The sequence below is a fragment of the Dendrobates tinctorius genome, unplaced genomic scaffold (genome assembly GCF_039654945.1).
Source record: "Dendrobates tinctorius isolate UK_male_01 unplaced genomic scaffold, ASM3965494v1 ptg000039l, whole genome shotgun sequence".
NCBI classification, from domain to species: domain Eukaryota; kingdom Metazoa; phylum Chordata; class Amphibia; order Anura; family Dendrobatidae; genus Dendrobates; species Dendrobates tinctorius.
The window spans coordinates 7,662,302-7,805,058 of NW_027361707.1; the positions used below are offsets into that span (position 1 = coordinate 7,662,302).

Sequence of the window (142,757 nt, forward strand, 5' to 3'; positions counted from 1 at the left end):
CTAACCCTAACCCTGACCCTAACCCTAACCCTGACCCTAACCCTTAACCAAACCATACTTAACCCTAACCCTAACCCTTAACCAAACCATACTTAACCCTAACCCAAACCCTAACTAACCTTAACCCTAACCCTAACCCTGACCCTAACCCTAACCCTGACCCTAACCCTAACCCTTAACCAAACTATACTTAACCCTAACCCTGACCCTGACCCTAACCCTAACCCTAACCCTTAACCAAACCATACTTAACCCTAACCCTGACCCTAACCCTTAACCAAACCATACTTAACCCTAACCCTAACCCTGACCCTAACCCTAACCCTAACCCTGACCCTAACCCTTAACCAAACCATACTTAACCCTAACCCTGACCCTAACCCTGACCCTAACCCTAACCCTAACCCTGACCCTAACCCTTAACCAAACCATACTTAACCCTAACCCTGACCCTAACCCTAACCCTAACCCTGACCCTAACCCTTAACCAAACCATACTTAACCCTAACCCTGACCCTAACCCTGACCCTAACCCTAACCCTAAACCCCCTTAACTAACCCTAACTTTACCCAAACCCCTAAATTCCATTGTCTAAACTAATGGTAAAAAAAAAAACGCATGTGCAAAAAAACGCATACATAAGCATGCCAATGCGCACATATGCTCACCATAGACTTATAATGGGTGTCTTGCTGTAAAAAAACGCATTGCGAGCGCATGCGTTTTTTTGAGGCAAATCGGACGCACAAAAAATGCAACAAGTTGCATTTTGTGCGCCCGAGCGCATACCGCAAAAAAACGCATGCGCGGTAAAACGCGTACAAACGCATGTGTATGCGCACATAAGCGCATCCCATGCAAAGTATAGGGAAAAAAAACGCATGCGCTATTTAGCGCTAAATTACCGCGAAAAAAAAACGCAAATGTGAAACCAACCTTATGCTGGTAAAGTAGAAAAATAGTGAATGGCAAGTTAGAAAGCATGAGAATTGGCACAGTTGCTAAAAGCAGTTTTTTCTCTCGCTGAGCAGGAGATGTGGGCAGCACCATGCTTTTTACAAAGTTGGTGATATCTGTGAAAAACAAACAGAATGTGGAGTTTTCTCCAGGAGAAAAGCTAATGAAAATGTGAAATTCACAAATGAAGTGTGGCTGTATACCAGATCTGACCCCATTGAAATTAAAAATGTTATTTAGATCTTGATACTTTAGAAATATGGCTTGTATACTTATCCCATTCACAACGCAATGCCTATCCCTTATAATGGCACTTGCCAATTTTTATGTAAAATACTACATATGCAATGGTTTACTTACATGAAAATATAAAAACAAATATTTTGTGCCCTATTCATTAAGAATGATGTTTTGCACGAAGGGAGTGCTGAAGAGCAATTGATCGAATTCAATAAGAGGCGTGAGTCTCAGTAATGAATTTGGCGGATCGTTCGACTGCTGTTCACCACCCCTAGAAGTATCCGCCAGCCAGGGGCTGCCATATATTTCTGTAATAATTTTACACTTTGTGTCATAAATAATGAAGATATGTTGTCTTGCCTGTACTCCCTGTACTTCCTGTGCTCTATCCATTTTCTAAAAGTTGGTGAAGCTGGCCAGAATTAGTGTGAAGAATGCCAAAAGTTGCAAAATAAAATTTTTGTACAACTTGAGGTGGCATTTTATGCCAGAATCCTGGCAAAAGCTGCATGATCAATCGAGCCCTTTGCTTTTAATGTTATTTTAAGCAAAATCCGTTCTTTCACCTTGTAAGTGTTGCTTCTTCTCAAACTGAAGTGAAAACTTTGAAACACCTTGGATGTTCTAAAACACAAAGATATAAATTACACATAAAATATCCCCAGCAGCATTTTATCTAGTGGATATGTGATGACATAAATACTGTATATGATATGGTAATAGAGATAGAGAAGAGAAGATAGGGGCAGTGTCACGACTCTGTTTTCAGGTTTCCCAAGACCAGGGTCTCTAAAGCTAGGGACGCCCTAGCTAACCCTATTCCCCGGATTACTTCTAATGGTGAAGTGCCTTAGCAGTGCACAGTTGAGAACCTTAAGAGTATGTGCACACGTTGCGGATTCTACTGCGGATTTTTCCACGCGGATTTGGTTAAATCCACAGGTCAAATGACCTGCGTTTTACCCGTGGATTTAGTGCGGATTAGCCTGCGGATTTCCCCTGCGTTTTGACACCTGTGGATTTCTATAATGGAGCAGGTGTCAAACCACTGCAGATTCCGCACAAAGAAGTGACATGCTGCGGATTTCAATCCGTAGCTAATCCGCGTGGAAAAATCCGCAGCATGTGCACTGTATTTTCCATTGACTTTAAAAGGTACTGTACAATGCAGCAGAATCTGTTGCGGATCCGCAGGGCCAAATCCGCTGTGGATCCGCAGCAGAATCTGCAGCGTGTGCACATACCCTAATACAGGAAAATTTCCAAGAGCTCTCAACTGAGCAGATTAACTCCTGCACTGCGAAAAGATACCTGCTCCATTTAATATGGAGGTGAAGTGCCTCTAAACAGTGCAGGAGTAGGAGAAATCAGACACTGTGGTCTCCTGTCTCCTCTCTGTCACAGTAAACCCATGACAGTGAGGGGAAGAAATTCAGTGGTTTTGGTCAGTTGGAGGTCAGCCATTACTCAGTCCTGGTTTTGCCATACAAACACTGATGCCAAATACCAAATAAGCCTTAGAAGTGTATGTTGTGAAAACTGGATACATGTGGCTAAAAACAAAACAGACATAATACCGGGTAACATATAGATGTGTATGTTGTGAAAACTGCATAGATGTGGCTAAAAACAGCGCTCCTAGGGATAATAAACATAAGAGGCCTGGGGGGGGTTGACAGGTTTCCTTTAAAACAGCGAGGTTGAATTCTTTGCTTTTTATTAACCCATTTATGATGGACACGCTCTACAGAGTATAAGGTAGCTATGCTACAACCAGGATCATCCCTGACAAAGGAAACCGTGTATTTCACGAAACGAGTAAGAATTGGTGCTTGCAGCGCTTCTTACTCCGGGAAGTCACATGCACCTCATGTGCCCACCTACGTCATAGAATCATAGAATCGTAGAGTTGGAAGGGACCTCCTGGGCCATCTGGTCCAAACCCCTGCTCAAAACAGGATTCACTAAATCATCCCAGTCAGATGTCTGTCCAGCCTGTTTGAAGACTTCCATTGAAGGAGAACTCACCACTTCTCGTGGCAGCCTGTTCCACTCATTGATCACTCTAACTGTCGAAAAGTTTTTTCTAATATCTAATCTGTGTCTCCTCCCATTCAGTTTCATCCCATTGCTTCTAGTCTTTCCTTGTGCAAATGAGAATAAAGATGATCCTTCTACAATGTGACAGCCCTTTAGATATTTGTAGACAGCTAATAAGTCTCCTCTCAGTCTTCTCTTTTGCAAACTAAACATTCCCAAATCCTGCAACCTTTCCTCATAAGACAGGGTTTGCAGAAAGGTCTCCATTCTGGTCGCTCTTTTCTGAACTTGCTCCAGTTTGTTGATGTCTTTTCTAAAATGTGGTGCCCACAACTGGACACAATATTCCAGATTCCTGTCTGCCTCCAGACCCTGCGACCACGTAGGACTTTATTGTGGTGCTGACACGCCCGTGTATCATCGGACTAGAGCCGCATGGAGCGCTTGTCACCGACCGTGACAGCGCTCCAGTTTGACTTAAATACCTAGCTGCCGCCAGTCACCTTCACGGACTCCTAGGATATTTACAGAAGACTTCAGTTCCCCTGATTGCAGACTATTAAACTGCTACCCAGTCAACCAGGGGAAGGTATTATATCTCTAACACCACTAGTCCATAGAATCTTCTGTCATTCTTCGATCACTGTGACCCTCACGCTGCTTATCATGCAAAAGTGCTTTTAGGTATTAACTTAAATATGAATTTATCAAGACTATATCCTAGACCCCAATTGCGGATTACATATTGAGGATCACAGCAGGTCCCATTGAGAATTTATACCACTGTATTGCTATATCCAGTGCTTAACTCCTATCATACCACGTCTCCTGACCCCTTAAAAGCTTTTTTATGACACAGTCACACTAGTGCGCCACCTCACTTTGCACATTCTTTTCCAAACTGACTTCTCTCATTCCTCTATAGGAAGGCATTCATAGCACAAATTATTGATACTTTCATCATTGATCCCTTAATTTTGTCATCCCTGTGGCATTGTCCTATTTACAGCTGAATCTTTCCTCATTACACTAGGGCCTCTAACTATTTGTAAAGTATTTACAGTTGTGAAGGCTCAAAAGCAGACCTGGCATCCATTTTGCATCCAATGTTTAAAGCTACATGTACAATATCAACATAGGAAACAGTATCTGATAATGTACATTTTAGAATGATGATTTATATAAATAAGGACGTCACATGGGTTTCAGAGGGACGTAAAATAAGGACACATGGATGACAATACGGATGAAAATCGTCCAAGTTTTCAGAACGAAAAATGAACTATTTTTCATAAACTAGTCTGAATATGGCCTCAGAGAGGGAAAACAATAGTGAATTTCTGCTATATAGATTCTAATTGAGCAGAGCGATTGAAGAAAGGTACTATGATTAAAATAGTTGTCCACTACTAATATCTATATTAAAGTTGTGTCCAGGGTGGTGCAAAATAAACAATAACTCCCTTACTGCACCTACAGAACCTCTGGTGTTTCTCCGCTTTGCTGCCTAAATATCCAACCAGCCTCCTTGCTTTGTCTTTCAGAGGAGAACATGTACTGTGGACAATCAGCAACTACTTATTGGCTGCAGCGGTAATGTTCTATCTGAACCAGAAGAGACATGACAGTTGCAGCCAATGGCCAATAATTGGTAGCAGAACTCACTTGATATCTCTGGCGGAAAAAAAAAAAAACGGAGAATACCAGCAGTGTAAGGAGATGGACAAGTGAAAATAGCTTAGTTACTACTCACCGATAATGGTGTTTCTCGGAACCCATGACAGCACCACGGAGAGAGGGGGTCCGCCCATCAAGGACAGGAACCTTCGGGCTGCGTTTGACAGGGCTGCTGCTTTGGATGACAACCTTACCGAATCAGCTGATGAGTCGGCTAACAAGGCCGCCGCTCTCCTTATTACTGGAATGGATTCCAGGATCTTCTCCCTGGGTGTACCTTCCCTTAACTGCTTCTCTAGTTGGTCCACCCACACCATGAGGGCTCTGGAGGTACATGTTGCGGCTATCGCTGGCCTAAGATTTCCCCCGGCTGATTCCCAAGTGCCCTTGAGGAAAGTATCGGCCTTTTTATCTAAGGGGTCTTTTAGAGTACCCATATCCTCAAAGGGGAGTGCAAATTTTTTTGAGGCCTTGGCGACAGTTTCGGGGCTTTATCCCAAGACATGGACGTCTCCTCGTCGAATGGATATTTTCTCTTAAGGGAAGGGATCATGGAGTTCTTCCTATCCGGTCTTTCCCATTTTTTTTTTTATCATAGAATCATAGAATCATAGAGTTGGAAGGGACCTCCTGGGCCATCTGGTCCAACCCCCTGCTCAAAGCACAGGGGGTTGGACCTGTACATTCTCGTTTAGTGGAAACACTCTGCGTTTCTTTTGGCCTAGTCCCCCGAACATTATGTCCTGGACTGATCTATCAGGCCAAGGGTCTGCAACCCCCATGGTAGACCTTACTGCCCTTACTAACATGTCTACCTCATCTAGGGGAAAACAGTGACGGCCCCCTGTTTCTTCATCTGAGGATGACGAGTCGGTGTCTGAAGTCTGTGAGGTAACTTCCCCTGACGTCGAGACTTCTGAATGGGAGCCTACTACTACATCCCTTTTTTTATGTTTTAGGGATGAAAAGGCACTCTGAAACTCCGATCGGATTACTGCTCTTAGATCCAAGGCGTAATCTGGGGTTTCATCACAAAGAACTTCCTGTATGCAGGAGTCGCAGAGCTTTTTATCCCAAGAAGCTGGTAGTGGTCTTCGACAGGTGGGGCATTCCCTGTTCTTTGTTTTCTCTTTCTTCTTTCCCTAATAACAGAAAGAAGTCTATCACAATGGGGAACATTCACGTAGATACGTAGATCACTTACCCCATTATGCGCGGTTGCAGGTACCGGTTCGGGAGGTGGATTCAGATCCCTCATGGGTTGATCCACGGAAGGTGACTTGCTCCTTGCAGTCGACTTGCTCCGCTGCGTGGAGTAGCTACTGGACCAGCCCTCGCGCCTGTCCTTCTCTTTTTGCCGGTGATGGTGGTGTTGCCTGTGCTGCTGCTGCTTAGGCTGCTGCATTGGTTGCTTCTCGTGCTGGTCGCTGTCCTCCATACTTACAGGACGCTTCCAGCAAGGAGTTGCTCCAGCGTTCTCCTTTTTAAATTTCTCGGCCATGACGTCACTTCCTCTCCCAGCCTGCTCTGCTGTGAGCCCCGGGGAGCGCACAGTGCGCCGACCGCGGGGACCCGGAAGTCGTTCACTCCATTTCCACGGCAGCGCCATATTGGTACACGCGTGTACCGGCCTCCCCCAGCATCCTTTCTGGAGCGGCGGCTCGGTCCTCTCCCCCCCGCTCACCATGTGAAGCCCCTCGGCTACAGCGGTGGCGGCTTCAGGAACCGACCCCGCCGTGACAGGGGCCTCCCGGCTGCCAGAATTACGGACGGGATGGCTCTGGACTCCTCTTCAAAGGTAAACTGCTGCCGCTGCTGCTGGTTCCACGGGTCACCCGTCAAGGACGGGAACCCAACTGAGGGCGGAGGAGAGGTGCCGCCTTTTTATCTGTAGGTTCCAATCCTGTCCTTGATGGGCGGACCCCCTCTCGCCGTGGTGCTGTCATGGGTGAGAGAGAAAATTCACATATCCTTACCAAGTGTCTGCATGCGAGCACTGTCATCTGCTGATCAAAGATGATAGGAAAAGAGAAAGCAAAGAGAATTACATTGGTAGGAACTGAAGAGTGAATTGCATGTTCCCTGTGGGAAGAGACTGGAGGAGACACCAGGACAGGCGTATACAGGCTGTAGTAAATATAAAAGGCCCAGGAGGGCAGTGAAGTGGAGGAGTTGGCTCCTGGACCAGTGACAAGTCAGACATGCTGAGCAGCGGAGTTGGCTTACAGCTCCATTACACGTGAGGAACCAAGTACCCAGACTCGAGTGAGGAACCAGGTAAATAGACCCGAGAGAGGAATTGAGTAACCAGATCCAAGTGATGAACAGAGTTATAAGACCTGAGTGAGGAACTGAATGAGTAGGTCTGACTGAAGAACCAAGTAACTGGTTTCTGAGTTGAGTGACCAGAACCGGAGATGGAAGACCAGAGCTGGGAGATCTGAATCGAGGGAACAAGGTCAAGGTTGAGAAACGACCAGGCCTCAGAAAAGAGACATTCATATGAGTCGTAGCTTCCAGTGTAGACGTATGGTACATAGGGGATTGTGGACCTACTTCAGGGGACGAAGGCGGCCAGAGTTATGGGTGTTCAAAGTGACTTATCGATATAGGACTTAAGGTCTAAGGTGAGCAGTGCAGCATTCTGGGGTGTCCCTAAGTGATAGGAGACAGAACGGAAAGGGATAGCGAGATCCAGAGCTGAAGTGACTGAGAGAAAGAGTCATCTACTGGAGACAGGTCCAGGCCGAGGACGTCTAGCCACAAGGCCCCGAGTTTATAACTCTTGAAGGTAACCGGCCATACTTGCAACCTAAGGGGAAATAAGATGCGATACGGGACAAGTAAATGACTCTTGCTAAACAGGAGTGTAGTGTTAAAGCTGGGTTGTGGTGAAGTAGTGAGGAACAACGAATATGGAAGATTAATATAGAGAGTAAAGAGGAAAAATGAAGTAGAGGACAACAGAGCTCAGGCACCGGGAAAGGTCAGAGAGGCCCAGCGCCTGCTCACTGCAGTACTTTGCTCTGGTTTCAACAGGGCAGAGAAGTTGCGATAAAGCAAGCAGGAGGACGGCATCGCAAGAAGAAAGGAGGCGCTGGACCCGGACCTGCGACACCCATCGGACTGCACCCCCCCCTCGGGTGAGTATAATAAAACTTATTTTTCTTGCATCTTGCAGGTTGGACAGGGGGCTTATCGAAAGCATTGTAGAATGCTGTAGATAAGCCCTGAAAGGCAGCGGTCGCAACTTATGGCGGCCAAAACAGGTGACAGCTGCACTTTAAGTTACCACTGAGTCGTCCTTCTCTGCGTTGTTGCATCCACGTACCTCTTAACAAAGGGACACATGCAGTAATGTGAAAAAACAGCGAGGGTACAGTTGATAACCTTTTTCTTTTACATCACTGTGGACACGACTTTAATATAAAAATTAGTTATGGGCAACCTCTTTAATCCTGTTATTGCAACTCATGTAGGAGCATTTCAGTGCTGTTTACATTACTGCAGTTATAGTTATATATACTGGCCTTTCCATAGTTTGCTTTGAGACCTTATGAATGAACGTAATACAAAACGTACTGGATGTTTTGCAGAAAGTCTGCCGCTGACAGTCCCGGTCTGATTCCAGGTTGGAGACACACAGCCCTAAAATATAAAACAGGCATATAAGTACTGTACTTGCATTCACATTATTCTCATTGTCAATGTGACGTTTTTAATCCTGAGTCATTTCTGGTAGTGTCAGACTATGTAGCGCACACTCTTACAGTCAAAGGAAGAAGTAACATTTGGTTGTCAAATTATTAATATATTTTCCAGGAGAAATAACAGAGTAATAACCAAGTGCAGCATTTCTAGGTCACAAAAGCTGTCATTTACGCTTTTGCTATATATTTTAACACCAGTTCCACTCTCAGCAATTGTGTAACTTTTTAATTAAGTGTTGCCAGAACGCCAACAACAACAAATGTTTGTATAATAAACTTGTATATACCCTAGAGAATTTAATACAGGTAGAGAGTAAATAATATCATTTAGATTGCATTCATGTCCCAAATATATCTTATATCTATATCACAGTATTAAAGGGAATATGTCAGCAGGTTCTTGCTATGTAATCTGACAGCAGCATTATGTAGGGACAGAGACCCTGATTCCAGAGATGTGTCACTTTGTTTACTTGGAGCAGCAGTTATGTTAGTCATAGTTTTCTCTGCTGCAGATCTTGGAATGCTAAGCCTTGTATAACCCCGCCCACGCCACTGATTGGCAGCTTTCTATGTACATTATATAGTGATAGCAAGCTGCTAATCAATAGTGTGGGTGGGGTCGGACTAGGAGGCATGAAAGCAGTTGTCCTTTAATGATGCATGAAGGCAATTGTCCTTTAATGACAATCCTCCTCTGAAATAACACTGATTGTAGTGAAACTGCAAAATACAGCACAGTAAGTGACACATCACAAGATCATGCTGAACTCAGATCACAAAATGTATCACAGTAAGAAAATCACCTACAAAAATTAACTAATAGATCTGCATTAAAAAAGGAAATTAAAGGGTGGTGTCATGGAAAAGACAAAATGAGGTGTGTGTGTATACACATATTGGAAAAGGATATAGATATTGTAGGGATTCCAGCTTTCTAGCAGTGGTGAGGGGTACACATAGGCACTTAGTTCTGGTTCAAAACATTCTCAGGTTTATTGTCTTTCATTAACTTTGAAATTAAACAAAGTGGATTTTCTTCAGCCAAAAGAAAACATATATGAACAAAAATAAACTGTCCTTTCTCAGGGTAGGCACAGTAAGATTACACGGTCTCACTTACATGGCAAGTCTGGCACTTCTACTGCTTCAGGCACGGTCTGTCCACCATTAAGGGTACGTGCACACGCTGCGGATTGGTCTGTGTATTGATCCGTGCGGATTTTCAAAATCTGCAGATAAATCCGCAGGTCAAAAGACCTGCGGTTTATCTGCGGATTAGCCTGCGGTTTCACCATCTCCACAATGGAGGAGATAGGAAACCGCTGCGGAATCCGCAGAAAGAACTGACATGTCAATTCTTTCTGCGGTTTAGAAACAGCAGATAATCCGCACGGAAAATTCCGCAGCATCTGCACTGCGGTTTCCATTTCCCATAGGGAATAATGGTACTGTACACCACAGCAAAAACTGCTGCGGATCCGCAGGGCCAAATCCACTGCGGATCCGCAGCAGAATCTGCAGCGTGTGCACACACCCTAAAGCTCTCGCTCTAGCGCCATTACCTCAGACACACCTGAGCCAATTCTTTTGCCTTTTATTAGACCTGCAAGGCCCAAACTAAAGTGTATGAGAACAACCACTCCTACCCAGGCTCTTCAGGTCGCTCCTGAATCCCAGACCCAAAATCCAGTCCATTTACAAAAACCTCTCAGTAACCTACCATTACTAGAGCCTTCATTTCTGGGACACACATCACCGAGGCCAGCCACCTTGGTGATACATACAGTGGGGAAAAAAGTATTTTGTCAGCCACCAACTGTGCAAGTTCTCCCACTTAAAAAGATGAGAGAGGCCTGTAATTGACATCATAGGTAGACCACAACTATGAGAGTCAAAATGAGAAATCAAATCCAGAAAATCACCTTGTCTAATTTGGCAAGATTTATTTTTCAAATTATTGTGGAAAATAAGTGTTTGGTCACCTAAAAACATGCAAGATTTCTGGCTCTCACAGACCTGTAACTTCTTCTTTAAAAGGCTCCTCTATCCTCCACTCTTTACCTGTACTAATGGCACCTGTTTCAACTTGTTATCAGTATAAAAGACACCTGTCCACAACCTCAAACAGTCACACTCCAACTCCACTATGGTGAAGACCAAAGAGCTGTTGAAGGACGCCAGAAACAAAAGTGTAGCCCTGCACGAGGCTAGGAAGACTAAATCTGCAATAGGCAAGCAGCTTGGTGTGATAAAATCAACTGTGGGAGCAATAATAAGAAAATGGAAGGCATACAAGACCACTGATAATCTCCCTCGATCTGGGGCTCCATGCAAGATCTCACCCCGTGAGGTCAAAATGATTACAAGAACGGTGAGCAAAAATCCCAGAACCACACGGGGGGACCTAGTGAATGACCTGCACAGAGCTGGGTCCACCATAACAAACGCTATCATCAGTAACACACTACGCTGCCAGGGATTCCGATCCTGCAGTGCCAGACGTGTCCCCTTGCTTAAGCCAGTACATGTCCGGAACCATCTGAAGTTCGCTAGAGAGCATTTGGATTATCCAGAAGAGTATTGGGAGAATGTCATATAGTCTGATGAAATCAAAGTAGAACTGTTTGGTAGAAACAAAACTCGTCATGTTTGGAGGAGACAGAATGCCAAGTTGCATCCAAAGAACACCACACCTACTGTGAAGCATGGTGGTGGCAACAACATGCTTTGGGGCTCTTTCTCTGCAAAGGGACCAGGACGACTGATCTGTGTACATGAAAGAATGTATGGTGCCATGTATCGTGAGATTTTGAGTGCAAACCTCCTTCCATCAGCAAGGGCATTGAAGATGAACCATGGATGGGTCTTTCAGCAAGATAATGGTCCCAAGCACACCACCAGGGCAACGAAGGTGTGGCTTCACAAGAAGCATATGAAGGTCCTGGAGTGGCCTAGGCAGTCTTCAGAGCTCATCCCCATAGAAAACTTTTGGAGGGATTTGAAACAGCAACAGGCCCAAAACATCACTGCTCTAGAGGAGATCTGCATGGAGGAATGGGCCAACATACCACCAACAGTGTGTGCCAACTTTGTGAAGACTTACAGAAAAGTTTGACCAAATCGGTTCCTGTATGCATGGCTCCTTATCCCCGTCCTTGTATGCATGGCTCCCCATCCATGTCCTTGAATGCATGGTTCCTCATCCATGTCCTTGAATGCATGGTTCCCCATCCCTGTAAACATGGCTCCTTATCCCCATCCTTGTCTGCAAGGCTCCTAATCCCCTATCCCTGTATGCATTGTTCCTATAAAAAAAAACACATCCTACTTACCTTCCCTGCGTGCCCTCGCTGCATCTCTTTCCGGCTCCAGCAGCTCTTCCTGCCGAGCGACCACGTGTCTCCGCTCATTAAGGTGATGAATATTCACTCCATGCCTATGGGAGTGGAGAGACATTAATATTTTTTACTTTAATGAGGGTGGGACACGTGATCGTTCGGCCCGAAGAGCTGCTGGCGCCGGCCGGAAAAAGATGCAGCGAGGGCGTGCAGGGAAGGTAAGTAGGATGTGTGCTGAAAGCTGGCAGCTGTGGCTGTAACTGCGCACTATAAAAGAAATGAATATTCACTGCCAGCACCGTGAATATTCATTTCTCTTTAGCAGTGGGCACCTCCCCCACCGTCACTGCAGCAGCCCCTGCCCCCTCCCTGAAACTATGCCAGACAGAAAGGCCATGTTTACTTTTATTTAACCCTGCTATGGTTTATGCTGTACTCTAATAAACCAATAGGTGATTTACAAGAAGCTTTCCTATGTTTACCTCTCCAAGCAGCTGAGTGAGTCAACCCCTCACACCAGCTTAAGGGCCCCATCACACATAGCGATCTCGCTGCCAGTATCGCTGATTGCTCCTGGAAAGCCCTGGACATTTCTTTGATCGCTGGTCTCCCGCTGGCCAGCACGCATCGCTGCGGGTGACAGGCGGGAGACCAGCGATCAGCTGGTAAATAAGGTAAACGCAGGGTTTCTAAGCACCGGGCGGTGCTTAGAAACCCTCTGTGTACATTAGTTACCAGCGCGCTGATGCAGGGAGCATATGCTTAGAAACCCGATGTGTACCTTAGTTTCCAGCTCCCTGCATCAGCGCGCTGGTAACTAAAGTACACAGCGACGCTGTGCGCTCGGCGTCGCTGGTGCTAATCGCTGGTGAAGCTGTCTGTGTGACAGCTCACCAGCGATCATGTAGCGAATCACCAGCGATCCTGACACGTTGATATCGTTGTCGGGATCGCTGGTGAGTCGCTATGTGTGACGGAGCCCTAAGAGTTGGGACAAGGCTCCAGGCATTTGTGGCATATAACATTCATTTAAATGTAAATGAACCACTGACGATAAACCATTTGTCCCCCATCTATTTTCGTTTTAAATCCCATGCTTGAATTTTTTAAATTAGAAATTATGTGTCTAATTCTTAAGAAATGTATTCTTAATAAATATGTAAAAATAGCACACTTTCAAAGGAAAAATTGAAAAAGCTGAACTTATTAATTAAGCACATTAAGGAATGCTATCATTACTACCTTATTCACGTAGGTTAAGAGCCCATCAACAAATGTTGACTTTATTTTTTGTATCTGTAAAAAGTATAAATATAATAATAGTGTGACAAGTATATTAACTTCTTTCTATGTAGCATAATACAGAATATTTCACTGATGTAAAATCAGACTACGGCAGAATAACTACAAGACATTAAAACTATGAAAGACTTTTTATGGCAAAGATAGCATAGCACGTATGGTAAGTATGATGTATGGTACATGCAGAATTTTGCAGTGGATTTCACTCTATACAATATAATAATCTTTATTTACTTTTTAAATAAATAATGTATTTATTGGCGCTATGCACCTCTGAGGCTGATGTATCAGGGCTCCGTAAAACATGCAGCAATAATACAGCCAAATTTCATCACAAGGACTTAAAGCCAGCGGTGTAATCAATGTAATGCTGATTTTGGGGAAATCAGTTCCCAAAAGTAAAAAAATATAGAAATACACTTTATGATATTATTAACCAATTCAAGACCGGGATATTTTCAGGTTTTTTTTTCAAACATGATGTTTAGCTTTTTTTTTTTTGTTCTGATAGTAAAGTAATTTTTATGTCTTTTTTCAAGATACCCAGGGATTCATTTTTATGTTAGTGTCATATTCTCACTCACTTTTTTTTTTACTCATATTGAGTAATATCAGTGGAAAAATAAATGAAATAAGTGTCTATTTTAGATATCTATTTCTTTTTTTATGACCACTAAAATTCATAAAAAAGTGTTCTTTCATTTTGTAACAAATATTTTTATATATTAGACAAGTTGAGCTTTTTTTTACAAAGTCACAATGATTTGGATTGACAGTGGCATTTTTTTGTTTATTTTTTACCTATTATTTTTTATTTATTTGCCATTTACTTTCATAAAAGACCTTTGGGGGGTTATTTAAATATTGAAATATTTTTATATTCAACTTATTTCCCCTGTAACTGTGCTGGTATATTAGCCCCAGTTACAGTGGAAATGCAGCCTCCTGGCTACACAGCAATGTCTCCTATGACCCAGCAGCTCCTGCTCTGTCACTATACACACAGTGATCAATAAAAAGTCTGTGCCTGCTCTATGAGGACTCTGTCTCTGACAGCCGTATCTCTGCTTCCGCAGCAATAGGATCGCTTTACAGCATCATTGATGTAAAAAAAAAATTAACAAAATAAACAAAATGGTAAATAAAAAAATAATCTTACTTGTCTAAATTGTAAAACAATTCCAGGAAGAGGATGCAGGTCTTTCAGTTGATTTAACTAGGGTATTAATGGAAAAGTTTATGTTGAATTGTTCACAGGCATATTCAATATATATTTTATATTTACATTCATATATGTAGTGCCTTGAAAAAAGTATTCTTACCCCATGAATGTTTCCACGTTTTATCACGTTATACCCACCAATTTAAATGTATTTTATTGGTACTTTATGTGATATACCAACAAAAAGTTACAAGTATTTGTGAAGTGTAAGGGAAATGAAACCTGGTTTTCTAATGAATTTGAAAAATATAAATCTGAATATTGTGACGTGTATTTGCATTCAGCTCCCTGTAGTTTGAAATTCCTAAATAAAATCCTGAGTGACCAATTGCCTCCACAAATCACATCATTAGTAAACTGAGTCCACCTGTGTGTAATTCCTTCTCAGTATAACTACAGCTGTTCTGTAAAGGCCTTAGAGGTTTGTTTGAGAACATTAGGGATCAAACAGCATCATGAAAACCCACCAGACAGTTCAGGGATAAAGTTGTGGAGCAGAGTAAAGCAGGGTTAGGTTTAAAAAAAAAAAATCACACAAGCTCTGCACATCTCACGGAGCACTGTTCAATCCATCATCCAAAACTGGAAGGATTATCCACAACTGCAAACCTAACAAGAAATGGCCGTCCACCTAACCTGACATCCTAAGTAAAGAGAGCGCTAATTAGAGAAACAGCCAAGAGGCCCATGGTCACTGTGGAGGAGCTTCAGAGTTACACAGCTCAAGTGGGAGAATCAGGCCACAGGATGACTACTAGTTATATACTCCAGTAATCTGACCATTATGGAATACTGGCAAGAAGAAAGCCATTTTTGAATGCAAGTAATTAAAAGTTGTGTTTCCAGTTTACAAAAGGCCATATAGGTGACACAGCAAGCATGTGGAAGAATGTGCTCTGTTCAGATGAGACCAAGGTAGAACTTTTTGGGCTAAATGCAAAATTTGCAGAAAACCAAAAAACTAACACTGCTCATCACCCTGAAAACACCATCCCCATTGTAAAATATGATGATGGCAGCATCATGATGTGGGGAGGCCTTTCTTCAGCAGGGACAGGGAAACTGGTCAGATTTAATGGGAAGATAAGCTAAATACAGGGTAATCCTGTAGGCAAACCTATTAGAGGCTGAAAAAGAACTGAGACTGGGGTGTAGGTTCACCTTCAAGGAGGACAACGACCCTAAACCTCCTTCCAGAGCTAAAATGAATGGCTTAGATCAAAGCACATTCATGTGTGTGAATCGCCCAGTCACAGTGCAGACCTAAATCACTGAGCTAGAGGGAGTGTCCAAAGAAAAAGAGCAAAAATGTCACTTCTAGATGTGAAAAGCTGGTATAGACCCCAAAAGACTTGCAGCAGTAATTGCAGGGAAAAGTGGTCCTACAAAGTATTGACTCAGGGGGGCTGAATACAAATGCAACTCACAATTTTCAGATTTGTATTTTGAAAAAATTAGAAAATTGTGTATCATTTCCTGCACAAATACTTGATAGTGTTGAAATATCACATAAAATCACAATAAAATATATTTTGGTTTATGGGTGTAATGTGAAAAAATATGAAAAAGTTCACAAGGTATGAATACTTTTCAAGGCACTGTATAGATAAAAGTCTTTGCTGATACATTTCATTACAACAATTCATAATGTGACTTAGTAGAGTGTGTGGCCCTCATGTGTCTGTGTGCACTCTCAACAAGTTCTGGCCATGCTCTTGATGAGACTATGGATGGTGTCCTGGGGGATCTCCCCCTAGACATGGATCGCGGCAACAATGAGCTCCTGAAAAGTGTGTGGTGCTTCTTGCAAGCATCATTTGCATGGATACATTTGTATTCAGGTCTGGGGAACGTCATGGCTTGTCAATGGCATCAATGAGGCTGGAGATTGTCCAGTGCCAGGAGGAGCGCAATACAACAGCATATGGTCTGAAAATGGCTGTGAAAATTTCATTCTGGTACTTAACAGCAGTGTGAACTGTCATCTATGACATTGAGGTTTGTGTGTGACCCTCCAAGAATACCCGTATATATTCGAGTATAAGCCGACCCGAGTAAAAGCCGAGGCACCTAATTTTGCCACGGAAAACTGGGTAAGCTTTTTGACTAGAGTATAAGCCGGGTAAGCATTGTCCCCTCATCCCTGTCCTGGTATGTGTGGCTCCCCCTGCTGTATGCATGGCTCCTCCATCCTTCCCGCTGTTGTATGCGTGGCTCCCCGGTCCTCCCCCTGCTGTATGCACGGCTCCCCCCTGCTGTATGCATGGCTCCCCCATCCTCCCCCTGTTGTATGCATGGCTCCTGTGTGTGACGGGGCCTTTATACTCGAGTACATACGGCATATCTCCCCAGCCCATCACTGATCCACCACCAAACCGGTCCTTCCTGGATGATGTTGCAGTCATCATATAGTTTACTACTGTGTCTCTGGATTCTTTGCAATCTTTTAAATGCCCTCTCGTCTGTGAAGTGAATAGGACACCAATGGCAGACCTGCCAAATCTGGTATTTTCTGTTGAATGCCAGGCAAACTGCTCAGTGCTAGGCTGTGGGCACAGAATCCACTGTAGGACAATGGACTTTGACACCACCCTCATGGAGACTGTATCTCACAGTTTCAAGGGTGGACATATCATTGGTGCAACCTGTGTGGTCGAACAGGGGCCCAAGAGGCAATGGGGGCCATTTCTAACTCTAAAACAGGTGCAATTTTGCATTTTTAGGAGCTCTTGGGCTGCAAAGGGCCCATATATTGTTAGTGTCCATTGGCCCTTTTCTGCCTGTGTCCACCAGTAGACAGATTGGTCAGAAACATACACAATAGTAGCTTAAATAGTCTATTTTTTAAGGTTCTAGCAGTGATCCTCCTCGCACTGAAACGAGCAGATACCTCTCTTCTGCAAAACATAGCAAAACTGTACAGTTGTGTCATACTGGAGGAGCTGGGCTAGCTGAATGGGCTGCAGACCCAAGCAAAATCTGAAACTAGAGAATAAGGATAAGTAGAGATGAAGGAATAAAGAAGAGAGGTATTATTGGTGGCCACCTCCTGCAAAACCATTCCCATTTAATGGCGTTCGTTTTGCAGTTCCCCTCCAGTGACTCTGTTGTCACTTTAATTTGTACAAATCAGATGAAAGTAGTTCACAATTTATTAGGGCATGTGCACACATTGCGGATTCGTGTGCAGATTTTTCCGTGCGGAATCAGCAGAATCCGCAGGTCTAAATACCCGCGTTTTTACTGCGGATTTTCTGAGGATTTTGTGGGTATTTCGCCCGCGTTTTTACACCTGTGGATTCCTATAATGGAATTGGTGTAAAAACGCTGCGCAATCCGCACAAAAATAATTGACATGCTGCGGAAAATATACCGCTGCGTTTCCGCATGCATTTTTCCGCAGCATGTGCACAGCGTTTTTTTTTTCCATAGGATAACATAGTACTGTACATCACTAGCGAATCTACAGCGGATCCGCAGGGCCAAATCTGCTGAGGATCCGCACACGAATCCGCAACGTGTGCACATAAAAGCAAACAAAAGGAGAAACTGGGGGATAAGGACGGCAATCAAACAGAGAAGTCCCTTAGACCAAATGGTATATATTCTTCCGAAATCCCCACAGACTATGTAATACTACTTAGGACAGTCAAAAAACTGAACAGAGCATACCACACTAGAACCATTGACCATAAGTCCTGATATAAAATGGTATATTTTATTAATTATATAATAAAAACAAAGTTTTTTACAATAGTAGCAAAACATCAATGTACACATATAATTACATCATCATTACAAAAATAGGGGGGTCTTACTATCCAATTGGATGGGACCATACTAGTAATAAACACTTTGCTGGAAAAATAAGGTGCAACACAAATACTGAATATTGTTAAAAACGTGTGAAATAATTATTACCACCAAAAATGTTATATCACAAAATAAAATGCAATACAAGTGAATACTAAGGCTGTGGGCCCACGTAGCGTTTTAAAACGCTCACTAAAAACCGGACTCCTTCCCAGAAATCGCGCGGTTTTTTCCGCGCGATTTTACCGCGATTATGATCGCGATTTTGCCGCGATTTTCGCGTGCGATATTCAAGCACTTTCCAAGCGATTTGAAGCATCGCTTGGAAAGTGATTGACAGGTTGGTCACACTCGTCAAACATAGTGTTTGACAAGTGTGACCAGGTTTTTACTATTGAGGCCGCCTATGCGGCGTCAATAGTAAAAGATAGGATGTTAAAATGCTAAAAAAAAATAAAAAATCGGGGTATATTTACCTTCCGGTGTCCCGCGCTGCCATCCCGGGCCTCAGCGTTCCCAGTAATGCCTTGCGAGACCTGTGATGACGTAGTCTCGCGTTGCTATAGCGATCTCGTGAGACCGCTAGAGTCACGCGAGACTACGTCATTACAGGACCTTGCCGCAAGGCATTACTGGGAACGCTGAGGCCCGGGATGGCAGCGCGGGACATCGGAAGGTAAATATACCCCGATTTTTTATTTTTTATTCTTTTTTTTTTACAGGGGGATGGTACCCAGGGCCTGGAGGACAGTCTCCTCTCCTCCACACCGTGGGTACCAACCGCACATGAGACGCTTAACTTCCCGCATGGTGGGCATAGCCACATGCGGGAAGTAAGCGATTCTCATGCATTCCTATGGGTGCGGAATCGCGGCAATTCTTTACGATTCCGCACAAAAGAATGAGCATGCTGCGATTTTTTCCGCGATGCGATTCCGCCGCGGAAAAAAGCGCAGCATTAGCACAGCATGTGCGGAATGCCATAGGAATGCATGGGGGGTGTTCTGTACATGATTTTTAAGCGTTTTCGCGCCGAAAATCGCGGCAAAAACGCTTAAAAATCGCTACGTGGGCACATAGCCTAAATGTTATTTGAAAATGTGTGAAGTAATTCATTCCACCAAAATATTATTCACATATACGTGCAAATCCAACCAATGTATAATAATATAATTGTATAGTGAAAAAAGGTATAAAAACTAATAAAGTGCAAATATAAGTGCAGTATAATAAAAGACCAGCAGGTGTCTCAGTACCGATTGTATAATGATTCATGAACGATTACCAATCGTAGTGTCCACATCCATCCATATATGTAGGCAAGGCGTATCCTAGCTCAGGACAATCCAAGCCGCAGCATAAAATTCAAAGTATCATTTGTATATAAAATTACAACTTACAGGTTATGAGATTTCTGATCGCCTAGGGCGACTATCCCTAGGCGATCAGAAATCGCCTTGCCTACATATATGGATGGATGTGGACACTACGATCGGTAATCGTTCATTATACAATCGGTACTGAGACACCTGCTGGTCTTTTATTATACTGCACTTATATTTGCACTTTATTAGTTTTTATACCTTTTTTCACTATACAATTATATTATTATACATTGGTTGGATTTGCACGTATATGTGAATAATATTTTGGTGGAATTAATTACTTCACACATTTTCAAATAACATTTAGTATTTACTTGTATTGCATTTTATTTTGTGATATAACATTTTTGGCGGTAATAATTATTTCACACGTTTTTAACAATATTCAGTATTTATTTGTGTTGCACCTTATTTTTCCAGCAAGGTGTTTATTACTAGTATGGTCCCATCCAATTGGATAGTAACACCCCCCTATTTTTGTAATGATGATGTAATTATATGTGTACATTGATGTTTTGCTTCTATTGTAAAAAACTTTGTTTTTATTATATAACTAGCTGAAGAGCTCGGCGCTGCCCGGGCATTGTAATTAACTGTGGTTAGTAATAGCAAATTATAATTATCCTCCATCCCATAGTCCCGTGCCCATATACCCATCATACATATCCACCATCCCATAGGCCTGTGCCCATATACCCATCATACATATCCTCCATCCCATAGTCGAGTGTCCATATACCCATCATACATCCTTTATCTCATAGTCCCATGCCCATACAACCATCATACATAGCCTCCATCCCATAGTCCCCTGCCTATATACCCATCATACATATCCTCCATCCCATAGTCCCGTGCCCATATACCCGTCATACATATCCGCCATTCCATAGTCCCGTGCCCATAAACCCGTCATACATATCCTCCATCCCATAGTCCCGTGCCCATATACCCATCATACATATCCTCCATCCCATAGTCCCGTGCCCATATACCCGTCACACATCCTCCATCCCATAGTCCCGTGCCCATATACCCGTCATACATATCCTCCATCCCATAGTCCACTGCCCATATACCCATCACACATCCTCCATTCCATAGTCAACGAATATGAATCATAATGAGCGGCGGGGCTTGCAACCTATGATGACATCAGTGTCGCCATGGCAACCATTGTGACATCACAATGAGGGGCGGGGCTTTATACGCACACACTGTTTCCCCAGTATGTAGATAGGGGCATTATGACATCATAATGAGGGGCGGGGCTTGACGCGCACACACTTTTTCCCCAGTATGTAGATAGGGGCAAAATTGTTTGGTGAATTGGAACGCGCGGGGTTAAAATTTCGCCTCACAACATAGCTTAGGACGCTCTCAGGGTCCAGACGTGCGACTGTGCCAAATTTTGTGGCTGTAGCTGCAACGGTGCGGATGCACACATACATACATACATACATACATACACACTTTGAGCTTTATATATTAGATTAATAAAATATACCATTTTATATCAGGACTTATGGTCAATGGTTCTAGTGTGGTATGCAACGAGTGCACATAGCCTTATGCTTCTTAACTCCCCAGACTGATATCCCTACAGTTTAATTGACTTTCGTATTATACTGTGATGTTTAAGGCCATGTTCATATGATGCATTTTTTGCAGTTTCCAATATCTCAAAAAAGATTCTGTGATTTTACAGTTAATATGTAAAACTATGGCAAAAAGACATCAAGACATCGTGTGAACATGGACTAAGAATTCCTTTCATTTTTTTGAGCAGTGTCTATAAATCAAACATGAGCATGAGCAGTATCTATAATCAAACATGAGCAGTGTCTATAAATCAAAATGATGACCATGATTAGTCATATATCTACAATTATATAGCAACCATCTAGTTTGAACACACATTTATTAATGACGCATATGTGGCGCCCCTGAGGGTTCAGTCGCCACAGAGGTACTGCACCTCCTCCAGAGGTGTGGTGCCCCACTATCCAGGTAAGGTGGAGACACCTGACCACACTCCAACACCTGCATCCCACACAACACAGTAGTGTAGCAAAGCACCCTTTGGTGGCTCCCTGCTTGGAACACGAAGCGTGCTGGGAGGCGGGTGGAGTTTAGCTTGCACCAAAAGAGCGGGAAGAGATTAGGATTTGGTCAGTCAGTCAGAGAGTCTGACAGAGGCAGCCTGTGAGAGAAGATCCCCTGAGTGGGTTGGATGAAGGAAGTGCTGCAGCTGACCTCAGTGATCTGGGTCCGCTGGCACAAGAAAGGGACATTGATAGAAAGCCTGACTCTCCATAAGAAGGAAGGATTAGTACGGAACGTGAGGAGAAGAAGGGAACTAAAGACTAGGGTTAGAGCAGAACCCTTCCCAAGTTCTAAGCGCAAGGCCGAGGTCCGGTCCCCGAGGTTGTATGGATGCTAATGGTCCTGTAGCAGACACCGGAGGAATAGAAGTTGTCACCACTTTATTCCCACACCAGACTTAGGGGCACAACAGCATTGTGAGTGAGCCGGGACTAGGTAGTAAGGAGTCCCCGAAGCAGGCTACAGCTGTCTGCCGTACAAGTAGAGTTCATAGGAACATCTGACAGGAGGAACTCCAGTGTAACTCAGTACTGTGAGTACTTCACTCTAGGCGCTAAGAGGGAGTCGTTCAGAAAGGGCACATGTTGGCGTAGTGTAGGAAAGGAAGACTTCATCTTGCCTGGAAGTTGGCTGAGCTCCTGACCCGGAGGACAAGGCACAGATGCGGGCCCTTGTACCACAACAGACTGTGAGTAAAGCTTTGGAACTACATGCCCTGGTGTCCTTCACTTATTCCTGCGTCAACCTGCTCAGCACTGCTACGTCCCCCGCGTCTGACACTACACCATCTAAGTGTCACTTCACCTACACTGCCCTGGGACTACAGCCCTGCCTGTGGAGGGCTATAACATCCTTGCTGCACCACACCATCTGTCCCAGAGGATCTGTCTGCAGCGTCGGCTTAACATCTTCATTGCCGAACACCACAGGTGGCGTCACGAATCATTCATAAACTTTAATCAACATAAGCACACTGAACTTTCCCCCTTTTACAATGGGCGCCCAGGGCCACGGGCCAGGTCCCAGCTACCGTGACATCTCCCATTGAAGCTCTTCGGGCCCGGTACCGAGTACCCCCCGCCAGCCCTGGGAGGGCGACCCACATACATGCATCCTTCTCTCTTTTGGTGATGATGCCAAGAAGAGGGGAAGAGACCCTTCCAGTAACGTAAATGTACATGACCATGTGCGATGGGGTATAGCTGACAGGTTGGCTATATTACCAGACATTTAGCTTATAGATGTAAACCAACCAACCATTTGTCTGTCAAGTCATAGGGGTATACAAATATGCACACTAATAAAATGTATTTTACAAGAGAATCAATCAGATCATAGGTCTGCAAATCTGTGGTGAATAAGCCTGTGTCCTGGACTGTTCAGAAAAGAGGTTGCAATGTGCTTTAAAGGTAATGGGGGACATTTATCCAGACAAAAATCAAAACATTTATCAGACTTTGCCCTTATTCATCAACATACAGGATAGAAGTGCAAGGCCCTGGATTTCCAGATGAAATGTACTGCTTATGAAGTTCACTTGTAAGATGCCCAAGCGAGGTAATCGTGGGCGAGCTTCAAGTCTCCAGTCACTTTGGCACCCTACAGGCATCTTGTGTCCCAGTCTCTGTCTGCTGCTATGTGTGAGGGGCATCACACTTACTTTGGGGCTGCAGGCCTCTTCTTCTTCCGAGTCCAGAACATAGGCCAGGGTCACACTTACAACTGCAGTGCGAGAAACTAGTGCGAGTCTCTCACCTCAATACCCGGCACTGCCGCCGGCACTCGGGACCAGAGTGTGCAGCTGCATGTATTTCTATGCAGCTAAACGCTCCGGTCCGAACTGCCGGCGGCAGTGCCGGGTATTGAGGCGAAAGACTCACGCCAGTTTCTCGCATTGCAGTTGCAAGTGTGACCCTGGCCTTAGGGAAACTGTCAGAAGGTTTTTGCTATGCACACTCTGAGGAAGCATTTGTGAAATACACGTTGGAGGGTGAGTTGGAGGCTACACTGCACGCTCTAGTGATATCAAGACCTCGGGTTTTACACAGCTCAACACATGATCTCTGCTAGATCTGTAGCAAAGAAAACTGGGATTCTATCGCAACTGCTGCACCCAGTAAACTAAGTGACTGACCCTACCTCATGCTGTTGTCAGATTACATAGGAAAAATCTGCCAACAGATTCCCTTTAATTTTATGCTTTATGGTGGTCCAGCCTATGATTATATAAGTCTATGCGTCCCTATGTTAAATGTCCTCAGAATACAGGGCACCACATAAATTGACATTACCGCTGGCTCAGCCGTAGATAAGAGATGACCCAAGTTTGTCTGGGGAAGCTTATTTTTACACTTCAGGTGCAGGTGGAACTTTTCGAAAAGGATCTAAAAAACAGAAACGGAATTATAACTTCATAAGGCGGGTGTCTGGTCCAGCCTCAAAGCCAATATTCCATGACTGATGAACGGGAGCCCTACAGACCTCCTCCTACTTGTTGGCATCCCGATTCTCCTCTTTTGATTAGCTGTGCAATGTCATGTGTGCGTCATGCTGCAATAATGATGTGGCGCCAGCCCCGTTATTCCGGCCATGGAATAGTGATCTACTCATGGTCCCAAGGTCAGGCAAAACCATTAGCTTATAACTAGTGTGTAGCAATAGTGCAATTCATGCACTGTATAAAATGTTTGCTGAGCTATGTTGCATAGACTAGTGTTTGTATTTATTGTGTTAGCTTAGAAACAACTATATTTAACCCCTTAGTGACAGAGCCATTTTGCAGCTTAATGTCTAGGCCAATTTTTACAATTCTGACCACTGTCACTTTATGAGGTTATAACTCTGGAACGTTTTAAAGGATCCTGCTGATTCTGAGACTGTTTTTCGTGACATATTGTACTTCATGTTAGTGGTAAAATTTCTTGTGTTTATTTATGAAAAAAACGGAAACATGGCGAAAATTTTGAAAATTTTGCAATTATAAAACTTTAAATTTGTATGACCTTAAATCAGAGAGATGTGTCACACAAATTTCTTAATAAATAACATTTCCCACATGTCTACTTTACATCATCACAATTTTGGAAGCAAAATTTTTTTTTGTTATGAAGTTATAAGGGTTAAAAGTTGACCAGCGATTCCTCATTTTTACAACAAAATTTACAAAACCATTTTTTTAGGGACCACATCACATTTAAAGTAGTCATTTTGAGGGGTGTACATGACAGAAAATACCCAAAAGTGGCGCCATTCTAAAAATTAGACGCCTCAAGGTGCTCAAAACCACATTCAAGAAGTTTATTAACCCTTTATGTGCTTCACAGGAACTAAAGCAATGTGGAAGGAAAAAAACAGGATTTTTTGGGTTGCTTACCGTAAAATCTGTTTCTCGGAGCCTTCATTGGGGGACACAGAGACCATGGGTGTATGCTGCTGCCACTAGGAGGCTGACACTATGCACAAAAAAAGGTTAGCCCCTCCTCCGCCGTATACACCCCACCGACCGGCAGGAAGTTCCTCAGTTAGTGAGAAAGCAGTAGGAGAAGTAACAGAATAGATTGAGAACAGAACAAACAACTCAACTGTAACAAACCGACAAACATAAGAACAGGAGTTGTAGAACATGGGAGGGTGCTGTGTCCCCCAATGAAGGCTCCGAGAAACAGATTTTACGGTAAGCAACCCAAAAAATCCTGTTTTCTCGTTCGCCTTATTGGGGGACACAGAGACCATGGGACGTCCCAAAGCAGTCCCTGGGGTGGGAAACAAACTTCCATCAGGCCAGTGGACTCGCCACCGCAGCCTGCAGAATCCTTCTACCTAGGCTGGCGTCCGCCGAAGCGTAGGTGTGGACCCTGTAGAATTTCACAAAGGTGTGAACCGATGACCACGTTGCAGCCTTGCAAAGCTGCAGCGCAGAAGCTCTGTGGCGCACCGCCCAGGAGGCACCCACCGCCCGGGTAGAGTGCGCTCTGACCCCTGGAGGGGCCACTCGATGCTTGACCCGGTATGCCTCCAAAATTGCCGATCTGATCCAGCGCGCAATAGTGGCCTTTGAGGCTGGGTGACCTTTCCTCGCTCCGTCAGGAATGATGAACAGAGAGTCTGACTTCCGCAAGGAAGTCGTCCGGGCTAGATAGACTCTCAATGCCCTGACTAGGTCCAGCTTGTTCAAGGACCGCTCCCGAGGGTGAGCTGGGCTCGGGCAGAAGGATGGCAGAACAATGTCTTCATTGAGGTGAAACGAAGATACCACCTTCGGAAGAAAAGAGGGCGGAGGCCGCAGAACTACCTTGTCCTGATGAAGGACCAAAAAAGGAGAGCGGCAAGAAAGTGCTGCTAATTCTGACACGCGCCGGATGGAGGTAATGGCCACCAGAAAGGCCACTTTCCAAGAAAGGAGGGAAAGGGAAACGTCCCTGAGAGGTTCAAAAGGAGGACCCTGCAGCACCTGAAGAACCAAATTAAGATCCCAAGGATCCACGGGCGCTCGGTACGGAGGAACCGTGTGAGCCACACCCTGGAGGAAGGTTTTGACCTGGGGCCGGGAGGCCAGCGTTTTCTGAAATAAAATGGACAGTGCCGAAACTTGACCCTTCAAGGAACTGAGAGCAAGCCCCGCATCCAGCCCTGTCTGCAGAAACGCCAGAATAGAAGGGAGCGAAAAAACCAAGGGCACGATGTCATTGGTCTCACACCAGGAGAAATAGGCTCTCCAAGTACGGTAATAGATCTTCGAAGAAGAAGGCTTTCTGGCGCGGATCATGGTATGAATTACCCGATCAGAGAATCCTGCCCGTCTCAAAACCTCGGTCTCAACAGCCACGCCGTTAAATTGAGCGACTGAGAATTGGGGTGGCAAATCGGGCCTTGAGACAGCAGATCTGCCCTGTCGGGAAGCTTCCAGGGGGCGTCCGCGAGAAGGTTGACAATGTCCGCGAACCAAGACCTTCTGGGCCAATTCGGGGCGATGAGGATGACTGGAATCCCCTCTGCTTTGATTTTCTTCAACAACTTGGGAAGAGGCAGAGGAGGGAACAGGTAGGGGAGCTCGAACTGTGACCAAGGGACGGCCAGAGCGTCGGCGCCCACTGCCAGAGGGTCCCGAGACCTGGACACGAATTGTGGGACTTTCCTGTTGAGGCAAGATGCCATGAGGTCTACATCCGGAGTTCCCCACCGACGGCAGAGCAGATGAAACACCTCCGGATGTAGGGACCATTCCCCTGCCGCGAGACCCTCGCGGCTGAGGAAATCGGCGGCCCAGTTGTCCACGCCGGGAATGTGAACCGCGGAAATCGTTGGAACAAAGGTCTCTGCCCATTGAAGAATTTTGGACACTTCCGCCAGAGCTGAGACACTCCGTGTCCCCCCTTGGCGGTTGATATACGCCACCGCTGTGGCCTTGTCTGTCTGAATCCTGACAGGCAGGCCCTTGAGGCGCCTTTCCCAGTGGACGAGGGCTAGATGGATCACTCTTATCTCTAGGACATTGATCTGCAGAGCTGATTCCTGAGTCGACCATCGACCCTGAACAGTGTGATTGCGGAACACTGCACCCCAGCCGATGAGGCTGGCGTCCGTAGTGACAATCTGCCAGTGAACGGGAAGAAAAGACCGCCCCAAGAGAATGAGGGGAGACGTCAACCACCAGTTGAGAGACCGCTTGATCCGGCATGAAAGGCGAACCGGACGATCCAGAGACAGAGCCGACCTGTTCCACCTGAAAAAATGGCCTGCTGGAGTGGCCTGGCGTGAAATTGGGCAAAGGGAACTGCCTCTATCGCCGCCACCATCTTCCCCAGGACCCTCATGGCTGTCCTGAGGGATGGAAATCGTGTGATCTGTAATGATCGCACGCCCTGCTGCAGGGAAAGGATCTTGTCTTGTGGGAGAAATACCCTTGACCGACGAGTGTCGAACAGAAGGCCCAGAAACACAAGGCGTTGAGTAGGGACCAGACAGGACTTTTTCCGGTTGACAATCCACCCAAAACTGGACAGGGTGTCTAGAACGATCGCCACACTTAGGTGGGCCTGTTGAAAGGAGGGAGCCTTGATCAGGATATCGTCAAGGTATGGAAAAAGAACGAGACCTCTGATCCTCAACAAGGCCATCAACGCCGCCATAATCTTTGTGAAGACTCTGGGAGCGGTGCCGAGCCCGAAAGGAAGCGCGACGAACTGGTAATGTTCGTGGTGAATCGCAAACCGCAGGAACTTCTGATGTCCGGGAAATATGGGCACATGTAGATAGGCGTCTTGGATGTCTATGGAACCCATGAATTCCTGCTCCTCCATGGAAGCAATTACCGAGCGTACTGACTCCATCCGGAAGTGGCGAAGGCGAACTCTCTTGTTGAGTAACTTGAGATCCAAGATGGGCCGAACTGCCCCGTCCTTTTTCGGCACCACAAACAGGTTTGAATAAAACCCTGTGAAGCGTTCCAATTGGGGAACGGGCACAATCACCCCAGAACTGAGAAGAGAGGCGATGGCCGAACCGAACCCCGGGACCAAGGCCGGATCCCTCGGCGGACGGGATTGGAAGAAACGATCCCGTGGAAGAGAAATGAACTCTATTTTTTATCCTGTTGATACAACCTCTCTGACCCAAGCGTCCTCTACTGAGGCGAGCCAGACGTCGCAGAAGAAAAGAAGTCGACCTCCCAATTGGAAGGGACCCACGGGAGACCGATGGTAGTCAAGCGGATGTAGACCGTCCAGATCTAGATCTGGACGGTCTTCCCTGGGAAGAGTGGGACCGCCAGGACGGAGTGGGCCTGAAGGAAACCTTCTTTCTTTCCTGACGTGCCTGTGGCCTTTGCTGGTTGGAAGGGTTTTCCACCGTATTGAAACGGCGGAAAGTCCGAAAGGGATGAAACTGACGCCTTGGAGGAGGTCTGCGAGGCTTGGAGGGGAGAAGAGAACTCGTACCTCCGGTAGCGTCCTTAATAATCTGATCCAATTGTGATCCGAAGAGACGCACTCCCTGAAAAGGCAGATTGGTCAGAGACTTTTTAAAGGACAAGTCCGCCTGCCAGGCCTTGAGCCAAATTGTACGTCGGATTGCCACGATGTTACTTGACGCCTGAACTGCGCAAGATGCAGCATCCAAGGAGGCAGAAAGCAGATAATCCCCCGCATGGGAAATCTGATTGGCGAGATCGGCCAAATGCTCTGGTCGTGCCTTATCCAGAATGCCCTGCCGAAGGTCGTCTGCCCAAGTGGATATGGCCTTTGTTGCCCAAGAAGAAGCAAAGACTGGACATACCGCTGCTGATGCCGCTTCGAAAGCAGATTTTGCTAGAGATTCTATGATCCTATCATTAGAATCTTTTAGAGACGCCACACCTGACAGCGGAAGGACCGTATTATTAGAAAGTCTGGACACGGGAGGGTCCACCGAGGGAGAAGCGGCCCAGTTGTCCGTGAGCTCTTTAGCAAACAGGTACAGCACACCGAGACGCTTTCCTCTTTGAAAGCGTCTGGTCGGATCTTCTCTCTCCTTTGTAAAAATCTTTCCAAACTCAGAATGGAAGGGAAACACTCTGAATGGTGTTTCCGCCCGTCTGAACGAAACCTCCTGATCTGAGGATTTCGCAGGGGCGTCAGCGATGTCGAAGGTATGGTGAATCGCGGCAATGAGGTTTTGCACCGTAACCTTCATGTTCGCATCCTGGTCCGAATCCAGCTCTAAGACCCCTTCCGATTCCGAAAGTGCTTCGCCTGACTCGGGAGAGGAGGCCCGAGAGGGAGACTGCTGGGGACTATGGGGTGAGGTAGGACGAGGGGAGGACTCCGCCTGGAGGTCCTGCCTGGGCCTCTTGCGACTGCCGCTGGCTGGCTCAGATGGGACGTCCTGAGACGTGCTGGGTCCCGCCGAAGCTCCCAAGGGCAACTTGTCCAGAACGGCTACTAGGGACTGAGACACCTTGGTGAGGTCTGCCACTGACTGTGATAGAGAGGAGGCCCAGCCCGGCATGGGGGGCTCACTCACCACTGGGGCTATGGATGGCTCCTGAGCGGCGTCGGGCTGGATTGGATTGCTACAGTCCAGGCAGAGGGGAGTGGACTGACCTGAGGGAAGTTTGCGATTGCAAGAAGAGCACGCAAAGTACTTGACTAAGGTGCAAGAGGAGGCAGGGGGACGAGCGCGGTCAGACTTAGAATTAGACATACTGACGGACAGTCACTGAAGCCTTGCCGGAAGGTTGGGGGACAGGAGGCAGAGGAGGGTGTCAGTCTGCAGTATGCAGAGCTACTCACGGTCCGGTGTCCTATCGCAGCTTCCAATAAATGGAGATGCACGGTTCGTCCGGTTTGCAGGGGCACGGCTGAGGGATCAGCGTCCGGCTGACAGGCTGCGAAAATGGCGGCAGCCAGAGAGGAGCCAAGCAGGAAGCGCGCGCTTTCCTGCAGATGCAGAGGAGGTAGGCGGGGCTAGGCGCCGATGATAAAAATGGTGCCGCCCGCTAAGATGGTAGGGTGGGAGGGACCACCTTCAGCAAGATATGCACCACACTGTACCGCAAGGGTATAAAGTTTCAACTACTCTACCCTGCTCTTCTGAGAGTGACAAAACGAAATGGATCTTTTTTTGTGACAAAGGACTTGAGAGAGGCGGAGAGATGGATGGAGGAGATGGAGGACAGAAACCTGACAAGTGAATCTCCGGAGAGGAGGGGTGGTCGACACGGGGAGAGGGAAGGGGAGGTTCGGGAGGAGGGCTGGAACGAATGGACTGAAAGGAGAGAGGAAGGGAAGGAGCCTCACATGGAGAACCCTAAGGCACGAAGATCGCCGTCACACAAGTCGGGAAACCAGGGCAGGGGAGTGCCTTGAGAGAGACTCTGGGGAGTAGGTTTGAAGACTGAACTGAGGGATTTATGAGAGGAGAGATTGACGGATAGTGGGGGTTGAAGTGGCCTCTTCTTACTGGTTCCTCTCGTCTCTCCAGATGTTATTGATATTGGGGTTTTGCTTACTCTGAGGGGTAGGGGTAGGGGAGTACTAATATCTGAGGGGGATCGGGATATAGACTACTGACCAAGAAGGCCTTGTTTGGGTTAGTTGGGTAATAAATTAATGAGGGATAGACTACGTATAATTCTTAATTAAATGGCTGAGGGAGAATAGCGGAGCCAGGAGCATCACAGAAAAAATGGGAGTGCAGAGACATTTGATTGTACAGGGGGGGATAGTTGAGGGGTTGTTAATTGTTAATGGATACAGGAAGGGTGGATGGGTACAGGGAATGCAACGGCATAAGCGCACTGAACGCTTGAAGGAAGCAAAACACCACACATATGAAAGACCACATGGCGACTTGACATATTTGAGGAATTGGGATAATGGTTAAAATAGTGACATGGAATGTAAAAGGATTGAAGTCACCACATAAACGTATGATGATATTGAGGCATCTCAAAAGATTGAAAGTGGATATAGCATTATTACAGGAGACTCATCTACCCAAGGGAGATTTCTTTCGTATGCAAAAACTATGGGTGGGAAAAGTAGTTGGGTCAGGCTCCATGGGACGCAAGGCAGGGGTGATGATTTTGATCAACAAAAATTTTAACCACACGATAGTGTCTCAGACCAATGACGAGGAAGGGAGGTATATCTACATCAAGCTTTCCAGTCCACAGGGAGAATTTGGTATACATAACATATATGCCCCCAATAATGAACAAACTTCTTTTTTTAACTTCATCACTCAGGAATTGGAAAAGGATACGGAACTCAAAAGGGTGGTTGGAGGGGACTTTAATGCGGTGGTATCAAGGGGGGAAGACAAGAGATATAGTAGGGATGATGGTAGGCCGATTAGAGAGGTAAAAGGTTTAATGGCCAAGCTTTTGGAGGACACAAATTTGAAAGATAGCTGGAGATTGCATCATCCAAATGACCGGGAGTACACTCACTATTCACATCCTCATGAAGCGTGGTCCAGGATTGACTACATTTTGGTTGACCAACTTTTGATGCATAGGGTTAGGCTGGTTTCACATTCGCGCTTTTTAAGCGCACGCACGGCCGGGGGTAGCTCCGCCCCCGAGCCGGCTCTCTGCCCGGCGTGCCCGCCCCTTCCTTGTAGCGCCGCCTCCTAGCGCACAGCGGCGCCTGCGATCGGCGCACCCTATCTTTAGCATAGGGTGCGCAGATCGTGCGCAGGCCGTGCGCTAGTTCTGCTTTGACCTGCGCTGCGCACTTTTGACGGTGCGCCGTGCGCGCCAAAATCCGATTGCAGGCGCCGCTGTGCGCTAGGAGGCGGCGCTACAAGGAAGGGGCGGGCACGCCGGGCAGAGAGCCGGCTCGGGGGCGGAGCTACCCCCGGCCGTGCGTGCGCTTAAAAAGCGCGAATGTGAAACCTGCCTTAGAGATGTGGTTATTGAGGATATGGTGATATCGGATCATAGCCCAGTGCTTTTAGACATCACTGATACAATACAGAGGGGGACAGATTATCTGTGGAGGTTTCCGTCGTTTTTGCTTAGAGACAAGGAATTTGCCAAAACTCTGATCGAATGGTGGGATGATTATAGCAGTACTAATAGTGAACATGCGGCGGATGTAATGTTGTTCTGGGAAACTGCAAAAACAGTACTGAGAGGTAGATTGATGGGACATGTAGCTAAACTTAGAAAGCATACTCATAAACAATACCAAAACGCAAGCGAGGCCCTCAGAGAGAAATACGCGGGGTACTTAGCAAACAAGACACAAAGTGCGAAAGAGGAGTGGAAGGCAGCGAGACAGGAATTTCACTCTTGGGTGGGGAAAAGAGAGGACCTGATACGATCACAACAGGAAGTTGATCTACACAAATTTGGCAATAAAGCGGGGAAATTATTGGCCAATCTGGCGAAAGGACGACGACCAATGACCTTGATAACTAATATGACTAGACCGGACGGGAGCAAATCCTCAAACCCAAAGGAGATTACAGAGATTTTGGGGAAGTACTATGCGAATTTATATAGCAGGGGGGAAGAGACGGGAGACAGGGGAAGTGATCTGTTGGGAAAAATAAAACTTTCGCAAATAAATTCGGAAGAGCTGTCTAGATTGAACGCGGAAATAACAATAGAGGAAGAACAGTCGGTAATAAGGGATTTGAATATACACAAGGCACCGGGACCTGATGGGTTTAATGGGGAATTTTATAAAGAAATGGGAGAGCAGATAGCGCCGGTTTTGACTAGAATGTACAATAAAATACTGGGAGGATGTGGAATTTCGGGACATCTCAACACTGCGTACATAAAATTGATACCCAAGGGTGATAAGAATCTAGACAATCCAGCAAACTATAGGCCAATTTCATTAATAAATCAGGATCTTAAAATCTTGGCCAAATTGATGGCCAATAGGTTGGCGGAGATAATACCAAATTTAATTTCACCGGCACAATCGGGGTTTGTTAAAGGGAGGGCAGCGGTGACAAATGTGCGGAGGGCCATGTTGGTAATGGATGCTATTAGACACAGGGATCTTCGAAAGGAGGAATGTCCAGCCATGGTCACGCTTGATGCTGAAAAAGCGTTCGACAGCGTGGGGTGGACATGGTTGGAGACGGTACTCGACAATATGGGGATAGAGGGAGCCTTTCGTACGTTTATAGGAGTATTATACGCGAATCCTCAGGCGAGGGTGGCAACGCCCGGGTTCCTGTCGCAGTCTTTCCCTTTGAACAAAGGGACTAGACAGGGATGTCCATTGTCACCCCTTCTGTTTAACCTTGCCATTGAGCCATTGTCTCGACTGTTAAATGAAGGAGATTGTTTCGAAGGCATTAGTGTTGGGAAGGAACGACTGCACTCAGCGCTATTTGCGGATGATATTATATTATTCATGAACAATCCTCAGAGGGACCTACCGAAAGTGATAAAACAGATAGAGGAGTTTGGGAGCTTGTCAGTGTCACGTCGCCGTCAGACTCGGGGCCCGCTGTTTCGCCCTCAGCCACTAGGAGGCGACGGACTGTCACGCCGCCCTCGGGCTCGGGGCCTGCTATCCAGGCCTCGGCCACCAGGAGACGCCAGACTGACATGTCGTCGTCGATCTCGGGACCTGCTGTTCCGCCCTCAACCACTAGGAGGCGCCGTGGCTCGCGCCCGAGTGAGGGCGGCAACAATGAAAGGGCTTCTGCGCAGGCGTCTACTGGACGCAGACTCCGCTCCTCTGTCAGTCATGAAGGGGCTGGTGCATCATCATCAGGTCTGGTCCTGGGGGCGGTCCTGATGACATCACCAGCCCGGGAGCCTGTGAGGGACGACCTGATCCCTCAAATACCTTGGGACTGGGCTTGCAAGCCGCCGGATATATTCTTGGTTCCCCTACGTGTTACTTGTGATTGCCTATCGTTAACTCCGACCTCAGCCTGAACTTCTGACTACTCTGTTGCCTGCCGTTTTTGTACCTTGCATTTCTCCTGATTACTGACGCTGACCTTGGCCTGGATTCCTGACCCCTCTACTACCTGACGATTTTGTACCTCCGCTACTCTCCCGGTTTTTGACCTCTGCCTGGACTCTCGACTCTGCCTCTGCCTGCCGTTTCTGTACCTCCGCTGCTCGCCTGGTTTCCGTCTCCATTTTTGGCTCCCTTCCTGCTGTTCTATTGCGACCGTTCTGCTCTGGCACTCTGCTCCTGTTCAGACAGCGCTTCCTGGGCTCTGCAGTAAATCCAGATCCCTGTATAGGGGTAAAGGGTGTCGGTGCTACTCGGGGCGCTGTCTGTCTGCAGCCCAGACCGCAGACGGACGCGACATTATATCCGGCCCAAATAAAACTGTCTCTTGTGTGTATATATATATCACACCTATATAAAGACAGTTTCTCTGAATTTTTTTTTCCTTTCCTCTCTTGCCTGAGCTGATTGTTGGACTAAAACACCTGTTACTAAGCCTCAGTATACAGCCTGGAGGATCAGTCTCACCTTCCTGCTCGAGCATGCTGCAGTTAGGAGACTCCAGGGACAAAGCTGAACGTCAGAGATCCGTACCCCGGGAACATCAGCCTCTGAGCAGCTCTGGCTATGGTTGCGCAGAGGCTCAGGTATTGCCCGCAGATGCGGCCAAAGTTTTACTACCTATTTTATTGTATGTTGGTCAGGATTCTCTGTGTTTAAAAGCCTATGTCGATAGTGGGTCTGAAGGGAATTTTATGGACTCTTTTGCTGCTAAAAAACTTGGTGTCCCACTACTGAAACTTAATATTCCAATTAAAACCACGGCTATTAATGGCACATCCATTATTCAGGAGGGGGTTAAATTTGTTACTGCTAAGATAACTATGTCAGTAGGAGCACTACATACTGAGCTTATTTCCTTTTTTGTGTTGGACAATCTATCTTCTGCAGTCATTTTGGGAATGCCGTGGCTACGTCAACATAACCCTGTCATTGACTGGCACCTGGGTGATGTGGTGCGCTGGAGTTCGCAATGCCAGGATAACTGCATGTCTGTAGCAGTAAATCAAACCAAGCTAAAAAAACACCCCTTCATACCGTTTGCTCTCAGGGATTATGGAGATGTCTTTTCCGTTATAGAGTCTGAGAAACTACCGCCCCACAGAGAGTATGATTGTCCTATAAACCTAATTCCAGATGCCCGTCTTCCAAAAGGGAGAATATTTAATCTCTCTGGTCCAGAGCGTCAGGCCATGAATGAGTACATAGCGGATAGCTTAAGAAAGGGGTTCATTAGACCATCTATTTCACCAGTTGGAGCTGGGTTCTTCTTTGTAGAGAAGAAAGATGGTGGTCTCAGACCCTGCATTGACTACCGGGAATTAAACGCAATCACTATAAAGAACCAGTACACGCTTCCACTCATCCCTGATCTTTTTAATCAGCTAATTGGAGCCCGTTGGTTTACTAAACTTGACCTCCGGGGGGCATACAATCTAATCCGCATAAGAGACGGCGATGAGTGGAAGACAGCGTTTAATACACCTCTTGGTCACTTTGAGTACCTAGTAATGCCTTTCGGACTCAGCAATGCTCCTGCAGTGTTTCAGCACTTTGTTAACGATATTTTCAGGGACATCTGTGGTGTGTATGTCGTTGTGTACTTGGATGATATTTTGATTTACTCCACTGACCCTGTGACACATGCTCAACACGTCCGTTCAGTACTGCAGAGACTACGGGAGAACTCCTTGTTTGCTAAGTTGGAGAAATGTGTCTTTTTCGCTGAGGAGGTACAATTTTTGGGGTACATGGTCTCAGGCAGGGGGTTCCGCATGGATCCTGCCAAGATCCAACCTATTAAGGCGTGGGTGCAACCCAAATCGCTGAAAGCATTGCAGCGATTTTTGGGATTTGCCAATTACTACCGTAAGTTTATCAGGAGTTTTTCTGAGATTGCCAAGCCACTCACGGATCTAACCCGAAAGGGGGCGGACGTGACCAACTGGAATCCCGAGGCCATTCAAGCATTTTCTACGTTAAAAGAATGCTTTGTGGCCAACCCGGTTTTAGTACAACCTGACTTAGACCGCCCATTTATTGTGGAGGTGGATGCCTCCGAAGTCGGAGTGGGAGCAGTGCTATCGCAAGGCACTGCAGCCCTCACTCATCTGCGCCCATGTGCTTTTTTTTCCCGAAAGTTCTCTGCCACAGAGAAGAACTATGATATTGGGAATCGGGAATTACTAGCAATCAAATGGGCCTTCGAGGAATGGCGTCACTTTCTCGAAGGCGCCAAACACAAGGTCACCGTCATTACAGACCACAAAAACCTGACCTACCTGGAGTCAGCTAAAAGACTGAATTCCAGGCAGGCCAGGTGGGCCTTGTTCTTTTCAAGGTTCGATTTTTTAATCACCTTTCGCCCTGGCACGAAAAATGTGAGGGCCGATGCCCTCTCTCGCAGTTTTTGCCCCACACAAGCCGAAGACTGTGAACCCGTTCCGATATTAGCCAATGGGATCGTCGTGTCGGCAGTTTCCTTGGACCTTCTGGAGGAGATCCGTAGGTCTCCAGAACGAGCTCCTGACACTACACCCCCCCAAAAATTGTTTGTTCCGAATTCCTTTCGCCTTCAAGTTCTTAAAGAGTCACATGACTCTGTTCTGGCAGGTCATCCTGGGCTCAACAATACCACCAGGTTGGTAACTAGGAACTTTTGGTGGCCGACGGTGGTCAAGGACTGTAAGAACTATGTTTCAGCATGTGAAGTCTGTGCCCGCGCCAAATCCACCCATAATCGCCCTGCTGGCTGGCTTCAGTCCTTGCCCACCCCTGAGAGTCCATGGACCCACATCTCCATGGACTTCATCACAGACCTGCCGACCTCAGATGGGAAAACATGTATCTGGGTGGTGGTAGACAGGTTCAGCAAACAGTGCCATTTTATTCCCCTGTCTGGCTTACCTAACTCCGAAACCTTGAGCAAATTGTTCCTTGTGCACATTGTACGTCTTTATGGTGTTCCGTCAAATATTGTGTCCGACAGAGGTACCCAGTTCGTCTCAAAATTCTGGAGGGCGTTCTGTAAACGCATCGGTGTTGAGTTATCCTTCTCCTCGGCCTACCACCCCGAAACCAATGGGCAAACCGAACGTGCTAATCAAGCTCTGGAGCAATACCTCCGTTGTTACGTGTCAGGACACCAGTCCGACTGGGTAGAACATCTGCCATTGGCTGAGTTTGCCTTAAATAATCGCTACCAGGACTCCATTAAAACTACCCCTTTTTTTTGTAACCTTGGATTGCATCCACGCTTTGGGTCGTTCTCGGCTAGGATGTCGGAGCTCCCTGGGGTAGAGAAAAACATACATCGCTTGAAAACAATATGGTCTGAAGTAAATACAAATTTGAAAGGGGCTCAAGTTAGAAAGGCTTCAGCTGCAAACAAACGACGGTCCAAGGGGCCACACTTGGGGGTTGGGGACAAGGTTTGGCTTTTGACTAAAAACATCAAACTGAAAGTACCGTCTGCCAAACTGGGTCCCAGATTTATCGGCCCATATGAAATTATAGAAGTGGTTAATCCGGTAGCCTTCCGTTTGAAACTTCCGCAGTCATTTAAATTACCTAACGTGTTCCACAAGTCTCTCCTCAAACTGTATCGCTCCCCAATTCACCCTGTCCAGTCCGCTCCTCCTCCTGTTTCGGTCGGAGGGTCCTTGGAGTATGAAGTCCAGGGTATCCTTGACTCCCGCCTTGTGAGAGACTCCATACAGTATCTTATACACTGGAAGGGCTACGGCCCGGAGGAGAGGTCCTGGATCCCCGCAAGGAACATCCATGCCAAGGCATTAATTAGGAGATTTCATCTCCTGCACCCTGACAAACCGGGTTTTGAGGGTCCGGAGGCCCCTCCTGGAGAGGGGGGTACTGTCACGTCGCCGTCAGACTCGGGGCCCGCTGTTCCGCCCTCAGCCACTAGGAGGCGACGGACTGTCACGCCGCCCTCGGGCTCGGGGCCTGCTGTCCAGGCCTCGGCCACCAGGAGACGCCGGACTGACATGTCGTCGTCGATCTCGGGGCCTGCTGTTCCGCCCTCAACCACTAGGAGGCGCCATGGCTCGCGCCCGAGTGAGGGCGGCAACAATGAAAGGGCTTCTGCGCAGGCGTCTACTGGACGCAGACTCCGCTCCTCTGTCAGTCATGAAGGGGCTGGTGCATCATCATCAGGTCTGGTCCTGGGGGCGGTCCTGATGACATCACCAGCCCGGGAGCCTGTGAGGGACGACCTGATCCCTCAAATACCTTGGGACTGGGCTTGCAAGCCGCCGGATATATTCTTGGTTCCCCTACGTGTTACTTGTGATTGCCTATCGTTAACTCCGACCTCAGCCTGAACTTCTGACTACTCTGTTGCCTGCCGTTTTTGTACCTTGCATTTCTCCTGATTACTAACGCTGACCTTGGCCTGGATTCCTGACCCCTCTACTACCTGACGATTTTGTACCTCCGCTACTCTCCCGGTTTTTGACCTCTGCCTGGACTCTCGACTCTGCCTCTGCCTGCTGTTTCTGTACCTCCGCTGCTCGCCTGGTTTCCGTCTCCATTTTTGGCTCCCTTCCTGCTGTTCTATTGCGACCGTTCTGCTCTGGCACTCTGCTCCTGTTCAGACAGCGCTTCCTGGGCTCTGCAGTAAATCCAGATCCCTGTATAGGGGTAAAGGGTGTCGGTGCTACTCGGGGCGCTGTCTGTCTGCAGCCCAGACCGCAGACGGACGCGACAGTCAGGTTTTAAATTGAACAGAACAAAGTGTGAAATACTATTTCTCTGTGGGCAAAGGATGCCACTAATGGTAGCAGATGGAACAAGGGGGGAAATCTGTGGGATACCAATAGCAAAGTCACATCTTAAATATCTAGGAATACAGATGGGATGTACGTCAGCATCGATATATGACTTAAACTACAAACCTTTGATACAGAAAATAGAACGGGAATTGAAGTTGTGGGAAGGGCTACCGTTATCTCTGCTAGGTAGAAATCATCTCTTGAAAATGATGTGCTTTCCAAAGTTACTCTACCCAATGCAGACCATCCCCATGTTGTTGAAACATACAGACATAAATAGATTGAATAAAGCATTTTCGACATTCCTATGGAGGGGGAAAAGACCGAGAATTAAAACGGAAAAATTGATGCAATCTTTGGAACAAGGAGGCATTAAACTGCCAAATATTAGAGGGTATAATTTGGCATGCCTGATGAGACATGCCATAGACTGGTTGAGGAAGACAAATGGGCATTCTGACATACGTTTGGAGAGTGAGTTTTGTAAACCCTGGGATTTAGGGGCACTATTACACACGTCATTGGCCAACATACCAAGGAACATTAAACACTCACTGGTATGTAGAGATACGGTGATGGCCTGGAAGGCAGTGAGGAAAAAATTCAAGTTGTCTTGGAGAATATCCAAGCATCTTGATATATGGAGGTTCCCAGATTTCCCAGCGGGAAGAGACAACAAATTATTTTCAGAATGGAAGAACAAGGGGATAAAAAGGGTGACAGATCTAATACATGAGGTGGAGAATAGATGGCTGACATACCAGGAAATCGTGACAAAATATGGGCTATCCACATTTCAAATCCTCCAATACAAACAGATAGAAAAGGGGCTAATGTCACAACTGAGGGATGTTAGAATGGAACAGGTGACGAATGACTTGGACAGAATTATTATGAAAGACCGACATGAGAATTCTATCTCCGCATTATATAAAGCTTTGAGGGAGGTTTTGATTCCAATCTGCCCAGAACAAGTCTGGAGAGCATGGGCAAGACAACTGGGTGACTCTGAAGCAGGGGAGAAGATATTACCGGGGTGGATGAAGATGAGGAAGGAGGTGATTAATGAAGGTTGGAGGGACACTCAATATAGACTGATGCATAGAGCAATTTATGGTTTTAACATCCCAAATACACAACAGATAAACAGTGACTCAGTGCCCCAAATGTAAATTGCCAAAAACAGACCTGTTCCATGGGATCTGGCAATGCCCAGAGAGCCAGAAATTCTGGAAAGGATTGCAATTATTAATGCAAAAAGTGGGGAGTGTGGAAATTGAAATGGATCCATTGCTGTGGATCTTTCATTATAGGAACAAGGGACAGGTAGTAAGAGGAGGAGAGGAACAGAGGCCCAAATTACCAAAATTGTTTCATGGGGTGGCTATGATAGGTAAGAGGGCTCTACTGTCCAAATGGCTTGAGGGAAGTGTGCCGTTGATGGAAGAGGTGATGGGACAGATTAAATCTTTACTCAGAATCGAACAGCTGGAGGCGGAAAGGAACAAGGAGGGTCTGACGGGTAAATTCTTTAAAAAATGGAGGCTTTTCATAGTAAGACAATGTGATGAAGAGGAAATAAGGAGAATAGTAAGGCCCTTTAAATATACTGAATGGTACCTACTGGAAGACATCCAAAACAATTTGGGGAATCTGAAGTTGGCTAATGAAGGCGAGGTGTAAGGTCCTGGTAGGGACAGGAGTTAAAAAGGATAAATGTGTGGTGATATTTTACAGAGGTGATGCTTGCAATGTGTGTTTTACAAGTGGTCTAGACATAACATGTGTGTGAAGTTGCTAGGGGAGACCATTGAAAATGTAAGAGGAAGAGGGTTTGTTTAAGGGAGGGTAGGAAGGGAGGATGATAGGCTGAGTTATTGTCTGTTTATTGGAAAAATGACTTGTCATGTGAAATGAAGCAATGTCTATGAAAATTTGAAATAAAATTTGTGTTTAAAAAAAAAAAAGATGGTAGGGTGGGAGGGACGGCGCCGCCTCCGGGACGCTCAACCTGAGGGGAGAAGGCCGTGGGTGGGCTTAGAGCGGGCGGGATGGAAGCCCGCCCGAGAATGGAGGCGGGGGGTGTGGCCGCGACGCCGGACAAGGCCCCAGATGAAGCCGGGGCCTGGATTAGAAGAGGCGGCCGCCTGTCAGCACAGGGCGGCGCGGAGGCGTCGCAGAACCGCCGCGGTGGCCACTACTAAGGACAGCTAGGACCCGGCAGAGGGGGGGGAAGAGCTGTCCGATAACCAGCCAGGGCCTAAGCCTGGCATGGAACCCGCAGGGGAGAATGGGACTCAGGTCTCATACTTACCCTCCTGATCCGTTTCATCCAGCGTACTGTTTCAAGGAGAGTATCCTGCGCCTCAACCGACCGACCGGCTCTGGTAGGCGAGTGGGTGGGAGACGGGGAGCGAGGACCATCTGGAACGCCACATCCATGTTAGGGGTCTTGGTCCTGCTGTAGACTTATGAGGATACGGGGTGGCAGTACACGCCGTACTCATAGTCTCTTTGTGGGACTACAGATGTGACTATTCACACTGTATCCCTCCGGAAAAACCTGAAAAGAAACGACGCACATCGAGGTAGATATGGGTCTAATCAAAGACCCGTGTCCACCTCCTACTGTCACTAAGCTAAACTGTGGAACTTCCTGCCGGTCGGTGGGGTGTATACGGCGGAGGAGGGGCTAACCTTTTTTTGTGCATAGTGTCAGCCTCCTAGTGGCAGCAGCATACACCCATGGTCTCTGTGTCCCCCAATAAGGCGAACGAGAAATTAACATTTAACTTTTTTTTGCAAAAAATTTACTTCAGAACCAATTTTTTTTTATTTTCACAGGTGTTAAAAGAGAAAATCAACCACAAAATTTGTTGTACAATTTCTCCTGAATAAGCTGATACCCCATATGTGGGGAAAAGCCACTTTTTCAGCACACGGCAGAGCTTGCAAGGGATGGAGCACCGTTTGACTATTTCAACGCAGAATTGGCTGGAATTGAGATTGGACGCCATGTTGCGTTTGCAGAGCCTCTGATGTGCCTAAAAAGTGGAAACCTCCAGCAAGTGACCCCATTTTGGAAACTAGACCCCTTAAGGAACTTATCTAGATGTGTGGTGAGTACTTTGAACCTTCAAGTGCTTCACAGAAGTTTATAACGTAGAGCTGTGAAAATAAAAAATATTTTTTTCCACAAAAATGATCTTTTCGCCCCCAAATTTTTATTTTTACAAGGGTAACAGGAGAAATCATACCCCCACAGTTGTTGTACGATTTGTCCTGAGTACGCTGATACCCCATATGTGGGGGGGCAACCACTGTTTTGGGCGCATGGGAGAGCTTGGAAGGGAAGGAGTGCCATTTTGGAATGCAGACTTTGATGGAATGGTCTGCGGGCGTCATGTTGCGTTTGCAGAGCCCCTGATGGGCCAAGCAGTGGAAACCCCCCCACAAGTGACCCCATTTTGGAAATTAGACCCCCCAAGGAGCTTATCTAGATGTGTGGTGAGCACTTTGAACCTCCAAGCGCTTCACAGAAGTTTATAAACGCAGAGCCGTGAAAATAAAAAGTCTTTTTTATTTCCGCAAAAGTGATTTTTTTAGACCCCAATTTTTAGACCCCCAAAGTTGGTAAATAGTGGAAACCCTAATCCCAACCCTAATCCCTAATCATAATTCTAACCCTAATCCTAGTTCGCCCTAACCCTAATTCTAACCCTAGCCCTAACCCTAACCCTAGCCCAACCCTAACCCTAATGGAAAACTGAAAAAAGAAATATTTTCTTTATTTCGTTATGTTGGCCTAACTAAGGGGGTGATAAACGGGGCGGTTATGTACTATTTTTTTTATTTTGATCACTATGATAGTTTATTATAGTGATCAAAATGAATGAATGGAATCTGCCAGCCGGAGCCGTCAGATTCCCGGCGGGCGCACTGCGCATGGGCCCGCCATTTTCTTCCGGATCCAAAATGGCGGCGCCCACCGGAGGACGCCGGCGGGACCACCGGGAGGGGACCACGGAGAGGTACCGGGGGGGATCGGGGACCCTAGTTCATTCTCCTCCGATGTGTGATCACATCAGAGGAAAGAGAAATTTAATGCAAAATCGCAGCTTTTTTTTTGCGGTCGCCGTTATAGGGTTAATAACGGCGATCGCAAAAGCGGGGTCGGTAAAAACCGACTGATTCATGTTCTCTGGGGTCTTGGCTACCCCCGGCTGCCGAGACCCCGTAGAAAATCCGACACTGGGGGGCGCTATTCACTTTCTCCACAGCGCCGTGAATTAGCGGCGCTGTGGTTTTAATACACTTAGTTACCGCCGTTAAAAGGCGTATCGGCAGTCGCTAAGGGGTTAAACTAATTATCGCCCTTTAAAGAATAATTTTCCCTGATGCAGCCAAACATTAGAGACTGGAGAAACACAGAGCTGGCCCCGTGGAGAGTTAGTAAGTACAGTTGTGGGGGTTTTTTTTACAAGTAATTGAGTACATGGGAAAAAATTGTCTGAAACTGGACAACCTCTTTAAGGTGTGTGAAGCTGATAGGCTTCAAATGGCAGGATGCTGCTGAGGCCATCTATTCATCAGGTAGAAATAACTCAGTTGAAAGTAAAGAGTCACTGAGATCCCGATCAAGGAAGGAGAAAAGGATCTCACAAAAAAAGTCAGCCCTACTTCATACAAGTACAGTTCAAATGTCTGCTTTACATCTACTGAAAGTCTGTAATTGTTTACCCTGGTCAATAATCTAACGTTAATATAGTCACATCGCTCATAGTTTTACCCCTTCACGACATCCGCCATACATGTGTGGCGCAAGCCTGAAGCAGGTGTATGAAGTGGGCTCATGCAGCGAGCCTGCCCCATACCTGGCAGGTGATGGCTGTGTATTACAGCCAGGACCTGCAGCTAACAATCGATGGTAAAGCAGAGCTCTGCTTGCAATTGTTAACCTGTTAAATACGGTGTTAGGATATGTGCACATGTTGCGGATTTGTGTGCAGATCCGCAGCGGATTTGGCCCTGTGAATCCACAGCAGTCTTCCAAGTGATGTACAGTACTATGTTATCCTATGGAAAACGAAAACCGCTATGCACATGCTGTGGAAAAATCAGTGCGGAAACGCAGCGGTTTATTTCCCGTAGCATGTCAATTCTTTGTGCAGATTCCACAGCGTTTTTACACCTATTCCATTATAGGAATCGGCAGGTGTAAAAACGCAGGAGAAATCTGAACTAAATCCGCTAGAAATCCGCAGGCATTTTGACCTGCGGATTCTGCAGATTCCGCGCTGAAAAATCCGCACTTGTATCCGCATCGTTTGCACATACCCTAAATCTCTGACAGCATCATTTAATACACGCTGAAATGCGTGTGCGTCATTCTCTCCACGCATCAGCGCGCCTGTGATCGCGGGTCGCTGATGGTCAGCTGATGACCCCCATGCCTGCCATTATGGAGTTCCCTTGAAATCCTGCCTGTGGCCGGGCTTAAAAGGAGACCGTAATTTTTGCTATATGCAGCGATGCATACAGTGGGTATGGAAAGTATTCAGACCCCGTTAAATTTTTCATTCTTTGTTGCAGCCATTTGGTAAATTCAAAAAAGTTCAATTTTTTCATTAATGTACACTCTGCACCCCATCTTGACTGAAAAAAAACAGAAATCTAGAAATTTTTGCAAATTTATTAAAAAAAAGATAACCTGAAATATCAAAGGGTCATAAGTATTCAGACCCCTTGCTCAGTATTGAGTAGAAGCACCTTTTGAGCTAGTACAGCCATGAATCATCTTGGGAATGATGCAACAAGTTTTTCACACCTGGATTTGGGGATCCTCTGCCGTACTTCCTTAAAAAATAAAGATAGCACACACCAACATGACTAATATATTGGGGTAAAGAATGTAATATATAATACCAACAAAGGAGGTAATAGTAACCCCATAGTATACATGATGTTTATGGACTAGGTAGAGACCATTTGTTAATTACATATGAGCAAGGGGGAGGAAGAAGAAAAGACTTCCTAACAACAAATAGGTCAAATTAACATTGCTTTATTTAAGATACAGGGTAAGGAGCTATACTATTAAAAGTATTTAGTGTATAAGTTGGAGACTTGTCATGAACAAAGATACCAAGGAATCCTCACATATCAATTATGCATATCCCAAATGGGGAGGACTAAATGAGTAGCCACAGAGATATAATCCTCACTGAATGATGTGTGGGATAGAGACATGTAGCATTCAATGTGGCAACATTACCGTCATGAAATCTGGCACAAAATTATAACGTATAAGAGACATGTGGAGCTAAGACCCAAAAAAACAGTAGTACCGTTAAAATAGACTGCACAGAGTCATGACCCAAAAATGTATAACTGTCCTACATTACCAAGTAAGGTGTCCGTGCCAATGACAGGTGAAGAGACCAGGTATCCGCCCCGACGAAGGCTCCCGAAACGCGCGTCGGGGCGGATACCCGGTCTCTTCACCTGTCATTGGCACGGACACCATACTTGGTAATGTAGGACAGTTATACATTTTTGGGTCATGACTCTGTGCAGTCTATTTTGACGGTACTACTGTTTTTTTGGGTCTTAGCTCCACATGTCTCTTATACGTTATAATTTTGTGCCAGATTTCATGACGGTAATGTTGCCACATTGAATGCTACATGTCTCTATCCCACACATCATTCAGTGAGGATTATATCTCTGTGGCTACTCATTTAGTCCTCCCCATTTGGGCTATGCATAATTGATATGTGAGGATTCCTTGGTATCTTTGTTCATGACAAGTCTCCAACTTATACACTAAATACTTTTAATGGTATAGCTCCTTACCCTGTATCTTAAATAAAGCAATGTTAATTTGACCTATTTGTTGTTAGGAAGTCTTTTCTTCTTCCTCCCCCTTGCCGTTCTTCCTTGTAGATCCTCTCCAGTTCCATCAGGTTGGATGGTGAACGCTGGTGGACAGCCATTTTCAGGTCTCTCCAGAGATGCTCAATTGGGTTTAGGTCAGGGATCTGGCTGGGCCAGTCAAGAATGGTCACAGACTTGTTCTGAAGCCACTCCTTTGTTATTTTAGCTGTGTGCTTAGGGTCATTGTCTTGTTGGAAGGTGAATCTTCGGCCAAGTCTGAGGTCCAGAGCACTCTGGAAGAGGTTTTCATCCAGGATATCTCTGTACTTGGCCGCATTCATGTTTCCTTCAATTGCAACCAGTCGTCCTGTCCCTGCAGCTGAAAAACACCCCCAGAGCATGATGATGCCACCACCATGTTTCACTGTTGGGATTGTATTGGGCAGGTGATGAGCAGCGCCTGGTTTTCTCCACACATATCGCTTAGAATTATCACCAAAAAGTTCTATCTTAATCTCCTCAGATCAGAGAATCATATTTCTCATAGTCTGTGAGTCCTTCATGTGTTTTTTAGCAGACTCTATGAGAGCTTTCATATGTCTGAGACGAGACATATGAGGAGAGACTTCTGTCCGGCCACTCTGCCATAAAGGCCCGACTGATGGAGGGCTGCAGTAATAGTTGACTTTGTGGATCTTTCTCCCATCTCCCTACTTCATCTCTGGAGCTCAGTCACAGTGATCTTGGGGTTCTTCTTTACCTCTCTCACCAAGGCTCTTCTCCCACGATAGCTCAGTTTGGCTGGACGGCCAGGTCTAGGAAGACTTCTGGTGGTCCCAAAATTCTTCCATTTAAGGATTATGGAGGCCACAGTGCTCTTAGGAATCTTGAGTACGGCAGAAATTCTTTTGTAACCTTGGCCAGATGTGTGTATTGCCACAATTCTGTCTCTGAGCTCCTTGGCCAGTTCCCTTGATCTCATGATTCTCATTTGGTCTGACATGCAGTGTGAGCTGTGAGGTCTTATACAGACAGGTGTGAGCCTTTACAAATCAAGTCCTATAGGTTTAAATAAACACAGCTGGACTCCATTGAAGGAGTAGAACCATCTCAAGGATGATCACAAGGAAATGGACAGCATGTGACTTAAATATGAGTGTCTGAGCAGAGGGTCTGAATACTTATGACCATGTGATATTTCACTTTTTTTTTAATAAATTTGCAAAAATTTCTATATTTCTGTTTTTTCAGTCAAGATAGGGTGCAGAGTGTACATTTACGCGAAAAAATAAACTTTTTTGAATTTACCAAATGACTGCAATGAAACAAAGAGTGAAAACTTTAAAGGGGTCTGAATACTTTCCATACCCTCTGTAAGCGATCAGACGATTGCATCTTCAAGTCCCTTAAAAAGAGAAAAAACCTGTGAAAAGTAAAAAAAAACGTTTTTAAAAAATATGAAAAAGATTAAAAAAAACATAAAAATTCAACTCACCCCCTTTTTCCACATTTAAAATAAAGATATTTAAAAAATAGGAAAAATACACGTGGTATATCCGCATTGAGAAAAGTGCGATCTCTCAAAATATAAAAGCAATTAACCCGATAGGTAAACACCGTAAATTAACAAAATTCAAGAACGACAAAATTACATTTTTCTTGGTAGCTGCAATTGCACAAAAACTACTGTAACAAACGATCAAGAAGTTACACATATCCCCAAAATGGTATTAATAAAAACGTAGTCTTGCCTCGCAAAAAATAAGCAGTTACACAGCACCACTGACCAAAAAATGAAAATGTTATGGGTCTCAGAAAATGGCGACACAACCCCAACATTTTTTTTGCAAACTTCAGAATTTTTTTTTATTACTAAAATTATAATGCTGGGCATCACCATAATCGTATTGATGAGTAGAATCATATTGCCAAAATACAATGTCAAAATTGCATTTTTTTCACAATTTCTTCCCACTTTTTTCCCCATTTTCCAGTACGCTATGTGGTAAAATGAATGGTAATTCATTTGTCATTCAAAAATATAACTCGCCCACAAAAAACAAGCCCTCATATATCTATGTGGACAGAAAAATAAAAGCGATATGGCTTTGTGAAGAAAGGGAGGAATAAAACGGAAACACAAAAATGAAAATTGGCTGCAGCGTGAAGGAGTTAAGCGATTATTTGCTTGTGGAAATGAACCTTAACGCAGCGTGTCCCTAGCTTTTCTTTTTTTCTTTCCTGGTTTTGTATCTTATTAACATTTTATTATTTATGTGTAAAATTAAACACACTTACTGTCCGAAGTTCATTATTGCTAGTTAACCTGAACTTTTGTCCTGCAGCATGTTGTGCCTCTTTTTCTAATTCTTTAAGATGAATCTGTAATTTCAAGGATAATACCCACGTTATTCTTCCTAGAATTATAGCATCTTAACATCAGACAAATGATATACTTAACCCCTTAAGCGATATTCCATCTGGAATTTACTGCTTATTAAAATCTTCAGCTGTTCTTGAGATTTTAACATGTTTTCTTTGTTAACATCTCATTGCCTTGGAGAATGACCACCTCTCCTAGACAGCAGAACATGCGTAGTTGCTTACAAGCTGTTTTCTATTGAGTTTGCAAGCGCTGCTCTGAAGCTGGCCAGGATCGTTGGTGGGCGCTGTTACCTCGTAGTCCCAGTCAGCTTCAGCACAGTGCTTAGGCCTGTTTCACACATACTTTTTTTTTTAGCTCAGTCAAAATCCGCCAAAATGGTGGAAAACGGATCCGTTGGCGGATTGAAACAAACGGGTGTCACCGGACCGTTATTTTGACGGATCCGGATAAGGCAGAAATTTAAAGGAAACTGTGCTTGGAAGAGAAGAGAGAGATAAGAGAGAAGAAAAAGAGAGAGAAGAGAGAGAGAGAGACAGAGAAAAAAAAGAGAAAAAAAAAAAAGTTTCATTGTCCGTCCGGGCAAGTCGGCGGACGCCAAAATTTTGGCGGATCCGTATAAAAACGGATCCAACGGATGACCATCCGTCAAGATCCGCCAGTAATGCAACTCAATGGGAAAAAAAACGGATCCGCCAACAAAAATGGCGGATCCGTTTTTTTAGCAAAACGGCGGATTTTGACTGATGGAGAAATTAGGAATTTGTGAAAGAGGCCTTAAAAGCTAGACGACAGTGGTGGTCGCCTCCTAGGCAACGAGCTGTAAAGAAAAAAATTGTTTATATCTCAAATCGAAAATTGCAACAGAGCTTGTTTTTACAAGCATTATCTGACAACATCCATCTATGAAGATGAGAATAATCCTTTAAGACAGACAACTGTTTTTATTTTCAGCGTACATTTATACTGACCGAATAATTTTCCCATAGTGCTAAATAATATGTAATAGCTGTATAATACACCTAGAAAGAGCCCCCTTAATGATGCCAAAAAAGGTAATAATTCTTGGCGCTTTTAGTTTGTTCCTCGGGTTTAAGTCACAGGTTTGCCACCCCTCAAAAAGCAATATTTCTTGCAGCTTTATCCAAACATAATAGTTCATATCTTTTTAAAGCAGCCAGAATGACAATGAGAAGCACATTATATTTACCCCTAACAGCACTGATGTCCTCTTTAGCTCTTCCTGATTTATTTCTATGGAGCAATTTTCCATTGCTAGAAACCAAATAAACACATAATTTTAAATAAAATTACAACAACAGCTAAATATCATAAGATGAAATGAACAACTTTGTAACGTATCCAGGACTTCACATAGCTTAGCTTCCTTCATCTTAATATGGTTGTCATTTAGAACAGACGATCTCTGTGTGTGGTTGATAAGCTAGAAGCAGATTCACTACTAGTTTCCGAATCATTTGACTAAAGCAGGAGTGCACAATATTTTTTGGTCCAAGGGCCTCAATGTCATACTGATCTAATGCCAAGAGCTGCACATGAATACATCACCAGAACCACCATCAGTACATCAATACATAAACTTTCGACTAACCTCTGCACTAATCCGTACCTCCCACTCCCGACTCCAAGACTTCACCCGCGCTGCGCCAATCCTCTGGAATGCTCTACCCCAAGAAATTAGGACTATCCACAATTTGCACAGTTTTAGGCGCTCTCTCAAAATACATCTATTCAGAGCAGCCTATCACGTTCACTAATCAAAGTCATTTTATGTGCAAGTGTGAGTATGTAGCCCATTCACTATCTCTGTCCCCCACCTTCTCAAGATGGCTGGACCATCATTGTAAATACATCATTGTAAATACACACCAGTACTTTGTATCTCCCCCCACCTCATTGTAGATTGTAAGCTCTCATGAGCAGGGTCGTCTTATTTTACTTTAATTACTGTATTGTTAACGTTGTTACTTATGACTTGTGTTTTGAAACTGTTAAACTGTAAAGCCATGCGGAATATGTTGGCGCTATATAAATAAAGATTATTATTATTATAGTATGGAGCGAGGCGTCGCCCATTAGATGACTTCTGACCTGAGAATATGTATATCGCATACATAATTGCCGTTCCTGGGTCAGAAACCAGCAAAGCCTCTCAGTGCATAGTATGTACACTGGGGGGGATTCACTTTAGAACGGACAACCCCTTTAAGTGAAAGACACTAACCTGTCATACTAAGCACTGCCACTACTAAATAAATATGGGACTATAGCTGGTTAACAATTAAGGGAACCCCGCAATTATAGTCAGATCACGTCAAATCTGATTTTGATGGCCTATTCAAATTTTGCTGGGACTAGAAAACCTGCTGTAATGCATGCATCATCCTGCCAACCAGGACAAATGCACAGTACCTGCCAATTGTGCATGCATCTGGGCAGGTATGTGTGATGCACAAATGAGCATGGCCAGATAACCCCTTTAAAAATATTATTAGTTATAAGGAACAGATTAAGAAGCATATTAAATGATCTTTTGATCACACAAATAAAAGCAATTAAGCACCATTAAAAATAATATCCGTTCCTACCAGCCAAAATAGTAATAAGTGGAAGCTCAATGTTGTAAAACAAATCCCACAATCCTTCTGCCTGCAAAATAATTAGAATAATAATAATGTTTAACATGTGACTTATAGTAATGATAAATACTAAGTGCATCCTCTTTGAATTATATGAGCTTATGTATCAAGACATAATAAAATATATCTGGTCCTTATAAGATCTGAAATTAGGCAAATACAACCCCTGATTGAGAAACAACACATGACAGCTTACACCGTGTGATTATTTAATTATCTATTTAACAAAAACTAGGCCAAATTGCAGAAGTACTGAGTGAAAAATGAAGTACAGCCCATCAATCACTATCAGTTGTGGAACCAGCATTAGCAGCAATGTCTTGAAGTAATCTCTTTCTATATGACTTTACCAGTCTCTCACATTGTTTCGGGGGAATTATGAACTCTTCTGTGATGGTGTGATAGGCTATGTGAATATCATTTTGTGTATTTTCACTTATTTTCATAGTGTTTTTCTTGTATGTCTATAGCCTGACTGTACAGTCATATGTAAAAGTTTGGGCACCCCTATTAATGTTAACATTTTTTCTTTATAACAATTTTGGTTTTTGCAACAGCTATTTCAGTTTCATATATCTAATAACTGATGGACTCAGTTATATTTCTGGATTCAAATGAGGTTTATTGTACTAACAGAAAATGTGCAATCTGCATTTAAACAAAATTTGACCGGTGCAAAAGTATGGGCACCCTTATCATTTTCTTGATTTGAACACTCCTAACTACTTTTTACTGACTTCCTGAAGCACTAAATTGGTTTTGTAACCTTATTGAGCTTTGAACTTCATAGCCAGGTGTATCAAATCATGAGAAAAGGTATTTAAGGGGGCCACTTGCAAGTAGTTCTCCTATTTGATTCTCCTATGAAGAGTGGCATCATGGGCTCCTCAAAACAACTCTCAAATGATCTGGAAACAAAGATTATTCAACATAGCTTTTCAGGGGAAGGATACAAAAAGTTGTCTCAGAGATTTATCCTGTCAGTTTCCACTGTGAGGAACATAGTAAGGAAACACAGGTACAGTTCTTGTTAAGCCCAGAAGTGGCAGGCCAAGAAAAATATCAGAAAGGCAGAGAAGAAGAATGGTGAGAACAGTCAAGGACAATCCACAGACCACCTCCAAAGACCTGCAGCATCATCTTGCTGCAGATGGTGTCACTGTGCATCGGTCAACAATACAGCGCATGCATAACGCCTTTTTGTATGACCAAACAACTCAATCTTTGTTTCATCAGTCCACAGGACCTTCTTCCAAAATGTAACTGGCTTGTCCCAATGTGCTTTTCAATACCTCAGGCGACTCTGTTTGTGGCGTGCTTGCAGAAACGGCTTCTTTCGCATCACTCTCCCATACAGCTTCTCCTTGTGCAAAGCGCGCTGTATTGTTGACCGATGCACAGTGACACCATCTGCAGCAAGATGATGCTGCCGGTCTTTGGAGGTGGTCTGTGGATTGTCCTTGACTGTTCTCACCATTCTTCTTCTCTGCCTTTCTGATATTTTTCTTGGCCTGCCACTTCTGGGCTTAACAAGAACTGTACCTGTGTTCTTCCATTTCCTTACTATGTTCCTCACAGTGGAAACTGACAGGTTAAATCTCTGAGACAACTTTTTGTATCCTTCCCCTGAAAAGCTATGTTGAATAATCTTTGTTTCCAGATCATTTGAGAGTTGTTTTGAGGAGCCCATGATGCCACTCTTCATAGGAGAATCAAATAGGAGAACTACTTGCAAGTGGCCACCTTAAATACCTTTTCTCATGATTTGATACACCTGGCTATGAAGTTCAAAGCTCAATGAGGTTACAAAACCAATTTAGTGCTTCAGGAAGTCAGTAAAAAGTAGTTAGGAGTGTTCAAATCAAGAAAATGATAAGGGTGCCCATACTTTTGCACCGGTCAAATTTTGTTTAAATGCAGATTGAACATTTTCTGTTAGTACAATAAACCTCATTTGAATCCAGAAATATAACTGAGTCCATCAGTTATTAGATATATGAAACTGAAATAGCTGTTGCAAAAACCAAAATTGTTATAAAGAAAAAGGTTAACATTAATAGGGGTGCCCAAACTTTTACATATGACTGTATCTGTCTCTTGATGACCCCATGTAGTTCTTTAATCCCCAAGGCTCCTTTGTTCTCCTCTGGGAGGCCTGGAAATGGCCCCAACCTGTTTGACTACCCCTGGACACAAGGAAGGGGGTGGGGACAACAGGAGCTGGTCAAGTCAGTTCCTGTGTGGGGAAGATCGTGTAAAGACTGCACTTCAGAGAGAAGGACCCATTTTATCCTCTGGTGCTAGAGTTTTGGAATCTCGTCTCCCTGGACATTTTATCCTGTTACTGGACTACATTCTTGTTCTGGACTATTGTATCCTCAGTGTGGTGGATTGTTTATGGACCTTCTAATTTTGCCTGTAATAAAGGTCTTGGGATTGTTCACCCTTCCCTCGCTTTGTTGATTGTGTGGTATCGGAGAAGGACCCCGTGACAACTGGTGGCAGTGGTGGGATCAACAGAGCGTAACCCAATGGAGAACCACCCACAGAGTGAGTACAGAAATTAGACTGTATCCAGTTTACAGGAGAGAGCCAGAGACCTGGGCCTGAACTACCAGGGACTTACTAAAGAGGCCTTAATCCATCTACTGGTGGGCGCTATCCTGGCCACCTCCTCCCAGATGTCTGAAGGACGAGCACTGGAGACAGGGATCCCCATCCAGAAAAGTGGTTGGTGTGATACGAAGAAGAGATGGCAGTTCTGGGCCCTGGCGTCTGAGGAGTACAAGGAGGAGGCTGCCCGCTGGGCACAGCGGAGACAGGAAGCAATGGAGCTTGAAAGAGGGAGTAACGCAATGTGGAGTGTAACCCCAACGATCCGGGAGCCTGTACGGATCACCCGGACAGAGTTTAAGCCATTTGATGAGGCTTCCGGAGATGTGGAGGGGTTCTTCAAAGACTTTGAGCAGCAGTGTGCTGTGATGGAGGTGCCCCACTCTACCTGGATGCGTTTGTTAGTGGGGCTCCTGAACGGGAGTATGGCAGAGGCTTACCGAACCATTGAAGCACCTCGGAATCGGGATTATAACATTGTAAAACGGACTATGTGAACGCTTTAATAGAACCCTAAAAAATATGCTGAGGGCTTTTGTTGACATTGAAAAAGACTGGGAAAAGTACCTGCCACATCTCCTCTTCGCCTATCGGGAGGTTCCCCAAGAGTCCACAGGGTTCTCTCCCTTCGAACTACTGTTTAGCCAGAAGGTCCATGGGCCTCTCACTCTTCTGAAAGAACATTTGGAGGGAGACATCTCAGATACCGGAATGCCCATCGTTCCCTATGTTCTAGAGCTCAGAGACCGTCTCGCCCAGCTAGCTACCTTCACTAAAGAACATCAGCGAATGGCCCAGTCCAGACAAAAAACCTGGTATGACCGTAATGCCAGGACGCGGGAATTTATGGAAGGACAGCAAGTGCTCATGATTACTGCTTCCCCTGCCAACAAACTTCAAGCAGTGTGGGAAAGCCCTTATCAGGTTGTCAAGAAAATTAATGACACTATGTTATTGCCCTGGACTCTAGTGGTCGACGACAGAAAATCGTCCACATTAACATGCTGAAAGACTACCACGACCGATCTCTGCCTGTTCTAGCTGTCTGCCACCCCCCTAGTGATACCGCCGCCGACGAGTATCTCCCCGATCTCCTCCAGGTTGCCCAAGCGGGAGGATCACTGGAACAAGTGCACCTGGGCTCCCATTTATCGGATATACAAAAGGACGATATCGTCGCAGTACTAAGGCCGAGGGCTTCTGCTTTCTCCTCAAAGCCAGGGAAGGCTACTCTCACCAGCCACCATGTGGAAACCCCCGGACAACGCCCCATCCAGCAGGCTGACTACCGGGTTCCAGAGGCTGTTCAAGGCATGATAAAGAACGAACTGGAGGAGATGAAACGACTGGGAGTTATTCAGCCATCTCACAGTTCTTGGGCCTCTCCTGTCATCCAGGTCCCCAAGAAGGATGGTACAACACGATTCTGCGTTGATTACAGATGATTAAATGCTGCCACCAAGAGTGATTCTTATCCCATGCCCAGGACTGATGATCTATTGGATCGTCTGGCCAGTGCCCAATTTGTGACCACGTTAGACTTAAGCAAGGGGTACTGGCAGATACCCCTAACGGAGGACGCTCGGGAGCGCTCGGCCTTCATTACTCCATTTCGGCTTTTGGAGTTCCTGGGAATGCCCTTTGGGATGAAAACTGCCCCCGCTACTTTCCAGAGACTGGTAGATCGACTGTTACAACAATGTCAGGACTTTGCCTGTGCTTACATAGACGACATTGCCATTTTTAGCACAACCTGGGAGGAACATCTTAAACACTTGGGCATAGTGCTAGACTGTATCCTTACTGCAGGACTGACCATTTGCCCTGATAAGTGCCAAATAGGGATGGCTGAGGTGCAGTACCTCAGGCATACAGTAAGGGGTGGGACCCTAAGGCCTGAGCCTGTCAAGGTGGAAGCCATTAGCAACTGGTGTAGACCCCAGACTAAAAAGCAGGTACTTGCAATTTTAGGAACTGCTGATTACTATCGCAAATTTGTTTCTAACTTCAGCACCTTGGCCAAGCCCCTAACCGACCTGACCCGCAAGAACATGCCTAGGAATGTGACGTGGACGACTGCAAGCGAGGATGCCTTTTCAGCGTTAAAGACCGCCCTCCTCACTGCTCCTGTCTTGACTGCCCCGGATTATAAGCGCAGGTTCCTCGTGCAGACAGATGCATCCACCTTTGGGATTGGGGCAGTACTTAGCCAAGTGAACGCCGCCGGAGAAAAACATCCTGTTGCTTTTGCCAGTCGGAAACTACTGGATCGGGAAATTGCCTATGCCACTATTGAAAAGGAGTGCCTTGCCATCGTATGGGCGCTAAAAAAATTGCAGCCATACTTGTATGGCAGAGACTTTACAATTTTTACAGACCACAACCCCCTCACATGGCTGAAAACTAAGCGGATTCAGACCCCTGATCCTGTCCACACATCTAGCAGTAGCCGTGGAGAGCACCTACGATGGTCCTAGATGCCCCGGCACAGCCGGAGAGCTAACTAAGCCTAATACAAGAAAGGGGAAATCTAAACTGCCCCGGAGCAGACCCCAAAGGAATAGATAGCCCCCAAACATATATTGTCAGTGAGACAAGATGAAAACACAAACGCAGGCAGAAAAATAGACTGAGCAAACTCTGGGGCCCACACTGACTAGACAGGACAGGAAAGGAAAGACACTGTCTGCAATCACGCAAAAAAACCTGCAAAAAAGTCCAACACGTCTGATGCACAAAAACACTGAAGTCGCACGACTTCGCCCCCACTAATCAGTACTCTGGTATATTATGAAAGCAAAGCAAAAAGAGACCAATATAAAAGGGGACAAAACAAACTGGCACATGCAGTAACATATGGGCGGTGATTCAGCACAGCCCCAGCCGGAGCTAGGTGACCTGCACAAGGCAGAGATAAACAAAACCAGATCAAATGCAAACAGAATAGCAAATGAACCACTTAGCTGAACATGCAGGGAAAGAGCAGGAGACATCAGACCTCAGGAGGCACAAGAAGAAAATCACCAGCAGGGATAGAGGGAGTCAGCTGTCTTAAATCCCAATCAGAAACCTCAGATCTCCAATCGTCTTCCACATTATCAGGTGGCAAGCCTCTGTCAATCAGATCAGCTCCACTACCTCCAGTAACCACCAGAGGGAAGCCAGAGAAAGAATTCACAACAGTACCCCCCTTGAGGAGGGGTCACGAACCCTCATCCACGCCACCAGGCCGGTCAGGATGGGCCCGGTGAAAAGCACGAACCAATCTTTGGGCATGAATGTCAGAAGCCGAGTCCCAAGAATTATCCTCCTGGCCATAACTCTTCCATTTGACCAAGTACTGGAGTCTCCGTCTAGCCAAACGAGAATCCAATATTTATTCGGTCGTCCATGACAGCACCACCTGAGAGAGGGGATCCGCCCTTCAGGAACAGGAAACCTACAGATACAAAAGGGCGGCACCTCTCCCACGCATCAGTTGGTTTCCTGTTCCTATAGGACGGGACTTCCTACAGATGGTCCATCATGGAGTCGTCGAGGGATTCCCAGGCCAGCTGACCGACCCAGGTAGCGGGGGGGTCTCCTACCTCGGTCAAGCTCGGGTCCCTGGATGCGCCACGGTGGGGCCGGGTAGGTCACCACGACAGTGGTTGGAGCAGGCGGAGCAGAGGGTCCGGTGGACAGCCGTCTCCATAGGGCCGGCACAAGGTATGTATGACCCCTGGAACCCCTCCTGTTGCATCCACCCGGTCTCCGCGTGCTCCTCTCTCTCTCTCTCTCTCCGGGGGCTGGCGGTCGCGCCTGTGCGGCTGGCGCAGGTCGGCGCATGTGGGGGCGGCAGGCATTCCGGAGCCGGGGGCGCCCTGCCGGCTCCTTTCTGCGTGCTCCCGCGGTCTTGATCGCGCGGCGGAAGTGACGCAGCGGAAGGGGCGGGGCCGGGAACGCCGAAACCGGAAGTCGGGTGCCGGCCGGCTTTCCGGGATGCGCCGCCGGTGCTCGGCGGTCTGGGGCGGCGCGCGGTACCCGGGGGGGTGGACGGAGCATGTGGGGGGGGAGTCGCGGGGGGGGAGGACCCGGGGGAGGTGCCGCGCCAGAGCCCTGCTGACCCGGACACTGTGGGAGGCATTAAAAGACAGGAGGTGACACTGCTGGGGTGCTTCTGAAGGCCCAGCAATGGATTCGACAGAAGCCCCCACAGAGCAGCAGGACGAGGCGCAGGAGCGCCCAGAGAAACAGGACACAGTGAATTCACAGGCGAGTGGCCAGCAGAAGAAGAAACGGACGGGCGAACAAAGCCACAGAAGTTCCTCCAGGCTAAAGGACCCTCCTGCCTCCCTCCGTGACCCGGCAAGGAAAGCTACGGGGAAGCAGAAGCACAGGGAATGTGCCCTCTGTAATTGCCCTTTGCCAGACGGCCACCCTAAAAAGTTGTGTCAGCCATGCGTGCGACAAACGGTAGGGGTTGGATAGGGGTACCCTAGGGGTAGATTGACAGGCCCATACACTCTTCCCCGTCCATACAGGTGGCGGAAGAAACACCGGACTTCACCACAAGCCTGAGGGAGATAATCAGGACAGAAATGAAGGCCCTATCTAAAAAAGACTCCTCTAAGGGAAGAGATGTTAACCTCTCTGGTTCAGAGTCCTCGGCCGCACCTGGAATCGATATCTCCTCAGATTCCCCGGCCTCCACTTCATCATCTTCAGAGGAAGACTCGAGCCGTTTCTGCTTTCCCTTAGACCAGATGGATAAGTTAGTTAAAGCAGTAAGGTCCACTATGGGGGTAGCAGACACAAAACCGGAACTTTCGGCACAGGACGTGATGTTCGGAGGCCTAGATCCCAGAAAGCGCAGATCCTTCCCGTTGAATGATAAAGTCCAGAACCTAATAAATAGAGAATGGAAAAAGCCTGAAAAGAGGTTCTTTGCCACCTGCCTTCAAACGAAGGTACCCGTTTGATGACCCAGTGGTAACCAAATGGGACAAGGCCCCTAAGCTGGACGCGGCAGTGGCCAAAGCCTCCAAAAAGTCCTCCATACCGTTCGATGACATGGCCTCCTTAAAAGACCCGCTAGATAAAAAAGCGGATTCTTTTCTGAAAGGAACATGGGAGATGTCAGCGGGTGCATTGAGACCAGCGGTAGCGGCCACATGTACGGCCAGATCCTTGATGGTCTGGCTGGATCAGCTGGATTCCCAATTGAAGGATGGAACCTCAAGAGCATACATTCGAAAAGCCTTACCAGTTATCCAAAGTGCTGCTGCTTTTCTGGCTGATGCGTCAGCAGATTCTGCGAGGATGGCGGCTAGGACCGCAGGTTTATCCAACGCAGCTCGAAGGGCTCTCTGGTTAAAATGCTGGCCAGGAGACATCCAGGCCAGATCTCGACTCTGTTCCATTCCTTGTGAGGGCGAATACCTGTTTGGGCCCGTCCTGGATGAACTTTTAGAAAAGGCCGGGGACGATAAAAAGAAGTTCCCCAGTCTGCCGAACCCCTCTTTTAGACGCCCCTTTACCAGGAAAGGATATTTCCGTAGGAGGCCGTCCAGGGATCAGGGCAGATGGGACGACAAAAGAAGGAGAGGTACTGGATTCATGTTCGGAGGAGGGGGGCGCCAGGAAGGTCCAGCACGGGACACTAAAAAGCCGCCCCAATGACTAGTTGCTCCGGTAGGGGGGAGACTAGCTGCCTTCTACCCGGCCTGGGCATTAATCTCTAATAGCAACTGGATACTGGGGGTGGTAACTGCGGGCCTACGACTAGAATTCTCCCGGGTTCCCCAAGATCGTTTTAAGGTCACTCCTCTTAGGTCATCCTCATCAGAACAGTCTGCCCTGGAAGCTGAAGTTCGGGATCTTTGCCATAAAAAGGTCCTAACTAAAGTTCCAGAGGAAGAAAGGGGGAAAGGTTTCTACTCCCCTTTGTTCCTGGTCCGCAAGCCAGACAGTTCCTTTAGGACCATAATAAATCTTAAATCCCTCAATGAATTCCTGGTCACACGTCCATTTAAGATGGAAACAATTAATTCAACAATAAAATTACTGTTTCAAAACTGCTTCATGGTGGTGTTAGATTTGAAAGATGCCTACTACCATATACCCATTCATGCAGATCATCAGAGTTTTCTCAGAGTGGCAGTGCAGTTAGATGGGTCAGTTCAACATTTCCAGTATGCGGCCCTCCCCTTTGGGGTAGCAGTCGCTCCCCGTGTGTTTACTAAAGTAGTAGCGGAAGTTATGGCCCATCTACATGAATCAGACATTTTAGTAGTTCCCTACTTAGATGACTTCTTGATTGTAGGGAAAACGGCTATCCATTGTTTGCAACAGCTACAAAGGGCAAGGTCTGCCCTAGAACGGTTAGGATGGCTGCTTAACATTAAAAAATCTCGGTTACAGCCGATGAGAATCCAACAATTCTTGGGCCTCATCCTAGATTCCGTAAAACAGGAATGCCGTCTGCCCCCGGAGAAGCTGGTTCGCCTACACTATCAGGTCCTGAACGCTTCCAATAACCCGACCATGTCCCTCAGGAAAGCCATGTCCCTTCTAAGTTCACTTTCCTCCTGTATCCCGGCGGTCCAGTGGGCCCAGTTTCATTCAAGAACTCTACAGGGCGAGGTCTTAAGGCATCAAAAAATGCTTGGGGGTTACTTAGAGGGCCAGCTAACCTTGTCCCGAAACACAAGGGAGTCCCTAGAATGGTGGCTAGATGAGAATAACACAGGTCAACGAAAAAAATTTTTTTTTCTGGTGTCCAAAATATTTTAATGAATTTGGGGTATTTTTGGGGTGCTGATTCTGAATATGTCATCAGTTTTGCCAGATTGGCTCAAGTTTTTGAGATTTTTGGTATCTTATTTATAGCACTTGTTGGTAAATGCGACGCATCATCTCATTAATTTCTTTGGATTAGTACTTGAACTGAGCAGTTCTCAATATAGTTTTGTGTTAATTAGTGTTCTAAAAGTTTGTTCATAGCTTGATTTTTGCACTAACTTTATGTTGTTGTCTGTTTTCCAGTGAAAAGCATGAACTCATCATGAAGAAGTTGTCTTAACGATCCAGACTCATTCTGTTACATTTGTGGTGAATATACACTGCCAAAACATAGAAGAAACATAACACACTTCGTAAAAAAAGTGTATTTTGCCTATTTTGGGGTTATGCTTGGGGACCAAGACAAGTTTTGGGCACCACACATAGTGTGCAAAGCATGTATCGAATTATTACGAAAATGGAGCAAAGGACAAAGAAAAAGCTTCAAATTTGGTGTTCCAATGGTGTGGAGAGAGCCAAAAAATCATCATGATGACTGTTATTTCTGTGCAGTGCAAGTGCAAGGATTCAATAAGCATAAGAAACGAAAATGGGAGTAACATGGAATCTGCAAGAAGGCCTGTCCCTCATTGTGAAGATGTGCCTGTACCTGTGTTTACCATAAATAACAGTCATCATGATGATTTTTTGGCTCTCTCCACACCATTGGAACACCAAATTTGAAGCTTTTTCTTTGTCCTTTGCTCCATTTTCGTAATAATTCGATACATGCTTTGCACACTATGTGTGGTGCCCAAAACTTGTCTTGGTCCCCAAGCATAACCCCAAAATAGGCAAAATACACTTTTTTTACGAAGTCTGTTATGTTTCTTCTATGTTTTGGCAGTGTGTATTCACCACAAATGTAACAGAATGAGTCTGGATCGTTAAGACAACTTCTTCTTGATGAGTTCATGCTTTTCACTGGAAAACAGACAACAACATAAAGTTAGTGCAAAAATCAAGCTATGAACAAACTTTTAGAACACTAATTAACACAAAACTATATTGAGAACTGCTCAGTTCAAGTACTAATCCAAAGAAATTAATGAGATGATGCGTCGCATTTACCAACAAGTGCTATAAATAAGATACCAAAAATCTCAAAAACTTGAGCCAATCTGGCAAAACTGATGACATATTCAGAATCAGCACCCCAAAAATACCCTAAATTCGATGAAATATCTTTGGCACCAAAAATGCTGTTGACCAGTGTAATTTATCCAGAGGGGTTCCCTGGGAATATGACATATCCCGCATAATCACCACGGATGCTAGCCCTTCCGGTTGGGGGGCTCATATGGGGGAAATTCTGGTCCAGGGCCTATGGGAGCATCATCAGATAGAGATGTCATCCAACTTGAAAGAATTGACAGCAGTAGAGCTGGTGGCTAAAGAACTGCTTGTGTATCTACAGGGCCATCATGTGCGAGTGTTCTCCGACAATCTGGTCACCGTAGCGTATATCAACCACCAAGGCGGGACCCGTTCCAAATCCCTGATGAATGTAGCAGAACGGCTGTTCCAGCTAGCAGAGCAGCATTTCCTATCATTAACAGCTCTACATATAAAGGGGAAAGAAAACACCATGGCAGATTTCCTGAGCCGCAATCTCTTAAGGCAAGGAGAATGGTCCCTAAAAAAACTCTATCTTCGACCTGATTGTACAGAAGTGGGGACTGCCAGAGATAGATCTCTTCGCCACCAAAGAAAACAGGAAAGTAAAGCAGTTTTGCTCACTAAATCCCAGAGAAGACCCCCTGGCGGTAGACTCCTTGCTGATAAAGTGGGATTTCGGGCTATCCTATGCCTTCCCTCCCCTATCGCTATTACCTCTAGTGGTGAGGAAAATCAGGAGAGACAGAGCGAAAGTTATAGTGATCGCTCCGTTTTGGCCCAGGAGGGCTTGGTTCTCATGCCTCAGGACCATGTCAGTGTCCGATCCTTGGGTCCTGCCGGAGATCCCGGATCTCCTATCCCAGGGCCCAGTCTTTCATCCTCAGGTGGCTGGCCTACATCTGACGGCGTGGAGTTTGAACGGACACTGCTGAAAGATAAAGGCTTCTCCCCAGACCTGGTTGACACTCTACTTAAAAGTAGAAAGATCACTACTACCAAGATCTATGTCAGAATTTGGAAGAGATTCCTAAAGAACTCTAGAGTAGTCGCTGGGGGTTCGGCTCCTATAAATCAAATCTTAGAATTTCTTCAGAAAGGTCTAGGAAATGGGGCTCTCCACTAGTACCCTCAAAGTACAAGTTTCAGCCTTGGGGGCCCTCTTTAGCTGCAACATCGCGGGTAATTACTGGATCAGTAGATTCATCAAGGCAGCAGGTAGATCCAGGCCAGTGGTGAAGGATAGATTCATGCCATGGGACTTGAACCTAGTCCTCACAGCCATGACAGAAGCTCCATTCGAACCCAGCTCATCAGCCTCTATAAAAAACCTGTCCCTCAAGGTAGCCTTCCTGGTAGCTCTAACCTCAGCTCGTAGAGTAAGCGACATCCAGGCATTATCTAGGCGTCCTCCTTATTTACAGTTTAAGGACGATAGGGTAATACTCAGACCTGACCCGGCGTACTTAGCGAAGGTAGTTTCTAGCTTTCATAGAACACAGGAAATAGTCCTTCCATCCTTCCTCCCTAATCCAGCTAATGAGAAGGAAGAGAAATTACACACCTTAGATGTTAGAGAATGCCTTAAAGAATATCTGGCGGTTACTGACCCCTGGAAAAAGGAGAATGCCCTATTTATCTCCCATCAAGGTCCCAGGAAAGGCTGTAGAGTGTCAAAAAAGACACTAGCTAGGTGGATTAGAGAGGCTATTTCAATTGCATACACCTCAAAGGGCAGACCGGCACCTGCAAAACTGAGGGCGCATTCCACCAGAGCCATGGCGTCCTCGTGGGCCGAGAGATCAGAAGTCTCCATTGACCAGATATGTAAGGCGGCTACTTGGTCCTCTCCGAGCACCTTTTATAATCATTATAGGCTAGACTTGGGTGCTTCCACAGACCTCTCTTTTGGTGTAAGGGTGCTGCAGGCTGTAGTCCCTCCCTAAAATAGTTATTACTCTCTGTAAATCTCTCAGGTGGTGCTGTCATGGACGACCGAATAAAGTCTTAGTTACTCACCGGTTAACGGTATTTTTCGGAGTCCATGACAGCACCCGTATATTCCCTCCCTTTAGTTTAAATTTGGGTGTGCACTTCTTCCTCTTGTATGTACACTGGTAAAGAATAGTTGTGTAAAGTACTGTATATAATTTTGCTATTAACCATTGTGGTCCTCTTGTGCTCTGTAATCCAACTGATGCGTGGGAGAGGTGCCGCCCTTTTGTATCTGTAGGTTTCCTGTTCCTGAAGGGCGGATCCCCTCTCTCAGGTGGTGCTGTCATGGACTCCGAAAAATACCGTTAACCGGTGAGTAACTAAGACTTTTCTCTACCTCATACTCCAAATTACCTTTAACCAATAGAGGGTCAGGAGGCGCCGCCATGGGAACTACTGGCTCTACAACAAGGATTTATGGAACACGTTATGAATCTTAAACATAACTGGAAGCGCCAAACAGAAAGAAACGGGATTAAGGATTTCCAAAATCTTATAAGGTCCAATGAATCTTGGCTTGAATTTTGGAGACGCAACCTTCATAGGAATATTCTTTGAAGACAACCAAACCATATCACCCACTTTAAACCGGGGACCAATGGTCCTATGCCGGTTGGAAAACCGTTGGGCTATTTCCTGAGCGTGGGACAACTTATCCACCACTTAGTCCCAAATCTGCTGCATTCTCTCTACCACAGAATCCACTATTGGGCAGGTCGAAGATCCCACCTGCCCCGAAGAAAATCGAGGATGAAACCCAAAGTTACAGAAACAGGGCGACATCAAAGTGGCAGAACTAGCCCTATTGTTTAGCGCAAATTCGACCAAGGGCAAAAATGAGACCCATCCTGATCAGCAGATATGAAACATCTCAAATAGGATTCCAAAGTCTGGTTTGTTCTCTTAGTCTGCCCATTGGTCTGAGGATGAAATGCAAAGGAGAAAGATAAATGAATTCCCAGTTTGGAACAAAAAGCTCTCCAAAATCTGGAAACAAACTAATGTGGCGCCCCCAGGAGTACGGTCGCCACACTGGCTTTGCCTTCCTCCAGGGGAGGGTAATGCCAGGCTTGGAGGCAATGATGGGACTCTCTCACAGTCAATCCATGCATACAACACAGTTCACTCCTGACCAGCAGGGGGAGCTCTGACCCAGGTTTGAGGGGAGGAGTGATCCCTGAGGGCCAGGAGGAAGTAGAGTTAGTTAGTCTGCGGAGGGTGAAGTGTGCAGACGGGAGAATACAAAGCTGGAGGTTGAGCTGCACCAGGTGAGCTCCCTCAGCTTGAAAGCGCACAGAACTGGAGTCGGGTCTCCACGGTGGTACGGGTACTAACGGCCCTGCCACAGACACCCGAGGAGTAGGAGGCTGTAGATGCCCTGCTCCCGTCAAAGACTTGAGGCACAACAGCGAAACGGATAGAGAGCCGGGGATTCAGAGAGTGAGAGGAGTCCCAGAGAGAGAGGCTAAAGCTGTCTGCCGTGCAAGGAGAGTTCTAGGAACATCTGACAGGAGGAACTTCAGAGTAACTAAGGACTGGAGTGCTTCAGACACACAGCGCTATTAAGGAGACTGCACAGGTCGTCTGTGAGAGAGAATCCCTGAGTTGCTTCCAGGCTAGCCTGCTCAATACCATCTGTAATCAGGACCCTGGACTGCAGTTACCCAGTAAAGGTACAGAAATTGCACCCCGCTGTGTTGTGTCTGCTTCCTAACCTGTCGGCACTGCTACATCCCTGTGCCCATCACTTATACACTGCCCTGGGGTTACAGCTTCACCTGTGGGGAGCTACACCATCTAAGCTGCAACACACCATCAGGCCCAGAGAATCTGCACGCAGCGTTGGCTAACATCTCACTTGCCAAATACCACGGGTGGCGTCACGAACTTTACATTACAACCAAACACCACCGCCATTGACATTGGGGCCCAGGGCCACGGACCGGGTCACCGCTGCTGTGACACATCATCCCCCTTACACCGGCCCGGTACAGAGTATCCCACAGCCCTGGGCGAGCCGCGGGGCGACCCAATTTTTGGCGTCACGAACAGGATACGGAGCCCGGTATCCCCGGGTCCTGTGTGCCATAGACTGTGTTAAAAGACTGTGTGAAATTTGGCGCCAGTTGCCGCCATTGCTGCGCTGCTTGGCATGCACGGGAAGGAAAGAGGCAGGCCTTCGTGGGCGGAGCTTGCCACAGAGCGCGAAGCGGTGAAGTGCCGTGCGGGAAGAGAGAAGAGCGCACGAGAAGAGGAGGAGCTGAGGCCTACAGCCCGGAGCATCGGGCCTGCGAAGCGGCCGCCGGTGAGCTCCTACAACCCCCCGGCCCTGGTTAACGTTCACTGGGGGGGGGAAGATGTCCGCACCACAAGCCGATGCAGCGGCGGACGCCGCCGCCAACCCCGCGGTCCCGCCAGGAGATGCACCCGCCGCAGTGGTGCCCATTATGCTGCTGTCTATGCCCTACATACCGGGAGCGGCCTGGCTACCGCAGTACTCGGGTGAGTCACACACCCTGAGTGAGTTCAAAGAGAGACTGTGCAGCTTGTTTAAAGTTTACCCCCTGTCTGAAAGCCAGAAAGTAAATATCCTGATTGGACAGTTAACGGGTGCCGCGCTGAGAGAAGTGAAAGCCTGGCAGGACACGGATAAAGAGACTGTTGCAAAGGTCCTGGCCAAGCTGAAGAGCAATTTTGACACCCGCACTGCTGCTGAGATTAAGATGAAGTTCTTTGGCTGCAAGCAGAAGGCACAGGACAGTATCAGAGACTACGCTCTCAACCTGCAGGAGGCGCTGCAAGCAGTTAAACAAGTGGATACTGACAGCGTAAAGGAAGAAGATAACCTATTGAAGGAGCAGTTTATGGCAGGACTCCTGTCCAGTACCCACAGAGGACAGTTGCGCATCATAACCCTGCAAGACCCTGATCTGGACTTTGCTGAATTTAAGGACAGGGCTATCCGGGTACAGCAGGAGTCAACTGACAGCCGTCCAGCGCCCCCTAGACGCCGAGCGATCACCTATCATCAGGAAGCAACATCTTTTCCTTCCATCCCTGTAGAGGCCGATGCACACACTTTGGACAAGGACCCCACCGAGGAGCTGCGTCTACAGGTCCAGGAGTTGACCAAGGGAATGGCTGCACTCACCAAAACCGTTCAGTCCCTGCAGATGTCCTCCAAAGACAAGATCCAGCTTGCTTCCTGTCCAGAGGATGTCCCGTGGCTCCGGAGAAGGAGAGCCCCGCCACTTCAAGGAAGGACCAACGATCGCTATGACCAGGACGGACGTCCCATCTGTCGTCGCTGTCAGAAGGCAGGTCATCTTGCCAGGTACTGTCCTTTAAACGAGCAACCCCTGGGGCAGAGGGCCAACCCCCAGGAGTAGGATCCCCAGGCCCAAGGAACTCGAGAGCCAAGTATGTGGAAGGGAGACCAATCCTTCCTGTGGTGATTGATGGTATCCCAATGAACGCTTTGCTGGACACAGGCTCCCAGGTGACCACTATGCCGTATATTTTGTACAAGAGGTACTGGGCTGATTCTGAACTCACCCGTAGCCCAACTGATGAACTAACAGTAGTTGCTAGTAATGGTCATACCTTGCCACAGATTGGATGCAAGGAAATTACTGTTAAAGTGGGGCAGGTGGAGTTAAAATCACAAGGACTGATAATTGTTGATATTGATCGACGTGAATGTAATCCCATGATGACTCTTGGTACAAATGTAATTGAAAACTGTCTGTCCGAGGTTATTGTCTTGTTGCAACAGGTGGCTGAGACTGCTGGTTCCGGAGAGCAAAGAGTCCTGCAGAAGGAGATCCAGGCCCTGATGCAAAGGCAACAAGTGGAACTCGCCGGTGTTGAGATTGGCAGCGTCAGAGTGAGTGATGCCTTCCCCATTGCAATACCCCCCAGATGTGAGATGTTGGTATGGTGTCGGGCAGCCATAGGTCTTAGAGGGAGAGATTACCAGGCATTGGTAAAGCCAGAATACTCCGAGAGTAGGCCCACTGTCCTGACAGCCAGAGGGGTGGTTGATGTCAAAAAAGGGAGAATACCTGTACGTCTTCTGAATTGCGGGGAAGAGGAAGCCACAATACCTCGGTACGCCACAGTTGCTAAGCTGCTCACCGTTAACAACAACTCTTTACAGGCAGCAGAGCCTTTGGTCTCATCCGAAAGGAGGACAATGGTTCTGTGAAACAGCCGGTGGAGTGGTGTCAGCAACTGCAGGTGGGAACTGACTCTACACCTTCATACCAGAGAAATGGGGTCTACAGAGTGACACAAGAGTACGAGCGGGTATTCAGCAAACACCCACTAGATTTTGGGCAGGCAAAAGGGGTCCAACATCATATCCCCACAGGAGACCATCCACCCATAAAGGAGAGGTACAGACCAATACCCCCAACACAGTACCAGTGTGCTAAGAGTATGTTGAGGGAGATGAAGGAGGCTGGGGTTATCAGAGACAGTTGTCGCCCCTGGGCAGCTCCCATTGTGTTTGTAAAGAAAAAGGATGGTACTATGAGAATGTGTGTTGATTACAGAAAAATTAATAGCATTACACATAAAGATGCCTACCTAGGATTGAGGAATCCTTAGCTGCACTTAAAACTGCTAATTACTTTTCCACCTTGGATCTCACCAGTGGGTACTGGCAGGTTCCCGTGGCAGCGGCAGATAAAGAGAAAACCGCATTTACCACTCCAATGTTTCTCTGTGAGTTCAATTATATGCCATTTGGGCTCTGTACTGCTCCAGGAACATTTCAACGGCTGATGGAGTGTTGCCTGGGACACATGAACTTTAAAACAGTCCTGTTGTACCTGGATGATGTCATTGTTTTCTCCAAGACATATGAAGAGCATCTGGAACACCTGGCTGAAGTGTTTGAAGCTTTGTCCAATTTTGGCCTGAAAGTGAAGCCCTCCAAATGTCACCTTCTGAAGCCCAAGGTACAATACCTCGGTCATGTGGTCACTGCAGAAGGTGTGGCACCAGATCCTGACAAGATCACCGTCATCCAGGACTGGCCGAAGCCCAGCAACCTCCACGAGGTACACCAATTCCTTGGACTGGCAGGCTACTACCGGAGATTCATCAAAAGCTTTACTGAGATAGCTACCCCGATGCAAAACCTTCTGGTGGGGCAGTCCAAGAAAGGCAAGCAGAAGAATTCCACGTTTGAATGGACTGAAGAATTGGAGAAGTCCTTCACCAGATTGAAGATGGCCCTCACTGGTGACGAAGTTTTGGCCTACCCAAACTATGAGAAACCCTTTGTGCTGTACACAGATGCCAGCAATGTGGGACTAGGAGCGGTACTGTCTCAGGTACAGAATGGAAGAGTGATCTCCTACGCCAGCAGGAAGTTGTGTCCCACCGAAAGGAACCCTGATAATTACAGTTCTTTCAAGCTGGAGTTCCTTGCCATAGTCTGGGCTGTCACCGAAAGATTCAAGCATTACCTAGCCTCCGCCAAGTTTACAATCTTCACGGACAACAATACGTTGACCCACTTGGACACTGCAAGCTAGGTGCCCTGGAGCAGCGATGGATGGCTCGGTTGTCCAATTATGAGTTCACTATCAAGTACCGAGCGGGGCACAAGAATGCCAATGCTGATGCGCTGTCCAGGATGCCGAACCTACCAGATGCAGGAGAAGATCCTGAGGCTTTTGAAGAGATAGAACTACCTCCCTTCCACAGGCCACTGGCGGCCCAACGTGCTCAAGGAGTGAGAGACAGACGGTCTGGCTTGAAGGAGGTCACCCTGAATCCTTTGCCTCACCATGACTGGGCAGAAACGCAAGATAGTGACCCAGCAGTCCGCCTGGTGAAAGAGCTGTTGATACGAGCTGACTCACGTCCGGAGTCGGATGCTCCTGAAGAAACCCAGCAGCTGTGGAAGGAGAGAGGCTGGCTGTTTATCTATGAAGGGAAGCTGTGTCGGAGGAGTATCAATGCCCGCACACATGAGCTGGTCTGGCAGGTAATAGTCCCGAGGAGAGAGGCATCAATGGTCCTGGAAGCATACCACCAAGGAGCTGGACACTTCGGATAGAAGAAGTTGGAAGCATTGCTCCGAGAGAGGTTTTACTGGGCTGGTATAAGGAAAGCCATTGAGAGGTGGTGCCGGGAGTGTGGACGATGTAACCTGCGCAGAAAGGATCGAGACAGCCAGAGAGCTCACCTGCAACCAATCATCACCAAACAACCCCTCGAGTTGGTAGCCCTGGACCATGTGAAGCTGGTTCCAAGCCGGTCGGGCTACAGCTTTGCTCTCACCATTGTGGACCACTACTCAAGATTCCTGGTAGTGGTACCCGTCAAAGATCTCACTGCCAGAACAGCAGCCAGTGCTTTCCAGCAACACTTCTATAGGCCGCATGGGTATCCTGAAAGAGTACTCACAGATCAAGGTCCAGCTTTCGATGGCGGAAGTGTTCCATGAGTTCTGCAACTTGTATGGTTGTAAGAAGATCCGGACAACACCTTATCACTCACAGACCAATGGCATGTGCGAGAAGATGAACCAGGTAGTGATTGACCTGCTGAAGATGCTGCCCTTGGAGGAGAGGAATCTGTGGCCTGAGAAGTTACCAGATCTGGTAGACCTCTACAACCATATTCCAGTGAACTCTACCAACTGTACTCCAGCATACCTCATGAGAGCAAGACCGGGTAGGTTGCCTATTGACTTGGACATGGGAGTCCTGACGCCTGAAGTAAGGTCACCAGATGCTGACTGGGACAAAGAGAGGCAGCAGCAGTACAGAAGGGTACAGGAATGTGTGGATAAGAGTCTGGCCCAGGCAAGGCAAAGGCAGGAGAAGCATTACAATCAGAATGCACCTGCTGTCCCCTTTTCGCCGGGAGAAGTAGTCCTCAAAAGGAAGAGGAGGTTGCACAAGCTGGATGATCAGTGGGAGGCCGAACCTTATACCATTCTGCCCTCAAACTTTGATAACGCTAAAGTATGCCTTGTGAGTAAAGATTGAGGAAATACCTCAGCAGCGGTACCAGCAGTGGAGCCAGAGAACCCTCGCCCTGCCAGTGGTGAACCTCTTGTACCCCTGGGAAGTTCAAGAGTCACTAGACAATCACATATCCCTGTGCCATGTAGAATCCCTAGTAGTGTACCCAGCACCTCACACACTACAGCACCAGTGTTACGTAGATCTACTCGTACCACACAGGGAATACCACCAGTTAGATACCGCATCTAAAGTAAATGTAAATGTTGAAATTGTTGAAATGTATATATGTAACCGTTTTTCAAGCTTTTGTGCCTACAGGTAACCTTAAGAGTTCCCTTTGATTTTTATGGACACTGAACCACTGGACTTGTGTGTGGTCAAAAACTTTATTTATAACTATTTACCATTTGCCCAGGAATGGACCATGGACATTGATGCTGGACTTACCATCATAGGACCATTTTTGGAAACACTTGGTTTTTGTACATTTTTCCTTTTTCAAATCTTGTACAAATATTATTGTTCAAATGTTTATATGTAATCTATTTTTTCTTTTGTTCAGCCCAGGAGTGCTGACTTTCACTAGGGGGGAATGTGGCGACCGCAGGAGTACAGTCGCCACACTGGCTTTGCCTTCCTCCAGGGGAGGGTAATGCCAGGCTTGGAGGCAATGATGGGACTCTCTCACAGTAAATCCATGCATACAAAACAGTTCACTCCTGACCAGCAGGGGGAGCTCTGACCTAGGTTTGAGGAGAGGAGTGATCCCTGAGGGCCAGGAGGAAGTAGAGTTATGAGGGCCAGGAGGAAGTAGAGTTAGTTAGTCTGCCGAGGGTGAAGTGTGCAGACGGGAGAATACGAAGCTGGAGGTTGAGCTGCACCAGGTGAGCTCCCTCAGCTTGAGAGCGCACAGAACTGGAGTCGGGTCTCCACGGTGGTACGGGTACTAACGGCCCTGCCACAGACACCCGAGGAGTAGGAGGCTGTTAGATGCCCTGCTCCTGTCAAAGACTTGAGGCACAACAGCGAAATGGATAGAGAGCCAGGGATTCAGAGAGTGAGAGGAGTCCCAGAGAGAGAGGCTACAGCTGTCTGCCGTGCAAGGAGAGTTCTAGGAACATCTGACAGGAGGAACTTCAGAGTAACTAAGGACTGGAGTGCTTCACACACACAGCGCTATTAAGGAGACTGCACAGGCCATCTGTGAGAGAGAATCCCTGAGTTGCTTCCAGGCTAGCCTGCTCAATACCATCTGTAATCAGGACCCTGGACTGCAGTTACCCAGTAAAGGTACAGAAACTGCACCCCGCTGTGTCGTGTCTGCTTCCTAACCTGTCGGCACTGCTACATCCCTGTGCCCATCACTTATACACTGCCCTGGGGTTACAGCTTCACCTGTGGGGAGCTACACCATCTAAGCTGCAACACACCATCAGCCCCAGAGGATCTGCACGCAGCGTTGGCTAACATCTCACTTGCCAAATACCACGGGTGGTGTCACGAACTTTACATTACAACCAAACACCACCACCATTGATATTGGGGCCCAGGGCCACGGACCAGGTCACCGCTGCTGTGACACATCATCCCCCTTACACCGGCCCGGTACCAAGTATCCCACAGCCCTGGGCGAGCAGCGGGGCGACCCACTAGACTCCTCTGTCCGACACAATGCTCTCAGGAATCACGTGCAACCGACCCACCTGTTGAAAAAACAAGGGCACCAACTCAGAAGAAGATGGCACAAGATGGACCATCTTAGAAAATCTATCACAAATCACCCAGATAACAGTCATTCTCTGAGAGACAGGAAGATCTGAAATAAAATCCATTGAGATATGAGTCCATGGCCTCCTGGGCACCGGCAGGGGCATCAACAACCTACTAGAACGAGAACAGGGCTTGGACCGAGAACAAGTCCCACAGGACTGCACAAAATTCCTGACATCACGAGATAAGGCAGGCCACCAAAAAGACTCACCAAATCTCTGGTACCAAAAATACCTGGATGACCAGCCAACGTGGCGCAATGAATTTCAGACATTACTCTTTTCCTCCAGTGGTCAGGGACATACAATTTTCCCGTAGGACAACGTTCAGGTTTGTCCTCCTGAAATTCCTCTGGGGCACGTCTCAAATCGGGTGAGATGGCGGAAAGAACTACTACACCCTCATTTAGAATGGTAGTAGGCTCGGTCACATCAAGAGAATCTGCAAAGAAACTCCTAGAAAGAGCGTACGCCTTAACATTCTTAGTGCCCGGAAGAAAAGAGACCACAAAATTAAAACGCGTGAAAGACAAGGCCCACCTAGCCTGCCTATGATTCAAGCATTTGGCTGATTCAAGATAAATCAAATTCTTGTGGTCGGTGAGGACCACAACTTGATGTCTAGCTCCCTCCAACCAATGTCTCCACTCTTCAAATGCCCATTTCATGGCAAACAATTCCCGATTCCCCACGTCATAGTTACGTTCAGATGGGGAGAATTTTAGAGAAAAGAAGGCACAGGGACTCATCTTAGAAGTCACAGGATCTTTTTGGGACAAAAGGGCTCCTGCACCAATCTCAGAAGCATCTACCTCCACCTGAAATGGGAGTGAGGCATCAGGTTGCCGTAGAACCGGAGCAGAAGTGAATCTCCGCTTAAGCTCCTGAAATGCCGAAACTGCCTCTGGAGACCAATTCACCACATCAGCGCCCTTATTGGTCAAATCAGTCAGTGGTTTAACAATACCAGAAAAATTACTTATAAATTTACGGTAGAAATTAGCAAAACCAAAAAATTTCTGGAGAGCCTTCAAAGAAGTGGGCTGAACCCAATCATAAATGGCCTGAATCTTGGCCGGGTCCATTTCAATAGCCGACGGGGACAAAATGAATCCCAAAAATGAAATCCTCTGTACACCAAAATGGCACTTCGATCCCTTAACATACAGAGAATTTTCCCTCAAAATCCGGAACACAGTCCGGACATGTTCCACATGAGAATCCCAATCACTGGAAAAGATCAAAATATCATCCAGATAAATAATCAAAAACTTATCCACAAAGTCCTGGAAAATATCGTTCATATAAAAGACTGGAAGACAGAAGGGGCATTAGTGAGCCCAAAAGGCATCACCAGATACTCAAAACGTCCCCCCGGAGAATTAAACGCCGTCTTCCATTCATCCCCGTGCTTGATGCGAATAAGATCATACGCCCCCCTGAGGTCAAGCTTAGTAAACCAACAGGCACTTTTAACTCTGGAAAATAAATCAGAAATCAGGGGTAACGGGTACTGATATTTAACAGTGATTTTGTTAAGGGAACGATAGTCAATACATGGCCTTAATGAACCATCTTTCTTGGCCACAAAAAAAACCCCAGCACCTAAAGGTGAAGAGGATGGTCTAATATGACCCTTCTCCAACGACTGCTTTATATAAGATCGCATAGCATCATGTCCGGGTACCGATAAGTTGAAAAGCCGACCCTTGGGAAATTTACACCTGGGCATTAACTCAATTGCACAGTCATACTTCCTATGAGGAGGCAAAGACGCAGACTTACTCTCACTGAATACATCAGAAAAATCAGCCAAATAGTCAGGAATATCATGAGACTGGGGAGAGGTGGAGAAAATAGGAGTGTCACTAAGAACACATTGACAAACCCCATTCACCACAGACACAGATTTCCAATCTAAAACAGGATTATGAGTTTGCAACCAAGGGAACCCAGAACAATAGTATCATGCAAATTGTGCAACACCAAAAATTTACAATTTTCTTGGTGGTCCGGGGCGACCCGCATTATCACCTGGGTCCAAAACTGGGGTTTATTCTCCGCCAAGGGAGTAGCATCAATACCCGTCAAAGGGATAGGAGTCCGCAGGGGTATCATGGGAAAACCACAACGTTTAGCAAAGTCCAAATCCATCAGATTCAAAGCTGCTCCTGAATCAACAAAAGCCTTAGCGGAAAATGTAGACAAGGAGCAGATCAGGGTAATCGCCAAAAGGAACTTAGGCTGTACACTGCCTACCGCAAATGTGTGCGCAAAACGCTTTTCTCGTTTAGGGCAGACAGCAATAGTATGAGAGGCGTCCCCACAGAAAAAACACAACTTATTATGCCTTCTAAACTCCTGACATTGCACCCTAGACACAATCCTATCACATTGCATGGGTTCAGAAGTTCGTTCGAAAGGCGGCAACGCCTCTCGTGTAGTTTTACGTTCGCGTAAACGCCGATCAATTTGAATGGCCAATGACACAGTCGTCAAGACCAGAGGGAACAGGAAATCCCACCATAACATCTTTTACAGTTTCTGCCAAACCCTTCCGAAAGAGAGCTGCTAGGGCATCGTCATTCCATTTAGTAAGGACCGCACACTTTCGGAATATTTGACAATATAACTCTGCAGAATCCTGACCCTGGTTCAATGCCAATAAAGTTTTCTTTATCGCCTTATTGGGGGACACAGATTACCATGGGTGTATGCTGCTGCTGCTTGGAGGCTGACTGTCACGGTCCCCGATCCCCCTGTCACGCTCCCAGCCCTGCGCCCCCGTGCGCGCAGCGATACTCACCTCGTCCGGCAGCCGCGCTCCCTCCAGCAGCCTCGCTTCCTCCAGCCCCGGCGTCGGCCTCTCCCTTCCTCCGGCCCACGGCTGGTGACGTCACCGCGGATCCCGCGCATGCGCAGTAGGTCGCGGCCGGTCCTCCGCCGCTAAGCTGGGTTCCGGCGGTGCCCTGCCCCAATTGCACCGCCGGACCAATGGGGGCTCAGCAGCAGCCATATCAGGCCGCCCTCCCTTAGTGGAGGCGCCTGACCGTGGTTGTTTCCTTCTGCGCCTCAGGCCCTGTGTACTCCGCTGGAATCCGGCTCGCTGCCTAACCTCTGTGCTTGCTTCCAGCCCTGCTCCAGTCCTGTGTCCGTGCCCGTACCTGTCCTGTGTCCGTGCCTGTTCAAGTCCTGTCTCCGCGCCTGTTCCAGTCCTGTCTCCGAGCCTGTTCCAGTCCTGTCTCCGTGCCTGTTCCAGTCCTGTCTCCGAGCCTGTTCCAGTCCTGTCTCCGTGCCTGTTCCAGTCCTGTCTCCGTGCCTGCTCCAGTCCAGTGTCCGTGCCTGTTCCAGTCCAGTGTCCGTGCCAGCTCCAGTCCTGTGTCCTTGCCTGTTCAAGTCCTGTGTCCGTGCCTGCTCCAGTCCTGTCTCCGTGCCTGTTCCAGTCCAGTGTTCGTGCCTGTTCCAGTCCAGTGTTCGTGCCTGTTCCAGTCCAGTGTCCGTGCCAGCTCCAGTCCTGAGTCCATGCCTGCTCCAGTCCGGTAACCGTGCCTGTTCAAGTCCTGTGTCTGTTCCTGCTCACGCCCTGTGCACCATTCCGAGCCGCCCCTCTTGGTTCCGGCTGCCGTGGCATTCGAGTCTCTGGTCTTGCGCCTAATGATCCCTGTATAGGGGTCGGTCACACCAGGTTGCTCGTCCGGGGTCCCTCGGTGCCACGGTCCAGAGGGTCCACTCCAGGGTATTCCTCCTCACAGTCTGTGGCGCTAACAGTACGGTCAGGCCATGGATCCCGCCGTTGCTGCCGCTCCCGGTCAAAAGGAGCTTCTCTTTTTACGGGAGAACCAGGGGCGCATTATGTCGGTCATGAAGGCCATGGAGTCCCGCTTGTCCGCTCTCCAGGCGGCCGATCCGGGGAATGCCGCACAGCTGGCCGGCCTCCAGCAAGCGTTGAGCCAGCAGCGGGACGCTCAGTCCCACATTTTGTCGTATATGGCCTCGGTAGATAGCCGTCTGGGAGATCTCCAGTCCGCCGCTGCGGCCTCGGCCGCCATCCCCAGTCCCGCTCCGTTCCCCTCTCCTCGCCTTGCCAAACCACCCCGATACGCTGGGGACCCCAGACAGTGTAGAGGGTTCTTAAACCAGTGTGGCTTGCATTTTGAGCTTCAGCCTCATCAGTATCCTTCTGATCGGGCCAAGGTGGCCTTCATCATGTCCCATCTGGAGGGAGAGGCCTTATCTTGGTTAAATCCGCTCTGGGAGAGGGACGATCCTATTGTTTCTAACATCCCGCTCTTCTTGGACACCTTTCGTAAGGTGTTCGATGAGCCTGGACGGGTAGCCTTGCTTACCGAATCTCTTTTCAACCTACACCAGGGCTCCCTGACTGTTGGTCAATACGCCATTCGGTTCCGCACCATGTCCTCCGAATTGGGTTGGAATAACGCGGCATTGGTCGGGGCCTTTTGGCGTGGGTTGTCGGGCAGAATTAAGGACGAGTTGGCGGGGCGTGATACCCCCACCAACCTCGAGGACCTCATCTCCCTGGCCACTCGAATTGACCTCAGGTTCCAGGAGCGCGCCCGGGAAACGGCGAGGGATAGGAGGCCCATTAGGCCGGCCCAGATCGCTAGCCGGTCCTTTAATCCTCGTCCGCCTGGTCCTGGACATACTCCGCCCCCTGAGCCCATGCAGGTAGATCGGGTCCGGATGGCTGAGAGACGTCAGAGGGAGAGACTGGAGCAAGGGCTTTGTCTTTACTGTGGAGGGGCATCCCACTTCATCCGCTCTTGTCCTGAGAGACCGGGAAACTCTTCCACCTAGGCCAGGTAAGAGAGGCCTTCCTAGGTGATTATGATTCCTCTCAGGCCCTCACACTTTCCGTTCTTCTGCTTTCAGGGGGGAGGCGTGGGTCCGAGGTGGCCTATGTGGATTCGGGCTCAGCAGGCAACTTCATCCGGCGTGAAGTGGTGGACAAATATCGGATTCCCGTGGTCTCCCTGAAGAACCCTCGGATTATCGCTTCCGTTGATGGCCGACCGTTGTTGGACTCCATCACCACGGTCACAGAAGAGGTAATCTTGCAAGTCGGTGCCCTCCACCGTGAAAAAGTAGCCTTCTATGTGCTGCCCGACTTGTCTCATGCCATTCTCCTCGGTCTCCCGTGGTTACGGACACACCAGCCGGTTCTCAACTGGTCGACCGGGGAGGTCTTGCGCTGGGGAGACCCGTGTCATGGTCGCTGTCTGAACCCCATTCAGCCAGTGGTTCCCGTTCGCCCACCTCAGGATCTCTCTGGGCTTCCTTCCGCCTATTGGGCTTATGCAGACGTTTTCGACAAGAAGGAGTCGGAGGTTCTTCCTCCGCATCGAGCCTTTGACTGCCCGATTGAGCTTATCCCCGGTTCTACTCCTCCCAGGGGCAGGATCTACCCGCTGTCCCCTGCAGAATTCGCCGCCATGTCCGAATACGTCACGGAGAACTTTGCCAAGGGATTCATTCGGAAGTCTTCATCTCCTGCCGGCGCCGGGTTCTTTTTCGTTAAAAAGAAAGACGGTTCGCTGCGCCCATGTATCGATTATAGAGGATTGAACAACATCACTATCAAAAACCGGTACCCACTTCCTCTTATCCCGGAGTTGTTTGACCGTCTCAGGGGGGCACGCATCTTCTCCAAACTGGATCTCAGGGGGGCATACAACCTCATCCGCATCCGTGCCGGCGATGAATGGAAGACCGCCTTTAACACCCGTGACGGTCATTATGAGTACTTGGTGATGCCATTCGGTCTGTGCAATGCCTCGGCGGTGTTCCAGGAGTTCGTCAATGAAATCTTCCGAGACCTCCTGTACTCCTGTGTCGTAGTCTACCTGGATGACATTCTGGTCTTCTCCCCGGATCTTCCATCCCACAGGAGGACTGTCCGCCTTGTTCTTCGGCGTCTTCGAGAGAATCGTCTATATGCCAAGATGGAGAAGTGCCTGTTCGAACAGACCTCCCTGCCTTTTCTGGGCTACATCATCTCCGATGCCGGGCTTCAGATGGATCCCGAGAAACTCTCCGCCATTCTCAAGTGGCCTCGCCCCGCTGGCTTAAGAGCTATTCAACGTTTCTTGGGCTTCGCGAACTACTATCGGCAGTTCATTCCGCACTTCTCCTCGCTCTCCAGGCCGATCTCGGCCCTTACCCGAAAGGGGATCTCTGCCAACTCCTGGACACCTGAAGCCGAAGAGGCCTTCCAGTTGCTAAAACAAGCTTTTTCCACAGCTCCCGTATTGATCCGTCCTGAGAGCGGCAAGCCTTTCGTGCTGGAGGTGGATGCTTCCTCGACTGGCGCCGGTGCTGTCTTGTCCCAGAGGACCGGTTCGGGCCGCCTACGTCCTTGTGGCTTTTTCTCCAGAGCCTTTTCGCCGGCAGAGTGTAACTATTCGATTGGCGACCGTGAGCTTCTGGCCATGAAGTTGGCATTGGAGGTGTGGCGTCACCTTCTGGAAGGAGCAGTTCACCCTTTTATTGTTTACTCTGACCACAAAAATCTAGCCTACCTCCAGACCGCCCAGAGACTCAATCCTCGACAGGCTAGATGGTCTCTGTTTTTTGCCCGCTTTGATTTCGAGCTGCACTTCCGCCCTGGAGACAAGAACGCTAAAGCCGATGCTCTATCCAGAGTCTTTCAACCAACTGAATCTGGGGAGGAACCTTCCCATGTTATCGAGCCTACGAAGATAATCACAGTGGCTCCGTTGTCTCTGCTTTCTCCACCTCCGGGCAAGACTCTCGTACCAGAGGACGTTAAGAGGAGAGTTCTTCTGTGGGGGCATTCCTCCAAACTGGCTGGTCATGCCGGAATTGGGAAGACCCTGGCCCTCATAACGCGGTATTATTGGTGGCCCACTCTCCGTCAAGATGTGGCAGACTTTGTCGCCTCCTGTTCCTCCTGTGCTAGGAATAAGACACCCCGTCGTCCTCCATTTGTGCTGCTGCTTCCCCTGCCGGTACCGAAGTCGCCTTGGGAGAATATCGCCATGGACTTTATCACGGATCTGCCCCGTTCGTCTGGCTGTACGGTGATTCTTGTGGTAGTGGACCGCTTTTCTAAAATGGCGCATTTCATTCCGCTAAGCGGCCTCCCTTCCGCACCCGGATTAGCCAAGATCTTCGTCCATCAGATTTTCAGACTACATGGTCTACCTGAACGAATTGTCTCTGATCGTGGGGTACAGTTTACGGCAAAATTTTGGAGAGCACTTTGCAAACTTCTGGATATTTCCTTGGATTTTTCTTCTGCCTATCATCCACAAACCAATGGGCAAGCGGAACGAACTAACCAGATCCTCACTGCATACCTTCGGCATTTTTCCAACGGCCACCAGGATAATTGGGCTGATCTGCTTCCTTGGGCGGAATTCGCCTACAACAATCATGCCGGCGAATCCTCTACTAAATCGCCCTTTTTTGTGGTATTCGGCAAACACCCTAACATACCTCTTCCTGTCGCTCCAACCTCTGAAGTACCGGCAGCCAACTCCTTGTTCCAGGAATTCTCTGAAATCTGGTCCGAGACCAACTCCACTCTCAAAAGGGCCAGTGAGCGAATGAAGAACCACGCAGACAAGAGGAGGCTGGACCCTCCACCGTTTCACATTGGGGATAAGGTCTGGCTCTCATCCAAGTACATTCGACTGAAACTACCCTCTTATAAGCTGGGCCCCCGGTACATAGGTCCTTTTGAGGTCCTGGATCGAGTCAATGAAGTCGCCTACAAATTGAGGTTGCCTGCTTCGCTCCGTATCCCGAACACCTTCCACGTCTCCCTCCTGAAACCTGTGGTCCTGAATCAATTCCATCCTTCACCCACTCCAGCTCCTCAGCCTGTGGGCTCGGATGATACTTTCGAGGTGAGGGATATTCTCGCCATGAGGAGAGTTAGAGGGAGGACCTTTTTCCTTGTTGACTGGGAGGGGTTTGGTCCTGAGGAGAGATCCTGGGAGCCCCGGGAAAACATCAACGCCCCCCACATTCTCAGGAAATTTTTTGCCAACCGCAGCGGGGGGCGGCTTAAGGGGGGGGTACTGTCACGGTCCCCGATCCCCCTGTCACGCTCCCAGCCCTGCGCCCCCGTGCGCGCAGCGATACTCACCTCGTCCGGCAGCCGCGCTCCCTCCAGCAGCCTCTCTTCCTCCAGCCCCGGCGTCGGCCTCTCCCTTCCTCCGGCCCACGGCTGGTGACGTCACCGCGGGTCCCGCGCATGCGCAGTAGGTCGCGGCCGGTCCTCCGCCGCTAAGCTGGGTTCCGGCGGTGCCCTGCCCCAATTGCACCGCCGGACCAATGGGGGCTCAGCAGCAGCCATATCAGGCCGCCCTCCCTTAGTGGAGGCGCCTGACCGTGGTTGTTTCCTTCTGCGCCTCAGGCCCTGTGTACTCCGCTGGAATCCGGCTCGCTGCCTAACCTCTGTGCTTGCTTCCAGCCCTGCTCCAGCCCTGTGTCCGTGCCCGTACCTGTCCTGTGTCCGTGCCTGTTCAAGTCCTGTCTCCGCGCCTGTTCCAGTCCTGTCTCCGAGCCTGTTCCAGTCCTGTCTCCATGCCTGTTCCAGTCCTGTCTCCGAGCCTGTTCCAGTCCTGTCTCCGTGCCTGTTCCAGTCCTGTCTCCGTGCCTGCTCCAGTCCAGTGTCCGTGCCTGTTCCAGTCCAGTGTCCGTGCCAGCTCCAGTCCTGTGTCCTTGCCTGTTCAAGTCCTGTGTCCGTGCCTGTTCAAGTCCTGTGTCCGTGCCTGCTACAGTCCTGTCTCCGTGCCTGTTCCAGTCCAGTGTTCGTGCCTGTTCCAGTCCAGTGTCTGTGCCAGCTCCAGTCCTGAGTCCGTGCCTGCTCCAGTCCGGTAACCGTGCCTGTTCAAGTCCTGCGTCTGTTCCTGCTCACGCCCTGTGCACCATTCCGAGCCACCCCTCTTGGTTCCGGCTGCCGTGGCATTCGAGTCTCTGGTCTTGCGCCTAACGATCCCTGTATAGGGGTCGGTCACACCAGGTTGCTCGTCCGGGGTCCCTCGGTGCCACGGTCCAGAGGGTCCACTCCAGGGTATTCCTCCTCACAGTCTGTGGCGCTAACACTGACACTATGCAAAACAAGAAAATTAGCTCCTCCCCGGCAGTATACACCCACCGACAGGCACCAAGCACCTCAGTTTGTGCTTAGTGTCTGTAGGAGGCGGACCGAGATTTTCCCAGATCCGCTCTTAATAATTCCTTTTTTCTTTTAGGGTTTTAGTCGAACCTTTTAATCTTTTCTCTTTTATTTTTCAGGTTCTCCATCGGGAAACAGGGTGTAGCTATCACCCTGATTTCCCATGGCTGAGCGAGCAGTGTGGTGTCACCCACATCGCACCTCTCAGTACCGCAGGCAGGACTTTTACCCTATCACCTTCCGAAGCTATGGGCTGTTATGAATGAGTCACCGGAGGAGAAAACAAAAATACAAGCTAAGTCCAGGAAACCGGAGAGGTTGGTAGCTAGCAGATTGCCCCTGATCCTATTCACAACAACTGACAGTAGCCGTGGAGCATTCCTACGGTGGTCCTAGACACCTTGTCACAGCCGGAGAACTAAATAAGCCTAAAGAAAGAAAGGGGAAATCTAAACCACCCCAGAGCAGACCCCAAAGCAATAGACAGCCCCCAACATGTATTGACGGTGAAAACAGATGAAAACACAAACACAGACAGGCAGAGAAAACGATGGGGCCCAACTAACTAGATAGGAAAGGACAGAACAAATGCTGGCTGCAATCCGTAAAAACCCTATCAAAAATGTCCCAACACGTCTGATAGGAAAAACGGCCCTGAAGTCACTAGACTTCAAAATCCCTATATCAGCACTCCGATATATTCTGAAGACAGAGCAAAAGAGAATTAACCGATCAGGGACAAAAACGGAAATTCAGCAAAGCCCCAGACGGGGCTGGCTGAACACAAAACTAAGCAAATCAGACAAAATCTCATGGAACAATAACAGAGCAAAAACTTAGCTTTAGAAGACAGGAACTGAACTGGAGGCCAGAGCTCAGAGCAGAGAAATCACCAGCAACCCTACTGGGCGTCGGCTGCCTTATATCCACTCAGAGATTCCAGATGTCCAATCACAATCCACCTGTTCAGATGACAGGTCTCTCTCATCCAAATCAGTTTTACCACCTCCTTTCACCAGCAGAGGGAGTTCATCGGACATCAAAGGTGAACGAGAAAATGAGCTCATAACAGTACCTCCCCCTTGAGGAGGGGTCACCGAACCCTCATCCACGCCACCAGGCCGATCAGGATGGGCCCGATGAAAAGCACGAACCAATCTTTCGGCATGAATATCGGATGCAGAGACCCAAGAATTATCCTCCTGGCTATAACCCTTCCACTTAACCAAATACTGGAGTCTCCGTCTAGCCAGACGAGAATCCAGTATCTTCTCAACCTCATATTCCACACCACCTTCAACCAATACAGGGTCAGGAGGTGCCACCACAGGAACTACTGGCTCAACAAACCTCTTCAACAGAGACTTATGAAACACGTTATGGATCTTAAATGTCACAGGAAGAGCCAATCGAAAAGAGACCGGATTAAGAATCTCCAAAATCTTGTAAGGTCCAATAAATCTAGGTTTAAACTTTGGAGAAGCCACCTTCATAGAGATATTCTTTGATGACAACCAAACCATATCACCCACCTTAAACCGGGGACCAATGGTCCTATGCCGGTTGGAAAACCGCTGGGCCTTATCCTGGGAGAGAGACAACTTATCCACCACTTGGTCCCAAATCTGGTGCATTCTCTCCACCACAGTGTCAACACCTGGGCAGGCAGAAGACTCCACCTGCCCTGAAGAGAATCGAGGATGAAACCCAAAGTTACAAAAAAAAGGTGACATCAAAGTGGCAGAACTAGCTCTATTATTTAAAGCAAATTCGGCCAAGGGCAAAAATGAGACCTAATCATCCTGATCAGCAGAGATAAAACATCTCAAATAAGACTCCAAAGTCTGGTTTGTTCTCTCCGTCTGCCCATTGGTCTGAGGGTGAAACGCAGAGGAGAAGGACAACTGAATTCCCAGCTTGGAACAAAAAGTCCTCCAAAATCTAGAAACAAACTGAACTCCTCTGTCAGATACAATGTTCTCAGGAATCCCATGCAAGCGAACCACCTGTTGCAAAAACAAGGGCACCAACTCTGAGGAAGATGGCAACCTAGGGAGTGGTACAAGATGGACCATCTTAGAGAATCTATCACAAATCACCCAGATAACAGTCATTCTCTGAGAGACAGGCATATCAGAAATAAAATCCATTGAAATATGGGTCCATGGCCTCCTGGGCATCGGCAAAGGCATCAACAACCCACTAGAGCGAGAACAAAGTTTAGACCGGGAGCAAGTCCCACAGGACTGCCCAAAATTCCTGACATCATGAGATAAGGCGGGCCACCAAAAAGAACGACTCACCAAATCTCTAGTACCAAAAATACCTGGATGACCAGCCAATGCGGAGCAATGAACTTCAGACATCACTCTCTTCCTCCACTGGTCAGGAACATACAATTTTCCAATTGGACAACGCTCAGGTTTGTCCTCCTGAAACTCTTCCAGAGCACGTCTCAAATCGGGCGAGATGGCAGAAAGAACTACCCCCTCACCTAAGATGGTAGCAGGCTTGGTCACAATAGGAGAATCAGTAAAGAAACTCCTAGAGAGGGCGTCTGCCTTGACATTCTTAGTGCCTGGAAGAAAAGAGACCACAAAATCAAAACGTGTGAAAAACAAGGCCCACCTAGGATTCAAGCGTTTGGCCGACTCAAGGTAAATCAAATTCTTGTGGTCAGTAAGGACCACGACTTGATGTTTAGCTCCCTCCAACTAATGTCTCCACTCCTCAAATGCCCATTTCATGGCTAACAGTTCCCGCGTTCGGATGGGGAGAACTTTCGGGAAAAGAAAGCACAGGGATTCATTTTAGATGTTACCGGATCTTTTTGGGACAAAACAGCTCCTGCACCAATCTCAGAAGCGTCCACCTCTACCTGAAACGGGAGTGAGACATCAGGTTGCCGCAAAACCGGAGCAGAAGTGAACCTCCGCTTCAGCTCCTGAAAGGAAGAAACAGCCTCTGGAGACCAATTCAGCACATCAGCACCCTTCTTAGTCAAATCAGTCAATGGTCTGGCAATACCAGAAAAATTAGCTATAAATTTACGATAAAAATTAGCAAAAACCAAAAACTTCTGGAGGGCCTTCAAAGAAGTGGCTGAACCCAATCATAAATGGCCTGTACCTTGGCCGGGTCCATTTCAATAGTTGACGGAGACAAAATAAATCCCAAAAATGAAATCCTTTGTACACCAAAAAGGCATTTCGATCCCTTAACATACAGGGAATTCTCCCTCAAAATCCGGAACACAGTCCGAACATGTTCCACATGAGAGTCCCAATCCCTGGAAAAGATCAAAATATCATCCAGATAGATGATCAAAAATTTATCCACAAAGTCCTGGAAAATATCATTCATGAAGCACTGGAAGACAGAAGGGGCATTAGTGAGCCCAAAAGACATCACCAGGTAGTCAAAATGTCCCTCCGGAGTATTAAACGCCGTCTTCCATTCATCCCCATGCTTAATGCGAATAAGATTATACGCCCCCCTGAGGTCAAGCTTGGTAAACCAGCAAGCACCTTTAACTCTGGAGAATAGATCAGAAATCAGGGGCAACGGATACTGATATTTAACAGTAATTTTGTTGAGGGAACGATAGTCAATACAAGGCCTTAATGAACCATCTTTCTTGGCCACGAAAAAAAAACCAGCACCCAAGGGTGAAGAGGATGGTCTAATATGACCCTTCTCCAATGACTCCCTAATATAAGATCGCATAGCCTCGTGCTCGGGTACAGATAAATTGAAAAGTCGACCCTTGGGAAATTTACACCCAGGGCTCAACTCAATTGCACAGTCATAACTCCTATGAGGAGGCAAAGGCGCAGACTTATTCTCACTAAATACATCATAAAAATCAGCCAAATAGTCAGGAACATCATGCGACTGGGGAGAGGTGGAGAAAACAGGAGCGTCACTAAGAGGACACCGACAACCCCAACTCACGACAGACACAGATTTCCAATCCAAAACTGGATTATGGATTTGCAACCAGGGAAATCCCAGAACAATGGTATCATGCAAATTATGCAACACCAAAAATCTGCAATTTTCTTGATGGTCTGGGGCGACCCGCATTACCACCTGGGTCCAAAACTGAGGTTTATTCTTCGCCAAAGGAGTAGCATCAATACCCCTCAAAGGGATAGGCATCTGCAGAGGTGTCATAGGAAACCCACAACGTTTAACAAAATCCAAGTCCATCAGGTTCAGAGCCGCTCCTGAATCCACAAAAGCCTTAGCGGAAAATGTGGACAGGGAGATCAGAGTAATTGCCAGAAGAAACTTAGGTTGAACACCACCCACAGCAAATGTGTGTGCAAAACATTTCTCTTGTTTAGGGCAGACAGAAATAATATGAGAGGCATCTCCACAGAAAAAACACAGCTTATTACGCCTTCTGAACTCCTGACGTTGTGCCCTAGACAAAACTCTATCACATTGCATAGGTTCAGACATTTGTTCAACAGGTGGCAACATTTCTCGTGTAATTTTACGTTCACGTAAACGCCGATCAACCTGAATGGCTAATGACATAGAATGGTCAAGACCAGAGGGAACAGGAAATCCCACCATAGTATCTTTTACGGTTTCTGACAAACCCTTCCGAAAGAGAGCTGCCAAGGCACCATCATTCCAGGTAGTAAGGACCACCCACTTTCAGAATTTTTGACAGTATGACTCTGCAGAATCCTGACCCTGGCTCAATGCCAACAGGGCTTTCTCAGCTTGATCAATAGCATTAGGTTCATCATACAACAACCCCAAGGCTTGAAAAAATGCATCCACATTAGTTAAAATAGGATCACCAGGTGTCAAAGAAAACGCCCAATCCTGGGGATCGCCGCACAGCAAAGAGATGACAATTTTAACCTGCTGTGCAGAGCTCCCCGATGAGTTAGGCTTCAAGGCAAGAAATAATTTACAATTATTCTTAAAATTCAAAAATTTAGACCAATCCCCAAAAAATACATCAGGAGTAGGAATCTTTGGTCCAGCAGCATGTGAATGAGCAAGATAGGCGGAAATTCCCCGCACTTCAGCAGTGAGCTGCTCCACACGATCAGACAATTGCTTAAAAAAAAAATCCTCCTACGGCCCCAGAGAAAAAGAGGAAAAAATATACATAAAAAAAAATAAAAAAATTCTGACAGTTTTTTTCTTTTACAATTCCTTCCTGCTATTGAGTACCCTAGAATCTGCGGTAAGGCTGGTGATTCTGTTATGAATGAGTCACCGGAGGAGGAGAAAACAAAAATACAAGCTAAGTCCAGAAAACCGGAGAGGTTGGTAGCTAGCGGATTGCAGACCCCTGATCCAATTCACAACAACTAACAGTAGCCGTGGAGTGTTCCTACGGTGGTCCTGGACACCTCGTCACAGCCGGAGAACTAAATAAGCCTAAAGAAAGAAAGGGGAAATCTAAACTGCCCCAGAGCAGACCCCAAAGCAATAGACAGCCCCCAACATGTATTGACGGTGAAAACAGATGAAAACACAAACACAGACAGAAAGACAGGCAGAGCAAACGATGGGGCCCAACTAACTAGATAGGAAAGGACAGAAAAGATGCTGGCTGCAATCCGTAAAAACCCTACCAAAAATGTCCCAACATGTCTGATAGGAAAAACGGCCCTGAAGTCACTAGACTTCAAAATCCCTATATCAGCACTCCGATATATTCTGAAGACAGAGCAAAAGAGAATTAACCGATCAGGGACAAAAACGGAAATTCAGCAAAGCCCCAGACGGGGCTGGCTGAACACAAAACTAAGCAAATCAGACAAAATCTCATGGAACAATAACAGAGCAAAAACTTAGCTTTAGAAGACAGGAACTGAACTGGAGGCCAGAGCTCAGAGCAGAGAAATCACCAGCAACCCTACAGGGCGTCGGCTGCCTTATATCCACTCAGAGATTCCGGATGTCCAATCGCAATCCACCTGTTCAGATGACAGGTCTCTCCCATCCAAATCAGTTTTACCACCTCCTTTCACCAGCAGAGGGAGTTCATCGGACATCAAAGGTGAACGAGAAAATGAGCTCATAACAATGGGCTGTGGACAGGTGGCTGGTCCTTGCCAATCCCCCTCCTCACCCCTCTCTCGGGACAGGACTGAGAGGAAGATGGCGGTCACAGGAGGTCTACGCCGTCTTCTGCAAGATGCGGGTACAGAGGATTCTCTTGAGCGGCTTGCCTTATCCCCGTGGGCCCCTGTGGTCATCCTCTTCAGGGACGTCAGGTAAGTGCCTGTACGATCCCTCCAGCCCCGCATTATCTCCAGATAAACCATCGGCAGCATTTACTGGGCTCCCTGAATTTAAATCTCCCGCCTCTTTTCCCCTGCCTGCCGCGCGCCTCTCACTCTCTTACTGCACCTTTCAAGGGGACACAGGACATTGATCATTACTCAACCACAGCAAGAAACCTACGGGCAATACCAGTTATATTGGCGCTCCTTCCTTTCGGCACATGTCAGATACGGGGCTGCGGCGTCCTTAGTTCACTTTCACTTTCATTTCAGCGCTCTCAGCGCGCTCCCTCCCCCGTTCTGAGCATGTTTTTCTGCGCACCTTTACTAGCCCATCACAGGGCTCCTTTCTTTTTTGATATGCCAGCCTCCCCTCTTTACCGCACCCCTCCACCGCTTTTATCCAATCGCGGCTCAGCCGCCAAGCTCCGCCCCCTTCTTCCATTATCGAGTATTTCCTGGTCTTCACTTCTCTTCCTGCGCTGCTTGGGGGACACTTCGGCGTTCTGCTGCTCGCCTGAATCTGGGTAGGCTCTGCTCTGAGGCTCAAATTAGCTCCCCTCTGCAGTTTCTTCCCTAACTACTGCGGACACTCAGCACAGTTTTACTTATGCCCAACCCTTCAAGGGATCTCTGCTTCAGGCCCAACGCTACTCATTACGCCTGTGCGCGCTGTAAAAAGAAGTGGGCATCGGGTCGGTCGTACCCCTTCTGCCCGTCCTGCAGTCCTCCTACTATGTCTGTATCTCAGGAGGACACCGAGTCCCGGGCTGAGGACACTCCACCCCCCCCCCGGAGTGGGCCATTGTAATGTCTCAGTTAGTCTCAGACTTGACTAAGGTTTCTCAGTCTCTGGTCCAAGTCTTAGAACGATTACCACAGCTATCTACTGCCACCTGTGCGCCGACCGCCTCTCAGGGTGAGTCGTCCGCTCCTGACCGCGACCTTCGGAGAGACAGACAGGACAAGAGCTCTAGGAAGCGGGCTCTGTCTACTTCGTCCTCTAGCTCGCAGGGTCCATCTGAGTCTGCCAGGTTTCATTCCCCTTCCTCCGATGACAACCCTAAGTCTGGCGATGACTCTCAATCGGAATCTAGTTCAGAAGCAGACGTTTCTAAAACACGGGACATGGTCGATAGTCTCATTTCGGCTATCTTTCAAACCCTTAAAATTAAGCAAGATAAGGCTCCCCATCAGGAATGCTCTGTGCTCCTTAAACGAGCAAGACCTTCGTCTCGAACCTTTCCCAATCACAAAGAGTTCGATACTACCTTGTCCAAACACTGGGAGTGCCCTGAGCAACGTTTCTCAGGTCGCAAGTACTTAGAGGTGCTGTACCCTTTTGAGGCAGACCTGCTCACAAAATGGACCAAGGCTCCCGAGGTGGATCCCCCAGTTTCCCGGATAGCCTCTAAAACGGTTCTATCCCTTCCAGATGGGGCATCGCTTAAAGATCCTACAGACAGGTAGATTGAATCTCTGGCTAAGTCAATTTTTGAGGCATCCGGTGCCTCCCTCTGTCCTATTTTCGCATCCGCCTGAGTAGCGAAAGTCATATCCGCTTGGGCAAAAATTCTTCGCAGGGGCATATTGGCGACAGCTCCTCAAGACGACTTGGCAGATCTGGCAGAGCAGATTAACCTTGCTGGTAAATACCTTTTTGCCGCCTCCTTGGACGCGGCCAGGTGCGTAGCAAGGGCTAATAGCAACATAGTTGCTATACGCCGAGTCCTTTGGCTAAAGTCATGGAATGCGGATACCACTTCAAAAAAGTCCCTTACTGATCTGCCATTCCACAGTTCTAGGCTCTTTGGAGCCAAGCTGGATCAGATAATCTCCGATGCCACTGGTGGTAAAAGCACTTCTCTTCCCCAGTCTCGACCAAAACTTTTTTTTAATAGAAAGGGTTTTCGGCCGTTTAGGCCTTTTCGTCCCTTCTCTTCCACGGACAGATCTGCCCAGCAAGATCGCCCCTCTGTCACTAGAGAGTAGGAACAGAAAAAACCATCTTACAAGCCCGCTCCCCGCTGGAGATCTAGAGGACAATACTCCAGGTTTTAAGGCGCCAGTTCCGGCAGGTTTTCCTCCAAGTGACGGGTCACCCCCACCTGGAAGTTCTTCCAGGGTGGGAGGCAGACTTTCCTTTTTCAAGGATGCTTGGCTGTCTGTTGTCGACGACGCTTGGGTCAGAGAAATCGTCGCATCCAGATACAAGATCGAATTTGCTTCCCCCCCGAACAGACGATTTTTCCTGTCTCGACCTCCGAGACAGCGGTCCCAGATTCCGGGTTTTTTTCAGGCCATTTCCTCCCTCCTTTCCGCCGGAGTGATTGTTCCCGTTCCTCCAAACAAACGGTTTTCAGGCTTCTACTCAAATCTCTTCGTAGTCCCGAAGAAAGACGGCTCCCTTCGTCCAATCCTGGACCTCAAGTTGCTCAATCGCCACGTGAAGATTCTTCATTTCAAAATGGAGTCCCTCCGGTCGGAGATAGCCTCCATGGAACCCGGGGAATTCCTATGCTCTGTGGACATACGGGACGCCTATCTGCACATTCCTGTTTGTGTGCAACATCAGAAATATCTTCGATTTGCGATTCAGGAAGATCACTATCAGTTCACGGCTCTTCCCTTCGGCCTAGTTCCCCGTGTTTTCACGAAGGTGATGGCGACCGTCATGGCCATCCTTCGCTCCTGGGGGATTCTCATCATCCCTTATCTGGACGATCTCTTGATCATGGGCTCGCCCCGTCAGGACTGCCTTCAGAGTCTTCAGATAACCCTGGACACTCTCTGCTGCCTCGGATGGATAGTCAACAAGGAGAAGTCCATTCTGATCCCCACTCAGCGTCTGACCTTTCTGGGCATGGAATTCGACACGAATCTAGCCCGGGTGTTTCTTTCGAGGGAAAAATTTGCGGCTCTTTCCAAGGGCATCAGAATCCTCAAACGGCCAACTCCCATTCCCATTCGGTCCTGCATGAAGGTTCTGGGGAAGATGGTGGCTTCCATGGAAGCAGTGCCCTTTGCATAATTTCTTCTTCGCCCCCTCCAGCTGTCTCTGGTTAAAGCCTGGGACAAGACCACGATGTCCTTGGACCGTCCCATTCTCCTCCCTCTCAGAGTGAGGTAATCCCTCACTTGGTGGTCAATGCCAGCGTCAGTTCTCCAAGGGAGGTCCTTCCTTCCGCCTCAGTGACAAGTCATCACCACCGATGCCAGCCTTCTAGGATGGGGAGCTGTGTTCCATCAGAAAATGGCCCAAGGATGCTGGAATCCACAGGAGGCTCTTCTCCCTATCAATGTTCTGGAGATCAGAGCAATCTTCCTGGCCCGTCTTCACTGGCAGCCTCTACTCTCCGGCAAGCCGGTCCGTATTCAGTCGGATAACGCCACGGCTGTGGCGTACATAAACCACCCGGGGGTCCACGCGCAGCAAGCAAGTAATGTCAGAAGTGGCCAAGATATTGCGCTGGGCAGAACGTTACGTTCCGGCAATCTCCGCCGTTCACATTCCAGGGGTGGAAAATTGGGCAGCCGACTTTCTGAGTCGTCAAGGCCTAGCGTCAGGCGAATGGTCCCTTCACCTCACAGTCTTCAATCAGATATGCCACCGTTGGGTCGATCTCATGGCATCTCGGATAAACCACAAAGTTCCGCGTTTCGTAGCCAGGTCCAGGGACCCTCTAGCCGTCGCATGCGACGCCCTAGTAATTCCGTGGTCCCAGTGCCAACTTCCTTATCTGTTCCCGCCTCTTGCCTTGATCCCACGAGTGGTCAAAAAGATAAAATCGGAAGGCGTACCAGTGATTCTAGTGGCTCCAGATTGGCCAAGACGACCTTGGTACCCGGAACTGGTGAACATGCTCGCGGACGTTCCCTGGAAGCTTCCAGTCCGTACAGATCTTCTCTCACAAGGACCCCTTTACCACGAGAATTCTCAGTCTCTGAGTTTAACGGCATGGCCATTGAGGCCGCGATCCTGAGAGAATCAGGTTTGTCCAACCAGGTGATTCAGACTATGATCAGAGCCATAAAACCAGCCTCTTCCCGCATTTACCATAGGTACTGGGGAGGCTTTTTTCCGTTGGTGTGATGATAAAAAAGTCTTTCCAATGTCCTTCTCCATTCCATCTATACTTGGTTTTCTCCAGTCTGGCTTAGATGCGGGGCTGTCCCTCAGTACCCTCAAGGGCCAGGTCTCCGCTATTTCTATCCTCTTCCAAAGAGAGCTCGCTTCCTTACCGCAGGTTAAAACCTTTCTCCAAGGGGTCGCCCATGTGGCTCCTCCTCATCATTCGCCGATAGACCCGTGGGATCTCAATATCGTTCTTAGCGCTTTCCAGAAGGCGCCGTTCGAGCCTATCCAGGACATTCCTTTGTCCCTTCTCTCATGGAAGGTGACCTTTTTGATAGCCATTACATCCATCAGAAGAGTTTCTGAGTTGGCGGCCTTGTCATGTCGTTCCCCTTACCTGATTCTCCATCAGGATAAGGTCGTCCTCAGGCCCGTTCCTTCTTTTCTTCCAAAGGTGGTATCCTCTTTCCACATCAATGAGGATATCGTTCTTCCATCTTTTTGTCCTGCTCCTTCTCACGCTCTTGAGAAGTCTCTCCACAAACTGGACGTAGTTAGAGCCCTGCGTGTCTCTCTCGCCAGGACCTCTTCTTTTTGTCAGTCCGATTCCTTGCTGGTCATCTCTGAAGGTCGCCGGAAAGGGCTTCCGGCATCCAAATCCACGATTGCTCGCTGGATTCGTACTACCATTCTGGAAGCGTACTGACTTCAGGAAAAACGGCCACCTCCGGGAGTGAGAGCTCACTCCACCCGGGCTGTGGCGGCTTCGTGGGCAGTTCGTCACCAGGCTTCAGTTTTACAAATTTGCAGGGCCGCAACCTGGTCGTCCTTGCACACCTTTGCGAGGTTCTACAGGGTTCACACCCAGGCCTCGTCTGATGCAGTTGTTGGTAGGAAGGTTCTGCAGGCGGCGGTGGCTCACCGGCCGACCTAAGCCTTTCCGGTTCTTTCGTTCCTTATTGCTGTTCCTGCCCTTGGGACTGCTTTGGAACGTCCCATGGTAATCTGTGTCCCCCAATAAAGCGATAAAGAAAGATGGATTTTTGGTTCTTACCGTAAAATCTCTTTCTTGGAGCCTTCATTGGGGGACACAGCACCCTCCCTTTTAAAGTTGTAACGTGTTGGGTCATTGAGTCCCTTGCTGGGTTGGTACATAGTTTTATAGTTTCTCGTTACTTCTCCTACTGCTTTCTCACCAACTGAGGTGCTTGGTGCCTGTAGGTGGGTGTATACTGCCGGGGAGGAGCTAATTTTCTTGTTTTGCATAGTGTCAGCCTCCTAGTAGCAGCAGCATACACCCATGGTAATCTGTGTCCCCCAATGAAGGCTCCAAGAAAGAGATTTTACGGTAAGAACCAAAAATCCATCTTTCTCAGCTTGATCAATAGCATTAGGTTCATCATACAACAACCCCAAGGTTTGAAAAAACGCTTCCACATTAGCCAGAATAGGATCTCCGGGTGTCAAAGAAAAGGCGCAATCCTGGGGATCGCCGCGTAGCAGGGAGATGATAATTTTAACTGCTGCACAGAGCTCCCCGATGAGTTAGGTTTCAAAGCAAAAAATAATTTACAATTATTCTTAAAATTCAAAAATTTAGACCGATCGCCAGAAAACACATCAGGAGTAGGGATTTTTGGTTCAACAGCAGGTGATTGCGTGAGATAGGCAGAAATTCCCCGCACTTCAGCAGCGAGCTGCTCAACACGATCAGACAATTGCTTAGTCTCCATTTAGACAAAAAATATCCTCCTACAGCCCCAGAAAAAAAGAGGAAAAAATTCTGACACCTTTTTTTTTTTTTAATTCTTTCCTTCTTTAGAGTACCCTAGAGTCTACAGTTAGGCTGATTCTGTTATGAATGGGTCACCGAGGAGGATAGCAGGCACAGGCTAAGCCACAGAAAACCAGAGAGGTTGGTAACTAAGCGGATGCAGACCCCTGATCCTGTCAACTCAACTAGCAGTAGCCGTGGAGCGTACCTACGATGATCCTAGATGCCTCGGCACAGCCGGAGAGCTAACTAAGCCTAAAGCAAGAAAGGGGAAATCTAAACTGCCCCGGAGCAGACCCCAAAGGAATAGATAGCCCCCAAACATATATTGTCGGTGAGTCAAGATGAAAACACAAACGTAGGCAGAAAATTAGACTGAGCAAACGATGGGGCCCACACTGACTATACAGGACAGGAAAGGAAAGACACTGTCTGCAATCATGCAAAAAACCCTGCAAAAAAGTCCAACACGTCTGATGCACAAAAACACTGAAGTCGCATGACTTCGCCCCCGCTAATCAGCACTCTGGTATATTATGAAAGCAAAGCAAAAAGAGACCAATATAAAAGGGCACAAAACAAACTGGCACATGCAGTAACATATGGGCGGTGATTTAGCACAGCCCCAGCCGGAGCTAGCTGACCCGCACAAAGCAGAGATAAACAAAACCAGATCAAATGCAAACAGAATAGCAAATGAACCACTTAGCTGAACACGCAGGGAAAGAGCAGGAGACATCAGACCTCAGGAGGCACAAGAAGAAAATCACCAGCAAGGATAGAGGGAGTCAGCTGTCTTAAATTTTAATCAGAAACCCCAGATCTCCAATCGTCTTCCTCATTATCAGGTGGCAAGCCTCTGTCAATCAGATCAGCTCCACTACCTCCAGTAACCATCAGAGGGAAGCCAGAGAGAGAATTCACAACAGGTATCCCTTTCATGTGCCTCCAAGATGTTCTCCAACCCTTTGCCTCAGCTTGCGGTTTTTTCTCCTACATAATCTAGTCCACATTGACAAGTCCCTTTGTAGACTACCCCTTCCATACATCAGTTGATGAAGTCCATGACAGTAAACTCCCTATTCAAATTTGTGCCTCTGCAGGTTTTCCCACTGTAAATGGATGGCCAGACAATGCACTTCCCACACTGGTAGTAACCCTTTTCATTGCTCTCAAGCGAGTACTGTTTTTTGGAGCACAGAAAATACTATGTACTAGCTAATCCTGTAAGGAGAAAACCCTTTTGTATGTAAAATGTGGATAACCTCCTATAATTGGGCTGATATCCTTGTCCCTCTGAAGTATATGCCAATACATCTCAAAATATTTTTCACCTCTTGTGCTTCACTATTGAAGGTGGTGATGAATCTCACCAAATCCTCATTTTCTGCCTTATTACCCGGGTTCAAGAGTTTTATCCTATCTTAGGCTGGTTTCACATTTGCGTTTTTTTTCGCGGTAATTTAGCGCTAAATAGCGCATGCGTTTTTTTTCCTATACTTTGCATGGGATGCGCTTATGTGCGCATACACATGCGTTTGTACGCGTTTTACCGCGCATGCGTTTTTTTGCGGTATGCGCTCGGGCGCACAAAATGCAACTTGTTGCATTTTTTGTGCGTCCGATTTGCCTCAAAAAAACGCATGCGCGCGCAATGCGTTTTTTTACAGCAAGACACCCAATATAAGTCTATGGGTGCGCATATGTGCGCATTGGCATGCTTATGTATGCGTTTTTTTGCACATGCGTTTTTTTTTGTTAACCATGGAATTTAGGGGTTTGGGTTAGAGTTAGGGTTAGTTAAGGGGGTTTAGGGTTAGGGTTAGGGTCAGGGTTAGGGTTAGGGTTAGGGTTAAGTATGGTTTGGTTAAGGGTTAGGGTCAGGGTTAGGGTTAGGGTTAGGGTCAGGGTTAGGGTTAGGGTTAAGTATGGTTTGGTTAAGGGTTAGGGTCAGGGTTAGGGTTAGGGTCAGGGTTAGGGTCAGGGTTAGGGTTAAGTATGGTTTGGTTAAGGGTTAGGGTCAGGCTTAGGGTCAGGGTTAGGGTTAGGGTTAAGGTTAGTTAGGGTTTGGGTTAGGGTTAAGTATGGTTTGGTTAAGGGTTAGGGTCAGGGTTAAGTATGGTTTGGTTAAGGGTTAGGGTTAGGGTTAGGGTCAGGGTTAGGGTTAGGGTTAAGGTTAGTTAGGGTTTGGGTTAGGGTTAAGTATGGTTTGGTTAAGGGTTAGGGTCAGGGTTAGGGTTAGGGTTAGGGTTAAGTATGGTTTGGTTAAGGGTTAGGGTCAGGGTTAGGGTTAGGGTCAGGGTTAGGGTTAAGGTTAGTTAGGGTTTGGGTTAGGGTTAAGTATGGTTTGGTTAAGGGTTAGGGTCAGGGTTAGGGTTAGGGTCAGGGTTAGGGTTAGGGTTAAGGTTAGTTAGGGTTTGGGTTAGGGTTAAGTATGGTTTGGTTAAGGGTTAGGGTCAGGGTTAGGGTTAGGGTTAGGGTTAGGGTTAAGTATGGTTTGGTTAAGGGTTAGGGTTAGGGTTAGGGTCAGGGTTAGGGTTAGGGTTAGGGTTAGGGTTAGTTAGGGTTTGGGTTAGGGTTAAGTATGGTTTGGTTAAGGGTTAGGGTCAGGGTTAGGGTTAGGGTTAGGGTTAAGTATGGTTTGGTTAAGGGTTAGGGTCAGGGTTAGGGTTAGGGTCAGGGTTAGGGTTAAGGTTAGTTAGGGTTTGGGTTAGGGTTAAGTATGGTTTGGTTAAGGGTTAGGGTTAAGTATGGTTTGGTTAAGGGTTAGGGTCAGGGTTAGGGTTAGGGTCAGGGTTAGGGTTAGGGTCAGGGTCAGGGTCAGGGTCAGGGTTAGGGTTAGGGTTAGTAAAGTCATGGTTTGGGTTAGTGTGAGGGGCCACCTAATGTTGGAAAAAAACGCAAACGCGGTAAAAACGCACTAAAAACGCATACAAACGCATAAAAATGCTGCGTTTTTTTCATGCATGCTCATAAAAATGCTTGAAAAAAACGCAGCAGTTGTATGCTTTTGTATGCGTTTTTCAATGCGTTTTTTTGCGGGAAAAACGCGCTGCAAAAAAAAGCAAGTGTGAAACAGGCCTAAGATCCACTAACATTATAGGCCTTTTTTTAGTACCTTCTTAGGTTATGCCCTCTCTAGGAACTTTGCCTCTAGATCATCTGCCTGTTGTTAATGATTTTATCATTGGAGTAGTTCCTATGTATCCATAGATACTGCTCCCTGGTGATACCCCTTTTTAGGGGGACAGGATGGGTGCTCTACCATCTGAGCAATGAGTTGGTTTCTATGGGTTTTCTATAAGTGCAAGTCTCAAGTTCAAGTCCCATTATCTGTTTTCTTGATAAGGACATTCAGAAAGGGCAGATATGTAGGACCACACTCAAAGGTAAATTTAAGATATATGGGATTGTTGTTGAGACCATTCACTAAGGATTGGAATTTGTCAGGTGTACCTTTCCAGATGACAAAAATGTTATCCATGCAGCAGGCACACATGTCTACCGTTTCGATGTTAAGGGGCATCTGATCACCAAAGACCTTTGTTTCCTCCCACCAGCCCAGGAGCAGATTGGCATATATGAGAGCACGTGGACTACACCGGACAAAGTGCCCCTTAGCTAGTTGGAGTACTTATGGTCAAAGTTAAGAAAATTTCTGGTTAGCCTGAATTAAGAACAAAGTCATTGTGGGTCTGGCTTTGTGTGTCCCTCATAGATAGTGTTTTATTGCTTCCAATCTCATTTGGTGTGGTATAAAGCCTCGACATCAACACTGGCCAAAATGCTGGCCAAAAGTAGATCAGTTTTATCCATAGTATAAGATTGTAATGATAATACAAAGGGCCGAAGAACCTGATCAAGATATATACCAAGATTTTGGCACCCCCGAGACAATGGGTCTACCGCTAAGAGGATTTGTACACTTACGTATCTTGGGGAGGCCATAGAATGTTGCCAACATTGGATTTTTTGGCAATAAGAATTCAAATTAATTTTTGTCAATTATGTTTGTTTTCAATCTGTCCTCAACTACTGACTAAAAATTTACTAAGAAAAGTATGTGTTGAATTTTTTTTGTAGTACTGAATAGAAGTCAATGTACTATAAATATGAGTAAAAGTTACATTTTAACTTTGCATTTATTGCTATATAGTCTAGTATATAAAGGCATTCTCAATCAATTCTATGACTGCAAGGTGTCCATGTTTTTTGACTGCAAAATAAGCTCACATTATCCATCCTGCACAACTGCATTTCATAGTTGATATGGAGTGTTTGTGCTGATATGCTGTGTTTTATTTTCTCCAAGCATGTCTCAGGGCATCATGAACAGGGTTTGGTCTAAATGTCCAAAGGATATTATTTCAGAGTCTTGTTGTTTGTTCCGATGCTACTTTGCAAACTTCAACAATACTGTGATATTAGTTTTAGAAAGAAGATCCTTTCTCCATGCAAGTCTTACAAACAAGCCATACATGCACATTTAAAATACTAAATGATGACTTTACATGCTGAGCTGTAGCTCTTGGGTTTTTTTGCAATGTCTCTAAGCATTGAACAATCAAACTTTGGGGTGAATTTGCTTGGATGTCCCCTGTTATCAAAATTGTGAACTGTTTTGAATGTTTTACACTTATTAATTTTTTTTTTTACGGTAGCATGATTGACTCCACATTGTATAGAAATAGCCTTATAGCCATTGACAGATTGATTAGAAGCAACAATTGCTTCTCAAAGAACATTGCTTGTGTCTTTCCTCCATGGTATTGTATTATCATACACCTGAATGCTTCAGACCAACAAATTGCTAAAACTTCTTCTTTTATAGAGGTGGTTACACTTGCTAAGGAAGAATAAAATCCAGGGCATTTGATTATCAGCAGTACATATTTTCTTTATACATTCCTTCTGCATTTAGCTCTAATTTTTGTTAAACAAATAATGATACGGTGTAAGTTGTCATGTGTTGTTTTTCATCTGAGGTTGTATTGCAGTTACACAATCTCAAAACCTTCTAAGGACCAGATTTTTTTTTTAGTATTGTGCCCGGATACATAGAAAACATTCCCTTTTAGTGATCTTAACTTCATTTATAAGTAAAACAAAACATGCAACTCATGATGTGACATTATACCGACCTTTTCTTACCTGAAGCCTGTGCTTTAGACTCATCATCAGATGATGCAAAACAGACAATTTCTTGCAACTGATATAGAGCTGAAACACACAACACAGAAACAGAATAACTAAAGGTGAAAATTGTCACCAAATTTATGCTTCCCAATATGAGGGTAGCATAAAATAGGGATAGTGACCCTGAGTCCAGCTTCTTACAGTTTTGATTATATCACTGTTTTTTTTATCTGCTGCAGCTCTGCTAGTCCTCTCAGTGATGAGCTCTGTATAACTCCATCCCTGCCATTGATTAACAACGTTCTGTCTACACTGTGCATAGATAGAAAACTGCCATCAGAGGTGGGGATGGGAATAGACAGAATATCAAACATTTCATTGGCGGAGCTCATTATTGTCAAGTGAAATTATTTTATCATTCTCGGCAGCGCGTCATCTTGTATAAACAGGACATGAGCTGTCAAGAGAAATGACGATGTGCAATGAACAATCTATTACAGATCAGTACGCATCTGAAGCACAGTCTGCTTGTGTAAAAAGGCTATTAAATGGCCGAAGACTGGTAAATAATTTGTTTAATGGCGCAAATTTGTCCAATGGGCAGCAAGGTGGCTCAGTGGTTAGCAATGTAGCATTGAAGGACTGGTGTCCTGGGTTCAAATCCCACCAAAGACAACATCTGCAAGGAGTTTGTACGTTCTCCCCATCTTTGCGTAGGTTTCTTCCAGGTTCTCCGGTTTCCTCCTACACTCCAAAGACATACTGATAGGGAATCCAGACTGTGAGCCCCAATGGGAACAGTGATGATAATGTATGTAAAGCGCTGTGGAATATGATAATGCTATATAAGCCTAGTATAATAAATAAATAAACAATGTAGGAACTCTAAGATGCAACAAACAGTAGAATAATCCTACAGGTGGAACTTTCCTTTACTATGTAGAATCTGTAAATATAAGTCAGCTGATCAATTTCAACTGCTGCATTTTCGTGTCTAGGTGATAGTGGAAAGCATCTAATACAACATTAGAAATACTTGTTATACAAACACGACTATCTGGAGCATCGCCTACAGCGCCGGGGTCCAAAGTTTCACAGTGTTTCCTCACTAAATCTTCAAAGCAAGAATTGCTGTCAGCTGGATTTAAAAGCCAGGCGGCTATTCTTGGATCTAAGATAACGCTGTGTGCCACTAAAAATAAAGTATAAATAAAATATGGGGTCTATGAGGAAAAACGTAAAAATAATAACACAGCAATTAATATCACATGGAGTCTAAAAAACATTCATAATAAACACAATAAAGTGAAGAAAATAGGAAAGAAAATGAAAATAATCCAACCTTTCACATCCCCCACTTGGGTACCAACCAACCAGTTATCCGGGACTCAGTGAAAGGGATTGTGTGCAATCTAGTAGGTAGTAGGGATTACTCTTATGTTCTTTTGAGATAGGAGAGACCACCAGTTTCTACTAGGTCAATGTGCAGCTGGACAGATTGAGTGCACAGTTTATGAAGGGGTTAGTTTGATGTTGTCTGTGGGCAGAACCTCTTTAAAGTGTGGTGCAGTGACCACTGTGTCCACTAGGGGGCACTGTGTGGGTGCCCCAGGACAGGCATACAGGCATGTCCATTGTGGTAATGGAAATAGGATGATCGGCAGGATGGTAAATGACTGTTATGTATCCCAGGGTGGGTGGCCCTGGGATGGAAGCTTGAACATGTGTTAATCAGCAGAGGTACTGCTGAGGTTATTGTTACAGTGTGTCAGGGTGAGCTTCCAGGTGGCTGGTGAGACGGGTGGAACCAGTCACCTACAAACCCACCCAGGGGTGTGTGTCTGAAGTAAAGCCTATGTGTGTAGTTGTGAATCAGAAGGACCTGCTATGAGGTCATAGCCATGTGATGCTGTGGGCGTGGCTACGGACCATATGAGGTGACCAGGGTAGGTCACATGAGTGAGTGCCTGGATCTGAATGGTCCGTGTGGAAGGTCCCGGAACGCCAACGTGCTAGAAGGTGTACTGCCTTCCTGAAGCACACATGAGGACGCCGCTGACCGTGTGAGGCCTGTGTGTAATGGACTGTGTGTACCGGACAGTCCCCAGAAGGGAATGGACGTCCAGAGTGAGAAGCAGCTAAGAGGTAACCCCAGACAGGGGGGGAATTAACTGAGAGACTGTAAAGCCTGATTGCTGGACAAAGCACAGCCTGTATGAACACAGGGCTAAGGGAGCGGAGCTCCACTATGAACATTCGTGTGGTCTGCTGTAAGACTTAACATTTTCTTCATGCTGCTATGGTTTATGCCGTATACAATAAACCGTATGGACTGTGTTATGTGAAAAGCCTGTGCCGGACCTGGTTTATCTGCAGCCAAGTGAGTGTCCACCAATACACTCAGTGAGCGCTACCTTACAATTGGTGGAGAATGCTAAGGGCACTGTTGCAGCCTTGTTGCTAGGGGCAACGGACGAGGTCTGCAAATCTCGGTTGCTAAGCACAACGTTTCCAAGAAGCACATGTTGTAGTGCTGGCGACTCTGAGCCAGGGGAGCAAACGGTCGTGAAAACCGTGAGTTATGCTGACCGAGGTCAGAAAAAGAGACTGTTGAAAATTTGTGGGATACCTATGAGGAGAAGAGGCGTTCGGAAACCTGTGTGGCCAACACCAGCAGGTAAGGGACAGGTGTCCATGTTGTACTGACCGGGGTCAGTGAGAAAGACTGTGGACCTGGTGAGGCCGGTGTGTTGGGAAACCCTGGGAGGAGGGTCGGATCCCTGAATAGTACCCGGTGAGGTCTGTGTGTTAGATGGCTCCAAAGTGTAGACGGACGTCCTGAATAGCACACAGACAGGCCACGTGTGTTTTTGTGTTGTGCTTTTTTTTCTCCCTCTCAAGTCTGCTTGCGGTGGCTCAGTGGGATCACGAAGGTAACAAGCGGCTTGCTGTAACTCGGCGGGGTTACGAAGATGACAAGCAGCTGGCTGTAACTCGGCGGGGTTACAAAGGTTGCTGTGGATCGGCGGGTCCACAAAGTCAGGACAGCAGGAGCTGTAGCAGTGCCAGTAGGATCTGGCATGGTGTCGTGCTTAAAGGGCCAGTATAAGCCCGAAAGACATAAACTGTATAGTGTGAACTTTGGTCTAAGAAGGTCTGTGGAAGGGACATGGGGAAATCCCGAAAGGGGGCGGTGACCCAAATCGGGGTGGTAACCCAAAAAGGGGTGGAGTCCCATGGGAAGGCGGAGTCCAAAAAGGGGATAGTGGCCCAAAAAGGGGTGGAGTTTTCAAAAGGGGCAGCACTGGTTACCCCAGTGGACATGTCATAGAATCATAGAATCATAGAATCGTAGAGTTGGAAGGGACCTCCTGGGCCATCTGGTCCAACCCCCTGCTCAAAGCAGGATTCGCTAAATCATCCCAGTCAGATGTCTATCCAGCCTCTGTTTGAAGACTTCCATTGAAGGAGAACTCACCACTTCTCGTGGCAGCCTGTTCCACTCATTGATCACTCTAACTGTAAAAAGGTTTTTCTAATATCTAATCTGTGTCTCCTCCCATTCAGTTTCATCCCATTGCTTCTAGTCTTTCCTTGTGCAAATGAGAATAAAGTTGATCCTTCTACAATGTGACAGCCCTTTAGATATTTGTAGACAGCTATTAAGTCTCCTCTCAGTCTTCTCTTTTGCAAACTAAACATTCCCAAATCCTGCAACCTTTCCTCATAAGACAGGGTTTGCAGACCGGTCACCATTCTGGTCACTCTTTTCTGAACTTGCTCCAGTTTGTTGATGTCTTTTTTAAAATGTGGTGCCCAAAACTGGACACAATATTCCAGATGAGGTCTGACCAAAGAGGAGTAGAGGGAAATAATGACTTCACGTGATCTAGACTGTATGCTTCTGTTAATACATCCTAGAATTGCATTTGCCTTTTTTGCTGCTGCATCACACTGTTGACTCATATTCAGTCTGTGATCTATTAGTATACCCAAGTCTTTTTCACATGTGCTATCACTTAGCCCTATTCCTCCCATTCTATATCTGCTTTTTTCATTTTTATTGCCCAGATGTAGTACTTTGCATTTCTCCCTGTTAAAAACCATTCTGTTAGTTGCTGCCCACTTCTCCAGTTTATTTAAATCTTTTTGAATCCTCTCTCTCTCTTCTCTAGTATTAGCTATCCCTCCTAGCTTTGTGTCATCAGCAAATTTAATCAGTTTACCCTCAATTCCTTCATCTAAATCGTTGATAAAGATGTTGAACAATACAGGGCCCAGGACAGAGCCCTGTGGTACCCCACTTGAGACATTCTTCCAACTGGATGTGCAGCCATTTACGACCACTCTTTGGGTCCGATCACTAAGCCAGTTATGAATCCACCTAACAGTTGCCTTGTCCATTCCATACTTAGTCATTTTTTCAATAAGGATTGTATGAGAGACTTTGTCAAATGCTTTGCTGAAGTCAAGATATACTATATCTACAGCATTTCCTTGATCCACCCAATCAGTGATACCATCATAGAAGGAAATTAAGTTAGTCTGACATGACTTATTAGTTACAAACCCATGCTGACTCTGTTTAATCACTTCATTCTTATCCAGGTATTGACATACATGTTGTTTAATAATTTGTTCAAAGATCTTTCCTGGTATAGAAGTCAGACTCACCGGCCTATAGTTGCCTGGGTCCACCTTCTTCCCCTTTTTGAAGATAGGAACATTTGCTCTTCTCCAGTCTTCTGGCACTTCTCCTGTTCTCCAAGAATTTTCAAAGATTATGGAGAGGGGTTCAAAAATTTCTTCTGCTATCTCCTTCAGTACTCTGGGGTGTAATTCATCTGGACCTGGAGACTTGAATTCATTTAGGTTAGCTAAGTGTTTCCTCACTATCTTTCTGTTTATAGATATCCTGGATTCTTCCATTCCCTTAATAGGACAGTGAATAACAGTTGATGCTACATTTCCTTTCTGAGAGAAAACAGATGCAAAATAGGAATTTAAAAGTTCAGCCTTCTCAACATCCTGTCTTACCATTTCATCATTTTCATCCTGTAAAAATCCTATAGCATCTTTGACTTTTCTTTTACTTTTGACATATCCCCAAAATCCTTTAATATTGCTTTTGACATCTCTTGCAAGCCTCAATTCATTTTCATGTCTGGGGAACAGTGGTGTTTGTGTCTGACTTTTTCTGAGTGCGGCACATTCTTTCCGGATGACGACGAGCCGCAGGTGTGTATTGTGATGCTACACCATGAAGGAGTCTCTGGACGGCTGGACTCAAAGAGTCAGGTGACTCTGACAGGAACTCCTCTCGTTTTCTATCTGACCGAGAAAAGGGTCAAGGTTCACTGCCACCATGCGGTCACTGTGGACTATACTGTGGACAGAGTAATGATTGAGGGGTCCAAAATGGTTAAGTGACAAGGTGGCAGTATACCACCAAACTTAGTGTATCCCTTCGAGAGGGGCCGGGACTTTGTCTTGTTTGAAGATGGAGGGGAAGTTGATGAAATGCGGGGTCGCTCAAAGGAGGAGGTAGCACCACCTAAGATCGATAGTCCAGAGCTCCGGGTGACCAAGAGAAAGTGTGGGTCTAACCAACTCGGGGATTTGGCTGGGGTGACCAAACGTGTGACCGTGGGAAACGAGGTACCTCCAGAAAAGGGGTCCGACACCTGTATGAATGGGGGCTTGCTGGTCCTGGATGACAGGGTGAGTGGTGACTCGAATTTGACCGCTATCACCCGACAGCTAGAGGGTCAAGTTGACAACCTGACCAAGGAAGTGTGCATGTGGAAAGAGTGAGTTGACAATTTTCACCAGGTAGAAGCGCACATACGAAACTCGGAGAGAGATCGCCAAGAGATCTGTCAACAGCTGGCGAAGGAATGTTTAAAGGTGGCAAGTATGGAAGTCGCCAACTCTATGCAGTTGGAGCGGCTGCGCCACCTAGAGTCCGAGCTCTCGGCAGTCAAGGCCCTGAGACAAACGGCCGAGCACAGAGTGGATGACCTCAAGAAAGAAGTCTTGGAGCTCAGAGGTCACCTGTCAAAGTGGCAAAGTATGAATAAGACCCTCAGAGAAGATGTGGAAGTGCTCAAAGAAACTGTAAGAGGTCTTCTGCGGGAGAAGAAGTTGGTGGACGAAGACTTACAGCGGCCGGGCCTGAGTGATGACAAGACAGAACTGCCAGTACCCATCTTGGCAAGGGGTCTCAGAGAAGTAAAATATCCTGAAGATTTGGAGCAGAAAGCTGAACAAGACATTCCCCAGGTCAGAACAACTGTATTGAGGGAAGTGTCCGTGGTAGACCCAGAGCCTTCTGTCCAGGAAGAGAGCAAGTCCACAACCCTCAAGTGCGTGACTGACATACCAGAAGACGTGCAAGAAGCCTGTACCGATGAAGGTGTGCATGAGGCTTTTAAAAAGGCGGTCAAAGCGTGCAAGGTGCAATGGGCACCTGAGACTCGAGGTTGGTGGTACTATCAAACAGAGAAGACACAGCAAAGCGGGTAGCTGTCCTGACAGATATGCATCTGCAATGTCTCCACGCTAAACAGATGCTCAGGCAGAGTAATGTGAAAGCTGCTCGACGTCTAGACCCGGCAAGGGAAGCTAAGAATCGGCTGGGCTTGGGGGAAGATGTAATTCTGGTACCCAAATATCTGGTGGAGAAAGTTGTTGGAAGGCTCGGTAAAGTGATGCAAAACCTTGTGGATATCTCCGGTGTGGCGAGGGTGAGGGCATGATTCCCTTCATTGTAGTTGGCTCCATGGAAAGCCTAAGGAACTTCCGGATGCTCCTGGAATATCGAGTGACGTACCTGCAGGAGATAAAGCAGTTGAGACTGGACCGACAGCAGGTTAATAAAGAGATGCGGAATATCAGATGGCGGCAGCCTGCATCCCGGGGTATAAGGACCAGAAGGTACACCCCAATTAATGAGATGGCAGGTGGCCAAAGACCTTCAGCAAAACGTGAAAGTCACAAATCTGCAAGTGGCAGTTCTTCTCACAGTATGAGACTGAGAGACCTAGACAGTAGCTCCTTTGATGTACTAAATGGGTCAGACCAGACAGGGGGGCTCGACTGTAAGTAATACTTATGACTGCACTAACCGGGAGAGCCGGCCGTGGAGAGAACAGTCGGGGAACGGAGCGGCCAGGGAAAGTGTGGAGACTAAAAAGTGTCTGGTGACGCAGACGGATTTTGACTGGAAGACCAAAGCCCAAGACTGATATACTGACCGCTGGGGGCGGGAGAGGCCTAATGTAAAAATGATGCCGTATGACGCCCTGTAAAATATCAGTATTTCTATAATAAAAAATATATGGATTAATTCTCTCATACAGAATCTAGCTAACAGGCTTTGCTTACTTTGGAGAAGTGACTGAGTTATTCTGAGTTCCTTGGCTCACACAGCTGTCTCTCTTGTCAAATGTATAGGTCAAGATAGTCAAAGCTGTCAAAATGTGACTATTTAGAGATAATGAATGGTTCTAAAGATCTCAGACTTTAGGCTTAAATATCTCAGACTAAGGTAATGCATAAATAACTGTATACATATTGTTAAAATAACTACGGTTCACTTAATATGGAAGAACTTCTGAACATAGTGGCAAGCCACCATATGTGGTTGTAGGTTATAGGTCAGAATAGTATATAAGCCGGCCTAACTCTTGTTCAGGAGATCTCATATCCCTTGAGACTCTCGAACACCCGGACAGCTGCTCAAGACTATATGTAAGAACAATGCTCGTTTTCTCTTCAAATAATTACTGCATGTCATGAACTTACTTTTCTTCATTTTTGTAATCACTTTTTGAAATGAATAATTAAAACAAGATTTATTTTATCCTCAATTCAACATTGCCTTTACTTTTGATTCTCAACCGTGCAAGAAGATATATATATATATTTTTCTACATTTTGGCGAGCCGTAGCCAGCCTGATCTTTTGTGCTAATTTTGGTTGGCATTCCTTCCTCGATTGTACAAGGGGGGAGCACGAACTCTGCTAAAAAACCACCTGTTGTACAAGCTTCCTCAGGAATTCTACTATTTCACGGCACAAAGATCACACTGAACCTGAAGACGACGGGTGAGGATCGTAAAGAGCTGCATGCGTCTCATCCAGACGGAGATCTGAGGATTGCATAAGGACACAGAGGACCATCCATTGACGGGAAAGACTCTCAATAGGTGAGAAAAAATATAATGGATTTTATACATGATTATGCTAAGAAAAGTAACATAGATTTCAAGTTTGTTCATAATCATACGGATGCCCAATTATGGTCTAGTTTGTATAATCAATGTGAGGCAGAAAATGTTAAAATTGACAAAAGGTTTTTCTCAGTTAGAAAATTACAAAGGAAATTTCAAAATGTTATGCAGCTAGTTCATGTGTATAATAGCCTAGTCTTTGAGAAAACTGAACCTAACACCTATAAAACATGCATTGTCACACAAGACATTAATCACACTGACACACCAGGTGACACACAAGAGTCTGACGGGGATTACTTTGATTGTCCAAATTGTTTGATTTTGTCAGAACATATAGAACAATTGGAAGATCAAATAGATACCAGGACAGAGTTATTGTCTAAATTACGACAAGATATAAAGAGGGTTTCTGTTAACACAAGATCAACAGGTAAACAGGAGGACGATGTTGCCTCTTCATTTGTACCAAATATGCAAAATCCAGATGATTCAGTAGAGGAATTAGAGGCAGTAGAATTACAACGGAAAAAATTACATGACAGAGCAGCACGCATTAATCTGAAAATACACGATCAGCTAATGAAAATTGTAAAAGACATTCCAAATTACAATGATAAAATGGATGCCTTTTATAATGCGGACACTTTTGAATCAAACACAGACAAATACAATCTGAATGATGAGCAAAAGAATAAAATATTCAAAGTTTGGTTACCTTCACATATGGGAAAAAGATTACAGACCATACCCAGATTAAATGATGAGAATGAAATGACACATAGTACAAAAGAAGACAGACTTAGACAATTAGTATTGTTTACAACTGGAGAAGACATGCCTACAGTTGATATTTTAGGGAGTTTACAAACAAATATTTCTGAAGATCCTTTCTCTTTTTTGGTAAAGTTTGAACAGGCCTATAGGATGGTAATGGATCTCGGGCCTCACGAAGAGCCAGCATCCATGATCAAATTTTTTGTAAAGAAGTTCAAGTACTTAGATCCTGCCTCAGTGCAATTGGCTAACACTCAGCCATCATTGCAAGAAGCAACAGTTTTTATTGACAGAAAAAGGAGATCCATGAAACAAAATCAGGTCAAGGCTAAAATAGCGGTAGTTCATGAGAAGAAAGACAGTCAGCTGAAACCTAGAGCCACAGTAATCTCCAAGAGCAGGGATTACATTGAGCATAGAGGTAAAAATACTACACAAAGGAACAATATCCATTGTTATTTTTGTGGTATACCTGGACACTTGAAGTGGCAGTGCAGGAAATTTTTGAGAGCAGAATCAGAGATGGGTACACAAGGAACAGGTAAGCTTGGAAGGGAAAACGGACTCATGCCAAAATCATACACCACACCTTCTGCACCTGCATTACAATTATCTGCACCTGCTCATACTGCCAACAGACAAACACAGTCACCATATGCACCATTAATCAGACAGATCAGAGAAATGACAGTGAAGGAAACAGAGTCAAGGGATAGAATTCCAAGGTCTTTTAAAAAGGACACTGGTCTTCTCCCATCTCCTTCATCTTTCTGACAATCACAGACTATTCCTGTACCACATCCATTGGAATTTGTGACTCGAGTTACATTGGATGACTGTGGAAGACCATTTATCAAAGTAAGTTTAGCAGGACAGAATGTTGTATTTCTTATTGACACAGGAGCTCAGTTAAGTGTTACAAACCTTGATTTGAAGCTAAACCCAGATTCACCAGTTTGTACAATTGTCGGTTTCAGTGGAAAAGGTGGAACTAAAGCAACCTTAGTTCCCAATGTGATTTTGGAAATACCTAGTTCTTTCAAAACAGAAATTGACATCTGGTATTGTCGTGATTCTGAAAATATACTTGGCACAGATTTTATGCAGAAATTCGGATGGGTAGTTGACCTAGGAAATCAAGTGATCTGGAAAGATTCCAATGGTTGTAAACCGGTAGTCATTGATCCTAATGATTATAGCCATGTTGGAAGTATTTGCTTGAATGATGTGGTGTCATCTGACCATTTGTGGCCTGACACTAATGATGACAAGGTATTGACAGAAATTGTACAGCTTTTTCCTTCTCTTTGGGCTCAGTTCAGGAATCAGGTTGGAACAATGAAAGACGTTATCGTGAATGTAGAGGGGCGTGATCCCCCGCCACAGCGTCAGTATAAATTGCCTCCAGAATCAATTGACTCTATGTCAAAGATCATACAGGAATTGTTAGATCAAGGTGTTATCCGAAAGGCTAATTCTGTAAGTAACAATCCTTTGTGGTGTGTTTTGAAATCTGATGGTTCTTATCGAATGATATTGGATTTACGGATGTTCAATAAGCATACACCCAATGTCGCACCAATTGTGGCAGATACTCATGACATGATGGCAAGGTTAAATGCAAAGGCCAAATACTTTTCTGTACTGGACATTAGCAATGGTTTTTTCAGTATACCTCTTGAAAAGAGTTGTCAGTATAAGTTTGCATTTACTTTCTTGGACGAGCAATATCTGTTTTGCAGGTTACCTCAAGGAGCACATTTGTCACCTAGTGTTTTTCATCAGGCATTGGCAAAGGTATTATCCAGATTTTCGAGGCCTGATTGCATTCTGCAATATGTGGATGATATTTTATTGTCTACAGAGGATAAAGAGACACATGTTTCTCTTCTGACAGAATTGTTTGAGTTGCTGCATGATGCAGGGTTGAAATTGAACACCAAAAAGGTCAAATTGATGCAGACTGAGGTCAGATTTTTAGGAGTGCTGTTGAGTCCAGGAAAAAGACAGCCACTGCAGGAAAGAATTGAGGCAATTGCTTCCCTACCAATTCCGACATCACACAAGGCATTGAGACATTTTTTAGGTCTTATGAATTATTCAAGGGATTTCATTGAGAATTTTGCAGATAAGGCCAGATCTTTATATGATCTTTTGAAAGGTGAAAACAGTGATTACTTTGGTCCTTGGGGTGATGAACAGCAAACCTCATTTGAACAATTGAAAATGAATTTACAAAATGCACCTGCTTTGTCCACAGTAGATCCTTCGGCTCCATTTGCTTTGCAAGTGCATACATCAGGAACATCTGTTTCTGCTGTATTACTGCAATTACAGGGAGAAGAGTGGAGAATTTTGGGCTATTTTTCAAAACTTCTCTCACCTGTTGAAAAAGGTTTTGAGACCTGTGCAAGACACTTGGTAGGTGTGTACTTTGCAGTCAAAGCAACCGAACATATTGTCGGGTTCAACAAAATCATTTTGCAAACTCCTCACTCTACACTAAAACTTCTCTTTGAGAATAATATCCCAGGTGTGTCACATCAGAGATTTGCTCATTGGTTATTGTCATTGTCTCCCAAACAAATTGAGGTAGATTACAAGGCCAAATATGTTCTTCCTCAGCTGATGCAATATGAAGGACAAACTCATGATTGTTTACAGTCTTTTCAGGATCCAAGTCCATCACTTTTCAGACGGAAAGCAGAGGTAACAGACGAACCAATTTTTGTAGATGGTTCCAGATTCTATTCAGATGGGCACTATTATTCAGGATATGCCATTTTTTATCCCAAAAGAGGACAGGTTGTGAAGCACAAATTACCGAGTCATTTTTCAGCTCAAAGAGCAGAGCTAGAAGCAGTAAAAATGGTACTACAGCTGAATGAAGCAGATGATCAGTGTCCCATTGTGATCTACAGCGATAGCTCTTATGTTGTAAGATCACTGACAGATTACTTGTCAGTTTGGGAAAAAAGAGGCTATGTAGATTCATCTAATAAGACTCTTGTTCACAGTGACACACTGAAGACAATTTTCAGGATAGCATCAAAAAACCCTAATGGTTTTGCTATTGTCAAGGTTCCGGCCCATAAAAAATCTGATGATGAATTATCTGTTGGAAATGCAACCGCAGATATGCTAGCCAAAGAGGCAGCCCTGACAGGAGAAGAGGTGTTTGAACCTGAACCTCTCGAGGTTTCAGCAGTTCAAAGAACAGACACGCATATCCCTTCTTTTGCGGAAGAACAAGAAAAAGACTCATCTCTTGTTGCTTCCCGGGTTGATCCAAAACCTCCCTTTGTTTGTGAAAACGGGGTTTTGTGTCATGACTTAAACGGGGAGTTGCGTCCTGTTGTCCCAAGACATCTACAGGTTGAGTTCACAAAATACAATCATGAAAGTTTGGGTCATTTGGGCCAACAAAAATTGTTAGGCATTCTCAGAGAGAAATTTTACTGGGAAAAGATGGAAGAGACAGTGCAAAGTGTTGTTCAATCATGTCTCATTTGTGCCCAAATTAATCCAAGACCAAAAGGACAGAAACCGCCACTACTCCGAATCGCACCTGCAGATGGTCCATGGTCTACGTTGCAAATCGACTACATTGGACCGTTACCATCAGGTAAAAATGGTCTCAGGTATGCATTGGTTGTGGTAGATGTTTTTTCTAAGTGGGTTGAAATTTTACCTGTCAGGAAAGATGATGCTTTGTCTACAGCTAGAGCATTAGTTAATCATGTCTTTTGTACTTGGGGGATCCCAAGAATGATCACCTCTGATCGAGGAAGTCACTTTACAGGAAAAATCATGCAAGCCGTTTGTGCTATTCTAGGGGTACGACAGCAGTTTCATGTACCCTACCATCCACAGTCTGCTGGTATTGTGGAAAGGATGAATAGAACAATAAAATCCAGAATTGCCAAGATGTTATTGGACAAAGGCAATACTTGGGTTGATGCAGTACCTTTTGTACTGTTGAGTGTAAGAGGAACAACCTCTGCCACAACTCAGTTTACTCCTTTTGAACTGATGACAGGAAGAAAAATGCCATTGATTTTTCCTCATGAACCATTTTTGTCTACACCACAAAAAGATGCTGTTGCAAGGTCCAAATGGTTGCAATTGTTACAGGAAAATTTGAAAACGATTCTTCCACATGCTGCATCAAGAATGCAGAGAATGGAGCCACCATATGTATCCAAATTCAAGAAAGGGGCTCTAGTGATGATTAAAACTTTCAGGAAGAATGGACCTTGGGAAAGTAATTGGGAAGGTCCCTTTGAAATTATCGAAACCATGGGACAAGTGATGATACTTGTGCAACGAGCATCTAAGGTGGTTAAAAATACCCGCAGACAACAAAAATTGTGGGTACATGTTGATCAATGCAAACTGTATATTGCAAAATAATGATACTGCATTTCTTTTAGGAAGAAATGGATTCCAATAAGAACTGGAATATGAAACTCCACGTCCTTGATGGAAGGAATTCAACACCAATCCTTCAGGAGGAAAAGACATTTCCCAGGAAAAGCTACTATCTGATGGGAATCACATTTCTGCTGTTTTGTACTGTTTCAACTGTGATCTACGCTGAAGATATTTCACACCATGGAACAAATACTAGTGAAGTGAAGGAACTTTTCAAAGGAACTTTACATCCAAGGAAACCAAGAGGAACGAATCTACAAAGCTTAATAGATGAAGACATACCGGACGATTCAGTAGATATTACTGGAAACATTTGCATGGGTTTTGGTGCAAAATGCTGTATTGAGCTACACTTCATACATGACACTGACATAATATTACACGCAGCCACAGGACCAAAGACGAAGTTCACACAGTTACAAGGAGATTATATACACAATAATAAGACAGGCACATGGGAATGTAGTCCTACAGATGTGTTATTCTGGAATATAGAGATAAGAGGTGAAGAGAAAGCTGTGTGGTCAGGCGACATTACAAATGATATGATCGCAAAAGGGAAAGTTGAAACATCCAAAACAGATGCTTGGTTAAGGACACAACTATTTGGGAAAGTTTTAGATCCTGCATTTCTTTCTATTACAGAAGGAGACGAGGATTGGGTAAAAACATGGAATTTTCAGATAACCAGAGAACCAGTACAAGTACAGGTATCTGTAGTTTTTACAGTTTCAAATACTATAGCTCCAGAAGTGAGGGTTACACCACAAGCAGTATATAGTCAAGAAAATATGTCTCCTTTATTACTAAAATGCAGCACGAGGTTAGAGCTACCTACAGAATCTTTGTTAATATGGACCAAAGATAAATCATTTTTGGGAAGTTTTTCAAATGGTCCAACAAATGTTATACACAGAGGTCAATCCGGTAACGTGAGATGGTTAAATAAGGATTTTATTTTTTCTGTAGATAATCCATCTCCTAAGGATTCTGGACTTTATCAATGTTGCATTTTAACGAAATATAACTACAAACAATGTAGAGATGTAAAGGTAAATATATGGTCAGCAGTAGATAATGTATGCACACAGACAAGATTTCAACCATCTACTCCTTTTCAGATCAATCAGTTCCAAACTAAACCTCTGTTACGAGATGGAGTGTTTCTAACCATGGTATGGACCTTTAACATGTCTAACTGGAAAATCTCTTCTAGATATCCCCAGTGTCAACCACATCTCACTAACATGGAGATGGGAATAGAACAATGGTTTGGGAAAAGAACTTCAACACAGGTTAGAAGTAAAAGGGGAGTGTTTGAAGGTATTTTGGGGGGATTAGGAACAGTAGGAAGTTTAATTAACACTATGGACATTCATACACTTAAATCAGATCTGGAAAATATTGGGTATATTGGAGGAAAAGGGGTAAAGATTCAGAAAAGCTTGAATCAAGTCCTTGAAAAGATGGTTTTGAACACTGCTACTGTATTGGGGTCTTCTGTATCACATCTTCAAGATGCTACTTTAGCTTTAATGGAAAGTGAACAGGAATCTCAAGTGGCCAAAACATGTCTAGAAATTCAGATTGAATATTCCATCAATCTGAAAATGATTGCACAAGCCTTACAAAGTGGAATTACCCCTTTAGGGCTAATAAGAAATTTGCCCATAGAATATAACTTTGCGTTAAACCATACAGATTTGTGGGTAAATAAGTGGTTAGGATGTGAACAGAACATTTGTGTAGGAACATCACTGATTCCAGTGTCAGGAAGAGAAGAAACCCTGGTTCCTATAGGTGTTCTGGGAATTCCTGTCAGCCCTACACAATTGTTATATTATCAATTACAGTACACAGATTTTGCATTTGATGGTACAAACATTGAACAATTAGACATTTCGTCATGCTTAAATTTTGTTTCCAAGGTAATGTGTCTACCTGGACAGGATAAAGTCATTTATCATTCATGTTTCCATAATCATACTTCTTGTCATGCCAGAGTTGAGAATGTCCACACGATACATGACTTGGTGACACCAGTAAGCGCTAACAAAACTTGTTTCCAAGTCATGTCAGGAAGAGAAGCAGTTTCTGCATTCTTCTCATCTTGTGTACATGTCGAAAATCTGACAATGGGTTTATATTGTATTGAGGGAAATGTTAAAACTCTCACAAAGAAGGAAGGAAGTATTAATATTACGTCAATAGGCTCAAGACGTCTGAAAATCCTTCCGATCCAGTTCAATTTGTCACAAGTCAATAAATTCCCTTGGGATTTGTGGACAAATGAAATAAAGAAAGACAAGGGTTTATTAAATCTGCTGACAAAACAATTAAAAGAAGCTGAAATTGTATTTAGACATGAACAAGGTAATCTAAATGATATTGAACATGAATGGACGAGTATGTCAGGGTCATCTTGGTGGAGAAATTTAGGAAAATCTGTAACTAGTTGGTCACAGTCTTCAGCGAAAATGGCAGCAGGGAATGTATTGTCTAATCCGATCGTTATTTTATTTATCATAGTTTTGCTGTGTATAATATATCAAATAATTATTATGTGTAAAATTAGGAGAATTTATAAGAATATAAAGATAGAAATGAAAAAGGAAGATGATATTTTAAGAGAGATGTTAAAACGAAAAAAAATTATAACTCTCTGATCTAATTTTTGTTTTTACAATAGGTTTGAAAATTCAGATGACATTCAGGGCAGATGTTGATACAAGGTTTTCAGAATAAAGAATGAATGTGATACGAATGGTGAGAGAATGAGTTAGGATTGATTATGATATTTCTCAAATCATAATCAGGGGGGACTGTAAAATATCAGTATTTCTATAATAAAAAATATATGGATTAATTCTCTCATACAGAATCTAGCTAACAGGCTTTGCTTACTTTGGAGAAGTGACTGAGTTATTCTGAGTTCCTTGGCTCACACAGCTGTCTCTCTTGTCAAATGTATAGGTCAAGATAGTCAAAGCTGTCAAAATGTGACTATTTAGAGATAATGAATGGTTCTAAAGATCTCAGACTTTAGGCTTAAATATCTCAGACTAAGGTAATGCATAAATAACTGTATACATATTGTTAAAATAACTACGGTTCACTTAATATGGAAGAACTTCTGAACATAGTGGCAAGCCACCATATGTGGTTGTAGGTTATAGGTCAGAATAGTATATAAGCCGGCCTAACTCTTGTTCAGGAGATCTCATATCCCTTGAGACTCTCGAACACCCGGACAGCTGCTCAAGACTATATGTAAGAACAATGCTCGTTTTCTCTTCAAATAATTACTGCATGTCATGAACTTACTTTTCTTCATTTTTGTAATCACTTTTTGAAATGAATAATTAAAACAAGATTTATTTTATCCTCAATTCAACATTGCCTTTACTTTTGATTCTCAACCGTGCAAGAAGATATATATATATATTTTTTTACACGCCCAAAACAGACTGAGACGGTCCTCTCGACTGATAGGGCAAGGTGACATGGGTGCCAAGTCTCGAGACCCCTGGGTGATGTCATGTTTTCAACCCCACAAGTTTGAACAGAGGGGGAAGGTATGTGGTATTTTGTCCACTAGGGGGCGCTGTGTGGGTGCCCCAGGACAGGCATACAGGCATGTCCATTGTGGTAATGGTAATAGGATGAACGGTAGGATGGTAAATGACCGTTATGTATCCCAAGGTAGGTGGCCCTGGGATGGAAGCTTGAACATGTGTTAATCAGCAGAGGTACTGCTGAGGTTTTTGTTACAGTGTGTCAGGGTGAGCTTCCAGGTGGTTGGTGAGATGGGTGGGACCAGTCACCTACAAACCCACCCAGGGGCATGTGTCTGAAGTAAAGCCTGTGTGTGTGGTTGTGAATCTGAAGGACCTGCAATGAGGTCATAGCCATGTGATGCTGTGGGCGTGGCTACGGACCATATAAGGTGACCAGGGTAGGTCACATGAGTGAGTGCCTGGATCTGATTGGTCCGTGTGGAAGGTCCCGGAAGGCTGACGTGCTACAAGGTGTACTGCCTTCCTGAAGTGCACATGAGGACGCCGCTGACCCTGTGAGGCCTGTGTGTAGTGGCCTGTGTGTATTGGACAGTCCCTAGGAGGGAATGGACGTCCAGAGTGAGAAGCAGCTAAGAGGTAACCCCAGACAGGGGGGAATTAACGGAGAGACTGTAAAGCCTGATTGCTGGACAAAGCACAGTCTGTGTGAACACAGGGCTAAGGGAGCGGAGCTCCACTATGAACATTCGTGTGGTCTGCTGTAAGACTTAACGTTTTCTTCATGCTGCTATGGTTTATGCCGTATACAATAAACTATATGGACTGTGTTATGTGAAAAGCCTGTGCTGGACCTGGTTTATCTGCAGCCAAGTGAGTGTCCCCCAATACACTCAGTGAGGCTACCCTACAAAAGGAAGAGATAACTTTGGTAACTAGCTGGTATTTCCACCACAAAAGGGTCAGAGGTTACCCATACCAACCAATAAAGAATAAAACATTCTAGAACTGATACTACAGCCTCATTCCGCCTGTAACTACCATGTGCCATTTGTACTACTGCTGAATTTTTCATGTACCAGAGGGACCACTGGACCCCCTTAGCCTCTATAGCTGGGGTACAACTGCTGCCTCTGCCCCCACCTTTGTTTGCATCTTACCGTTTCTGCAGTTTATAAACTTCCGGTAAATCATTCGAAGAAAATCCTTAGCATTGAAACAAATAATCGAAGCTCTGCTCTGTAAGATGTGGAGTAGCACGCTGCTGTAATCAATAGACCACAACACACAAGAATTATTTACTTTACATAAGATTAGTTTTTTAGTTTTAATTCATAAGCTAGGTGCTAAATTGCTTTTTAATAACAAACTGCACCTAGGGACAGGGGTTTTCTGAAAGGGGACAACCCATTTAGCTTAAGTTTAACTATTTTAAGAATTAAGTTACAAAGTCACTCCACCCAGCAGAATAGTGAGTGCAGCTCTGGAGTAGAATACAGGATGTAACTCAGGATCAGTACAGGATCAGTAATGTAATGTATGTACACAGTGACTGCACCAGCAGAATAGTGAGTGCAGCCCTGGGGTATAATATAGTATGTAACTCAGGATCAGTAATGTAATGTACACAGTGACTGCACCAGCAGAATAGTGAGTGCAGCTCTGGCGTATAATATAGGATGTAACTCAGGATCAGTAATGTAATGTATGTACACAATGACTGCACCAGCAGAATAGTGAGTGCAGCTCTGGGGTATAATACAGGATGTAACTCAGGATCAGTACAAGATAAGTAATGTAATGTATGTACACAGTGACTGCACCAGCAGAATAGTGAGTGCAGCTCTGGAGTACAATCCAGGATCTAAATAGTTTTTTGTTATGGTAATTTAATCTACATTTTGAGCAATCTAATAATTAAGGTATTTATATGTAAAAGTGTCCAGAGGTACATACAATGTCTAAAATATTGAGTTGATAAAACACAAAATAATGTTGTCATTCAGTTATTACATAATTCTGTGTCACATAAAAATAAGCATACCTTAAAAAATTATGTTGTGTCTGACCTTTGTCCCACAAATTATTATCTGTCACAGTCATATGAACGTAACTATTGTCATCGTGATCTGTTTCTGCATTACTAGGCACATCATCGCTCTTCTTTTTAATTAATACCAGAATTCCATTCATTAATGTATTTCCATCCTGTGAGAAAATATTTATGTATAAACTAAGTGCAAGACAATATTCATTACATTTACAATTAAACAAGAATGATGATTAAAATAATGATGATTTATAAATATAATAAAATTAACTAAAGAAGAAATATGTGTTAACCAATCCTGCTACTACTACGGCATGGAAAACGTAAAGAGTGAATAATGATGATGATGATGATGAATATCACAAATCAGGGTCGCTTGATACAGTGACTTAACCCATTGTAGATATGGTCGTTTTACGTTTTTTCCTCCTCTTTTTCCAAGAGTAGTAACTGTTTTTTTCTGTCAACATAGCTGTATGAAGGCTTGTTACTTGTGGCACGATTTGCTTTTTTAAATGCACCATTCATTTTACCATCTTATGTATTAAAAAACATGAAAAAAAATCTCCAAATGGGGTGGAATTGGAGAAAAAAAACCCTGAAATGTTGCTGTTGTTTTTTGAGATTTGGTTTTTACAAAGTTCGCTTTGCAGTAAAAAAGAGCTGGTAACTTTGTGCTACAGGTTTGTGCAGATATGGTAAAAAGTGAGTTGATTGGAACTTTCTGCTTTTTTGTTTAAATTTACTGAAAAAAATGTTTCAAAATAATATTTCATTTTTAATCAAGCCCATTAAAATAAACTTAACCATGGAAAACTCATTTAGGTTTAATTTACACATCAGAATCATATATACAAGGCGGTATTATTTTCTGTAGGCAAGTGGGTTGGCAGTGATGTCCTCTCCCGCTAGGTACATATACTTGACACTCTCCCTGCTCAGTTGGCCAAGTAGCGTTCATGAGAAGCCATTGCAGCAGACAGAGTGATTGATTTCTTAAACACCTTCCAATGCTCTCGACAATGACAAACTTTAACCCCTTCACCCCCAAGGGTGGTTTGCACGTTCATGACCGGGCCAATTTTTACAATTCTGACCACTGTACCTTTATGAGGTCATAACTCTGGAACGCTTCCATGGATCCTGGTGATTCTGACATTGTTTTCTCGTGACATATTGTACTTCATGTTAGTGGTAAAATTTCATTCAAATAACTTGCGTTTATTTGTGAGAAAAACGGAAATTTGGCGAAAATTTTGAAAATTTCGCAATTTTCCAACTTTGAATTTTTATGCCCTTAAATCACAGAGATACGGCACACAAAAAACTTGATAACTAACATTTCCCACATGTTTACTTTACATCAGCACAATTTTGGAACCAAAATTTTTTTTTGTTAGGAAGTTATAAGGGTTAAAAGTTGACCAGCGATTTCTCATTTTTACAACACCATTTTATTTTTAGGACCACATCACATTTGAAGCCACTTTGAGGGGTCTATATGATAGAAAATACCCAAAAGTGACACCATTCTAAAAACTGCACCCCTTAAAGTGCTCAAAACCACATTCAAGAAGTTTATTAACCCTTTAGGTGCATCACAGGAATTTTTTTGAATATTTAAAAAAAAATGAACATCTAACTTTTTTTCATAAAAAAAATACTTCAGGTTCAATTTTTTTTATTTTACCAAGGGTAACAGGAGAAATTGGACTGCAAAGGTTATTGTGCAATTTGTCCTGAGTACGCAGATACCTGATATGTGGGGGGGAACCACTGTTTCGGTGCATGGCAGAGCTCAGAATGGAAGGAGCGCCGTTTGACTTTTTCAATGCAAAATTGGCTGGAATTCAGATTGGACGCCATGTCACGTTTGGAGAGTCCCTGATGTACCTAAACAGTGGAAACCCCCTACAAGTGACCCCATTTTGGAAACTAGACCCCCCAAGGAACTTATCTAGATATGTGGTGAGAACGTTGAACCCACAAGGGCTTTACAGAAGTTTATAACGTACAGCGGTACAATTAAAAAATCATATTTTTTCCACAAAAATGATCTTTTCACCCCAATTTTTATTTTCCCAAGGGTAACAGGACCCTAAAAGTTATTGTGCAATTTGTCCTGAGTACGCTGATACCCCACATGTGGGGGTAAACCACTATTTGGGCACATGGCAGAGCTCGGAAGGGAACCAGCGCCATTTGACGTTTTTGGCTGGAATTGAGATCGGACACCATGTCGCGTTTGGAAAACCCCTGATGTACCAAAACAGTTGAAACCCCCCACAAATGACACCATTTTGGAAACTAGACCCCCTAAGGAACCTATCTAGATGGGTGGTGAGAACTTTGAACCCCCATGGGCTTCACAGAAGTTTATAACATAATGCCATACAATTAAAAAATCATATTTTTTCCACAAAAATGATCTTTTCACCCTCAATTCTTATTTTTCCAAGGGTAACAGGACCATAAAAGTTATTGTGCAATTTGTCCTGAGTACGCTGATACCCCACATGTGGGGGTAAACCACTATTTGGGCGCATGGCAGAGCTCGGAAGGGAAGCAGCGCCATTTGACGTTTTTGGCTGGAATTGAGATCGGACACCATGTCGCGTTTGGAAAACTCCTGATGTACCAAAACAGTGGAAACCCCCCACAAATGACACCATTTTGGAAACTAGACCCCCTAAGGAACTTATCTAGATGTGTGGTGAGCACTTTGACCCCCCAGTGCTTCACAGAAGTTTATAATGCCCGGGCGTGAAAATAAAAAATTTGTATTTTTTCCACAAACATGATCTTTTAGTCACCATTTTTTTTATTTTCCCAAGGGTACCAGGAGAAATTGGACCCCAAAAGTTGTTGTCCAATTTGTCCTGAGTATGCTGATACCCCATATGTGGGAGAAAACTACTGTATGGGCACACGTCGGGGCTCGGAAGGGAAGTAGTGACGTTTTGGAATGCAGACTTTGATGGAATGGTCTGCGGGTGTCATGTTGCCTTTGGAGAGCCCCTAATGTACCTAAACAGTGGAAACCCCCCACAAATGACACCATTTTGTAAACTAGACCCCCCAAGGAACTTATCTAGATGTGTGGTGAGCACTTTGAACCCCCCAGTGCTTCACAGAAGTTTATAACGCCCGGGCGTGAAAATAAAAAATTTGTATTTTTTCCACAAACATGATCTTTTAGTCACCATTTTTTTATTTTCCCAAGGGTACCAGGAGAAATTGGACCCCAAAAGTTGTTGTCCAATTTGTCCTGAGTATGCTGATACCCCATATGTGGGAGAAAACTACTGTATGGGCACACGTCGGGGCTCGGAAGGGAAGTAGTGACGTTTTGGAATACAGACTTTGATGGAATGGTCTGCGGGTGTCATGTTGCCTTTGGAGAGCCCCTAATGTACCTAAACAGTGTAAGCCCCCCACAAATGACACCATTTTGTAAACTAGACCCCCCAAGGAACTTATCTAGATGTGTGGTGAGCACTTTGAACCCCCCAGTGCTTCACAGAAGTTTATAACGCCCGGGCGTGAAAATAAAAAATTCATATTTTTTCCACAAACATGATCTTTTAGTCACCATTTTTTTATTTTCCCAAGGGTACCAGGAGAAATTGGACCCCAAAAGTTGTTGTTCAATTTGTCCTGAGTATGCTGATACCCCATATGTGGGAGAAAACTACTGTATGGGCACACGTCGGGGCTCGGAAGGGAAGTAGTGACGTTTTGGAATGCAGACTTTGATGGAATGGTCTGCGGGTGTCATGTTGCCTTTGGAGAGCCCCTAATGTACCTAAACAGTGGAAACCCCCCACAAATGACCCCATTTTGAAAACTAGACCCACTAAGGAACTTATCTAGATGTGAGGTGAGCACTTTGAACCCCCAAGGGCTTCACAGAAGTTTATAATGCCAGGGCATGAAAATAAAAAAATCGTATTTTTTCCAGAAACATGATCAATTAGTCCCCAATTTTTTCATTTTCCCAAGGGTAACAGGAGAAATTGGACCCCCAAAAGTTGTTGTCCAATTTGGCCTGAGTACGCTGACACCCCATATGTGGGAGAAAACTACTGTATGGACACACGTCGGGGCTCGGAAGGGAAGCAGTGACGTTTTGGAATGCAGACTTTGATGGAATGGTCTGCGGGTGTCATGTGCGTTTGGAGAGTCCCTGATGTACCTAAACTATTTAAACTCCCCACAAGTGACCCCATTTTGGACACTAGACCCCCCACGGAACTTATCTAGATGTGTGGTGAGCACTTTGAACCCCCAAGTGCTTCACAGAAGTTTATAACACTCGGACGTGAAAATAAAAAAATCATTTTTTTCCACAAAAATGATATTTTTGCCCCCAATTTTTTATTTTCCTAAGGGTAACAGGAGAAATTGGACCCCAAAAATTGTTTTGCAATTTGTCCTGAGTAGGCTGATACCCTACATGTGGGGGTAAAACACTGTTTGGGCGCATGGCAGAGCTTGGAAGGGAAGGAGCACCATTTGACTTTTTCAACTCAGAATTGGCTGGAATTGAGATCAGACGCCATGTTGCATTTGGAGAGCCCCTGATGTGCCCAAACAGTGGAAACCCCCCAATTATAACTCCAACCCTAACCCCAACACACCCCTAGCCCTAACCCTAGCCCTAACCCTAGCCCTAACCCTAGCCCTAACCCTAGCGGGAAAATGGAGATAAATACTTTTTTCTTAATTTTATTATTTTTCCCTAACTAAGGGGGTGATATCGGGGGGTTTGATTTACTATTTATGGCGGTTTTTATATTTGGCAGCTGTCGCACGCTAAAAGACGCTTTTTATTGTAAAAATAGTTTTTGCATCACCACATATTGAGAGCTATAATTTTTCCGTATTTTGACCCACCGAGTCATGTGAGGTCTTATTTTTTGCGGGACGAGTTGACGTTTTTATTGGTACCATTTTCGGGCACGTGACATTTTTTGATCGCTTTTTATTCCTATTTTTGGGACGCAGAATGAACAAAAACCAGCGTTTCATGAATTTCTTTTGGGGGGGTGTGTTTACACCGTTCCGCGTGCGGTAAAATTGATAAAGCGGTTTTATTCTTCGGGTCAGTACGGTTACAGCGATACCTCATTTAGGTCGTTTTTTTATGTTTTTGTCGGTTTTATGCAATGAAAACTATTTTATATAAAAAATAATTATTTTTGCATCGCTTTATTCTGCGAGCTATAACTTTTTTATTTTTTTGCTGATGATGCTGTGTGGTGGCTCGTTTTTTGCGGGACAAGATGACGTTTTCAGCGGTACCATGGATATTTATATGTGTCTTTTTGATCGCGAGTTATTACACTTTTTGTTTGGCGGTATGATAATAAATCATTATTTTTTGCTTCGTTTTTTATTTTTATTTTTTAAGGGGTTCGCTAAAGGGGTTAACTAATGGGACAGTTTTATAGGGCGGGTCATTACGGACGCGGCGATACCTAATATGTGTACTTTTATTGTTTGTTTTTTTTATTATTTCCAAAAAATGGATTTATTGGGGGGAATATTTTTTTTTTTTTTTTCTAATTTATTTGGCGATTTTTTTTTAAATTATTTGAACAGTTTTTTTTATTTTTTTACTTTATTAAATAGTCCCAGGTGGGACATCACTGTCCTGTGACAGATCGCTGATCTGTCACATCACAGATCACTGTGACAGATCAGCGATCTGACACAGGCACTGCAGAAGGCTTCCTCATGCCTGCGCTTTGCAGGCTCAGGGAAGCACGGAGGGAGCCCCCTCCCTGCCGATGCTTCCCTTTAACCCCCGGTACACCGCGATCATGTTTGATCGCGGTGTGCAAGGGGTTAACGTGTCGGGGGCGGTCCGTGACCGCCCCTGACACATTGTGCAGGGTGTCAGCTGTGATAATCAGCTGACACCCGGCCGCGATCAGCGGCGCTCACCACGTGGGCGCCGCTGATCGCGCTAGACGTACTATCCCGTCCATGGGCATAGGGGCCCAGGTCCCATGGACGGGATAGTACGTCGGATGGCAGAAAGGGGTTAAGGAGCAACACGCCAAATTCTGTTTCCTGTTAAAGAAAGAAACAGATTACGGTAAATGCCTCAGAAAACTTATGGGAAGGAAGCTCGAAGTCAGGCAAGAATTTAAGAGTGGCTTGCCTGGCTCACAAGTGGCCAAATGTCACTCAAAGATTAACCGAATTCAGGTCGTCCCTCAACATCTAGAACAGATGAATATGTTCAAAAAGTGTGTGATGCCATCATGTTTGATCGTTGCAAAACAATCGACGAATTGGTGGAAATACAGTTGTACTGAAAAGGTCAAGAAAGCCAAAATTCTGCCAGGGTAGGTCAACTTTTGAGCACAACTGTTACTGGAATTTGATGGCATTCATGGCAAAGAATCCTAACTTAACCTTTGAACAAAAGATGCGTTGCGGTAACATTTGTTCTACGACTGTTTTCGATGACCAGAGGGAGAACCGTCTGAGAGTGTGTCAGGAAATGAAAGAACAGGCACAACTGGCGCCGATTTTTTTTCAAAAATTAATTCCAGGGGATGAATCTTGGTGTTACGCCATGATCCTGAAACAAAACAGCAGTCCACCCAGTAGAAGACAGCTTCATTGCCCAGACCAAAAAAAGTATGGCAGGTGAAATCAAATTTGAAGTCCATGATGATTTGTTTCTTCGACATCAAAGGAATCGGTTACATTAAATTTGTTCCTCAGGACACCACAATGAACCAACGTTACTGTCTGCAAGAGATGAAGCAATTACATGAGGCAGTGAAAAAAAAAACGACCTGAATTGTGGCGATCAGGGGACTGGCTGCTTCATCATGACAACACGCATGGCCCACACTTAGTTGAAAATCAAGCAGTTTTTGGTGAAAAACGGCATGACAAAAGTTTCTCGCCCCCCTTACTCACCCAACCTATCCCTCTGCGATGACTTATTCTTTCCAAGAATGAAGACAAACCTAAAGGGATAAGTGTTTTTAGGATGTAGAAGAGGTTAAAAAAAAAAAATAAAAAAAAAAAAATTGCTGGAGGTCTTTAACAGCATGAATTCAGAAGAATATAAAAATGGTTCCAACAGTGAGTGGATAAACGGTTGGGAAACATGCATATCATCTAATGTACAATATTTTGAAGGGGATTAATGTTTTCAAGATATTATCTTGAACATAAAAAATTTAAATAAGCAATTATCTTATTTTTTGGGTACTCTAGTGTCATTATTATTATTATATTTCTATAGCACCATTGGTTCCATGGTGCTGCACATGAGAACGGGTTACATCAAAATACAAACGTCACTTACAGTAAACAAACTAACAATGACAGACTGATACAGAGGGGAGAGGACCCTGCCCTTGTGGGCTTACATTCTACAGGATGATGAGGAGACAGTAGGTTGGGGGGTTGCAGTAGCTCCAATGGTGTTGAGGTGGCTGTGTGGTCATTACAGGTTGTAAGCTTTCCTGTAGAGGTGGGTATTCAGGTCCAATCTGAAGGATCCAAATGTGATGTGTTGGGGAACAGAATTCAGTGTTTTGGATCAGAGTTTCATCAACATTTGCGCCGTACGTCAGGTTTTACCATCAGAGTTTCATCAGTGATTTTCTTGTATGGAAAAATAAATTTATTACAAAGCTTCCCACATCCTTTGTTAGTAATAATAATAATCTTTATTTTTTATATAGCGCTAACATATTCCGCAGCGCTTTACAGCTTGCACACCTTATCATCACTGTCCCCAATGGGGCTCACAATCTACATTCTCTATCAGTATGTCTTTGGAATGTGGGAGAGGAAACCAACACAAACACGGGGAGAACATACAAACTCCTTGCAGATGTTGCCCTTGGTGGGATTCGAACCCAGGACTCCAGCGCTGCAAAGCTGCAGTGCTATCCACTAAGCCACCGTGCTGCCCTCATGGACAGTAGACAGACGGACGGCACACTGATGCCATCTAGGTTCAGTCTGTAATTTTCATAGACCCATAGACTTATATGGGTGATTTTCATTTGTGACAATAATAAGGTGTTTATCCATATACAATATTATTGGGATATGTGAGAAAAACAGGATTTTTAGTTGCTTACCGTAAAATATGTTTCTCTGAGCCTTCATTGGGGGACACAGGAAACCATGGGTGTATGCTGCTGCCACTAGGAGGCTGACACTATGCAGAAAAAAGTTAGCTCCTCCTCCGCAGTGTACACCCCACCAACAGGAAGTAGGATGTTCAGTTAGTGAGAAAGCAGTAGAAGTAATCTGTAGACGAGATAAAAACACAAATCCACACTGTAACAATATTATGCAGTAACCAAGCTGATCAACTTGCGAGGGTGCTGTGTCCCCCAATAAAGGCTCAGAGAAACAGATTTTACGGTAAGCAACTAAAAATCCTGTTTTCTCCATCGCTTCATTGGGGGACACAGGAAACCATGGGACGTCCCAAAGCAGTCTCCAAGGGGAGGGAACAGCAAACAACTCCAATCAGGACGAGGAAGTCATCCTCGTCACCTGCAAGGTCACCTGCGAGGTCTTTTACCCTGACCGGCACTTGCCGAAGCTAGGCATGGGCTCTGAAGAAAACCTCATGGACCTGTGGAGGACATATCATCGCACTGCAGAGGTGCCAGACGAAGGCCCAAAGAGTAATGCCAGGAGGACACACACTGCCCGAGCAGAGTGCATCATACTCCCAAGAACGCAGTCCTTACTGAGCCAGCATCCCTACTAATGCTGACCAGATTCCGCGAGCAGACGCTGACCTGGAGGCCAGAGGACCTGTACACTTCAAGCCGGAGCTCGATAAGTACCGTTGCGGTGGCAAGGTAGCCTGATGCGAGAGCGTCACAAAGTAAAATTTCGAGGCGGATGAAAGAAAGGGAATTCAGAATGATGGAGAGTGGACCCTTGATCCACAGGAAGTGCACCACGGCTGCTACAGGCTCTGTGAGACCCCAAGGGTGGTTGAGAGTCTGAAAGGACAGGCTACCAACTGGAAGGAAAAGGAACCCGTCCGTTGCAAACGTAGATATCGCCAAAGCCCTGAAGAAATCAGGACCTGGATAAGAGCTTCATGGAACAAGGGAAAATCATGCGATTCACAGGAGGCAAATGCTGAACGAAGAAAATTTCTTCTTGAGAAAAACAAGTATGGACTCAAACCTAGATCCCCAAAGTCACGCTGAGGAAAAAAGCACTGAAGAATGACGAGGTTTAGCCTGAGGAAGGAGAGCGCTTGTCCTTCCGGTGACCTCATCAATGATTTGGCCTATTGGAGCCACATGGAAAGAACGGAAATTTGGTGAGGGACTTCTTTGGGGATAATTTTGCTTGTGAAACCGAAAGCCAAATGTAACTTTAGATAGGAACGATAGGCGAAAACCCATGTCTCCATGCAAGAAAATTTTTTTGAACCATGAGGATGGTCAAATCTTCAGACTGGTGTCCAGAAAGAATGCTCTGATGAGCAAGCTAGGCCACGCGGCTATAGAATTTTGCCAACTACTGTGTGAATTTGCCGTTGGCATCCCTGAGGGATGCACTTCTGGGAGAGGAAGGACCATAGTGGTGGAAAACTTGGAACCGGAGGGTTCGCAGCCACAGAAGTAGTCCAATTTTGCGAAGCACTAGGGAGAAAAGAGATATACCGAGGCACCCCCTTGTTTGGAAACGGCTGAAGTCCGTTCTGTGAGAAAATGACAGGACCTGAGAGCAGGCCACTGGGAACCTGCTAAAGGGTCGAACACTGGAAACGTACTGAATGGCACCTGGGAATAACCTGGATCTCATCGTCGCGATGTAGGCTCGGGATGGCTATGAAGAGACAACAGATTGCTCGACTAGGCAGGTAGAACGAAGGCTACTGGATTACTTTGAGATCAAAGGGAAGATAAACCCATCATTCAGGGATGAGGATGGATATGGAAAAAATAGTCCAGCCGGACTTAGAAAAGAGATTAGTCGAGCAAGGAAAGTATGGACTATGTCAACTGTAAGGAAAGTTGGCTCTAGGTAGATAAAATAGACCCCAGATGACAACTAGGCTGACGAAAGGCAGGTCAATCCGTATGACGATGTAAACGACCAAATCCATCCTGGACCCTCTGGAGCAGGGAGGGGATTGCGGTGAGTAGACCCGCTTACCTAAGTCTAAGACAACACGCCAGAGGATAACAGGGAAAAGATACAATTCTAGCTGAAGGAAGAAACGCGTTATCTCCAGACTCATCCTTGGATCCCAGACTGGAGCAGCTTTCTACCCTGGTCGTTGCTTGCGCAGAGTCAGATTCCACTCTTGTCTGAGGTGGGATACATTTTCCAGTCACGGTCAGAAGTTACCTGTCTGAGCTGCTGGAGGCTTTACCCAACGTCTGTAAGAAAGAATAAGTAAGTTCCGACAGATAAGGAGCTTAGGCATTGTGGTAGCTCGAAGGCCCTTAGGACAGACTAGAACTTATAAACTACTATTGGCCAAACATTAAAGATAGACGTAACACCTGCAGTAAAGATAGCCTGCGGACAGTACTGTAAACTGATCAGAAAGTGTGGCAAAAACTCCTGTGGGGCAACTCGCACATAGGGTCCAGAACATGCCCCAGTAAAACCGCGACCATCCGTACCTGACACGAGAGTGTCTGACCCACCTGAGGGTGGAAAATCAAGTTATGTTGCTACCGAGATCTGCTCCATTTGGACATGGTAGTGCTTACTTTTAACTGTTAACAAACCACAGATGTTATTAACAATGAAATATGCATCTGAAAGGTGTGTTTGACTCACCTGGACGCGGCCTGTAACCGCAGCTGCAGCCCATCAGGAGCAATAAATGCCGGCACCTCACCAAGAGTGGTGATTAGACGGGAGCTTAGGCAAAAGCTGCAAAAGACCCAGATGAACGCGAAAGAGGACGCTCCTGACTTACCTGAAATGGGACAGTAGAGCCGGACCGGTGTACTAGATGGACCTCGGGTACGTTTGAGTCACCAGAAAGACGGCATGTATTGACTAAAAATGTCTGGTAGAGGTCTATCCAAGTGCTCGATAAGACGGCCGTTTGAACTACTGTACCTGGAAGGTGGTACTTCTGAAGCCTGTATAGCGGATATAGCACATCGGCTCTAAGTATCCTGTGAACAAATCAGCGTGGAGAGAACCCGGAGAAGGGAATAGGAGACAGCCATTTCTGTGTTGCGGTGCAGTCTAGGTCTGGATACCTGATGACATTAGGTAGAATAACGGCTTCTGTGTTGCGGTCAAGGACTGGGTACCTGACGGCATTAGGCAGAATAACGGCTTCTGTGTAGCGGTCTAGGTCTGAATACCTGACGGCATTAGGCAGAATAACGGCTTCTGTGTTGTGGTCTAGGTCTGGATACCTGACGACATTAGGTAGAATAACGGCTTCACGTGTAGTAATTCGTACTACAAAGACTGTAGTAAAGTAGATTCTGACCAGTCAATTCTTCTGACGGTAGAACATTAGGCCTGGGATCAGAAAGAGACTAACTGCACTCTCTGTTGTGTGCTATGGTTCCAACCTCTGGACCAGCGAGTTGTGGTCAGCTTCTTTAGCCACTGAACCACAGTAGACAATTGCCAGGTAGCACGAACTTCTATCCAGCTGGAAGGCCGGCCCAAACACTGCAGACGTGAAGAGATAGAAGCCGCACATTATTCTGCTTAGAGCAGTATGAAGCCAGCGTCCGGAGGGGGCTGCAGAAAAAAAGGAAGGGCGAGTGCCTGTGAGCAGCAGATATGGGAGCAGATGCTATGCCAGGGCTCCAGCACCTTTACGTGTGAAGCAATGGTTGAGTGTTGCTCTGCTGAAATCAAGGCACATATCTGCAATGGCCGAAAACACAACAGCCGTGTGACAAAATCAGATCTCCGATGAAAAAAACGTGCGAGTGAAACCGCCTACCAGGCCAACGCCATGCGGCAAATACAGAAGACAGCAGCGTGGCTCTCCAAGCCTTTGTGTGCTATGCTAGACATACTGATGTACTAGAGAACGTGCGGCAGATTACAATTACGCCAGGAAAATACACGATTTTAGAGTAGTTTACGTCAGTGACAGTACAGTGCAAGAGTACAATTACTTCAGAGACTGTACGGCTCCAGAAAACCATTACGTTAGTGACTGTACTGCTCCAGGGACTGTACGACTATAGCGCATTTCACATGAGACGCAATAGCTAAGATGGATCCTCTGCTCCATCACTGGACCTGCGGAAAGTGTGGCCCTGCTTCCTGCTTAATTTTACTATGAGGGGCTTATACTCCGCATTGCATCTGATTCACTGAGGGGAGATAGGCAGGAAACAGCTGGCCCTGTCCGGTGAAGGCACTAACTGTGTCCCACGCTGGGAGAATACGACCGCTGTGGTGGATGCCGACGCAGGGAGGATGTCGAGGTCCAGGAAGACATCTCATTTTGCAAGTGAGAGGAGCAAAACAGCGGTGACGAGGACTGCTCTGCCCGCAGGCAGGACAGAGTCATTACCGGTGTGGTCACACCAATATGGCCGCTCAGGGCCCCCACCTACCCGCCTTAGACAAGGGTGCACTGTGCACAACTCCACTCTACACAGCCCGAACGGGGGCGGAGCCAACCATCAGCTCTGGGGACAGAAAGATGGCGCCGAAGGATATTCTCTCTGCCGCCGCAAGGGAGGCCGGACGGAGGGCGGAGCTTGCACTGGGTGCAGGGAGCGGCTGAGGGAAGACGGGCGGGAAAAAAGCCCGCCCGAAACAAGAGAGGACGGGGGGCGGGGCTACCGAGGACTAGGCCGCAATTGAAGCCGGGGCCTAGATTAGACCCAGGAGACCGCCGACAAAGGGGGGGCGACGCGGAGGCCCAAAAAATTCTGGAGTTATCACCTGGATCCTACCAGAAAGGTAGTCCGGGTGCGGGGGGAAGCGGTGGGGCGGGAGACCCGCGCTGAGGAGAGCAGGCTGCTGTCCACCTTCGCCTATTCTGCTGAATAGGGTACCAGCTGGGGGAAGCCTGAAACACTCAGCACTCGGCGAGCGGTGGTGAGGGATTTGCCGACCTCGGCAGGGAATGAGCTCCCCACTTGTTCGGCGGGAGAGGGGAGGACAGACATCTGACTGGGATGATTTAGCGAATCCTGCTTTGAGCAGGGGGTTGGACCAGATGGCCCAGGAGGTCCCTTCCAACTCTACGATTCTATGATTCTATGACCCGATATAAGCCGGGCCTAGACTACTGGAACCTAGGGGATTTCCTCTTCTTTACCTATTTTCTTATGCGGTGTTTGCCTCTTCTCCCTGTGGTGTCAGACGTCTGGAAACATGTTGCAGTTCGTCACATCTCATCCAACTAACAGGCTCTGGTGGGCGAGTAGTTGGGAGACGAAGGGCCAGGACCAGTCTGGATCACCTAAGCACGCTTCTGTGCTAGGGGTTTGGGTCCTGCCGGCTAGACGTATGAGGATACGGGGTGGCAGTACACGCCGTACTCATAGTCTCTTTGTGGGAGTACAGTTGTGACCTTTCACACTGTATCCCTCCTGGTACCTGAAAAGGAACAACGCACATTGAGGTAGATAAGGGTCTAATGAAAGACCTGTGTCCACCTCCTACTGACACTAAGCTAAACTGAACATCCTACTTCCTGTCGGTAGGGTGTACACTGCGGAGGAGGAGCTAACTTTTTTTCTGCATAGTGTCAGCCTCCTAGTGGCAGCAGCATACACCCATGGTTTCCTGTGTCCCCCAATGAAGCGATAGAGAAAGTAAGATCGCTGGGGATTCGTCTGCTAAAATCACCATTCATTAGAACTGGTCTCTTAAGGTCCAAAACACATGGATAAACCAAGATGGTCACGGAAATAACTTGTAACTGACAAAAGTAATTTTCATTTTAAATTCCCAGAAGGATTTATTCATTATAATTAGGCAGCAGAGTTACTCTGGACTCCATCTGGCCTCCGTTCAGTGGTGTCCTTCTTTTCAGAGATGCACAAAACTGTGGCCGACCGTGGTTTTAAGCACACCTAAAAAGTCAGATACTGCTGGATCACAGGCCAGACAGCAGATCAGGGTCCGTAGAAGCCACTTCAGAATAATCCAATGATTTCCTCTTATCCATTCTTGGATGTTTTTAGCTGTGCTTTTTGGGTCATTATCCTGTTGCAGGACCCACGTCTTGCGACTCAGACCAAGCTTTCGAAAACTGGGCAGCACATTTTGCCCCAGAATGCCAGTCTTGGCATTTCATTGTACCCTGCACAGATTCAAGACACCCTGTGCTAGATGCAGCAAAGCAGCCTCAAAACATCACCAAGCCTCCTCCATGTGTAACAGTAGTTAAATGCTGTTTCCTTTAAAAGCTTCATTTTTGCATCTGTAAATATAGAGCTGATGTAAAGCTCCAGTTTTGTCTCATCTGTCCCAAGGACATTCTCCCAGAAGCTCTGTGGTTTGTCACTATGCAGTTTGGCAAATTTCAGTCTCGCATTTTTATGATTTGATTTCAACCATGGTTTTCTTCTTGGTCATCTTGCATAAAGTCCACTTTGGTCAAGATAGTGACGTAATGGTGCGATCTGACACTGATGGACCTTGACGTTCACCTCAAATTTCTTTAGAAGTTGTTTTGGGCTCTCGGGATACCAATTTACATCTCTTCAATTAGTCATCAATGTTCCTCTTGAGGCTAGGTCCAGGGAAGTTGGCTATACTGCCATAAACCTTTAACTTCTGAATAATATGTGCAACTGTAGTAACAGAAACATCAAGATGTTTGGAGATGATCTTGTAGCTTTTACCAATACCAAGTCGGTCTATAATTTGCTCTCTTACCTGCTGAGACAACTCTCTCCTTAGCGTTCTTTGGTCCATGTTCAGTGTGGTACACACCATGAACCTAAACAGTACAGTGACTACTTTTCACCCTCAATATAGTCACTGACTGATTACTAGTTTGTAGACATGCTAATTACAGAAAAAAAAACCTTAGCTTAGCATGTCCATGTGGTCGAACTATATTAATTTTTGTCCAGGCCATTTTCATTAGTATTTTTTCTCATGACCACAATTGAAAAGCAATGTCTGATATTCATTAGCTGATATTCAGTAAATTTAAATAGTAAATTACTTTTGTTAGTTTCATGTAATTTCAGTGACCATTTTGGGTTTTAACAATAATTTTATCCACGTGTGTATGTTTTAATGGTCTCACGCACCAGTCAATTCACGCAAGGATTTTTAGACCACCATTCTCATGTTCAGTAGGTGGTGTGCTAGCGGACCCCAACTATGTTGTATTTATCCCCGTTTCTGTGGACAATGGAGGTATACATTAATGTCCATTCAATCAATTATTATTTAATTGTTGTCTGGAAAATGTGATGAAAACTGACCTTGGCTGGACAAAGCTGTGATGATCCATTCTGAAACATCACAGTCAGTACAATGGCCTCAGCCCGCCTGGCCTCATCTAGTAAGCTGCTCTGCTGCTCATGATTCATAGACCAAATGTTCCACAGATTTATCCCATCACTTGTCCTATTACATTTTTTCTTAGCTTCAACTTCTGGAAAAGTCATTGGCTTTTCAGTTGAATGTCTTTTCAATTCAGGTAAAAGTGATTGACCTTCAGCATTTGTATCTAACGCTAACAGTATCTTCTTGTGTCTTTCGCTTTCTCCACTCTCTTGTTCTATAGAAGGAATAGTCATGGATGTTTGGACTTGATCTTCATCTACATCGATCCTGCTCATAATACTGGATGACAAAGATGTGGTAATGACTTGAAACTTCTCGGGAAGTTCAGTATTAGCAGGCTAATAACAAAAGACAAACATCATTATTAGTGAGTACAGTATTACAAAATATTTCTGCTGGGTTCATAAGTAGTAGATTTCATGTATTAGTGACACATGTCTTCACTTCTAACATAGACCAACAGGTTGGGTTTCCATGTTCAGAGGGGGGTTTGTAGTTTAAGCCAAAGCCAAAAATGGATTTAAAAAAAGTAGATGTTTTTCAAGGAATTATGGCAGAATTTTGTAAAAACTTCGTCATGAATCGGGACCTCATTTTTTTTTTAAGTGACTTCCATTTATGATCCATTCCTGGTTTTAGTTTTACAAATTGCCTCAAAATACCTAAATGTGGAAGACCAGACAAAAACCACTTACAGGTGAAGTGAATATCATTGATCATCTGATGACACCACCACCTGTCAAGGGTTGGATATACAATGCAAAGGCTCATTTAGACGTTCAATTTTCACGTAAGAGTGTTATTTGTGTTTTTCACTGTGTACCTGTGATAGTCTATGAGCCCATTCACATGCCAGTGATTTTTCACAGATCGGTCGGTCGACAGAAAATCACGTAGACATGTCCGATTGTGATCTGGGGATCAGATCAAAATCATCAATGCAAGTTAATGGGTCAAAAACATCAGACCGAACTCGAACTGTCAAAATGGAGAAGGTTGAGAAACTTTTTTATTTTTATTTCTACGCGTACGAGAAAAACTGATGACACTCAAACCACTCTCTGATCAAAGTCTGATCAAAAAAATTGGTCTCTTTTTCTCAGATGTGGAAAAATCAGAAGTTTGAATGAGCCCTATGGTTATATTCCCACGAAGAGTATTTATTGAGCTTTTGATCTTTTTTTTATTTGCGGTTTTATCGCATTTTTCAAGCTGCATTTTTTCTTGTCTCTTTTTACTATGACATTCCCTGAATAAAGCCATTCTACCCTTTCCCTGGAGTAAAGTTTAAGCCAGATTTTTAGTTTGGAGCAGTAAAACACTAATGCACAACATTTTAAAAGAATTACTCGACTTTTCTCTAAAAAGGTGCAAAAAATGGTAAAAGATGGGAAAAAAAAGAACATTTTTTATGTAGGACAAAATTCATCAAAGATTTGCGCCATGGGCGGACATACCACCGGTTCAACCAGTGCGACTGCACCGGGGCCCAGAGCTTCCAGGGGGCACTGCAAGGTGGCTAATGATGAGGGCAATCTGGCCGGTTTCTCCGGGCCTGAGGCTCCAGGGGCCCTTGGCCAGATTGCCCTCATGTGCTGCGGCGAGCAGGGAAGGATCCAAGCAGCTCCACTGCCTGCAAGAGAAAATTGCAGGAGCAGAACTGCAAGGATCCACCCTGCTTCCTGCCCGCCACCCGCGCTTCCTGTCTCTGACACAGAGAGGAGCGCGCCGCTGAATGACGTCATCATTCAGCGGCCGCTGCTGTGTCAGAGCGAGGAAGCACGGGCGATGCTTCGGAGAGGTGAAAGGAGAGAGCTGGTGTGTTTGTCAGTGTGTGTGTGTGCATGTATGTGTGTAGGTGAAGCCTGGCTCTGGAGGAGATGGGGACATGAGGAGAAGGCCATGATGTTTGGGGTGATGGGAGATGGCGATGAGGGGGTAATGGGAGAAGGCCATGATGGGGGTGGTGGTGAGAAGGCAGTGATGGGAGTGATGGAGCAGGCAATGATGGGGGTGATGGGGAGAAGGCAGTGATGGGAGTGATGGAGAGAAGGCAGTGATGGGGTGATGGAGAAGGCAATGATGGGGAGAAGGGAGAGATGGTGAGAAGGCAATGATGGGAGTGATGGGGTGATGGAGCAGGCAATGGTTGGGAGTGATGGGGAGAAGGCAATGATGGGAGTGATGGGGAGAAGGCAGTGATTGGGTGATGGAGAAGGCAATGATGGGAGTGATGGGGAGAAGGCAATGATGGGAGAAGGCAGTGATGGGGTGATGGAGAAGGCAATGATGGGGGTGGTGGAAAAGGCAATGATGGGGTGGTGGGGGAAAAAGAAATGATGGGGTGGTGGGGGAGAATGCAATGATGGTGGTGGTGGAAATGGAAATAATGGGGGTGGTGGAGGAGGAGGCAATGATGGAGGTAGTGGAATGGGCAATGATGGGAGTGGTGGGGGAGAAAGCAAAGATGGCGGTGGTGAAGAGGTGGGGGAGAGGACAATAATGGGATGCAAGGGGAGGAGGACAATGAGGTGTGTGGGGTATTGGGATGGGAGGAAGGGGGACTTATAATGGCCTTAGGAACAGGGGGAGGTGGAGGAAGACATTATTATCGCTTATTATGTCTAACACAGTCCCTTAGTAATTAGTGTACTCACTAATTCTGTATAACACCATCCTTAGTTAGTTTCCTCTTTTATTATGTATAACACTGTCCCTTATTACGTACCATCCTCTCTAGTTATATATGGTGCCGTCCCTTATTATATAGCTTCCTCTGCTGTTATGTATAGTGCTGTCTCTTACATAGTGTATTCTTGCTATTTTTGTTATTCACAGCGCCCTCCTTTATTACATTGTCCCCTCTCTTTTTCTCTTTTTAGATATAAAATGACTGCTGATCGAGGAGCCGGTGACCAGACTACCAGTCCATCAGCTCCTCCATTAGAAAGGAAGCTTTGCCATGCTTCATCAGCCATCATTGCATTATACAGCTAACAACACAGGACGGTATGTAATAAAAAACAGGGCTCTATATAATCCAATATGTAAGGGATGGTACTGTACATAACAAGAGATGGCACTGTGTAAGGGACAGCAATATACTGTACATAATAAAGGAGACTATGAAATATATATACATGTATGTGTGTGTGGCTATATAATATACATATATATATGTGTATATATATATATATATATATATATATATATATACATACAGACCAAAAGTTTGGACACACCTTCTCATTCAAAGAGTTTTCTTTATTTTCATGACTATTGTAGATTCACTCTGAAGGCATCAAAACTATGAATTAGCACATGTGGAATTATATAATTAACAAAAAAGTGTGAGACAACTGAAAATACTGTATGTCTTATATTCTAGGTTCTTCAAAGTAGCCACCTTTTGCTTTGATTACTGCTTTGCACACTCTTGGCATTCTCTTGATGAGTTTCAAGAGGTAGTCACCGGAAATAGTTTTCAATTCACAGGTGTGCCCTGTCAGGTTTAATAAGTGGGATTTCTTGCCTTATAAAAGGGGTTGGGACCATCAGTTGTGTTGTGCAGAAGTCTGGTGGATATAAAGCTGATAATCCTACTGAATAGACTGTTAGAATTTGTATTACGGCAAGAAAAAAGCAGCTAAGTAAAGAAAAACGAGTGGCCATCATTACTTTAAGAAATGAAGGTCAGTCAGTCCGAAAAATTGGGAAAACTTTGAAAGTGTCCCCAAGTGCAGTGGCAAAAACCATCAAGCACTACAAAGAAACTGGCTCACATGAGGACCGCCCCAGGAAAGGAAGACCAAGAGTCACCTCTGCTGCGGAGGATAAGTTCATCCGAGTCACCAGCATCAGAAATCATAGGTTAACAGCAGCTCAAATTAGAGACCAGGTCAATGCCACACAGTTCTAGCAGCAGACACATCTCTACAACAACTGTTAAGAGGAGACTTTGTGCAGCAGGCCTTCATGGTAAAATAGCTGCTAGGAAACCACTACTAAGGACAGGCAACAAGCAGAAGAGACTTGTTTGGGCTAAAGAACACAAGGAATGGACATTAGACCAGTGGAAATCTGTGCTTTGGTCTGATGAGTCTAAATTTGAGATCTTTGGTTCCAACCATCGTGTCTTTGTGCAATGCAGAAAAGTGAACGGATGGACTCTACATGTCTGGTTCCCACCGTGAAGCAGGGAGGAGGAGGTGTGATGGTATGGGGTGCTTTGCTGGTGACACTGTTGGGGATTTATTCAAAATTGAAGGCATACTGAACCAGCATGGCTAACACAGCATCTTGCAGCGGCATGCTATTCCATCCGGTTTGCGTTTAGTTGGACCATCATTTATTTTTCAACAGGACAATGACCCCAAACACACCTCCAGGCTGTGTAAGGGCTATTTGACCAAGAAGAAGAGTGATGGGGTGCTACGCCAGATGACCTGGCCTCCACAGTCACCTGACCTGAACCCAATAGAGATGGATTGCGGTGAGCTGGACCGCAGAGTGAAGGCAAAAGGGCCAACAAGTGCTAAGCATCTCTGGGAACTCCTTCAAGACTGTTGGAAGACCATTTCCGGTGACTACCTCTTGAAGCTCATCAAGAGAATGCCAAGAGTGTGCAAAGCAATAATCAAAGCAAAAGGTGGCTACTTTGAAGAACCTAGAATATAAGACATATTTTCAGTTGTTTCACACTTTATTGTTAATTCATAGTTTTGATGCCTTGATGCCTTCAGAGTGAATCTACAATTTTCATAGTCATAAAAATAAAGAAAACTCTTTGAATGAGAAGGTGTGTCCAAACTTATGGTCTGTACTGTGTATATATATATATATATATATATATATACACACACATATGTAGCTTTGATACCATGAAAGGAGGGGGGCCCAGACACATTTCTTACACAGGGGCCCAAGGCTGTCAGGGTCTGCCCCTGACTTGCGCCATTTTGAAGAATTTGGGGTAAAAACCAATACTACAAGACAGAAAATACAAATACTTTTCTAAAATTTCAGAAAACTGCATTAAAGAATAAACTGTAAGGAGAATATGTGAAACCACCCTTGCAGCAAATGAACAGGCAGTTCTTGAAGTTGATGTGAGGAAAGGAAGAAAAATGGGTAAGAGTAAGAATGTAAGCAACAATGGCAAGGACGGATTGTGGTAACTAGATGACTGGGTCAAAATATCTCCAAAATGGTAGGTGTTGTAGGATGTTCCCAGCATAAACTAGGCTTCTTGGGAAACTACAACTCCAAAAAGGTTGTGAGGGAATATTGAGTGTTGTAGTTTCACAATACCTGGAGTGCAGACGACTGCTGACCTCTTGCCTCATTAATGCAAACATAAAAGAGCTGTATAGTATTTTCTTAAAACTTGCCTTATCATAATCTCCTGTGAAATATGTATCGCTGCTGCAGACATCTGCGCTATCTGTCAAAACAGAAAATCTTTAACAAATGTGGTTGTGGTTATGAAAGGGACTCTTCATAAAAGGAAAAAAGGCAAAAGTTTTTTTTACTTTCTGATAAACCTATTATTTCCAAAGAAACTGCTCTTTCTAGACTCCATAATACAGTAAATTCTTGAATGATTTTTTTTTGTCAACAGCAGACATGGGTTGTGTTATGATCCAGATTGGATATGACAGGTTTTGAATAAGTAACCTTTTTTTTCTTTGAGCTGTTTGTTCAGGATTTGTTTTGCCCCCGGTGGCCATTAGAATCATTGCACAGTGGCGTCTTTTGTTCTAGTTTGCCCCCGGTGGTGGTTAGTGTTATTGCATGATAATGAAGCAGGTGTGATTCCTTGGGTCCTGCCTATAAAGGTGTAGCAGGTGGTTTCACTCACTGTTGGTGATAGTGGTCATTTCCAACCATCCTTGGTGGAGGAAGGAGCTAGAGAGAGTTCCTTGCAGCACAGTCAGAGTCCTGGTGTGGAAGGAGTCACAGAGGGGATTTCCTTGCAGCTCTGACAGAGCTTGGTGGCAGCTATTCAGGAGGAAAGCTGCATTCTGGTGGTGGACTCTGTTGCTGGGAGCAAGAGCAACACTTCCCTTACGTGTCTTTCAGTGCAGTGGTGGGATTAGTTTCTGCACCATCCATTTCATTAGAAAGGGCTAGGTGCAGGGAAAGCTAGGGTTCTTAGGTTCCAGCTCGGCGACAGGTGCGGAGCCTGTATAGGGAATGTAAGGGGTGTAGAGACTGGCTCAGGGGAGTGCAGCAGGTCTCCACGTCCCCATTCCCTATCGCAGGGCGCTCCATTGTACCAGTTTCCCTGGTGTTTCCCTTTATTATTTAAATTCGCCCTGCTGGAGGCGGTGTATCCAGTTATACGTGTAATACTGAAATTCGCCTGCTGGAGGCGGTGTATCCAGCTGCACGTAATATTATTTAAATTCGCCCTACTGGAGGCGGTGTATCCAAGGTCATGTGTGCCATAGAAATTCGCCCTGCTGGAGGCGGTGTGTCCAGTCACACTTTGACCATCACAGGCTGCTTTACGGCAACCTGTATCTACAGCTCTTGTCAGGCTGCCGTCAATGACAGCGTGCACTTTGGAAAAGAAGGGCTCAATTCTGGCTTTACTAGCAGAGGGATACAGTGAGCGTCATGTTGCCTCCATCATAAAATTTCTAAGACGGCAGTCCATTACAACAAGGTCAAGCAGCAGACATTGGGGACAACAAAGCTACAGACCGGCAGAGGGCGAAAACAACTCTCCACTGACCGGGATGAGAGTCATCTTATTCGAATGTCACTCAGCAACTGCAGGATGATATTAAGTGACCTAAAAAAAGGAATGGCAAATGGCAACTGGGGTGAAGTGCACGGCAAGAACAGTTCGTAACAGGCTCCTAGTGGCAGGTCTCAAGTTATGTAAAGCTAGAAAAAAGCCTTTCATCAATGAGAAGAAAAGGAGAGCCAGGCTGAAGTTTGCTAAAGACCATAAGGATTGAACCATAGAGGACTGGAGTAAGGTAATCTTCTCCGATGAGTCTAATTTTCAGCTTTGCCCAACATCTGGTCATCTAATGGTTAGACGGAGACCTGGAGAGGCGTACAAGCCACAGTGTCTTGCACCCACTGTGAAATTTGGTGGAGGATCGGTGATGACCTGGGGATGCTTTATCAAGGCTGGAATTTGGCAGGTCAATATTTGCGAAGGACGTATGAATCAAGCCGCATACAAGGTTATCCTGGAAAAACAGTTGATTCCTTCTGCTCAGCCAATGTTCCCCAACTCTGAGGACTGGTTTTTGCAGCAGGATAACGCGCCATGCCACACAGCTAGGTCAATCAATGTGCGGATGAAGCACCATCACATCAAATCCCTGTCAAGGCCAGACAAATCTCCAGACCTGAACCACATTGAAAACCTCTGGAATGTAATCAAGAGGAAGATGGATAGTCACAAGCCATCAAACAAAGAATAACTGCTTAAATATATGTACCAGGAGTGGCATAAGGTCACCCAAAAGCAGTGTGAAAGGCTGGTGGAAAGCATACCATGATGCATGAAAGCTGTGTTTAAAAATCATGGTTATTCCACAAAATATTGATTTCTCAACTCTTCCTGAGTTAAAACACTAGTGTTGTTTCTAAATGATTATGAACTTGTTTTATTTGCATTATTTGAGGTCTGCAAGCACTGTGGCCTCTTTAGTTTTGCCAGAGATGTGTGTGTGTATATATGTATAATATATATATATATATATATATATATATATATATATATATAAAGAAAATCATGAACTGATTTGTTATCTGTGCGGCTGCCTCCAAACACAGGACATTGGTAAAACTCAAGGCTGGTAGGAGGAACTCTTTCCCACAAGATATAGTCCGAATCTGCCTCTATGCAAGTCATTAGTACCTACACACTATGTAAAATTTTTGTACAAGCTATCAAACTTGGGCTCAGCCTGGAGAAAATGAAGGGCTAGAAGGTGATTCTACTACCATGTGCAAATAAATGAGGGAATAGCGTGACATCTTTCCAACGATATTCTTATACCGGACTGCTACGGTGACAGGGACATGCAGCTAGAGGCACAAGGCACAAGACATGCAGCCAGAAGCACGAGGCATGCAGTCAGAGGCACCAGGCACACAGCCAGAAGCACGAGGCATGCAGCCAGAGGCAAAAGGCACACAGCTAAAAGCATGATTGCCAAATAAAAAGGGAGGAGGCTTGAAAACACTGGCACGAAGCGCACAGCTAAAAGCACAAGGCAGGCAGGCAGAGGCACAAGGTACAAAGCCAGATACACAAGGCACAAATCCACAGGCAAAAGGCGCAGAGCCAGACGCATAAAGCACAAAGAAAGAGGCACACAGCCAAATGTAGAAAGCACGCAGCCAGTGGCACAAGACATGAAGCTAGAGGCACAAGGCATGAAGCTAGAGGCACAATGCATGAAGCTAGAGGCACAAGGCATGAAGCCAGAGGCACAAGGCACGAAGCCATAGGCACAAGGCCAGAAGCACAGGGCATGCAGCCAGAAGAAGAAAGTCAGAAGCACAAGGCATGCAGCCAGAGGCACAAGGCACGGAGCCAAAACCACAAGGCACGCAGCAAGAGACACGAGGCACAAAGCCAAACGCACAAGGCACAAAGAAAGAGACACGCAGCCAAATGCAGAAAGCACGCAGCCAGTGGCACAAGGCATGAAGCTAGAGGCACAATGCATGAAGCTAGAGGCACAAGGCATGAAGCCAGAGGCACAAGGCATGAAGCACAGGGCATGCAGCCAGAAGAAGAAAGTCAGAAGCACAAGGCATGCAGCCAGAGGCACAAGGCACGGAGCCAAAACTACAAGGCACGCAGCAAAAGACACGAGGCACAAAGCCAGTGATACAAGGCATGAAGGCAGAGGCAAAGGCAAGTCAAAGGCACATGGCACGAAGCCAGAGGCACAAGGCACGGAGCCAAAGGCACAAGATATGAGGCATGAAGCCAAAGGCACAAAGTACGCAGCCAGAGGCACAAGGAAGCACGAGAAGCCAGAAGCACAAGGCATGTAGCCAGAGGCACAAGGCAAAAAAGCCAGAGGCACGAGGCAAAAAGCCAGTGGCAGAAGGCACAAGGCATGAGGCACGCAGCCAGAAGCACAAGGCACACAGATAAAAGCACAAGTCAAGAGGTACGCAGCCAGAAGCACAAGAAACGCAGCCAAAGGCAAAAGGCATGCAGCCAAAGGCACAAGGCACGAATACAAAAGCACAAGTCATGAAGCCAAAGGCATGAGGTACGAAGCCAGAGGTACAAGGCATGATGCACAAAGAAAGAGGCACGGGCCACGAAGGCAGAGACACGCAGCCAGTAGCACAAGTCACACAGACAGGCGCACAAGGCATACAATCAAAAGCACAAGGCATGCAGCCAGAGGCATGAGGCACGAAGCCACAGGTACAAGGCACAAAGCCACAGGCACAAAGCCAGAGGCACAAGGCACAGAGCCAAAGGTATGAAGCCAGAAGTACGAATTCAGGGGCACATGGCTAGAAGAATAAGGCACGCAGCCAGAGGCA

The 142,757-nt window shown here is 45.9% G+C and overlaps 1 protein-coding gene and 1 long non-coding RNA gene across 2 annotated transcripts in view; both read right to left on the reverse strand.

Moving 5' to 3' along the window:
* Positions 1-8,564, reverse strand: part of LOC141088604 (uncharacterized) — a 9,529-nt gene extending 965 nt beyond the window's left edge. The window contains exons 1-2 of the long non-coding RNA XR_012231988.1: positions 8,498-8,564; positions 1,765-1,822 (exon numbers count right to left, since the gene is read on the reverse strand). This is a non-coding gene — a long non-coding RNA (uncharacterized lncRNA). The remainder of the gene's footprint in view (positions 1-1,764; positions 1,823-8,497) is intronic.
* A 12,832-nt stretch (positions 8,565-21,396) lies between these two features.
* LOC141088586 (DNA polymerase nu-like) lies at positions 21,397-99,089 on the reverse strand. Its single transcript, XM_073574739.1, has 7 exons — positions 99,009-99,089; positions 98,713-98,781; positions 50,929-50,989; positions 49,530-49,594; positions 48,235-48,318; positions 24,086-24,178; positions 21,397-21,480 (listed from the first exon to the last, which is right to left on the reverse strand). The coding sequence occupies exons 1-7, from the start codon at positions 99,087-99,089 to the stop codon at positions 21,397-21,399; spliced, it is 537 nt and encodes a 178-aa protein (XP_073430840.1).
* Positions 99,090-142,757: the final 43,668 nt, after the last annotated feature.

What these genes read in the sequence shown, in the direction of transcription:
- LOC141088586 (XM_073574739.1), bottom strand. Translation starts at nt 99,089, where the DNA reads ATGAGCTCCGCCAATGAAATGTTTGATATTCTGTCTATTCCCATCCCC. An exon ending in GTCTAAAGCACAGGCTTCAG is followed by an intron (nt 50,990 to 98,712) that starts GTAAGAAAAGGT and finishes ATTATTTTGCAG; the next exon opens with GCAGAAGGATTGTGGGATTT. An exon ending in GGACATCAGTGCTGTTAGGG is followed by an intron (nt 48,319 to 49,529) that starts GTAAATATAATG and finishes TTGAAATTACAG; the next exon opens with ATTCATCTTAAAGAATTAGA.